This window comes from Ostrea edulis, chromosome 6, assembly GCF_947568905.1.
Source record: "Ostrea edulis chromosome 6, xbOstEdul1.1, whole genome shotgun sequence".
NCBI lineage: Eukaryota > Metazoa > Mollusca > Bivalvia > Ostreida > Ostreidae > Ostrea > Ostrea edulis.
In genome coordinates this window covers 18,600,790-18,744,968 of record NC_079169.1, presented here as the reverse complement: position 1 = coordinate 18,744,968, position 144,179 = coordinate 18,600,790, and the positions used below count along the sequence as shown (strand labels likewise).

At 35.4% G+C, this 144,179-nt stretch overlaps 4 protein-coding genes across 8 annotated transcripts; 2 read left to right on the top strand and 2 right to left on the bottom strand.

Moving 5' to 3' along the window:
• Nucleotides 1–3,901: 3,901 nt before the first annotated feature.
• Nucleotides 3,902–23,721, bottom strand: LOC125647034 (cubilin-like). The gene is made up of 17 exons (XM_048873730.2): nucleotides 23,643–23,721; nucleotides 22,758–22,933; nucleotides 20,943–21,099; nucleotides 20,555–20,754; nucleotides 19,958–20,102; nucleotides 19,230–19,417; nucleotides 16,700–16,865; nucleotides 15,484–15,668; nucleotides 12,104–12,481; nucleotides 11,848–12,004; nucleotides 11,521–11,699; nucleotides 10,568–10,721; nucleotides 10,281–10,468; nucleotides 8,789–8,960; nucleotides 8,363–8,449; nucleotides 5,182–5,275; nucleotides 3,902–4,994 (listed from the first exon to the last, which is right to left on the bottom strand). Exons 1-17 carry the CDS (start codon nucleotides 23,719–23,721, stop codon nucleotides 4,475–4,477), a joined length of 3,225 nt encoding a protein of 1,074 aa, XP_048729687.2. The 3' UTR covers nucleotides 3,902–4,474.
• An 11,346-nt stretch (nucleotides 23,722–35,067) lies between these two features.
• Nucleotides 35,068–69,794, top strand: LOC125683745 (cubilin-like). Of its 2 annotated transcripts, XM_048925186.2 has the most exons (18): nucleotides 35,068–35,361; nucleotides 52,342–52,493; nucleotides 60,632–60,779; nucleotides 60,942–61,111; nucleotides 61,273–61,429; nucleotides 62,177–62,349; nucleotides 63,613–63,775; nucleotides 64,040–64,212; nucleotides 64,288–64,444; nucleotides 64,767–64,933; nucleotides 65,184–65,313; nucleotides 65,405–65,568; nucleotides 65,649–65,778; nucleotides 66,873–67,063; nucleotides 67,154–67,328; nucleotides 67,835–67,885; nucleotides 68,165–68,258; nucleotides 68,484–69,794. In XM_048925186.2, exons 1-18 carry the CDS (start codon nucleotides 35,292–35,294, stop codon nucleotides 69,556–69,558), a joined length of 3,540 nt encoding a protein of 1,179 aa, XP_048781143.2. In that variant the 5' UTR covers nucleotides 35,068–35,291; the 3' UTR covers nucleotides 69,559–69,794. The 2 variants fall into 2 exon arrangements, with proteins under 2 accessions (XP_048781143.2, XP_048781144.2); XM_048925187.2 differs by lacking the exon at nucleotides 52,342–52,493 and having other exon boundaries at nucleotides 35,273–35,361.
• Nucleotides 69,593–113,605, bottom strand: LOC125683747 (isoamyl acetate-hydrolyzing esterase 1 homolog). 4 transcript variants are annotated; one of them, XM_048925192.2, is made up of 8 exons: nucleotides 113,293–113,605; nucleotides 113,124–113,192; nucleotides 106,661–106,780; nucleotides 106,290–106,345; nucleotides 105,857–106,073; nucleotides 104,729–104,816; nucleotides 101,698–101,816; nucleotides 101,105–101,598 (listed from the first exon to the last, which is right to left on the bottom strand). In XM_048925192.2, exons 3-8 carry the CDS (start codon nucleotides 106,733–106,735, stop codon nucleotides 101,428–101,430), a joined length of 726 nt encoding a protein of 241 aa, XP_048781149.1. In that variant the 5' UTR covers nucleotides 106,736–106,780; nucleotides 113,124–113,192; nucleotides 113,293–113,605; the 3' UTR covers nucleotides 101,105–101,427. The 4 variants fall into 4 exon arrangements, with proteins under 4 accessions (XP_055997733.1, XP_048781149.1, XP_048781148.1 ...); XM_048925191.2 differs by lacking the exon at nucleotides 113,124–113,192 and adding an exon at nucleotides 111,402–111,505 and having other exon boundaries at nucleotides 113,293–113,537; XM_056141758.1 differs by lacking the exons at nucleotides 101,105–101,598; nucleotides 101,698–101,816; nucleotides 104,729–104,816; ... (2 more) ...; nucleotides 106,661–106,780; nucleotides 113,124–113,192 and adding exons at nucleotides 69,593–70,238; nucleotides 70,404–70,555; nucleotides 72,666–72,822; ... (1 more) ...; nucleotides 75,343–75,439; nucleotides 75,819–76,177 and having other exon boundaries at nucleotides 113,293–113,537.
• Nucleotides 113,606–137,188: 23,583 nt separating this feature from the next.
• LOC125647637 (uncharacterized) lies at nucleotides 137,189–141,406 on the top strand. Its single transcript, XM_056141756.1, has 2 exons — nucleotides 137,189–137,294; nucleotides 140,403–141,406. The coding sequence occupies exon 2, from the start codon at nucleotides 140,430–140,432 to the stop codon at nucleotides 141,009–141,011; it is 582 nt and encodes a 193-aa protein (XP_055997731.1). The 5' UTR covers nucleotides 137,189–137,294; nucleotides 140,403–140,429; the 3' UTR covers nucleotides 141,012–141,406.
• Nucleotides 141,407–144,179: the final 2,773 nt, after the last annotated feature.

Sequence of the window (144,179 nt, the reverse complement as noted above, 5' to 3'; positions counted from 1 at the left end):
ATTTGAAACCCAGTATTGCGAATGTGGTTATATAATGATAGTTTTTGTCCAGTGCGACAATTTAAGGGCAAAATTATGAATTCACGTCGTTTCCTCTCGTCAAACGCAATAATCGAAAAGTTAATGCACTACATGAATGACAAACCGAAAAACTGCTGTACTGTAAACAGCGGCCTGATTTCTTGGTCATGTATTGTGCAATCTAATTTCTGCAATATATTTTGACTTTAAAGTTATAAGGTGCAAACTTCCCAGAACAGTCCCGAACCATTAGATATCTGACATATTGGACCGTTTGCAACTTATTACTTACTTTCAAGATCTATGTCGTCACAAAACATGTTCAACCAAAATAAAATTATTTTGTGTCTGTCGTTATAATATGGATAATAATAATAATGATTGGTTTTACATAGCACTTTTTCCAGCGTATGCTTCTCAAAGCGCTTTACAATGCATTATTACCCCGGCAGATCTTATATCAATCTAGAACTTTCTCAGCCTCCAAGGAAGCGTACAGTGCAAGCTGCCGTTACAAGCGCTAGAGCACTAACATTTTAACAATATCTTTCACTGTCTATAGCCAGGTACTCCTTTTACACTTGGGTGGAGTGAGGAAATTCATGTAAAGCGCCTTTCCCAAGGACACAACGTCGGCCCTGCCGCGGCCAGGACTTGAACCCACGACCTTTCGCTCGTAGTCTGACGGCCTAACCACTAGGCCACCGACGCCATATTATTCATATGACTGTGTATAACTGTGAATAAATTATTACAAAAAGTCGTAACAGTGACTTCTAAAATCACAAAAAAGATAAGGACATCGAAAATATAAATGATTATCGTATTTAGAAATGTATCGATGTGTCAGGTCGTTGGTCTCGGGGGGGGGGGGGGGGGGGGGGGGGGGGGGGGGGGGGGAGCGTCCTTCGTTGAATGAAATGTATATAGGTGATATAATTATAAATCTTCATTAAATGATGATTGTAATTTCTCGGCTTGCCGGAAAGGTCCGAGAATGTGCGATTGGTTGTAGACCTAAGCGTATATGATGTTGCCTCGTTCTGGGCGCTTCGTTCTGAAAATTTCCATAAGTCTGATTCAAGACTAAAATCACGGATTGAAGAAACAAACAGGCATATTTCATTTATTCAACAGATATCAAAACTTATTTCTTTTGAGAGATCAAATCAAACATCGACATACAACGATTTGATAGTCAAACCCTTTATCTGTCAAAGCGAAGGGCGGTGTCACCGAAGTGCACATTAATTGCTAGAATCGGCCGCAGCGGAATTTTCCAGAGATGAATTATGAAGGACTTCTCTAGTTACGGTGGAGGCGTCAATCCATATATCCAGTCGAACCGAATCTCAGCCAAAAGTAGCACCCCCCCCCCCCCCCCCCCCCCGATTGCGAAGTGGTCGCCCTTGATTATCATGAGCGGACTTTTCGAAAGGGAGACGATGAAAATTCAATTATACTATATGTATATCAGCGTATGTTTCATTTCACCATTTGAATTGTACGTCACGTGTCCCAGTACCACGACTTTAGTTAACACGTTGTAATAGAATGGTTAATTTCAAATTAAAAGTTAATCTTATATGAAAATTTACCTTCATTCATTTTAAAGCCATTACTACAACTAATATTGATACATGTCTGTTGTCAGCTCGAGTATTGGAGCAAAGGGATTAGGGGTCATTGATGTAGGCGGTATCCGGAGGAAAGCTGATGTCCGAGTGGACCACCACAACACCCTCTCACAAACAACCAATCATTCAGATCAAACTCGGGTCCCGGAAGTGAGAAACGACTGTCTTTACTACATGTATCCACTGCACAGTGGATAGCAGGCTACTCGTATGTTCAGAATGGATTACTTAATCGCCATTGGTCAGCTTACTTGGTGTTAGAAAATGTACAAAAGATATACAATTGGAAAATTACGGCATTTTTGAATAAGAATTAACTTCATGATTGTATATCACGTAACATATATTTAGCTTAAAATACATTTGAACATGTATAAATACAGAAGCCTTCTGTATATGTACATGGACACACATTAATGTATTTGAAAACAAGATAGAATATGTAAGACCCAGTTTGACCCCATTTAATTTTACAATTTCGGAAAATCTGAAGCAGAAACTTTTGGTGCGTGTATGAAACCGAGTCTCTTAGGAATCAGAAAAGCAATACTGTGCTACCCCACAAGGAGGAAAAAATAAAAGAAACACTTAGGTATTCGCTTTTTAATTTATCTTTAATGACGGGATGTCGAAATCGTTCTTATTATGGATGTATAGCAACGAGCAGATATCATTTAATACTTATATTATTTTTTATAAGTAAGATATCTAACCGGAAAAATGTTTTCCTTATATTTATTAATTTGACTTGTTTCTTTTGATAACAATATAAGGTTTTGATATACAGTTGAAATGTTAGAAATATCGATGAATAAAAACAATGAAACGGTAACTATTTAAAGTTAAACGTAAATAATAGTCCTACATTTAACATATTCATTACAGTCAAAGCTACATGTGTGATTTTATTTGGTGAATATACATTGTATGTGTGGCATAGACCGTTTTAAAACAAAGCTACATGTGTGATTTTATTTGGTGAATATACATTGTATGTGTGGCATAAACCGTGTTAAAACAAAGCTACATGTGTGATTTTATTTGGTGAATATACATTGTATGTGTGGCATAGACCGTGTTAAAACAAAGCTACATGTGTGGTTTTATTTGGTGAATATACATTGTATGTGTGGCATAGACCGTGTTAAAACAAAGCTACATGTGTGATTTTATTTGGTGAATATACATTGTATGTGTGGCATAGACAGTGTTAAAACAAAGCTACATGTGTGATTTTATTTGGTGAATATACATTGTATGTATGGCATAGACAGTGTTAAAAGATTTACACATCACTAATGTCCCGTGGTCGATCCGGGTTAGAATATTTCGTCATCAGTACCCCTTGTTGAAAGAGGCGACTAAATGGGGCGTTCCTTCGGATGAGATCGCAAAAACCAAGGCCCCGTGTCACAGCAGGAGTGACACGATAAAGATCCCTTCTTCTTAAAGATCGTAAGTCAAAATTTTGCAGCCCTTCACTGGCAATGGTGACTTCTCCATATGAGTGAAAAATTCTAGAGCGGGACGTTAAACAATACACAATCAATCTATCGTACATTGATAAAGATCTTTAATTCACATTTTGTGTCCGTATAAATTGTAACTGATCTATATTTACAGATTATATATATTTCATTAAGATATACTGTTTCGTGTTTACTCAATTCCATTGATCAGGAAATACATGTAAAACAATACCGTGCTGGATTCTCTATGTCTGTGTCCGCTACCCGTGTTAAAACAGCATAATTACATACAATACCGTGTTGGATACTCTACGTCTGTGTCCGCTACACGTGTTAAAACAGCATAATTACATACAATACCGTGTTGGATAAGCTACGTCTGTGTCCGCTACACGTGTTAAAACAGCATAATTACATACAATACCGTGTTGGATAAGCTACGTCTGTGTCCGCTACACGTGTTAAAACAGCATAATTACATACAATACCGTGTTGGATAAGCAACGTCTGTGTCCGCTACACGTGTTAAAACAGCATAATTACATACAATACCGTGATGGATAAGCTACGTCTGTGTCCGCTACACGTGTTAAAACAGCATAATTACATACAATACCGTGTTGGATAAGCTACGTCTGTGTCCGCTACACGTGTTAAAACAGCATAATTACATACAATACCGTGTTGGATAAGCTACGTCTGTGTCCACTACACGTGTTAAAACAGCATAAGTACATGACAACAATATCATATATGTCAAGAGTAACACCGAAATTAAACGTACTGCTTATTTCTATGGAATGTATCCGAAAATACTGAAAAAAGAACAAATTCACACATTACAGGAGAAGATAAGTATATTTACAAGTACATTAAATGTTTACTTCATTACCAGAATAGAAAACTGAGCAGTTCCACATGTATTTCTGTAATGGATAATTTCAATGGACTTAAAATCACTACATGTTTATTTTGTTCCTAGGTTATGATATCGCCGAGTTTCCACATAAAATTAGATTTGCCTTCATAGATTTGGAGAGATTTTGGAAAGGGCACGAGTACGATACCCATAACCTCCTGCTGTATTCACTCTGTCACTAATTGCTGTCATTAAACTGTGTGCGTATGTCTAGACGTGTGTGAAATTTTGTTGCATGTATTGAGTACCGTTTCCAATCTTCAATAAAACAAGCAAATATGCCGGGTACTGTTGACCACGTCACTAGTCCGGGTATATGAACTGCCCCAGTCTACCCTGATTTTAATCAGGTCACAAAACACTCAGAATGTTTTCATATTACCCAACTTTGTCACCCCCCCCCCCTCAAATCTTTGTAGACTTTCAAATTACAAATACATCATGTCAGAAGATGGTTTTGCTCTAGCACTTTCCACGTCGTCATAAGTATCATTAGTATAGCCTTTCTTGCTTGTAGACAAATTTAGAACAGGGGCTTTAGTGCGCTGATCAACTTTCGCATAGTTATCCAAATCAATATGATCATTTTTGAATGTTTCTGTCATTTGAGCATAGTTATCAGCTGTTTGCTTGTAACTCTCCACCGAGGTACTCCTGAATTCAGTCGACTCTTCAATCTTCTCCGGCAAAGATTTCTTTTGCGGCTGTGCATACTTGTCACTTGTCAAATGACTTCCGGTACTCCTTCGCCTTTGTTGTTCTCTGAGCTGCTGCTGTAAGGTGAGGTTGATTTCAGCTTTGACATCCGGGTCTTTGTTTTGATGGCTCGGTGTGCCCACCTTATTGTAGACGTCCAAGAGCTGTGTGTTGTCATGGTAATTTAACACGCTGTCATTACGTGGGGTGTTCGAAACTACCACTTTCTGCTCCTGAACGATCAAAGATGGCCTGAAATGCATTTTCAATAGACTGAAAACATGTGATTTACAGCGATAATATTATTTTTTATAATAGCATCTTACATAAGTAGCTTAAACAGCAATTGATTAAGTTGGCCCGACTGTAGATGTAGTGAGTTTAGCCAATAGAAAACATAAGAACTATTATTCTAGTGAACTATTAGATATCATCTTACTTTTTTCTTCTGTTCAGCACAACGAGGACAATGATAACGACGACGAGAATAACTATGATGATAGATAATGTAGAGATAAGCGCTATATCCATATCTACAATACAAAGGTAGATCCAGGAAGACAGTGTCAAATTGTCAGGTAATATCTAAAAGAAAATCTGTATCCCGTAAAGGACTCTGATAATTGTCAGGTAATATCTAAAAGAAAGTCTGTAACCCGTAAAGGACTCTGATAATTGTCAGGTAATATCTAAAAGAAAGTCTGTAACCCGTAAAGGACTCTGATAATTGTCAGGTAATATCTAAAATCTGTATCCCGTAAAGGACTCTGCTAATTGTCAGGTACTATCTAAAAGCTGTATCCCGTTAAGGACTCTGCTAATTGTCAGGTAATATCTAAAATCTGTATCCCGTAAAGGGCTCTGATAATTGCTATGATTTGGCCTCTAAAATTACTTTAAAGTTTTTTTTTAAAACAGTCCACTCTATTTAGATGAAAAGCATATACATCTATGTACACATGTAACTTCCGGTGTGTGTCATTCAAAGAAGATGACAGTATAATTCTTACTATGTGTTCCTAATAGATGAAGTTTCACTATTCCCAAACGTTTTTTTTTTTTACCTTTGGCAGTTAAGTGCTTTTTCTTAAATTCCATTTGCTTTATGTCGCAAAGAAAGAAGGAATTAAATTACATGATTCTTGATGGTACATAAATGAATCAGTATTTATAATGGATATTTGTGAAATGAAAACATGCATTCAAACAAGCATTAAATGTATATACATGTAGTGTTCTGTTAAAACGATGACGTTGCATAAGAAAATTAATTCATTCTTGAAACTTACATTGTAAATCATTCATTGAAATGCTTTTAAGTTCAGTCTAGGTCTCTCGCGGTTTATGGCATTTTCAGCAAAGGTTTTTGTTGTTGTTATTTTGAGATTAACGTGCTTTGAAGAATCTATCACATAGACACCTCACCAGCTTCAGGTGAAATGTCAACAATTTTAAACTATTATAGGCGCTCTGGGCCTTTTAGCAAAGGGAGGTTCTTTATTGTGCCAGCGGAACCTCATTAGCGTCCAACAGGTCGGAGACTTTCACTTCTTAACGACGTGAGCGCTCTATCAACTGAGAGGCCTTCATAATGACATGTATATTGCGTGTGAAGGTATTGACACTGGGAAACTTTATAATATGCATATTGTGTGTGAAGGTATTGAAACTGGGAAACTTTATAATATGCATATTGTGTGTGAAGGTATTGAAAACTGGGAAACTTTATGGCATATCCTATGTGAAGGTATTGAAGCTGGGCTATTTCATAACATGCATTGTATGCAAAGGTATTGAAACTGGGAAACTTTAAAACATGCTTATTGTATGTGAAGCCATTGAAACTGTGGTATACATTATAATATTCATATTGTATGTGAAGGTATTGAAAATGGGAGATGTGTTATAATACGCATATTGTACAGTTTGTGAAGGTATTGAAACTGGGATATTTAACATGCTTATTGTATGTGAAGCGGTCCCTGAAGACATTAAAAGTGTATGAAATCCTATCCCTACAGCTGTAGCATCGTCCTCTTATGTACATGTATTTTGTATCGATATATAAACATTTGTATTTGGTGACAATTATAGATATAAACATTTGTATTCGGTGACAAATAGAGATACAATTTTTTCAGTGCTTTTAGGCAGCCTAGCTGATAATGAAGATATATTTTACGTGTTTCATACCATGCAATCTCTAATATTTTGGAAATTCTGAATATATTTTAAAATTATATAACGATGTAATATTTAAAAAATACAAAGAACATGACAAATGTTTCCGACTACTTTGCGTGTTTTAGCCACAGCTCCTTTCACAATTGCCTGTTCACACATGTGTAAATACACATACTAAAGGGGCTATGACACGATGACGCAATGGTAAACTGCAGCACCGTGTCATCGCCGTTGTACATGACGCAATGGGATTCCATAAAGATGCGAGATACTTTTATAACATGCATATTGTATATGAAGGCCTTGGAAATTTGTGAGAAGCACATGCCAAACATTCAAAAGAAAATGGCAATCATTTCCTTGGTTTTATGCAGATGTTTCCCTTTTAAAGAAAAAAAAATCGGAGTTTCAGTGTGCTTTCACCTTTTGACCTAACGTAATGAGTTTGCTTTTAAGGAAGTTAGCTCCTGAGCTTTTGAGTACAACTGTGCAGGATGCTACAACTAAGTATTCACCGGTTCAATATTAATCCCATTGGTGTAAATATATTACACATCTATTGCTGAACCCTATCCAGTTAATTTTTTTGTGTCAATTCAAATTTTGAAAGGGTTTGACAGGGACTATATTTTGTGGCGGAAGGATTCACTAATCAAAAAGTTCTAATTCTGCATGATATTACAGTTTCTGTTTCTCCAATGTATCGTCTATTTTCAAACCCCTATAGGTGTATTTCAGTTTTATAATTTATGATACAGGTAGTTGAGACTTGAAACTAGTTCAAATGTTGTAATTTATCAACTTGGTTGATATATTTTTCCAAACAGAACACCGATTCTTAAGAAAGTTTTAATTAATTTACTCGAAATTTTGTATAAAAAATCAGTATTTTCGCCAATAATTAAAAAAAAATGATCTCCAACCCCTACTTTTTAAGTTGCATTTTGAATTGTAAGATCAGACCTTGAAAATTATGTAAAATTTTAGAAATTGACATTACTCCTAATATGTCTTTTTAAACTCTCAATTTTGATATTATTAAGTTTTCGTTTATCAAGTGCAAAAAGATCATTATTTATTTCCTTTACTAGTATTAATTTCTTTTTTCATCTGTAGTGTTCGAGGACATGATTATATATCTATTTTATGTAATGATTAATTTGTGTTGCTTGTGTTGTGTTGACACTAACAGAAAAATCAAGTTTAATTGAATAAATTTTAAGTGCAAAAAGGTCATGTTTAGAACATTATTGCTCGATAACAAACGTTGCGACCCCAGTTTTTCTTTTTTAATTTCCTAATTCTCCTTTAAGGTAGAAATCCAAAATACACTTCCCAAAAAATTGACATTACTCCAAATGTCAGGTGCGAACCTCTTTAATAGTCAATCATAACCTATTTTGTTATGTTCATACACAAGCGATTTACACCCATACCAAGTAAGTTTTCTTGATCCGCCGTCAGTCCTCTGTAGATAATGGTAAAGTTGGATGTCGCTGTGGTGGTAGAGTCAAGCATAGTATCTGTTGAACAAGACAGTACTCGTAGTTAGTTCCATTTACTGCTATCATTGTTACTTTTCATGGTTAGGGTTATATGTCAGATGTACAGCCAGATTAATTTCTGTTAAATTCAAATTTTACGGGTCTAATAACACAAGTTCAATTTTCATCCTAAAATTAGAATTATAATTATACTGTAAACTATTAGTTCTGTTTCTGGATTTCACAGCCGTTTATAAGCTTATGAACGTCCTTATCATATGTACCGGGGAAATTACAAAGCTATCATACAACAAGAATACACATACAATGGGAGATATTTGATATTGAAAGTTACATATAAAATATTAGTACATGTACCTTTAACGTTTGATTTGTATTTGGCCTTGAACCCTCTGTATCGAATGTTTGTGTTGCTACTGGATACCAAAATGATGTTAATAGTATTACTGGTGGAGTTAATGGTGAATCTTTGTAAGTTTCCGCAGAACTTTCCAATTAAAGTAGATTGTTGAAAAAACCCATCCCGAATCTGCAAAAAATAAAATAAAAAAATGCATGAATCATATCAAGTCTAAAGATCATTTCAGCGAATGAGATGGGGAAACGTGATACAGATATTACTTCAGAATTTACAAGTAAATGTATGTCTGAACGACGTGTATTGACAAAAGCAGATACAATTCATTGTAAGGTCATCCCCAACATACAAGATTACAACGGCATTACTTCAGAATTACCCGGGTAACTATCAATTATCCCTACTTTTTCTGTCACTTACAAATAAAATCACAAGCATGACATTTTACCCACTATATTCCTCCGAGAAAGTAAACGTTGTAGGTACTGCAGGGTGTTATCTTATCACAAATAAAGAAGAAGTGACGAATAAAGTGTTCACTCAGGTAAACAAGGAGAGATTTAGTTTTAAGTAAATAAATTACTAATGAAATAGTTTAACTGCTCAGATAGAATTTGTTTTGATAAAAAAAGACACTGCCTAATACTCGTCATTTAGAGCATGTTACGTGACAGTTACCGTCCACGGAGATATCGCATTAATGTAGTGCCATCCCACGGGGACCCGGGTTAGAATAGGTCCTCAGTACCCCACCCCCGGGAATCCGGGTTAGAATAGGTCCTCAGTACCCCACCCCCGGGAATCCGGGTTAGAATAGGTCCTCAGTACCCCACCCCCGGGGATCCGGGTTAGAATAGGTCCTCAGTACCCCCTTGCTTGTCGTAAGATGCGACTAAATGGGGCGGTCCTTCGGATGAGACACTGTCACGATAAAGACCCCTCTCTGCTCAAAGGCAGTAAGCGCCGAGCATAGGCCTAAATTTGAAGCCCTTCACCGGTAATGGCGACGTCTCCATATAGGTGAAAGATTCTCGGGAGGGACGTTAAACAATATTCAATCAATCAATACATGTAGTGTCATGAATCACGTTTCAGATTTACTTAATTAGAATAATGATGATTAGAGGATAGACATTTCAAAGATTATGAAGTGAAACAGCGGGTTATGTCATAATCTCCATACATTTTGTCTTCATTTTCGAATATTGTAACATTAAGGATGAATGCTACACGACAGAAATTTGAATTCAGAAATTCTAGTAAATGTTTCCGACAAAATAAATACGACGATACAAACTACTGAGTGACGAATTCTAAATACAACAGTACAGAATTACACACACTGTACAGAATTACACACACTGTACAGAATTACACACACTGTACAGAGTTACACACACTGTACAGAATTACACACACTGTACAGAATTACACACACTGTACAGAGTTACACACACTGGTTAGCAAACAAAAACTTTCTGTGATAACTACCTCCACATAATCGTCGACACACAAGCTATCAACTTTCGATCCAACATCGAAATCTTCGAAGGTAAGTGAGGTTATCTTTCCTGGGTATTGTGTTATGGTGTAGCTGCAGGCTATGTCCCGGATGTAGTTCTGGGGGTAACTAGGAGACAGGAGTTCTCCTGACTCCTCACTTAATGTTACCCCACATACTACAAATAAAACAAGTTGTATTTAATAACTTATGTAATTCTATCTGATATCGAAAGACAAGGATATTGGTATTACAGACAAATCAAAATAGAACAAACCACTCCATTTGGCTTGGAATCCCTCGGAGCTAACATCACATTGTGCCACAAACTTTACGAACATTCTACTAGTTGTGGAGATCGTTGTTTCCGGTATTGCACTTCCGGTGACCACTCGTAACAAAGGAGAGTTTTCGTCCACGCCATTATGAATCTGACACATAGTAAAGATATTTTATTGCTGTTGAAGAAAATATTGAATAGCCCGTCCCGTAATTGAGATATAAATCGATTTCTGTTTTTTGCTTGTATGTTTTGGCGTTTACTTCCTGATAACGGTTTGTATGTTTGGCGTTTACTTCCTGATAACAGTTTGTATGTTTTGGTGTTTACTTCCTGAAAACGGTTTGTATGTTTTGGCGTTTACTTCCTGAGAACGCTTTGTATGTTTTGGCGTTTATTTCCTGATAACGGTTTGTATGTTTTGGCGTTTACTTCCTGATAACAGTTTGTATGTTTGGCGTTTACTTCCTCATAACGGTTTGTATGTTTTGGCGTTTACTTCCTGATAATGGTTTGTATGTTTGGTGTTTACTTCCTGATAACAGTTTGTATGTTTTGGCGTTTACTTCCTGATAACGGTTTGTATGTTTGGCGTTTACTTCCTGAGAACGGTTTGTGTTTTGGCGTTTACTTCCTGAGAACGGTTTGTATGTTTTGGCGTTTACTTCCTGAGAATGGTTTGTATGTCTTGCCGTTTACTTCCTGATAACGGTTTGTATGTCTTGGCGTTTACTTCCTGATAACGGTTTGTATGTTTCAATACATCAGTGTGCCCAATAGTAGTCTTTTCAATTTCACCCAATTAGAAAAGCAAAATCAAGGTTAATTTTTAGTAAATAATCTTATTTTAAAATTTTGGTTGAATTATCATAATTGATTGATATAACATGTTCATTGCTACATTGTGTAAAGTCTTTAATTACAGATGCTGTTGTTGCTTGGATACTTACCTGGATGTAGTCTTCACAGCTTCCCGTTTGCGATAGTTTCAAGTTCAGAAAATCTAGCACGATGTTGCTTCCGGTTACGCTGTCTATGATGTAGGAACATGACCGCTTGATTGGATAATAACCAGGCCAAAATGGTGATCTAATGTTTCCAGTGGGTGTGGTAACTCGACTGCCGCAAGCTTTAAATGACAAAGGTAGTTCACGTTTATAGGTAAATCAAATTATGAACTAATTTTGAACCGATACTGATATATAGAATCGTTTATAATATGTTTATTATACAACTGATTAGCAATTACCCTGTACACCTGCGCTGGGTATGCTTACCTGTCCATTTCAAACTATACTTAAAACTTCGAGGCCTTCCGAGTGCTTGGTTAAAGGTTAGTTGCAATTTCTTAGCCCCTGTCTGCAGAAGTCCTGTTCCGTCGTTAGAACACGGCAGATTGAGTAGTGTCGTGTTCTTAGGACCGATGTCATCAACCTATGAGAGACAGTTCTCAAAAATCATTGAATTCTACTACTTACATGTACAAATACCCGGCTTGGGTTACCTATCAGATAGATTATGTACGTCATTTACCTGTAGAATATTTTCACATGACCCCGTGTTTGATTGGATAAATTCCGTACTGTACTGCACGAAAAACGACGAGACGTCTCGTGGTTCTATAGTATATACACACGTCAGATCCAGCGCGTGCGAAAGATAAAGTTCTGGTGACTTTATTTCACCGTAATGATCGGAGATCTTTCCCCCACATGCTGCCCATTCTAACACAAAGCCCTCATTTTCCAGGGAACCATCTGATTCGAACTTGATGAATAACTCGTTTCCGGAGTACAAGGTGTTCGGCGGTTTAGTGACCCCGCAGTAGTGACGGTGACTGTTCTCAAGGATGTGATCGTGAGGAGACCCGTTTGGCAATGTCTGATGTTTGAATGCAAACGGATCCACAATCTGGAAAAAGAAAATAGTACATGTATATAATGTATACACTGATTTAGGTATGGGTATATATATGTAGGACTCTAAAGTGCGATGGTCACGCAAAACCCCGATGGTCTGCGCCAAACTCCGATGGTGTGACACGCCAAAGTGCGATGGTCCACACTCATGCGCTAAAGTGCGATGGTCTGACACGCCAAAGTGCGATGATGTGACACGCCGAAATCCATTGGTTTGTAAACGACACAGTGTTGTGGTACAGACTGTACCAACCCTGGGTTGTTTCACTAAAATATCAAAATCCATGTATAAAAAATAAGAACTTAATTCGTCGTGTTATTTCAAAAACACAAACTTTTCCAACGCGAAATCGTATAGAATGTTTTGCATTATAGCATATCCCCAAGATTCAATTATGTGTACATCACAAGTCATAAATGATCATGAATTAAAGAATTTGGGCGAAGTAGATAGTTCGACAACAATGTACTTTGCCGCTCACTATCCTCAACGGTGTATACCTTGCTTTTGCTGTCGTCCGTCTTGCATTTCTTCGGTTTATATTTTGAAAGACGTTAAGAATCATGTCACAATGACATAACGTCACTGAACTCCGCATCATCGGACTTTGGCGTGGCCATCGCACTTTGGCGTCCGTAACGTTAACAAACCATCGCACTTTGGCGCAGACCATCGCACTTTGGCGTGACCATCGCACTTTGGAGCGACCATCGCACTTTAGAGTCTTACACACACACACACACACACACACACACACACACACACACACACACATATATATATATATATATATAAGCACTAAAGTTCAAACAACACCCGATACCTCAGAGTGTCGGATCCACAACATGGATACAAGGTCAAATACAAAAATTTATACAAAGCACTAAAATGACCAACGACACGAACAACGAGATTGTCAAGTTTTCGGGACGAACCGTCCCTTCTTCAGGACAAACGAAAAGAATTACATAATGTGGCCAATATCAGCAAAGAATAATAATAAAAAATACATAAAAATACATCTAGCACTTCAACTACACTAATCTACAAACGTATTTACAACACAGACAACATGGTTTTTTTTTTTTTTTTTTTTTTTTTTTTAGGCTTTCCAATCAATGATAAAAGCGGAGCGAATTAGGACATGCCTTATTCGTCCAAAGAGCTGATTCAGATCCAAAATCTGAACGAAGATGAGAAATCAGCAGTTTAAAGCTATCGTTAAAATTCATTCACTACTAACGGTATACAAGCGAGACGATGGTTGTCATATTTCTCTTTTCCATAATTCATAAAACTCCCGTTATAACAACTTACATGTATGTTCTTAGACACGTAACGAGAAGGCCGAGCGTGTATATATCGAAACGCAAGTCAATCTGGCCGAGTTTGTATATATCGAAACAGAAGTCAAACTGGCCGAGTGTGTATATATCGAAACGCAAGTCAAACTGGCCGAGTGTGTATCGAAACACAAGTCAAACTGGCCGAGTGTGTATACATGCATATCGAAACACATGTCAAGTCAAACTGGCCGAGTGTGTATATATCTGTAACGTGTTTGGGTCCGTAAATTTGGATAGATCAAGACAATGATAGATAAATGATTGTATATATAGATAAATGGCAATTAGAAATAATTACGAAAAATTATGATGTGAATAAGAACAAGTCAATATATACAGATAAGTCTTAGGATTATCTATCCCTAATATAAGAACTTACACAAATCTAATTAGGCATATGGTTTGTGACCGGGCAGGTATGTATCCTCGGGACAGGTATGTATCCTATACAAGTACGGGTCTAAGATGTACAATGTATCTCCAGATCTGTCTTATACCCTGACAGAACTTAACTACAATTACATCGAAATATAACAATCAGTTTTAATTCCCTGTATAACACCCTAAAACCAGTATACTAGCCACCGTATACTAAAAGTAACCAGGGTTGAATTATTCTCGCCTTACTGCTTCTGCTGCGATCTTAAATCCTTTGAGCTCCGACAGTGAAATGGCGAAATATCGCTCTTCACCGCGTTATATACTAATGCGCACTCGAACTACCCTCGGGCACTTTCGTAATGCACAGCAATAAAGCCCGGTTTACGTAATAGCTAGCTACATCCCGAGCCCGACTTTTCCGAGCCCGACCGTTAATCATTACATATCGAAACGCAGGTCAAACTTGCACTAGTTTTTCAAATCCAAGAAAATACACTTGCCGACAAAAAATTGGCTTGAAATGAAATGCATATATGAAAATATTTTGAAAATCATCTACGTATATTACATATAAATTGCAATATTTTGAAACGTATTAAACACCGCTTACCATGGAAACTTCGATACTGGGCGTGGCAGTACAAGCTAGGCCAGAGGAAATGACTCCATTGGTGATATAATAACGAGCAGAAATACGATATATCCAAAGTTTTGTTTATAAAAACATATCATGCACACGCCCCTACAACAATTTATCAATACTGCATAAAAAATTAACAATACTAGTATAGTTTACGTCAAGTATCGGAGCTATACTGATAAGTTGTACGCCAATTTCCTCCAAAATACTAAGTTTTCATATGATAGACATATTGAAAGTTGTTTTTTTTTAATTGTTACAAAATGATAATTTTAAATACGAATATCATTTTATTGGGATATCTTGATTAGTTTTTTTTTTTTTTTTTACTTTGATTGAAAAATTGGAAAATACTGATTTAACCTACGTATCGATATACACGTGACCTTCTTGGTGCATGTGCAAAAACTCATGACCATACTCGAAAGTATTATATTTGGGATTCTAACATTCATGGAGAAGAAAGATATGTCGGTCACCCTCTTATATGTATTCTTATCGTAGTTTACAAGTTAACTTTGAACGATAGCTTTAAAAGGGTGTTGAAATATGTACTGGTAAGGGTATTAAAATGGCAAATCAAGAAGAACGTAACACTCCCATTGTGTAAAAGAGGAACTTATTACCTCTACATAGTCAACACAACTTGCTGCCCACTTTGTTTCCAACTTAAATTTGCTGAATGCCACCATAATTCTACTTCCGACAAATGTCTTTACGTGAAAATGACAATGCTCATTGGCGGAGTACAGGTTGCTGTAGGTAGGCGGGAAAAATCGGCCCTCTAGTAGTTCGTATTTGCCTCCACATGCTGAAAAAAACCCAGGAGCATTTATGAAAACCTAATTTCCGATTTTACAATACAGACTTTTGGTAAATGTAACATGAGATATAATATAAACCAGTAAATTGTATAAAACCTAGTGCTAATACACATACATGTTTGCATTTCTTTTTTCAATATCCAACAAGGTCAGGTCAAGTGAATGTATCAAGTACACCCTATGGATGCAGTTTCATCAATTTTACCCTACCATTTGTCGACAGATGATACAGACATTACTACCATTTGTCGACAGATGATATAGACATTACTACCATTTGTCGACAGATGATATAGTCATTACTACCATTTGTCGACAGATGATATAGACATTACTACCATTTGTCGACAGATGATATAGACATTACTACCATTTGTCGACAGATGATACAGACATTACTACCATTTGTCGACAGATGATATAGACATTACTACCATTTGTCGACAGATGATATAGTCATTACTACCATTTGTCGACAGATGATATAGACATTACTACCATTTGTCGACAGATGATATAGACATTACTACCATTTGTCGACAGATGATATAGACATTACTACCATTTGTCGACAGATGATACAGACATTACTACCATTTGTCGACAGATGATATAGACATTACTACCATTTGTCGACAGATGATATAGACATTACTACCATTTGTCGACAGATGATATAGACATTACTACCATTTGTCGACAGATGATATAGACATTACTACCATTTGTCGACAGATGATATAGACATTACTACCATTTGTCGACAGATGATACAGACATTACTACCATTTGTCTACAGATGATACAGACATTACTACCATTTGTCGACAGGTGATATAGACATTACTACCATTTGTCGACAGATGATATAGACATTACTACCATTTGTCGACAGATGATACAGACATTACTACCATTTGTCGACAGATGATATAGACATTACTACCATTTGTCGACAGATGATATAGACATTAGCAAATGATATTAGATTTAAAAGTTGAAATCGGAATGCACATACGTTCCACTTGAAGATAGGAAACCGTAAATCCATAACCCTGGGTATATGTGTCAGAATAGAAGCGAATGGTGAGCTCATTGGACTGTGACGTCACTGTGAAAGGGGAGGTAATAATTCCACAGTGTTCCGCTATAGGGATGGTGGATCCCAAGCCCGTGTCGGTTATCTGAAAATATTCCATAGTGAGAGGTGTATGTAAGTCTCAATAAACAGAACACCGGATTTACCGATACTCTATACAGAAATATTCTGTAGTGAGAGGTACATGTAAGTCTCAATAAACAGAACACCGGATTTACCGGTACATTATACAGAAATATTCCGTAGTGAGAGGTACACGTAAGTCTCAATATACAGAACACCGGATTTACCGGTACATTATACAGAAATATTCCGTAGTGAGAGATACACGTAAGTCTAAGTAAACAGAACACCGGATTTACCGATACTCTATACAGAAATATTCCGTAGTGAGAGATACACGTAAGTCTAAGTAAACAGAACACCGGATTTACCGATACTCTATACAGAAATATTCTGTAGTGAGAGGTACCGGTACATGTAAGTCTCAATAAACAGAACACCGGATTTACCGATACTTTATACAGAAATATTCCGTAGTGAGAGATACACGCAAGTCTAAGTAAACAGAACACCGGATTTACCGATACTCTATACAGAAATATTCTGTAGTGAGAGGTACATGTAAGTCTCAATAAACAGAACACCGGATTTACCGATACTCTATACAGAAATATTCCGTAGTGAGAGGTACACGTAAGTCTCAAAAAAGAGAACACCGGATTTACTGATATATTATACAGAAATATTCCGTAGTGAATATTACACGTAAGTCTCAATAAACAGAACACTGGATTTACCGGTACATTATACAGAAATATTCTGTAGTGAGAGGTACATGTAAGTCTCAATAAACAGAACACCGGATTTACCGATACTATATACAGAAATAATCCGTAGTGAGAGGAAAAAACATGTTTTTGGATCTTGATTCAAGCAAGTTTCGAAAAAGCTCTATGTGACGAATTTAACACATTACGGGGCCCTTTCAGGGGAGGAAATGTTCATTTATGTATAAATGAATGATTACCGCCTTTACAAAAATGAGATCAGAAAAATTACGTCGGTTCATTATAAGGATAATTTTGTGAATTGTAATTAAGAGATGTATATAGCGCCCTATCAACATTAGTTCTGTAAAGCGCTTTACAAATGTGAGAGAAAAGAAAATATAAAATCGATGTGCACATTCATGTGAATAAAATGTCAGTACTTGTATAACATTGGAGTTTTTAAAAAGGTTCAACCTCATTGTAAGTAAAGTTGAAATATCGTGATGATTAGTGCACAAGTATAATATAGCCAGTATACATGTACGGTATCGGACATTATCGAATGGGAGCACATAGAAGGAAGATATTCACCTCAGATGAATTCATATAATTATATCTCTATTTATTTATCTCTTTATATGGTCCTAGATACCGTATCACTCACGTGATAAAAGACCTGCTTTTCCGATACCCACTGAAGTAGATGGTCTCTCTTTCAGTCAAACCTTTACTGAGGAGGAAGTGTTTCTTTCTAGAGAGCATTATGAATATTCCAGGATGATATTCTATGCATGAGTAATCACTCGGGTACACAGTTTAACTTCATCATAGTTTGGTCAAGAGTGGTTACTTATATTCTACGACAGCTCAATGGGAGAGCCCCACTACTACTTACATGTTATACGTGTAACATATCAGTATTTTCCCCAAATATCACCTGCATGCAATGGCAGTTCAATGCTCCCCCTTACTTGTGCTTACATGTCACATATCAATGTTTTCCCCAATAGTGCTTTGATGCTATAACAGTTCAGTACTTTCCCCACTAGTATTTTCATTTCGGTACTTCCCCCCACTAGTGCTTACATGCTCTGTCAGCTTTTGTCGTAGACTCTCACCTGTACGTAAACTCTCCCCTGTATGTAGACTCTCACCTGTACATAGACTCTCACCTGTACGTAGACTCTCACCTGTACATAGAATCTCACCTGTACGTAGACTCTCACATGCACATATACTCTCACCTGTACATAGACTCTCACCTGTACGTAGACTCTCACCTGTACGTAGTCTCTCACCTGTACATAGACTCTCACCTGTACGTAGTCTCTCACCTGTACGTAGACTCTCACCTGTACGTAGACTCTCACCTGTACGTAGTCTCTCACCTGTACATAGACTCTCACCTGTACGTAGTCTCTCACCTGTACGTAGACTCTCACCTGTACGTAGTCTCTCACCTGTACGTAGTCTCTCACCTGTACGTAGACTCTCACCTGTACGTAGACTCTCACCTGTACGTAGTCTCTCACCTGTACGTAGACTCTCACCTATACGTAGTCTCTCACCTGTACGTAGTCTCTCACCTGTACATAGACTCTCACCTGTACGTAGTCTCTCACCTGTACGTAGACTCTCACCTGTACGTAGTATCTCACCTGTACATAGACTCTCACCTGTACGTAGTCCATACACTTCCCATCTGACGTCTTCTGTTGTAAGTTGAATTTAGTGAAGGTGACTGCTACACGTTTCCCTTCCGGTTGTCGGAACACATACCTACAGTCCATGTTATTTTTGTAGTAGCCGTTGAAAATGGGGAGGTTCATCGTCCCTGCTGCCTGATCTATGACGCCTCCACAAACTGAAAAGAAAACTACTTAGTCAACCATAGCATATAGTATCGGAAACCAATGCTGATCATTTTTACATCTATGGGTCCCGTAGGGATCCGGGTTAGAATAGATCTTCGGTACCACTAGCTTGTCATAAGAGGCGACTAAATGGGGCGGTCCTTCGGATGAGACCGCAAAAATCGAGATCCCGTGTCACAGCAGGTATGACACGTTAAAGATCCCTCCCTGCGGAAAGGCTGGAAGCACCGAGCATTGGCCAAACTTTTGCAGTCCGGCAATGATGAAATCTTCATATGAGTGAAAGATTACCGAGAGGTACGTTAAACAATATGCAATCAATCAATCTATGGCGATTTCATTGTTTAAGGAATCAGATATTGTAATCCTATGTAGCGCTGTAGCAAACACATTGTGTTTAATGAATCAATGAGTGAAGATTTGTTGATAGGTTTACAGAGTATTCAATAGAATAATAGGGTTTTGTTGAACTTTCCTGGAAGAAATAACGTTTGTTTTACATAAACACCGGTAAAATTTAACTGCCATACCTTCCCACGTGAAAGAAAATCCAAAGAACGCAATGTTGGTGTTCGTTACAAAGTGAAAGTACATGGTACTGAATGTGGACACTATGTCATATGGAAGAGAAGAACCACAAAATTGGCCAAACGATCTTCCATCTGCCTGTTGTATCTGAAAATACAGCAGTCCACATAAAAAGGTGAATATAATGAACAAGCTTAATGTAATAATCCTAAAAAGAACACAAAACTGAGAACAGGGCAAACACGGACCCATGGAAACACCAGAGGTGGTATCAGGTGCCTTGGAGTAAGTTTCCCCTTTTGACGGATACACCAGCCGTGAGCACTATATCTTGATCAAGTGAATGGAGTAATCCATAGTCAAAAGATGTATGTCTTTATAATTTGTCATGTATTGATTGATGAGTCCTGCACGCTCGCATAAAATAATGATATTTACCAAGTTCTTTTAACACTATCGATGAGCGCTCATTTGCACCCTACATTTTAAGACAATCATTATATATATGCGAGTTTAGATGGTAAGATTTATATAATGTGTACTGTAACCATCGTTGTTTTTTTTAATTAAAAAAACCCAACAAACTCCCAATTTCTTACCTCCAAGTAATCTAGACACTTCCCATTGTGACGTGGCTCCATGTCAAATTCTGTAAACTTAAAGATGATGCCAAAGTCACCGGGGACAGATATTGAAATTGTCGTGCGAAAGTTGTTAGCATATAGCAATGATGCCGGTCCTTGATATCGAGGAGACGCGAACGATCCAGACGAAGCATTCAGTTTGGCGTCTGCATGATCTATCAACCAGAGCATATAATCATCTTTGTACTTGTTTTCTATAAATTTATTTCATTGCAGAAACTGTTTGGTTAGAAACATTACACATTCTTATAATATAGTCATAGACCACCTTCAATCTAGGAATACTAGTTTTCTGAAAGTATTAACGGTGTAGATATTCGATGTACAGTATTGCAATGCTTACCAAAAACAAAATATTCCGCTGAAACAACGAGATCTCTCAAGCTCTGGCTGTTAATGAATCTGATGAACATGAAATTTTGCGTGGCTGCCACTGTGAAAGCGGAAGTTTCACAATACCGCCGTATCAACTCCGACTCTTCACTGCGTCCATCTCTGATCTGTTTAGGAAATATAGTATACAGTTATTGACTGGGTTCGAGGACAACAGCTGTTTTGTTTGACCCGAGGACGGATCTGTTGCCCGAAGTCGTAGGCTGAGGGCAACAGATCCGTTCGAGGGTCGAACAAAACAGCTGTTGTCCGAGGACACAGTCTATAACTGTTTTGTTATATATCTTCATTTTTTAAAGGTTGTTTTTACGAGATGCACATGGTTTGTTGACAACAACTTTCAACAAAACAGTGTAATTGCGTATTTTTTTCAACGTATCCACTAGTTTAAAAGAAAACATACCCAATATCCAAATTACTAATCAATCATTACATTTTTCGTATTCCTGCTTAGCGTTTCATCTAATCAATTCTGTATTTCATCATCAGTTAAATCACCGAAACTCGCCATTGCATAAGCAAAGCAGCAGACCAATAATCACGTGACTTGCGTAGCCAATGGAAAGAAGGCAGACTATTGCCCGGTCAACAGTTCGTAAACTGTTCACTGGTCAATAGACATGAGTGTGAGAATTGGTTTAACAGTTAAAATGTTGGTTCTAAATCGTATTAGCTTGATATAGGAAAGATAATGAAAGTGTATAACAAGTTCAGGAAATATAGCGTGCATTATCACATATCTGTTCAGGAAATATAGCGTGCATTATCACACATCTGTTCAGGAAATATAGCGTGCATTATAACATATCTGTTCAGGAAATATAGCGTGCATTATCACATATCTGTTCAGGAAATATAGCGTGTATTATCACATATCTGTTCAGGAAATATAGCGTGTATTATCACATATCTGTTCAGGTAAAATAAGGTGCATTATTATTACATATTTGTTCAGGAAATATAGCGTGTATTATTATCACATATCTGTTCGGGTAAAATAACGTGTGTTATTATCACATATTTGTTCAGGTAATATAGCGTGCATCCAGGAAATACAGCGTGTATTATTATCACATCTTTTATCTGTTCAGAAAATATAGCGTGCATTATTATCAAATATCTGTTCATGAAATATAGCGTGTATTATTATCAAATATCTATCCAGAAAATATAGCGTGCATTATTATCAAATAACTGTTCCGGTAATATAGCGTGCATTATTATCACTTCTTTAATCTGTTCAGAAAAATATAGCGTGCAATGTTAACAATCCCCGTTCTGATCAGGAATATAGTGTGCATTATTATCGCATCTCTGTTCAGGAAATATAGCGTATTTGGTAACATTTTCTGGGATTTCCTATGTGAATTGTTCTTCCCATTCCTTCAAGCCAATATTATCATTTCATATTGTCATTTAGTTTAAGGAATATTTATTTACGATAATTAGTATTTTACAATTTGTGCGTACATATTTCATAGAAATTAGAAAGCAGACTAAAGGTTTGATAATCCCGCCCTCTGGGCATTTAACAAGGGGAGGTTAGTACGTACTCTTCCTCTAAAATGCAGGACTCGCATGTAGTAGGTTTTTTATATGCAGTATTGTGTATATAAAATCATTTTATCGCTTATATGAAGAATATTAAAATCTAGAATAATGCGAGAACTGCATTTTACCGGAGAATTTGCATATAAACCTTGTTATGTTTTGTTGTAGGCTTGTTTGTTAGGAGAACTTGTTCTCAGTGGGTGTGCTCTCTTACCTCTATGAAATCCGTTGAACAGTTTATGATGAGAGTTTTAAATCTGAGGATAGCAAGTTTTCCCTCCGTAACGTTAATTCTGACGATGCAAGAGTCAGGAGAATTCCGATTTTGAGAAGTGGTAATGGCAAAAGCCCCGACGTCTCCAGAAAAATTTTGGCCGCAGCTTCCATACACTGTGAATTCAATACGCATAATAATGTAGACTATAGTACGCATAATAATGTAAACTATAGTACGCATAATAATGTAGACTATAGTACGCATAATAATGTAAACTATAGTACGCATAATAATGTAGACTATAGTACGCATAATAATGTAGACTATAGTACGCATAATAATGTAGACTATAGTGCATAATAATGTAGACTATAGTACGCATAATAATGTAGACTATAGTACGCATAATAATGTATACAATAGTACGTATAATAATGTAGACTATAGTACGTATAATAATGTAAACTATAGTACGCATAATAATGTAGACTATAGTACGCATAATAATGTAGACTATAGTACGCATAATAATGTAGACTATAGCACGCATAATAATGTAGACTATAGTACGTATAATAATGTAAACTATAGTACGCATAATAATGTAAACTATAGTACGCATAATAATGTAAACTATAGTACGCATAATAATGTAGACTATAGTACGCATAATAATGTAGACTATAGTACGTATAATAATGTAGACTATAGTACGCATAATTATATAGACTATAGGCTTGATCACTCCAGCATTATGTTATATTGATGGCTCCAATTTTGTACTGAATAGGTTATAAAATATCTAAAGTTTACTATAACATTTTATTGTCAAGAAATATTACAACATGGACCAATTGAATTCTCTTTGTGAAAAATTGTTACCTGATACGATAAATGCTCCAAAACAAAACCATAAGATATGATTTCTAAAATCCAATCGTTTGACATAAATTCCGTGCATTTCGACTATTCCTTTAATTTTCAAACTGAGTCCTATTTTGTCCATCCAGACCGTGCGTCAACGAAACTGACCCGGGGGGTCATACATATATCACACCAGTCAGATGATAATCAGACTCAAATACCTGGGATACATAAGGAGAATTGACCAGAAGATTAATACGCTGATTGTAACGAAGGCCAGATGGCCCGTTTGTCCAAGATACGATGATACAGAACAATCAACACAAGATCTCACATGGCATACATGTACAGGTATTGTTACAGAGGAAATTCTGTCGTTTCAAAATGCCGTGCTCTTTCTATCGTTTCTTTCTCCTTTTTATTTAAAAAAAAAATTTGTAGAAAGGTTCTATAACTAGCAGATGCAGTACATTTTGATAAAAGGCTTCGTGATTTTGCAGTGTATCGGGATTATCGTTCCTGTACGGTCCACGTATAGAAATGTGTATACCATTTTACTATTTTGCTTTCCATAATAATAGAGTGATATGCTGATTAACTGCAACAGATTGTATTACGACAGACCAGAGTGGTGGGAATGTCACGTGATGAATTCTAAAACCATAAGTTCACACACCATCCCAAATTCAGTTAGGATGGGTCAAAGATTCACTTCAAAGGGACTGACTCACGATTTCCCCCCAAATTTTGTTATTCACTTTTAATGATCAAAATATATTGTATAATGTGTTTAAAAGGTTTAATGAAAAAAATGAAGTTTATACATTATGACAGCACTTTGTTATAGAGAGTTTATTTGTTGTGTAAACCAAAATTGAGGCATGTTATTGTTAAGCTTTGAAACTTTATTGTTAATGATATAAGTTTATAATATATATCACATTTCAAGTAGCCTTTAGGTAAAATGTGCCGTTAAAAGTTAAATTTACGTCGGTGGAAAATTAGGATGCTTTAAAATTCACTGGTTTGTTTGTAAACACAAACAAGGCTCGGGTCTTGTTTACATGACCCAGAGTTAAGGCTAAAACATTACTCTTATCCTTGTATCAAAAGCGTAAAAAAAATGTCAACTTTAAATGAGTTATATTTACATGTATAATTTTTAACATCAAAATTGAAAGATAATTTTAAGAAAACATGCACCATTCCCTTTAACACCGGGTACACATGTAAATAAAATGATACAAACACTGAAAATATTTTTCTTAATAATACATGTATTCATAAAAATCATTCAAAAGACATTCAAAACTCATTTTATTTGTTTGTATTCGAAAGCATAAACATTTCGTGACTATAGGCCAAGAAATCAACGAGAAACACATCTGATAAAAATGAACGAGAAACACATCTGATAAAAAGCTGCCAGGGGCTAACGTCACTCCATTCAAACAACACAACGAAAACAAATCCAGCCAGTTGCAGTCACATGCAGATACCATTTCCATTGTAAACAGAGAAATATTTATATCGCAAAATATTTTAGTCTATAGTTTTGCATTGAAGCGTTGCAGTTCATACTCTAATGTAATTTCGAAAACGAATTTTATTTTGGATATGTACATATTATTTTCATTGTTATCGGAATTCGCAGCCGTTAGAACAGACGTTCTGTATTTATCGGTATACGTCTATAGCTGTACGACAATGTTCACATTGTACTCTTATTTCAGCAAAATAAAACTTCAAATTTATAAAACGTTCTATAAATTAAAGACTATTTTGCATTAACTTTCCTTTGAGACTTGCTAATTAAAATTACTCATCGAACGCTTGCTTTTTAGCTGACTACTCGTAAATGTTCCTTTGCAATAACTAATTGCATACTATATTCGTTTCAATACCGTGTTTGTATGATGTATATTTATACAACAAATCTGAAGAGTTGTCTATGAACTGGATGTATATCTAATCAAGATAAAGAGAAAATCTGTTATACCTCTCGGGAATGCCTCAAACCTTTACATTCCTGTGGGTATCCAGTCCAGTAGTATGTTTTGTAAGCTAACAAAGTGAACCATTGAAGACCCTGACCATTGTAAAAAACGAGGAAAATATGGTAACGACATATACATAGGCATAAATTATCTCCATGCATATTGTACAGTGATAGTGAAAATAGTTATGTACTTGTACTAATGGGGTAGTTTTATAAACATGCCATTCTATCTTGTTGAACTTTGACCCCACCTGACGTCATGATAGTATACACTTACACTTTCTACAAAGACGTTTTTCTTAAAAAATGATGGAAATGAAAACTAAATATGTGTATTTATAAATAAAATCAATACAATTTTCCGTATAGAATGTAATTTGTTCTATGATTTTTCTTTGATATCTTTTCACCTTGGTAACGCTACATCTTCCATCTTTTAACCCTGCGTCATACAAAGACTATTATGAATCCTAATTTAGTAAGAAATTGAATGTCTTTTTATATTCTTGTGATACATTATCATGGTTCTTTCTCAAATTATTTCAAACCTTGAATTCAGCTCACGAAGCAACATCCGTGCGAATTGTGTTAGGTACTCGATATTAAACACGAGTATTTGAGAAAAGTAACCACTTTGATTCAAAGTATGGGGCATATTCTGTTTCTTAATACTTCTGTGCGTTCCGTGCGATATGTGTTAGACAACGAAAACTCATTTAAGTTGTTTTTGAGAAAAATAGATAGACCGATCGCTTCAACTATCTGGAACCCGTGCGTTACACTGAATCTTTGTGTGTACAAAGGCTTATCGCTGCTTTCATACATGTACATGTAAAACTTATACCGTACCAATTTTGATGCACCAGATGCGCATTTCGACAAATAATGTCTCTTCAGTGATGCTCAACCGAAATGTTTGAAATCCGAAATAACTATGAAGTTTTAGATCTAAATATAGCCAAAAACAGCGTGCCAAACAAGTGGAGCCAAATTCGTCCAAGGATAAGAGCTTTGCATGAGGGAGATAATCCTTAATTTTGAAATGAATTTCTAAATTTTATAACAGCAATTAAATATACATCCGTATTTTCAAGCTAGTAACGAAGTACTTAGCTACTGGGCTGTAGAGAACCTCGGGGACTAACAGTCCACCAGCAGAGGCCTCGACCCAGGGGTCATAATGTAAAACTTATACGGTACCAATTTTGATGTATGTATTACTGGAAGGATGATTACCAACTGCTAAGTTTATGAGTATTTGAGAACAAAAGACCTAAAACAAATAAAGTCATGTTGAATGTAAACAGGTTTGTAAGCATGACTGTTTGGGCATCATTTAGTTACCTCGACAAAGTTCAAAACTAGAAAACTTTTGAGCACTCTGTAGAATGCCTTCTTGTGTGGTTGGCTGTTTTTCTTGATTTGTGCCTCCCCCACTCACCACGAGAATGACAAACATAATAAGTTACGTGTACGCCTTTCTGTAGTTCGAGGTTTTTACAATCGAATTCAGCTGCGGCCTGTTCTTGTAGTGTTGTAGGTATTTTCTACGACAATAAAACTTCCTCTCTGTGAAGGGCTGTGTCAGGGTTGCGCCGTAGCTCTATTTTTGTTCCGTGATGGAAATATTGCTTGTGTTTCCGTTTTTATTACATTTATTTTTAGAGACATATATACACATCACATGAAGGTAGTATCGGGTCTGCAATATAATTAATCCAAAATATATGTCGCTCCATCCTCATGTGACTTATCAATATTAATGGTTAAAAGTGGAAAAAAAATATAAATTTCCACTCAATATAGTTTTATTTAATTAATGACCAAAGAAAATGTGTATGCTGCCACCTTTTTAAAAAGGTCAGATACACGAAAACAGAAGTACACATCAACATCAGAAAATCACACATTTTCGTTAAACAGAATAATAAAAATAAATAAGAACTTGTTGAAATGACAAAATTTAAATATCAATAGTTTTAAAACACTGCTAATTCATAAATATGTATAGATTAATTGTGGATATTAGGGAAACCAATGTATAATAGACGTCCAGTAAAGGAAATTGCAGCATAGGAGTTATTGCCCTTGACAGAAAAGTTTTAATCATAAATAATTGATTATCTATGGAAAATATAAACTTTTTCAGTATTAATTGTTTACCAGATTTTTTATTATATCCAGTGAATAAAATTGCTAAGAAAGATATATTTCTATCATGCGCAATGTTTAAATTATTAAGATTTTCGCAAAACCCTATGACATCACATGAGGATCGATCAACCTTAACATCCAGAGATTGGAGGAATCACCTGAAAACCGAAAGTTGGTTCTCCTAACATAATGCATCACATAGTGACTAATTGGATTTGTTTGTTTCTCACAAGAATATGACTCGTTTGACAAACACGCCGCAGTATGTCACTCATTGAAGACAGAGCACCGCCAGTCATCACATATGTATTAATAGACTGTGATTTTCCGTACACAATTCGAATTTTGTTGCTGTTATTTTTATATATTCAAGTAATTCGACGTAAGATCCTATAATGATTCAGTTTTTATACTCACGTTATCCGAGATCCGGAGACATATAGTTTTTAGTCTGTCCATCTGTCTGATTGTCCCAAAAAAATTAACTATGACCATATCTTGTGAATGGGTGGTGATAGGGCTTACATATTTCACCTGTGTATTTCTTGTGTTCATACATTTCTCTAGGTACCAGAATTACTTTGATGCCATACGGCAACGTCAGTGTTTCACAAACAGATCTTGGTTTTACTTTTATTATAATCTCAAAATATTATAAACTGTCCATTTTTCAAAATTTATCCGCGTGTATCATTTTTCAAATTTTGCAATTAAAATTTTTTCTGTTAAATTTTATCATTTATTTCTTGGTTTGACGAAGAGTTTTCTTCTATTCTTTTGTGTAGAATAATTGTCAGAACGTATTTAAGATACGAATAAGAGAATTTCAGGACATTTCACTCAAAATGTGTATAATATATTTTTGTCGTGTGGCACAAAGCGTCTGGTATTGCTTACAATGTATATGCAGCGGAAATTGAGAACAAATATTTGCACAAATTAAATATCTTGTAAGAAAATATCGAACAAATTGTTCCAGAATTTAAAAAAAAGTTCTTTAAATATGAAAATAGGAAGCGACTCCTTAAACTGATTGACCGATATACAAGGCACCTGCTTGACCGCCTTCATAAACAAGCATTACAAGTACCTAATATATTGTGTCAAAAGAAACATAAACGTGCGCGCGGCGCATATATATAGAGCGCAATTACAAAATTAACATATACTAACAAAAAAATATGAATAATTATTTGAAAATATATTTTATTCATTAGATGCGCACAATGAATCATTTTAGGATACATTTAATACATGACGATATCTCAAATTCTGAGCACCGAGCGTATTAATTGAATTAAAGTTGCATGTATCTTAAATCCCTTTGCTAAATTGATCCTGGTAAAACTTAATTATTGTAGGCATTCATTCAATCATTTATATCACTTACTCAATTGAAGATCTCAAAAACAAAAATCGATGATTCTATGTTCATTATTTGAACTAAATTCCAGGAGGTATTTCCTTGTAGAAACCTCCGAATTACGAATAATTTAAATGATTGAACACGGAGTGTTTGACTACCATTGTATGGTCTGTCAATGAGCAATTTTGATAATGAAATCACCAGTGACATTCCGTCACAACAACACTCAGTCCACAGGTGTATGTACATGTACATAATGATTACATTAGTCAGGAAACCAAATCAATACACCTAAATTTAAATCAGTCAGTTGAAAATAAGACAATCCTAGCTTGTTATTCATAAATCTTTACAATGTATTTCCTATTACATTCTTTAGTTAATATGACTTGCCAAGTAGCCTTTGCTTGTTACTTGATAAAGGCAGTGAAAACAGGACAGTGATGAGAATTGAAAATATGACATTTATTTTGAAAATAACGACGTTATATAAAAGAATAAGATAGTAGGGGTCAGAATGAATTGAAAACAACAATACAATAAGATATGTGATTATGCAATCTGACTCCCTACAGCACATAATGAAATATCGAAATCGAGCTGCCTGCAATCAAGTAAGGTGGGTTTTACAAATAAAACAGCTCACACAAACTAGTATCAAAGTGGCATTACAAAGGAGGATGTGGAGGGTGGAGGGTGGATATCAAATTATTTTTTCTGTACACAAAATAACTTAACAGTCTTTGCACTCCAAGCAAGCAGAAAGGGATGACCAAAGCGTCCTAACGGCGCGCTGTGATTGGTCATCCGAGTACGGGGCCCTAAAAAAACATTACATGATCTAAGTTTGCCTGTAGGAAATTTCCACCCAAGACAGTGATGATAAGAAAACATACCAATATGAGGCATCCCAAAAGGGGGGCCTCAAACAGAAAAATTTCCATACCCAACATCCATCAAACGTGAAAGAAACAAATTTAGCATGTTATACAAAACATATATTTACCACATTTCACTTTTCTAAAATATACATCATAGAACATACACAATTAACACGCGTACGTTACATAAAAATCAGTATCTACCATAATTACATATACATGACACTACTAATGAAATTGACATTCAACTTCGTATAACATGAAGTTGGCCACGTGATCAGTCTTTTCTTGCGTATGAATACAATCACCGCTTCAAAAGTCAGGTACTTTCATCTGGCTTCTTGCTTATGTTATGCAGTGGAGGATTGAGAGACCCTCCTCCCTGTTTGCCACAAATTTAAAAATAAAAAATAGTGCGAGTAAAAATCCAGACTGGCACCCAAAATGGCTTGAGTATTTTGAATAATACTCTACTTACCCCCCCCCCCCCCCCCCCCGCCACTCATTTCGGAAATCCTGGATCCGCCAGTCGCCGCTGCAATGCCATCACAACAGAAACAAATTTTTTAAAATATTTATACACAGTTTATTTTGTAAACAGACAAGCATATTATCAATTAATAAATCAGAAACATTAGATATACCGTTCAGTTCTTTCATTTTAAATACCGTCTGACGACATGCAACATGGCGAATTCATACGATGACTTTGATATTGGAAGCGAAGAACTGGAGACAGAGATAGATCTATAGGACTTTATGTTATTTCCGGCATGACCGAGACTGATTTTGAGGCTCGAAAACTTATGTCCATGTCAGGGCAATGCTGCGAGTTTTCATTGAAATCCTACAACATGTACAGACATTTCTCAAGTGAACAAAAGCTCTCTGTCTGTCAGTTCGTATCTATGTTCTATTACACACCCTGGGGGTAAAAAAAAAGCAACCTACCTGCACCTCGTCTAAATCTGTCCTAAATATAGGCCTATGGCTACAGTCCTACAACCATGAGTCCTAACGATGAACACGCAGTTGTTCCCTTTCTAAACTTGCGAAAATCTCACCAAGAGCTTAACGTTAACTTGATCCATCTATCCTCCGTCAATTCACTCAGATCCTCTAAGTTTCTGTGGAAATCTGTGTTTGAAAATTGCGTTTTTAACTTCAAGTAGGCCAACGCCACAGTGATCGGGACCAATTCACATCACGGATGTAGTTTACTCTCTCTTCTTGTCTTCAATTTAGTTGATTTTACGTTCTAAATTACCCGTATTTTACACCTGTTTCGTCTTTTTTTAAAACCTTCTATATTAAATATTTATATCTTACATTCTTTTAGATATTTTTCCTCATTGTTAATTCGATAAAAATCTAACGAACTATATATTGTGTTCTTCTATCGTTATTTCGGTCATCTGCTACATACGTATGGAAGCTCGGTAAGAACATAAATCAAAATATAAATGTAGATATAAGAAATGAGGTATCATGTTTGGGCGTTATAGGATTTGATCACGTGACCAACTTCATGTCATATCCCAATAACACTAAAATATGATATCTTATTTCTTAGATATAAGTCGTGCAGTCTAATTAATGCAGAATTTCAGGACGTGATTTTTTATCACACGATTCCCCACTAATACAGTGTTCTCAGTAATCTGATAAAAGGTCATTTCGAGAATTTATCACGACGTGTCTTCTTTTAGCTTGTAGCGAGTCATTGCCTTCATTTTCATTGCAAGAGGTCAAACAATACTCAAATAAAACTCTACTTTTCAACTCAATGTTAAAAAGCGATTTTTTTTATATTATCATATATGTTAAGTATCCTACAAAGACAATATATTAAATTCCATTGAAAAACCTTAATCCTTTACATAGCCGATACCCATTTTTATGCATCTCCGATAGAGTATGTGAAAGATTTGTTTAAAGTCTAAAAATAAGGGTTATTACATTTAAATGATAGGGGAAAATCAACAAATAAAACAGAAAACTTTTCCTGATTAAAATTTACGGTAAACATTACATGTATTTTTAAAAATTCTATTTAAATCCGAATTTCAATTCATGGAATTAAACACGGTGTTAATTTGTAACCTACAAAAAATGTATGTATGCAAGGTGAAGATAACGAACAGTGATCAATCTCATAACTCCTACAAGCAACAACAAAATAGATAGTTGGGCAAACACGGACCCCTGGACACACCAGAGGTGGGATCAGGTGCCTAGGAGGAGTAAGCATCCCCTGTTGACCGGTCACACCCGCCGTGAGCCCCATATCCTCATCAGGTAAACGGAGTTATCCGCAGTCAAATCAGTGTGCCAAGAACGGCTTAACAATCGGTATGAAACACGTCAGACAGCATTTGACCCAATGCGAGGTTGTATTGACGAACTAGATCGTTATAACGACCATAGAATTTGCGAAATGCTGACTTCAATCGAGACTGTTGAAATCCCTGTACCATCAACTTGTTTGTCAGTAGCTTACCTCGATTTAAAAACTGACTATACCCAGAACAAGCTCTTGCATATCGAATCAGTTGAGATATATAAACACCATATGCAGGTGATAATGTATCCTATACAATATATCATAACGACCTGTTCGGAATCGTTACTATAACGACCTGTTCGGAATCGTTACTATAACGACCGGTTTGGAATCGTTACTATAACGACCGGTTCGGAATCGTTACTATAACGACCGGTTTGGAATAGTTACTATAACGACCGGTTTTGGAATTGTTACTATAACGACCGGTTTGGAATCGTTACTATAACGACCGGTTCGGAATTGTTACTATAACGACCGGTTCGGAATCGTTACTATAACGACCGGTTCGGAATTGTTGACCCCCGATCCGAATGATTAGCACGTGTAATGAGAAGCTTTAAAAGGTTGATTTCGGGGTTATGAATCAACTTACGGAACACCAGGAATAAAAAAAATTGTTTTTTTTTTTTTTTAGCAGTTTTGGTGACTTATCCCGATTCATGTTTTATAAGGGGTTGTTTTGTAAATACGTAGTTGATATACGGTACATACATGTATTATGAAGTCATGACCACAGGGCCACAATGTAAATTAGTCATTTGTACTAATTGTGCTATCCTGTCTAAATAAAAGAATTTATTATTATTATTATGAGGTATTACATGAAGTCAGTAGTGCCTGAGAATCTTAATTTGTTGGGCTGGTTCGAATCCGATTTTAACTTCTTTTTTCTTATTTACAAAATCTGCATTTTCCAAGATTTATGTTCTTCAAAATCCTCAAGGATATATTCTATTTTGAGTTTGGTTGCATAATTTCATTATAATTTGAAAAACATGACCGTCATGAAAATATTGTCCACGAAAATTGCGGTTAGTGTATCAGACTTCTGTAAGAGCCCCTGTGATTTATTCTGTTATGTCACCTTCAATGGATGGGATCCCACCAATGTCAGAGTTTCACGATCCCGAGATAAATATCTATGTATGATTGAAGGGGAGAAAATGCATTTGGTTTCGCTGTAATCAAATGCATTGGGAAAATGATTCATACACTAAGTTACATTTATTTCTTAATGCACGCCTTGTCTCTAAACCCCCGGAAGCGTAGTTACGTAAGATTACAACACGGAGATTGTTTCGCATAAGAAATAATTATTGAAAACGTTAATATAAGTTATCGAATACCAGAGAGTCGTGATCAGTTTTTGTAAATGTCCGAGTTCAGTTTGGAAATCGTCGGTGGTGATCTAGCAAGAGTGGTACAACAATACGTACGTATGGCGCATTTACAGGTATACATATAGCTGTCCACCCTTATGAAATATACATGTACATGTACTTGTAAATATTCAAACTGATCTACCATGTACATGTACTTGTAAATATTCAAACTGATCTACCATGTACATGTACTTGTAAATATTCAAACTGATCTACCATCTACATGTACTTGTAAATATTCAAACTGATCTACCATGTACATGTACTTGTAAATATTCAAACTGATCTACCATGTACATGTACATGTAAATATTCAAACTGATCTACCATGTACATGTACTTGTAAATATTCAAACTGATCTACCATCTACATGTACTTGTAAATATTCAAACTGATCTACCATGTACATGTACTTGTAAATATTCAAACTGATCTACCATGTACATGTACTTGTAAATATTCAAACTGATCTACCATCTACATGTACTTGTAAATATTCAAACTGATCTACCATCTACATGTACTTGTAAATATTCAAACTGATCTTCTAGGCCTTTTCAAGGACGATCGGATATAACCATGGGCAAATGCAAAGTTTCAAATGATAACATAGGGAAACGTATTTACTCTGCATCCTCCCTCAAGCAGATAAGTGAAAACCAGCACACCATGTTGCTACATTGTATGGCAACACGGGCATTTAAATATAAAAATGAAACATATGTGTGTGTGTGTGTGTGCGTGTGTGAGTGCGCATACGTGTGTGTGCACGTGTGTGTGTGAAAATACATGGGGAGCTTTATACCTAGTGTGAAGCAGAGTGAAACCTGCACACGAATTACAAACATTAGAACGGAATGCGTAGTTAAAACGTCCGAAATTTACGATGTAATGTAAGATCAAGTGTGTTAGAAGTTAGAACAACACCTTGTCACACTCCACGGAAATGTCGAAAACAGTGTTAATGTTTCTAACGTCTAATTACACGAAAGAAAAAACCCGATTTTCTGTTTCTAGCCGAACGTTGACAACACTCTATATATACGCAATGAAATCCGCCCCTTGACTAGGTGATCCAAAGCTTTTAAAGCAATTGTCTTAAACAATTTCGGCTGTAAAAACAAAAAATATCAACAAAGGGTTATTTCCTTTGAACATGCGTTGTCTCTCAGTGAGTTCAATAGTGGTGTCACAAATATGAAGAGTCATTTTGTAGAAAGCATTGGAGACATCTCCCCATTGCATGATTGATTTACAGCTATCGTGAGAGCGACATGTCCAGAACGTGGTCATAGTAAAAAAGTCTGATCTGTAGAATTTCGTTACTATAGCCACCGTGTATAACGCGGGGGAACGTTGATAGGACTAATTATCTACATCGGTAGATATACCTTCCTTGTGAACTTTACTTTAAGCATGATATGCCTTTTAATGAGGAAGTGAATAAATGCATTAATACTGAACTGGATATTTAGGAACAGTAAGAAGGAAGGAGCTTGACTATGCAGATATACTGAGCAAAAAACAGGAGAGGAAAATGTCTGTGATGAGGATTACGGAATGTATTTTGTTTCTTCAATTTTTCCTTCTAATCCAAATTTGCTACGGTGAGTAAACATTTAAATCTATATTTTGTTTGTCTGTCTGTTTTAACGAGACTGGATATGAACATGATAAGACTAAAATGTCTTCCTACAATATTAACTTTAAAGCATATGTGCAAATATAATTATATGTACGTGAGGCTATATGTTTTAAGCGATTCGATTGCCAGTGACCAGATATAGCTTAATGGTAGAGCACTTGACTAGAGTTTTGGGGGCTCAGGTCCGAATAGTAATTCAACGTATTTCATTGTAAAACAATAATCGTGATGTCATGCTATGAGATGGCTTTGTTAAATTGGTATCGACATGTAATTTTGGAATATGATTGTTAGAATTACATATATCATGTTTTATAAAACCATCACACCCAAATCAAATTTCACCTGTAAATCATAACAGAGGAAGGTATCTACTTCTAGTCTCGATCGATACAGATGTGAATATACCTATCAGTATTTACAAATATTATAAAAACTTCTCACATATAGAAGAAAAGGTACCCAGCATGATTATGTATTAGTATTAACCCTGACGAGAGTTACCCACTACACTATATCAAGTAGTTAACAGTTAGAATAGCATCATCTACATACAACAGTGATAGATCTCATAACTCCATTAAAAATACAAAATTAAGAATAGGACAAACACGGACCCTTGGAAACACCAAAGGTAGGATCAAGTGCCTAAGAGGAGTAAACATCCCCTGTTGACCTGTCACACCCGCCGTGAGCCTATATCTTCATCAGGTAAACGGAGTAATCCGTAGTTAAGAACAGTCTTACAGTTGGTATCAACACTTCAGAAAATATTCGATCTAATGGATGCTTGCATTTGTAAATTAGATCGTTTTAATGACTATGATATAATTTATGAAATGCTAACTTCAAAACGAGACTGTGGAAATTACCCCTGTAATATCGCTGTATATTTCTGTAGCTTGTCTCGATTTGAAACAGAGCACATACTTGCGTATCAAATAAATACCATGTGCAGGTGATAATAGAATATTACTACATCAACATAGGAAGTTGGCGAAGGAGAAGCTGACGTCATTCCGTTTGTCATAAAGTTGACGTTAACATCTATGTTTAATAAAATTTCCAAGTATATTGTAAGGTGAAGATAACGAACAGTGATCAACCTCATAACCCCTCTAAGCAATACAAAATAGATAGTTGGGCAAACACGGACCCCTGAACATACCAGAGGTGGGATCAGGTGCCTAGGAGGAGTAAGCATCCCCTGTTGACCGGTCACACCCGCCGTGTAATTCACGATAGCTCAGTAGCATATAGAACGTTCGCTTCGTAGCCGGCATGTCGCGATTGCTCATTCGCCAAACTTTCGGAATTTAGAAGTGAGAATCATGGGGTTTTCGGATATGATCTTAAAAACGGAGGTCCCGTGTCGCGGCAGGCGTTGGCACGAAAAAAGAACCCTCACTGCTACGGTGAGTGAAAATTTCTTGAAGGGACGTAAAACAACCCACAATCGAACAAGCAAACTATCATAAGATACTAAATGAAGTGACCAATAACGTAGAAAAAATAATTATCAAACTTCTTGAGTGTTTATTGGTTCCTGAACTCGGACTGTTACTTCGTCCACTTTTGTATCTATATATGGTACCACATCACCGGTAATTAACAATGTCCCCTGGTCACCCTGCTATTGCACTGGTGCTGTATTATCTATATCATCACTATTTTTTTTATTAGATAAAGTGGTCAATAATATTGCGAATTATTTAAATTGGTTTAGCAATGGAGACGACTTTATGTTCCTCTTTTGTGACAACATTTTCTCCCACCTGTGACCAGTCAATTCAGCCTCGGATGCCATTAAAACTTAGACCAGCTCACTTGTGATCTTTTTATAAAAATGACACTTAGTTCAAAAGTGAGTACGTCTACGTTCATTGCTCAGGGGCCTGCAGTTCAGTTCTCTGTCTACACTGTCACGTATCAACAACACGAATATCTGATGTGTACACTTACACGTATTAACAACACGAATATCTGATGTGTACACTGTCACGTATTAACAACACGAATATCTGATGTCTACACTGTCACGTATTAACAACACGGATATCTGATGTCTACACTGTCACGTATTAACAACACGGATATCTGATGTCTACACTGTCACGTATTAACAACACGAATATCGGATGTTTACACTTACACGTATTAACAACACGAATTTCTGATGTCTACACTTACACGTATTAACAACACGAATATCGGATGTCTACACTTACACGTATTAACAACACGAATATCGGATGTCTACACTTACACGTATTAACAACACGAATTTCTGATGTGTACACTTACACGTATTAACAACACGAATATTGGATGTCTACACTTACACGTATTAACAACACGAATTTCTGATGTCTACACTTACACGTATTAACAACACGAATATCGGATGTCTACACTTACACGTATTAACAACACGAATATCGGATGTGTACACTTACACGTATCAATAACACGAATATCTGATGTCTTCACTGTCACGTACATGTATTAACAACACGAATATCGGATGTGTACACTTACACGTATTAACAACACGAATATCGGATGTCTGCATTTACACGTATTAATAACACGAATATCTGATGTCTTCACTGTCACGTATTTTAAAACAACACGAATATCTAATGTCTACACTTACACGTATTAACACTGATCCCATTGGTGCAAACATAGTTAATTTACACATCTATTGCTGAACTCTGTCCAGTTGAAATTTTTTGTGTCAATTCAAATTCTGAGAGCGATATTAATATAAGCCTTTTGGCTCGTTTCTGAATATATGACATGTATAAGACATTGTTTGTAAACATTGTTATCGAATTATTTACGAATAAATATTGTTTAAACTAAATTCTGAGAGGGTTTGGCAGGGAGTATATTTTGTGGCGTAAGGATTGATTAATTAAAAAGTTCTAAATCTGCATGACATTACAGTTTCTGTGTCATCCAATGAAAGGTGAAGATAACGAACAGTGATCAATCTCATAACTCCTATAAACAATACAAAATAGATAGTTGGGCAAACACGGACCCCCTGATATATCTTCTATTTTTATACTCCTATACGTGTATTTCAATTTTATATTTTATGATACAAGTATTTGAAACGAGTTCAGATGTAATTTATCAATTGGGTTGATATAGTTTTCCAAACAGAACACCGATTCTTAAAAAAGTTTAAATTAATTTACTCGAAATTGTGTATAAAAATTCAGAATTTTTGTCAATAATGTAAAAATGTGATGTTTAACCCCCACTTTTTAAAGTTCATCTTTGAATTTTAAGACAAGACATTGAAAATTATTTGAAATTGTAGAAATTGACATTTCTCTTATTATGTCTTTTTAAACTCTCAAATTCAATATCATGATTTTTTTTTTGTATCTCAAAAAAGGCATTATTTATTTCCATTACTTATATTAAAACTTTTTGTTATCTGCATTGTTGGAAGACATGATTATGTATCTGTTTTATGTAATGATTGATTTGTGTTGCTTAAGTTGTGTTGACACCAACAGTGTAAACGGATAAGTCACATTTAAGTGCAAAAAGGTCATTTTTAAAACACTGCAGCTCAATCACAGGCATTGCGACCCCAGGTTCTCTTATTAATATCCTAATTCGTCAATGTAGAAATAAAAAATACACCTCCTAAAAAACTGACATTACTCCAAATCTCAAGTGCGAACCACTTTAAAAATATTTTCCGTTTTTCATTGATTTCTATAGTTATATACGTGATTTGATTTAATATTGTTTAACATCCCTCTCGAGAATTTTTCACTCATATGGAGACGTCACTACTGCTGGTGAAGGGCTGCAAAATTTAGGGCTATGCTCGGCACTTACGGCCGTTGATCAGGGAGGGATCTTTATCGTGCCACACCTGCTTTGACACGGGACCTCGGTTTTTGCGATCTCATCAGAAGGACCGCCCCATTTAGTCGCCTCTTACGACAAGCAAAGGGGTACTGGGGACCTATTCTAATCCGGATCAAAATTCATGAAAATTCATATTAATATCTATAATGTCATGAAAAAAAAGCATTTAAAATGATAACTTTTAAAAATTGACCAGAAGATAGGCGGCGAAACAATCCTATCGTTCACAGTTCTTTCATATTAAATACAGATTTAGTTATTGAAACACATTTAATCCTATCGGTCGCAGTTCTTTCATATTAAATACAGTTTTAGTTATTGAAACACATTTAATCCTATCGGTCGCAGTTCTTTCATATTAAATACAGTTTTAGTTATTGAAACACATTTAATCCTATCGGTCGCAGTTCTTTCATATTAAATACAGTTTTAGTTATTGAAACACATTTAATCCTATCGGTCGCAGTTCTTTCATATTAAATACAGTTATAGTTATTGAAACACATTTAATCCTATCGGTCGCAGTTCTTTCATATTAAATACAGTTATAGTTATTGAAACACATTTAATCCTATCGGTCGCAGTTCTTTCATATTAAATACAGTTTTAGTTATTGAAACACATTTAATCCTATCAGTCGCAGTTCTTTCATATTAAATACAGTTTTAGTTATTGAAGCACATTTCTTTTCTTCGCTTTTTTAAATTCATTTAAAGCCCGTGCATCGAATCCGTCATTGACCCTTTGTATTTTTCTCCCTTCCTTTCACATTTGTGTTGATATTCCTGGAGTATGTGTATTCTGGGGCAATCAGTCAAGTTTGGTCAGATAGGTCAGTTGGATATTGAGGGTCCATCTGGTTAGTTTGATTGCATTCCTTGTTGTTATATAACATTGATAAAGGATATGAATGTGCTACCACAGTTAACACATTTCTTCTTCTGATTATTCAAAACGTATTGGAAATATCTTTGATATGCATTCTCAAGGTCGCGGTAGAAACTCTTTAACCTTTACTCGGTCAATCCTTCTCTATAAATGCACATTTCTGTCATTTGTCACCTGTCGGTCATTTATGGAACGTATAAAATTTTTATGACTATTACAAAGCGCGTCCATGTATCGACCAGTCCCAGTGATTCCAGACAGTAATCTGAAAATCCCTATATCACGTGATTGTAGAAACCACGTGATTTTAGAAACCACGAGAGGGACTCTACTACATCACTAGACAAACTAGCTCACAAGCGAGGCAGTATAAGTTCCTTCATACTGTCCGCTATAGTAGGTCAAAGGACAATATCGCTATGTTTTAAGAGGTTGTCTCTCAATCCAGGAAGTTTCCCTTTAACCAGAAAGAAAAGACCATGCTCTCACACACGTACATGTATTGGAACTTTAACAGATACTCACGAACGATGACCTTGAACCCCTTTTGAGCATTTTATCAACCGTTTACTATGTAGTCAGTACAAGTTCCTTAAGACGGATCACTCCTTCGCAATACACCTACGTTCATCAAGTGCCCGTATGAATTGTAAGGCAAGAATGAGAAGTATATTCAAATTGAATTTTGCCCAAGAATTCAAACGTTAATTCCTTACTATCTAATAGTTGTCAGAAACAAGGGGATAAAAGATCAAACTATTTTGTGTTTACAGTATTCTTACATTTGACTACGGACAATGCACGACATTCACATGGAATCTCTTGACCAGGAAAATCAGTAATAGGTTTACATTTCTGTGGCAAGTATGCAATAAGAAATTTCAATACAATATTTTAACATTGATATTTGATTGGTTTTGTTTGGAGATATCTTTATTTCAGTACAATTTAGGACTGGATTTGATAACTGGTTGTACATGAATGACTGCGTTCTAACCCAAACATTCTATAATAAAACTACAACTGTTTTATTGAAAGCTGACTGTAACAGTAAAAACTATAATTCTCACGTATTATAGCAACTTAGATAGTACAACTTGTGAAATATTTGATATTTTGATTTACTATGGGTATCACTTTAATATTTTGATGTAATTGTGGGGAATTTGTTTTCTTTACAATCATAATTGATTTTATTATAAATTCATGCCTTCAAGAAATCAGACAATAAAAACTTCCTTTTACTAAGATAGGAAAACGTGTGGTACTTTGATCACTTTAATTGTAAACACATTCGTTCTATAGTTAAAAGTTATCTCTCTACACCTACATCTGCTATCACATTATGCAGTTTTGACGAAGAACTAAACAGAGTGCAGATAAGTAAATGTAAAAAAGGTATGATAAAATTGTTTGATAGGAAATAAAATGTTCAATGGAGTGATTGGGTAGTACAATATAACTTATTCTCACACTTTAAAGATACTGAATTTTGTCTATAGTCGAACAATACTACAGCAGGGAAATATTTCAAATTATGGAATAAGTTTATAATTGACAGATGTAACAGAATATACTAAATATGCATGGTACTTTTAAAATGTCATCCTTCTTGAGACCAGTTTAGATGCTAGGTGCTTTGTATTTAAGGAGGTATGCTACACCCGAGAAATTGATGAGATTTGCAACTTCACTAGACACATTACCGAACAAATAGAATAAAGTAAACAATAGTTTGTCAGGAGATTGAATCCCTCAGCTGATATAACTGCATGGAGAGACAAATTTTAAGTGATAATTTTGAAGAACTCCAGAGATTTTTAAAATGAAGTAAAAATGTTGTTTAATCATTTATATATATGTATATATATATATATATATATATATATATATATATATATATGTATATATATAATATATTATATAGGACACACACCTTTCAATTACACACCTGATATAGGACAGCAACTTTTTTTTTGTATTCTTAAAAGATAGGACGTAGAGGTTTAAAAAAAAAATGGAAATATGGAATGCACCGGTCCCAACCCCCCAATAAATATTGACCGGTCCCTTAGTAGAAAACAATCTGAAAAAAATCGAAATCCCTGCTTGACGCGAACCCACAATCTACAGTTCAGTAGTGGACGTACATGTACTAACTAGGTATAATAGACAAATATTGCTGGTATTTATATATCTATCCATGTTTTTAAAAAAAAAGTCAGCCATTATGACGATGTAGAGAAAAAACTGTGACCGTACAAAAACCTTGAGAAAAACAAAAACAAAACAAAGAAGAACCGCAATGCTCAGTTTAAAGAACGTAAATATTGCATATAATATACCACATCTTAATTAATTAATTTAATTAATGTGAACTCTTCTTAGATGTAAATGCATGTTGAAAGTCAACTCCTTGATATAAAAGTCGTTGGGTATTGACTTAAATATCATATATTGAATTATTATTCACCATCCTTTTTAACGTGCACCTAATTGCACAAATAAAGAAAATGACGCAATATGTCTTTTTCAAGAACCTGCTTGTTTCGTCACGTGTTCATATGTGAATATTATGTAAATTAAATGTTCTCTATCTTTGACTTTAATTTCACCTTGTCCGTATTCTTGTATTTTCAATCTTTCGTCTTTCGTGGCATTTTTGTTTTGTTTATGACTATATAAGTACTTTAACCCTATAAAATAACTAACTATCTATATAATGTATATTTCATCTTATCGGCCATTTCCTGATACTTTAAGTCACTAAGCTATGTGTCATTGCCCTTGTCGTTACTGCACTACTGCCGGTCAAAAGTTCAAATTATTTGATTTAATTGATAATCTTACACACAGAATCATTGTATATTTTTCATACACCTGGTATTTGTATACAGTTAAAATAGTCATGCCATATAGATTCATTCTACGTCATTGTATTGTTTTCCACATATATTACATCTTAGTTTAATCCTATTTACTTGTATTTCAGTGATGGCGAATCAGAATTTTAATACTCTCTTCTCAAAGACTGAAGTTAGATTAAATGTACATTTTTATATACATGTACATGTATTATAACAGACGAAATTAAAAAAAAAAAAACCCTCATCAGGCATGCACAAGCTTAAAACATATTGACGGGAGAGGGAACATTCATGCATATCTATCGTACTAGACATTTGACAAGAACTTGTCACCTTAGATAAAAAGGAACGCTACAAAAGAAAAACATCTAAAAATGAGTAAGAAAGATAAATAAATTAAATAAATAGATGAAATAATAATGACTAACTAAATAAAACATCGGATTGAAATAAGAAAAATTTATTCATTTCCCTTTAATAATTGAAAATAAATCAACAGATCTTTATCATTTCGATCCAAGGCTTCATCTAAAATTACAACTGCACTCTGATATCAGAAGCAAAACAATAATAATAAAATTTTAATAGTGATCGTATTTCGTGGAGCAATATCAGTTAGATTAATTTGTCTAGTAGTTTAATCTAAAGAGTAATTTACTATGATAATTCACAATAGGATTGGACAGCAGGCGTTGCCTATATAGGTCCTCTCCGTAGAAGGTACAAGGTCATACACACTGTAGAATATATAAATACTGTGTTACACAAAGTAGGTACGAACATGATAGACGTCGCGAAGTGTTGGTCACGTGATAATGTCGCCAAGTAAGCTTCATAATAGTGCTACTATTTAATCTAACACTAACAATTCAACGGCAAAGCTTGGTACAATGACTGAATATTGAGTGCGGCTTCGTTGAAATAAGTGTATTGTGTATGCATTTACATATTGAACCCTTTTACATATAGTTTTTAACAGATATAAATGTATAGGGACATTGGCAAATTTCCTCTACATCCTCTGAAATTCTTACAATCGTTTAGCGATTCTTATTATAGGATTAAACATTCTTTTTGAAGAATTTATCAATGTGTAAACTCCGGACATTTTACTCACAAACTGAATAAAAGTGCGAAACATTTTTATGTTAAGTTTGTGAGTAAAATGTCCGGAGTTTACACATCGATAAATTCTTCAAAAAGAATGTTTGATTCTTATAATTCCAATTCATTCACTTCATTAACAATTGCAAAAATTTTAATACTTTCCCCACACTATGTTATTTGTTTTCATGCGTGTATGAATAATCGCGTTTTCGGATTTATTGATGTATAAACTCTTGTTCAGCTTTATTTTTGTCCAATCAAAACAATTGTAATAAATAACATTGGAATTATAATATGATAAACTCTATTTAGAATGTCTACTTCCGAACAAACTATAAATCACCGACTGGGCGATCACTAGCTGGCATCCTGTTGATAAGTTGCTGTACTTGAATATCTGTATTCTGTACACCAAAATAGTCTACATCCTCTACTTTATTTCCTCGTGTAAACTATAAATCAGATGTTTGCCCAACTATCTATTTTGTATTGATTTTAGGAGTTATGAGATTGATTGCTGTTCGTTATCTTCACCTTTCATACAGTAACGTCAACCCAAAGATTCTACAAAAGTAACAACAAGCATTAAACATGCACATCTTACAAATGATACGCATGACAAAAGAAATAATTCGATATTTAATATCGTTAATCGAATGATAAAATTGTCGTTCTTTCATCAAATCATAGTATTGTAAATAACCAAATTTTGCTTAATGATAACCCATAGCTTGTCCAGAACAGTACTGATGAGATAAACATATCAAACACCACGTAAACAACATATAACTCACTCTTACCACATACAGAACAGTACTGATGAGACAAACACACAAAACACCACGTAAACAACATATAACTCACTCTTACCACATACACAACAGTACTGATGGGACAAACGCCACGTAAACAACATATAACTCACTCTTACCACAAACAGAACAGTACTGATGAGACAAACACACAAAACGCAACGTAAACAACATATAACTCACTCTTACCAGATACATTGAGAATCCTTAAGAATCAATGGTAGGTCTGCGTATATCTGAAAATGCAATTATAGATATTACTCAGATTTCTGAATCAATACACTTAATATGATGTGAATAAAATAATCACACAACTCACACACTCACTCCATACAATCCTTAGCATATTCAAAGCTCCAAATTAGTAAAAAATAGATTTGAAAATAAAGTTTATAATTCATTAAAACCCGTTTTAAAAAGTTTATTGCTGTGGGTTTTTTTTTTTAAATCCAGGTAAATGCGCAAAATACCTATGCAAAAATCGTTATGTTCGACAAATTTATCTCATCGAAATCTCAGCTGGAATTATTTACCAGGGCAGATGAGATGGAGTACTGATCCTTGTTATTAAAGTGCCGCTAACAGGTCACTAGACACAAGTCTATTTCTTTTCAGTATCAATGTAATTTTTCATAATTAAGGGTAGAGAAACAAACTTAATCCCTGTCCTGATTTCACATTGCAGTACAAAGCAGCGCATTGTACTTTAAATACAGTAAAAGCATATCAATGCAATCGAAAGTTATCTCAGATAACGTCATAAGTTACGAGCGATAACTCACGTCACAACACAATTATTGATCGATCAGGTAAACATTTGATAGCGAATTGTAAATCACGCCAAGTGATTTTCGTCAAAATTGTCATGGAAATTAATCTATAAGTGTACGACAGACATACACATGTATCTGTATAAAACTCATGTTTTAGGACAATCACCGTACTCGAACTTTAATATCTGACTATATTACATGTAGTAAATTATAACTCTGTAAGTCCAGATGTTCTAAGTTTTTAAGCTGAAGTACAATTATAACTGACTATATTACATGTAGTAGATTATAGGTCTGTAAGTCCAGATGTTCTAAGCTGAAGTACAATTATAACTGACTATATTACATGTAGTAGATTATAGGACTGTAAGTCCAGATGTTCTAATATTTTAAGCTGAAGTACAATTATATATGCCCAATTCAACTGCTGTACTCATGTATATGTAGAGCCTATAACAATCATTGCTTTAATTGTGATTTTCCCTTTTAGATTTGGTATAGATATTTCCAAATTAATCGTCTTATTTGATGCTTGATCTTTAGGGAAAGCCTTTTCACACATGACCACAAATCTCAACTTTGACACATCTTTCCTGTTTCAATGTGGCAATGGAAATTGGTTTCTACCAGTTATCTTATGATCAGATCTTTTCTTTGGTTTGGTTATGCTTTTCACTCATGTTACCGTTTTATATGGATAAAAAAATCTTCTTGAATAACAGAACGCGATCAAACAAGTTTTTCACAACAATTCCTTTCTATATACGTGCATTGTGAGAAAAATTAAAAAAAAAATATGTAAAAAAAAAATACCTAAGGTGATTTCTTTGAGAACTACAAATATTTCGGAATTTGCTCTACCTGGTGTTTTTTTTTTTTTTTTTTTTTTTTACCAGGATTTTAACTGTTGAAAGTCCAACTTAGAGTATTTCTAAAATGATAAATGCTCGAATGACCAACAACGAATGTCCATCGTTACCATATCCTATATCGAGATGACTTGCTCGATCTGTAAGATTCTAGGGGCGTGAATTGAAAAGTCTGCATGTTTCCATGGGCGTGGCTTGATCTTGTACGGACTGATTCTTGCACGGAACAGTGTGTACGGAGCAACGAACGGTTTGAACGGAACGTTGTAAGATATGCATGGAACGAAAAAGAACGCTTTAGAGGTGTAATGACACGCTTCAGGTTCTACATATGTCTTTCTGGTCAGGGCATGTCTAAATATGTTGAAACATGATTGAATTGAACATTTTTAATAATTATCGATGCCATAACTTCTTTCTACTCACATAAGTCATTCATATGACCTATGGCGATCGGCGGTTGTCCGTCGTTGTTCGTTAACATTTGTACATCAGTATCTTCTCGAAAAATATATACCCATGTATCATCATATTTGATATGAAAAGTCCGTGGGAATGGCAAACAAAAAATGGAAATTTCATGGTCACTGTACTGCAGGGTTCTGAGGAGAATCAGAATATACCAGAGGTAAGATAGGGTACTCATGCGGAGTCACACCCGCCATGAGCCCTATATCTTGATCAAGTAAACGGAGTAATCCGTAGTCAAAATAACGATCGATAAGAAACACGTCAGACAGCACATTGCTCAAAGACATGCTGCATTGGAAAATTAGATCATTATAGCGACTTTACATTTCGCGTAATGCTTACCTTAAACACGACTATTGAAACTCCTGTAAGATCAACTTCGGCAGTAGTCTGTATAGTTTTAAAAACTGATCATATGCAGAACAGGCTCCTGTGTATTGAATCAGTTGAGAGACATAAAAACCATATGCATGTGATAATGCATTATTGCTACATAGATATGCGAAGTTGGCGGTGGAGAAGTTTTAGTCATGCCGTTTGTTACATGCATATATTTACATGTATATACTTGAATTGCTAGTTTGCCGTGAATATTTTTGTTCAATAAAATATCTTAAGTATAATGAAGATATGGAAATCCCTGTATTGCTTTTTTTCGAGGTCCCCGGGATATATTAAATCAAAATGAATGAAAATGATTATTGTTAGTAGACAAAGCGTTGTCGATATATCTAATTGTCGAATTGAAAGCCACAGCAAGAGATTTATTTTTCTCATGTAGAGGCTTTTGAATAGATTCGGCCTGATAATAATAACAGACCAGTAAATTCGTGCCCATGGGAATTTAAGCAGCTTGTTGCAAGGCCTGATCATCTTACACAACGAAGATATCGTTAATGAGGAACGTCATCTTCTGTTCATCATTTTTACTTATATCTAGGCAACAATGAGATAAGAAAGAAAAAATAGAAGCTGGTATTTGATAGGGGAAATCTCTTTAAACCAGAGGATGTGCAATGATTGGTCACAAACCTGAAGCCCATTCTGCTCCACGTGTTATAAAGATGCACTCCTCAATCAATGTGTGATTCTTCAGTTATACCGTATGCCTTTTTTTCGCGATAATCCAAATTTCCCTTTCTTTGCGAGTGTTTTTGAATCGCAAACAATAAAAATCGCAGAAAATTTACACTAATTGTGTACCACTGTGTAGACAATATCTTTGCTCCTCACGAAAATAAATTAATACAGCTTTGACGGAGAAACTTCAAAATTACTGCGCCACTACATACGCCAGAAGTGGGGTAGACCAAATACGTTCGTTATCTTCACCTTCCATATGGATTCTAAAAAATACTAAAGCATTTGTAGTAAACTTGAAATCGCAAAGCTTTTCTCAAATCAATACCATCAAAACGTATAACTTTTCAACTTTTCAGGTGGTATTTTTCAACACTTTACACGACTATTCCTCACGTAGTCTATTGAAACTCCCATGAACACGAATTGTGCTCGTTTGTTAGTAGACATGTTTTTATATTCTTATAAAGCAGAATTCATTAAAAAATATCTCCGTGAGAAGAAAGAAATATCTTGCTAAGACCTCCAATACGATATATATATATATATATATATATATATATATATATATATATATAAAAGCACTAAAGTTCCAACAACACCCGATACCTCAAAGTGTCGGATCCACAACATGGATACAATGTCAAATACAAAAAATTATACAAAGCACTAAAATGACCAACGACACGAACAACGAGATTGTCAAATTTTCGGGACGACCCGTCCCTTCTTCAGGACAAACGAAAAGAATTACATAATGTGGTCAATATCAACAGAGCATAATAACAAAAACTACATATAAATACATCTAGCACTACAACTACACTAATCTACAAACGTATTTACAACGCAGACTACATGTTTGTGGTCTTTAGGCTTGCCAATCAATGTTAAAAGTGGAGCGAATTAGGACATGCCATATTTGTCCAAAGAGCTGATCCAAAATGTCCGAAATGAAAAACAATAAACTTGATTAATCTCAAGTGGAACGAGTTAACCCAATTACGTTGACAAATAGTAAAGCTAACTCGTACCCAGAGAGATTCTATTTTAACCATGCAAAATTTATAAAAGATAATAATAAGTAACAAGTGCAAAAAATAAAAAAAATAAATGAAAATAAGCTATGTAAACGAAGTAAGAAATGAACAAAATTTGAGAGAAAGATAATGTAAACAAGTTTGAATAAGTTAACAAAATGGACCAACTCCAAACGAAAACAAAGAATAAGCAACCCAGGAAATTGAATCAACATCAGACATTCCCGTACTGATCATGTCTAGGGTAGACGTACAAAAAACATAGAATCACGGAAACTGATAAATGGGTTTTACTTGTAAGCAAACGGTTATGAAGTTCAAAGTAATTAAAAGGGGTGGGCTGATTGTAAACAGAATTGAAATGAAAACATGTGTTAAAAAATGGTCATAGTACCACTGTTAGGGACATGATCAGACGAGTAGGTATAGATGAAGCTTAAAATATAGTAAGGGTTTAGCCCGTATTCATCCTGGTGAAGTCAGTAGGTTTGTTGATACCATGCGGTTCAAATGACTTCAACCTGCGCATCCAGAATTTTTCCTTCTGCTTTCTTTCGGTATCTGACCAACTATGGTCATGATCAATAACCACTACTGTCATGTCCTCCCATCGGTGGTTATTGCCATTGAAATGTGTTGCTACTGGCAACTTTGTATTGGTTCTGATGGAGGACCGGTGGTTGTTGACCTGTCTGCGAAGGTCTGTTGTTTCTCCTATGTACTGCTTCTGGCAGACATCGCAACTGATGAGATAGATGCAATTATTGGTTTTGCAGGAAAAGTTTTCCAATATCTTATAACTGGGACCCGTGACAGGACTGCTAAAACCCTCAGTGTCTGAGCTATATTTGCATAATTGACATCTGAGGTCTGAGCATGTTTTGAAACCTCCATTGGGTAAAGGGTTATCCAGTTTGGTCCTTGTTATCATGTCCTTCATGTTTCTGGGACGTCTGAAGGATGCCATCGGTGGTTCCTTAAAAACACCAGCCATTCGTTTGTTGGCGTGCAGAATGGGCAGGTGTTTCTTCAGAATACCGTTGATGTTCTTGAGGGCGGGATGATAAGTAGTGACCAATGGAACCCTGTCATTCTGAGGTTTTTCTTTATACTGGAGGAGGGACTGTCGGTACTGTAGTGACATCTCATCAATCGCGGATTGTACCTCGCAAGGATCATATCCTCTGTTAGTGAGATGAGTTTTGAGGATTGTTCCTTGTTCTTGGAAAATAGTAGGAGTAGAGCAGATGCGGCGGATTCGCGTAGCCAAACTCTTAGACACACCTTTGAAAGTGTGGGATGGATGACAACTAGATGGCATAAGGTATAAATGAGAGTCAGTGGGTTTGGTGTGGAGATTAAACTTAATTTCCCCGTTTCTAAATGTGGCTGTGGTATCCAGAAAAGTGTTATTTGAGGTGGAAATTTCCTCAGTAAACTTGATGGAATTATGGAAAGAGTTGCCATGTCGATAAAATCGTTCAGTCTTTCACGACCGTTAACCCACTTCATCTCAATGTCATCTATAAAACGTAGCCAACTAAGGGGTTTAACTGGTGAATAATGTAGAAGTCTACGTTCCAGTCTCCCCATAAAGATGTTGGCATACGATGGTGCCATTTTTGTCCCCATAGCTGTGCCACTTATTTGCAGGTAGTGTTCACCATTGAACATGAAGTTATTGAACTTGAGGACATGTTCAAGAAGCTGAATGAGTGATTCAGTTGAAGGATATTTAATTACCCTATTGTTCTAAACCTCTCTACACGCCTCGATACCCTCGTCATGTGGAATGTTAGTGTAAAGTGAAGTGACATCCATGGTCACAAGGAGGGTATGGTCTGGCAGGCCCGATGAGGGTATTTTATTAAGGTAATCAGTGGTGTCCTTGAAGTATGATGGTAAATCTTCTACGTGCTGATGGAGATGTAAATCAATGAATTCAGAGATTTTCTCCGTGGGATGTCCGATGGCGCTGACTATAGGACGGCCTGGCATGTCTTTTTTGTGAATTTTAGGCAGTAGATAGAATAGTCCTGGTCTACAGTTGTTAGGAAAAAGCGCTCCCAAAACATTGTCACCGAGACACAGCAAGATCGGTTTTATCTATTTACAATTATTTTAAAAAATAATTCACATGCAATTCGATATATCCCAAATAAAAGATAACATAGCGTCGTCCACTTCTGCTTCATGTTTAGATATGTTACTGAAAATAGATATCAAGGGCAAACTAACAACTCGTCTTTATGATAAACGGGGTGATTTCAGCTTCTTCATCGTCAACTTCCCTTATTTATGTCACAATATTCCATTATCACTTGCATATGATGTTGATATCTCTCAACTGATTCGATACACAAGAGCTTGTTCTGCGTATGACCAGTTTTTTTCATCAAGGCAGGCTACAGACAAACAAGTTCATGGTGCAGGGTTTCAACAATTTCGTTTAAAATCAGCATTTCATAAATTCTGTGGTCGTTATAACTATTGCTTTGTGTTGTACCTGTGTGCGTTTGATAATACAATCTGCCATTGGGTCAAATGATGCCTGGTGTGTTTTATACCAATTGTTAGACCGTTCTTGACACACTGGTTTTGACTACGTATAACTCCCTTTACCTGATCAAGATATAAGGCTCACGGCGGGTGTGAGAGGGGAAGCTTACTCCTCCTCGGCACCTGATCCTACCTCTGGGGTGTCCAGGGGTTCGTGTTCACCCAACTCTCACAACCCCAGGTGTAGTACTAATTATCTTAAACGGTGGTCATGCGTTATCACTCTGTACACGCACCTGTTAACCTGTTGAGTGATAACACGTAACAGTGATGTCTGTTCTATACAGATTTGAAATTTTCCAACTCTAAAATTCGATTTGGAGAATCGCATACAAAGAACTACACAAATTAGGAATAACAGTGGGGTATTTTGGCAAAATTTGTGACACGCAAAAAAAAAAAACCCCACTCAACAACTCGTTATACGACATGTGCAAGGTTTCCTTGTGCGATATTCAGGTAATTGTTATTAACTTCCATGGACATTTTGTTCATGAAGAATTGTGTTATACTCAAAGATTAATTGATGAAAGGTGAAGATCACGAATAGTGAACCATGATATGTTTTGTTTACAGGGCATTCGGATTGTTCACAGATTGATGATAGGAATAGCATGGCCACAATTTCCCCGCTACAAAACCATTCTTACTGTGACTGGAGAATAGTTCCAAGACAGGGAGCCCTTTCAATAGAAATCTCATCAGTGGCGTGTCTTCATGATGTGATTGTAAGTGGCTTCGTAATTTTCAGTGTATCAGTGTAAGCCTTTTTTCAATGAGGAAAATTCGGGCCAAGATATTGAATGACATTCATATGTGTATGTCCCATTTAAGTCATAATCCTGCCTCAATAGAATACGTCTTCAGAACACTGTTTCACGAGCATGACAAAGTCCTGTAGTAATTAGTACAACCTCTACCTTCCGTTGATGAATAAACTTGACCCTTTGCACTTTACATGCAGCTCACTAAGTATTGATTTGGTGTCTTGCATGGTTCAAAGGTCATGCTAAAGGTTAGATTTGCAGACAAACATACTGACAGACAGATAAATAGTGTAAGCGAAAACAATATCGTTGATCTTAAATTTCAGGGGCATTAAACAAGAGATAGTTTTCACAACATTTGGTGATTAAATGAAAGGTGAATATAACGAACAGTGATCAATCTCATAACTCCTATAAGCAATACAAAGTAGGTAGTTAGGTAAACACGGACCCCCGGACAACCTAGATTCATAAGGTGTGGAAAGTTCACAATTCAGATCACAATAACATTATTATTATTTCTTTTTGGCTTCCGGCTTCAACATTAACCAACTCATACATAATATTATTTGTAATACATAACATGTCCCTTTTGTGGACACTTTGAAAATCATAAAATCTACTTGTACTATCATTTTAGAAGTTGATTTGAGCATTGACATGGGTAGTGACTCGAACAAATCGACTGCTTCCTTTAATATTTCCACTGTCTGAAAGACAAGAAAATGTTTTTAGCGTTTCATACACTGAAACCATTCAAAGTTCCCTTTAAGAAATTGATGTTATATTGTAGGTTATGATGTCAATTGGTTCAATACCTGTAACAGATTATATGACAAATGAAAAAGCAATACACACCATATGCTACGATATACATACACAGAATAAATTCTCTGTCACAAAATTCCCGCATTTCTTTTGCCAAAGCGGGTACAGGATTAAGGTCGCTGAGGAGCTTTCACAGACTCAGACTGACACGGTGGATTAATATATTCCTGAAGGAATTAACGGATCATCAGATTCATGTGGATTTATATATTCCCGAGGGAATTAACGGATCATCGGAGTCAGGTGGATTGATATATTCCGGGAATTAACATATCATAAGAGTCAGGTTTTCAATTATCATCGCTGGTGTTGGATAGGTGTGACGTCAATTAGGTTTAGAACATTTTCCGTTGCTGTTTCAAGATCATAGGATGGCGTGTTTGCTGTGCGACTGTTGTCACTGTCCATTTGTTTTCGTAGCTATAGATTCTTTCATCACTATACGAGTATATAAACCGTAGAGTTACCAAATACCTTTACGGCATGCACCTCAAACTTCTGTTGGTATTTGTGTGTTGCAAAAGTGGTGTAGCAATATGTAAACTATATGCAAAGTGAAGATAACGAACAGTGATCAATTTCATAACTCCTATAAGCAATACAAAATAGATAGTTGAGCAAACACGGAACCCTGGATACACCAGAGGTGGGATAAGAAAATTTCGAAGATCATTATTCTGTGCATTGATGGAGAGGTCATAATGGCAGAAGGTATATCTTAATAGATTCTTCGACTTGTCGTTTGGCTAAACTGTAAGACAAACGGGATGGTTTCAGCATCTTCATCGTCAACTTCCGATATTTATGAAGCAATATTCCCTTATCACCTGCATATGGTGTTGATATACCTCGACTGATTCGATACACAAGAGCTTGTTCTGCGAATAGTCAGTTTTTAAATCGAGGCAAGCTACTGACAAACAAGTTGATGGTACAGGCGTTTGAATAGTCTCGATTAAAGTGCAGCATTTCGCAAATTCTTTGGTCGTTATAACGATATAGTTCATCAATACAACCTATCATTGAGTCAAATGCTGTTTGACGTGTTTCATACCGATTGTTAGGCCGTTCTTGGCATACTGATTTCGACTACGGATAACTCCATTTACCTGACCATGATATAGGGCTCACGGCGGGTGTGACCAGTCAACAGGGGATGCTTACTCCTCCTAGGCACCTGATCCCACCTCTGGTGTGTCCAACTATCTATTTTGTATTGCTTATAGGAGTTACGAGATTGATCACTGTTCGTTATAATCACCTTTATAGGAGTTATGATATTGATCACTGTTCACTATCTTTACCTTAATAGGAGAAATGAGATTGATCACTGCTCGTTATCTTTACCTTTAAAGGAGTTATGAGATTGATAACTGTTCGTTAACTTCGCCTTTATAGGAGTTATGAGATTGATCAGTGTTTGTTATCTTCGCCTTTATAGGAGTTATGAGATTGATCGCTGTTCGTTATCTTTACCTTTGTAGGAGTTATGAGATTGATCACTGTTCGTTATCTTCGCCTTTATAGGAGTTATGAGATTGATAACTGTTCGTTATCTTCGCCTTTATAGGAGTTATGAGATTGATAGCCCAGTAGCTAAGTACTTCGTTACTAGCTTGAAAATACGGATGTATATTTAATTGCTGTTATAAAATTTAGAAATTCATTTCAATATTAAGGATTATCTACCTCATGCATAGCTCTTATCCTTAGACGAATTTGACTCCACTTTTTTGGCACGCTGTTTTTGGCTATAATAGCTCTAAAATTTCATTGTTATTTCGGATTTCAAACAATTCGGTTGAGCATCACTGAAGAGACATTATTTGTCGAAATGCGCATCTGGTGCATCAAACATGGTACCATATAGGTTTTACATTATAACCCCTGGGTCGAGGCCTCTGCTGGTGGACTGTTAGTCCCCGAGGGTCTCTACAACCCAGTAGCTAAGTACTTCGTTACTAGCTTGAAAATACGGATGTATATTTAATTGCTGTTATAAAATTTAGAAATTCATTTCAACATTAAGGATTATCTCCCTCATGCATAGCTCTTATTCTAAGACGAATTGACTCCACTTTTTTGGCACGCTGTTTTTTGCTATAATAGCTCTAAAATTTCATTGTTATTTCGGATTTCAAACATTTCGGTTGATCATCACTGAAGAGACATTATTTGTCGAAATGCGCATCTGGTGCATCAAAATTGGTACCGTATAGGTTTTACATTGATCACTGTTCGTTATTTTCAACTTTATAGGAGTTGTGAGATTGAACACTGTTCGTTATTGTCACCGTTATAGGAGTTATGAGATTGATCACTGTTCGTCATCTTCACCTTTCATGTTCAGTAACACACCTGCAAAATGTATAAGTTCGGCTTATGAAATTTTCCAATATTTGATTTTGCTACATTTTATTTCTATTTTTGAGTTTTATGAGTCGAAATAAATGACACATAACTCTCTTTGAGCAATCAACGACGTAATTCTTAAGAATATTCATCTCTATATATTCGGATAAAGTCAAATACCTTTCCATGATACTCAAAACTCATATCATCTTTAGTTCTGACTTGTTTCGGACATCGGACATAGTGTGGATTTTTCAACAGATTGGATAAGACATCGCCTCTCTAACAACCAAATCAATATCGCGAACTTTCCTTATTATGTCTCAGTCACTTTTATTTTCTGCAGAGGTTTTATATGGTGTCTTCTGCTGTATTTGTGACACACATTACCAGTTTGTGTTTTTTCTCTGGTACTTTATGCTTTTTACTGAACAGACACAGATGGGTGGGAGAATGTGCCTATAGTGAACACCGGTTGAGACAACGTCTCTTACATTTAGAAATTATCTATGCACTCGACTAGGGGCGACTTTCGTCAATGCTCAAGTTTACTTTCTAGTAACTAATATTTGTAAATCAACTCCAATCAACGAAGCCATATAAGCCATTAAACGTTCTAGTAAACAACACATGTCTTTATTATTCTTAGGACTTTGTCTTCTACTCGTTTGAAAATTGTATTCTATGACAGATTTACGTCATTATCCTGTACGTTCTGTTCTCAGCGTACGATGAATGGTTTTTAGCTCACCTGAACCAAAGGTTCAAGTGAGCTTTTCTGATCAAAATTTGTCCTTTGTCTGTCGTTGTTGTTGTAAACTTTTCACAATTTTATCTTCTTCTTCAGAACCACTGGGCCAATTTCAACCAAACTTGGCCAAAAGCATCCTTGGGTAAAGGGCTTTCAGGTTTGTTCAAATGAAAGGCCATGTCCCTTTCAAAGGGGAGATAATTACAAAAATGCAAAATTAGGGTGGGGTCATTTAAGAATCTTCTCAAGAACCACTGGGCCAGAAGAGCTGAAATTTACCTGAAAGCTTCCTGACATATTGCAGATTCAAGTTTGTTCAAATCATGCCCCCCGGGGGTAGGATGGGGCCACAAGGGGGGATCAAAGTTTTACATACAAATATATAGGGAAAAACTTTAAAAATCTTCTTCTCAAGAACCACTAAGCCAGAAAAGCTGAGATTTACATGAAAGCTTCCTGACATAATGCAGATTCAAGTTTGTTCAAATCATGGGCCCCGGGGATTGGATGGGGCCACAATAGGGGATCAAAGTTTTACATACAAATATATAGGAAAAATCTTTAAAAATCTTCTTCTCAAGAACCACTCAGCCAGAAAAGCTGAGATTTACATGAAAGCTTCCTGACATAGTGCAGATTCAAGTTTGTTCAAATCATGGGCCCCTGGGGATTGGATGGGGCCACAATAGGGGATCAAAGTTTTACATACAAATATATAGGAAAAATCTTTAAAAATCTTCTTCTCAAGAACCACTCAGCCAGAAAAGCTGATTTTTACATGAAAACTCTGACATAGTGCAGATTCAAGTTTGTTCAAATCATGGCCCCCGGGGGTAGGATGGGGCCACAAGGGGGAATCAAAGTTTTACATACAAATATATAGTTAAAATCTTCTTCTCAATAACCACTGAGTCAGAAAAGCTGATATTTACAAGAAAACTTTTTGACATAATGCAGATTCAAGTTTGTTCAAATCATGGCCCCCGGGGGTAGTTGGGGCCATAATAGGGACTAAGGTTTTACATGCAAATATATATGGAAAGTCTTCAGATATGGGCCAAGGTGACTCAGGTGAGCAATGTGGCCCTTGGGCCTCTTGTTCTTAATTTTGATGGAAGCTTGAAATAGACTACAAGTACATTCCAGGCTTACAATTTAGAATTTGTTTTTCAATGTGAGATGTTTAAAAGTAATTGAAAAAAATTCGCATGGCAATATAAGAATTATCTGTTTTACAAATACAACAGTATAATTCAATAAAATAGATAATTGATAAATTGGTTCATTGTTTTTAATATGACGGAATCTTAATTGTCGGTCCATTATTGTTTTAGGGTCACCTCCTTGTTTGCACGTATGCTAAAGATTAACCCATGCGCTTTATTTTTCCTGAAAAAAAAAAAATATATTCTAATGGGAGACACGGAAATTTGGATAGTTATTTTTGTAGGCTGACAGTTATATTTACTCAAGATTGTGTATCATACAAAGATAGGGTCTATGGATTATGATATCTAAATATGTACTTTTTATCACACGGTATATCTAATATTGAACATGTTATTATGTATTTTACGTTTTGTTTTGGAAATGTAATTCCGTACGACATGAATGAAATATATCTAATAGGAGAAATGTATTTGCAATCATTTCAAAAATTTGAATCACTTTCCACATTACCCTTTCTTTCCGTTTCATATGAAAGGTGAAGATAACGAACATTGATCAATCTCATCACTCCTATAAACAATACAAAATAGATATATATATTTCTCACTGATGTCCTCTCTGGAAAGCCCCTAGCCCATTGCTTATAATTAGATTGCGTCGTCTGTAGTGTAGTATGGAGCACGTTGACGGCCATATTGAATTTACAAAAATTTGAAAACCTTAAATGGTCATATCTTGAAAACTCCCTACATAAATTTTGCCAAACAACTGTCGTTTAATTCTATTTATACACACTTTCAAACGATCATAGTGTAGAAAAAACCCTCAAGGTACATATAATATGTAAAGTGTGGAGGTACATGTGATATGTAAAGTGTGGAGGTACATGTGATATGTAAAGTGTGGAGGTACATGTAATGTGTAAAGTGTGGAGGTACATGTAAAGTGTGGAGGTACATGTAATGTGTAAAGTGTGGAGGTACATGTAAAGTGTAAAGTGTGGAGGTACATGTAATATGTAAAGTGTGGAGGTACATGTAATATGTAAAGTGTGGAGGTACATGTAATATGTAAAGTGTGGAGGTACATGTAATGTGTAAAGTGTGGAGGTACATGTAATATGTAAAGTGTGGAGGTACATGTAATGTGTAAAGTGTGGAGGTACATGCAATGTGTAAAGTGTGGAGGTACATGTAATATGTAAAGTGTGGAGGTACATGTAATATGTAAAGTGTGGAGGTACATGTAATGTGTAAAGTGTGGAGGTACATGTAATATGTAAAGTGTGGAGGTACATGTAATATGTAAAGTGTGGAGGTACATGTAATATGTAAAGTGTGGAGGTACATGTAATGTGTAAAGTGTGGAGGTACATGTAATATGTAAAGTGTGGAGGTACATGTAATATGTAAAGTGTGGAGGTACATGTAATATGTAAAGTGTGGAGGTACATGTAATATGTAAAGTGTGGAGGTACATGTAATATGTAAAGTGTGGAGGTACATGTAATGTGTAAAGTGTGGAGGTACATGTAATATGTAAAGTGTGGAGGTACATGTAATATATACAGTGTGGAGGTACATGTAATGTGTAAAGTGTGGAGGTACATGTAATGTGTAAAGTGTGGAGGTACATGTAATGTGTAAAGTGTGGAGGTACATGTAATATGTAAAGTGTGGAGGTACATGTAATGTGTAAAGTGTGGAGATACATGTAATGTGTAAAGTGTGGAGGTACATGTAATATATACAGTGTGGAGGTACATGTAATGTGTAAAGTGTGGAGGTACATGTAATGTGTCACTGATCCATGGTCTATAACGTAGTAGAATGCATAGTACTGAATGAAATCTAACTGGTGTCTGGTACAGCGGTTTCTCATTGCTGTGGTTTATGCTCCATTTTGATTGGTATATGACGTTGGTTGAACGTAGTACTGACAAGATATATAACGAAATGTTTTTCAAGTTGGGCAATATTTTGTTGGTTTTGTGACAACACACTTGATGCATAGGCTAAAATCTAAAGTAGAAATGCACCCACCCCCTTTGTACTTTCATCTATTGTTAAAGTAAGTGGCTTCTGGGGCTCACAGTAACACATCAATTAATGAAAACCTTCCTCCAAGTGAAAACTGACATCTATCTGAATGGGTATTATGAGTGGACAGGTAACTTTTAACAAGTTAGATAGGAACATTCCTAGCATTGATTGAAGTTTTGAAATGTTGCGTAGGGCAGGCATATCTTTTCTCTGGATCAGACTGGATCGCAGCGGATATAACTACGTGATCTACATAGCATACATGATCCCTCCGAATTCACATTTGCTACTGACAAACAAGTTGAAGGTACTGGGGTTTCTACAGTGTCGTTTAAAGACAGTATTTTGCAAATGTAATGGTGGTTTTAACAATTTAGATTGACAATACAACCTATCATTGGGTCAAATACTGTCTGATTTGTTTCATACCGAATATCATGCCGTTCTTGGCACACTGATTTTGACTACGGATGGCTCCGTTTACCTGATGGCGATATAGGGCTCACGGTCGGTGTAATCGGTCGACTGGGGATGTTTACTCCTTCTAGACACATGATCTCACCTCTGGTGTGTCCAGGGGTCCGTGTTTGTCTGGCTCCCTGTTTTGCATTGCTTGTAGGATTTATGGGATTGATCGCTTTTTGTTATCTTCTCCTTCCATGTGTGTCGCGTATTTGTGACGTCATAGGCGAGAATTGCGTCTTTTTTCTTGATTGATTGACTGAATATTGTTTAACGTTACCCTCGAGAATATTTTACTAATATGGAGACGTCACCACTGCCGGTGAAGTCTAGTTTAACTGATATCAGAATAATCTCAATTTATCAAATTTATGAACAACAGACAAATGATAAAAATCTTGTAAATTTAGCGGACAATCACCGCCATATTCTTACTAATTGTTCTTAATCATGTATAGTAATTTTACAATATATGTTTGCTCTTTTATATTCAGATTTCAGATGATGATAGGTTTGAGAATGTCCTTTGGAATTCAACATTTTGTACAAAAAACAACCAGACCACTGTTCTGAGTGGAAGACTAGTGTATATAAGGACGGAGGTGATGGTGCCAGCACACTCAATCAACGTATCGAGATATGGTAAAAAGCTGTTTGGTCGTAGTATATATAATTTGGATACTCTCCATTTGGAGTACATTTTACGTGAATTTGTTCTTTATCTTTACATGTAAAAGTATGCACTGTATATAGATTGTACAATACATAGTTTGTGTTTTTCTCTTTTTTTATTTCAAAATCTAGAATGTAGCGAATATTACACAGATCTATCTGGAAACATTTCTGTTTATTTCCCGCAAGGATTGTTTCACGCGACCCCTGTCATTTGCAAGTGCACCATATCTTTACCAAAATATTACACCATCGATTTCCAGATACACAGTGTATCACTGAGAGGGAAGGATATACTTGTTGTGAGTAATTATAAGTATAACCCTCAGTAGTTTCTGAAGTGTGACATGGATGGATTGTCAGTTACTACATGCATGTATAAGTACATATACGTTATTGAAAATATGCATCAATAATAGAAAGTGAAACAGTATCTTTAACCACTTTTACCAACTGTTTTAAGATGAGAGACAACTTATCAGAAATTCTCAGAGCAGCAGGACCAATGACAGAGATGTCTCACACTCGAATAATGAACTCTTCCTACATCGAGCTGGAATTTATATCTTGTTCCCAGTGTCTTTGCAATTCTTCAATGAATATTAACGTGTCCTGGTCGTGTAAGTACAGTATAGTTTATGTTTTGTCCTGTAAGTACAGTATAGTTTATGTTTTGTCCTGTAAGCACAGTATAGTTTATGTTTTGTCCTGGTCCTGTAAGTACAGTATAGTTTATGTTTTGTCCTGGTCCTGTAAGCACAGTATAGTTTATGTTTTGTCCTGTAAGTACAGTATAGTTTATGTTTTGTCCTGTAAGTACAGTATAGTTTATGTTTTGTCCTGGTCCTGTAAGTACAGTATAGTTTATGTTTTGTCCTGGTCCTGTAAGTACAGTATAGTTTATGTTTTGTCCTGGTCCTGTAAGTACAGTATAGTTTATGTTTTGTCCTGGTCTTGTAAGTACAGTATAGTTTATGTTTTGTCCTGTAAGTACAGTATAGTTTATGTTTTGTCCTGTAAGTACAGTATAGTTTATGTTTTGTCCTGTAAGTACAGTATAGTTTATGTTTTGTCCTGTAAGTACAGTATAGTTTATGTTTTGTCCTGTAAGCACAGTATAGTTTATGTTTTGTCCTGGTCTTGTAAGTACAGTATAGTTTATGTTTTGTCCTGGTCCTGTAAGTACAGTATAGTTTATGTTTTGTCCTGGTCCTGTAAGTACAGTATAGTTTATGTTTATGTTTTAATCAACACAAGGTTTAATAATTGATTAAACATTATAGATATCTATAATGAAAACGGAATGGACAGTGCATTCATAAATGACGCCCGACAAGTCTTGTTCTTTTTATTTCACACTTTTGCAGTTTGTGGTGGTATTTTTGAAGACAATGTGACCTTTACTGCTGATATTGATACCCAATCCAAGGTTCATATAGACTGCTCATTTTTACTACGAAGCAGTCCTGCAAACAAAGTTGCTTTCCGTTTGACAAAATATTTGCAATACACTAGAAGTTGTGCTAAAGATTTTCTGCAGGTTTGTCATTTACTTATTTTGATATTCAATGATTATAGATTTTAACTAACAATTCAACTTTATGACAAATGAGATGTCTTTAGTTTCTCCGTCGTAATTTCCCATCTTTGCGCATACATTTCATTATCACTTGCATATGTGTTATGTCTCCTGATTCGGTGCACAAGAGTATGTTTTGCATATGATCTACTTTTAAGTCGAGGCAGGCCAATAACAGCTAAGTTGATGTTACTGGGATTGCAAAACAGTTTTTTAAAGTTAACATTTCGCAAATTCTATGGTAGTTATAATGATATAATTCTGTGGTAGTAATAATGATATGATTTGCGTGCAAATGCAAGCTATCAATGCTGCCTGGGGTGTTTCATACCAATTGTTATACCGTTCTTTACAAGATGATGTGGACTATGGATTACTCCGTTTAACGGATCAAATATAGGGTTAACAGCGAGAGTGACCAATCAACAGGGATGCTTACTCCTCCTAGGCATCTGACCCTACCCCTGGTAAATACATGTATGCACTCGTATGTCCAGGGATCCGTTTTTGCTAACTTCATTTGTTCATTCTAAGGAAAGCCTACAAGAGACAAGAGTTTACTGATTTAAAATACTCTACCTACTCACGTTGGCGTTAGTGTGCTGATACCTGGTTACAAATAACCAGAACGGACGTACTCTTTTCGTCTTCTACCGATCATGTAGATGAATGCGCTCTCCTATTATAAATGAATACAGAATTAGGAAAATGTAAAGAAAAGAAAAAGAAAAGATTATTGGCTGAATATAAGGAGCTCTATCACTGTTGGTCTTTGTTTGTATGTGGACTCCGGACCTCGCATTCGTTGAACCATGCATGTAAAGACCGCGGGCGGTCATATTTCTATTAAATCAATAATCTATCAATATTTTCTGCTATGCTTTTTCAGTAGTTATTTCTGTTCATGAATTAGTAAGTATGATAAAGATATTGAACAATAGAACATTGATCGAATGTAACTGAATTAGTTAATGTGACTCTATTTCAAAGTATATGTTAGTGCGACAATGCTACGTACGTAATTACACATATGACATTACAAGTGCTGTTTTGATCAAATTCAGTTTTGGCTATAAATTGTGCAGCCCTTCACCGGCAGTGGTGACGTCTCCATATGGATGAAATCTTCTCCAAAGGGATGTTAAACAATATCCATTTAATGAATCAATCTTAGAACGTATGTCATGTAATGATGTTTCTACAAATAAGATTTTGAAACTGCAGATCTTCGACGGTATATACAGAGAAGACAGCCTTTTAAAAGAATACTGCAATAACTCCGAAGATGATCTAACACTTGGATCGACCAATGAGATGATACTTAAACTTGTGTCGAGTGGCCTTCACTCACATGTTAGCTTCTCCGGGAAAGTAATACCAAGTGGAGGTAATACCTACTGAATTCATTACAATTACAGATCAAATCATGATAGTTTTGCATGTAAAATGAGTTTACCTGAACGTGTGACTGTAGATGGTTAGAGTCGTTAGAGCATGTGATGTTAGTATAAGACCATAATGTTAAACATTTCTATCGTATCTCCGTCCACCGTGTCCTAAACCTGATATAAGAAATGATTATTTTCAAACTTTCCTGCATGTATTAAATAGCTGTCATGAAAGGATAACCCAGTTTCCTTGTTACCCGTAGGTTGTGGACAGAAGACTTTCTACCATCAAGGACATATAGTTAATCCTGTCAACACTCTGGCCGTTTCCTGTCAATACGCTATCAAGACAAATAAACATAGTCGAATCTGGCTCATCTTTAAACATCTGACATTGCCTGAAAGGCCCAACGGTTTTTGTACAGACTACTTACAGGTAAATTATTCGGATATATGTTGGTCGATGTACAATTCCAAATGACATTGTAATTCATAAATACACATTTGATAGGTTACAGACGTTAAAAGTCCATATGGTACAGTAAATCGTTACTGTGGTAACGAATATCCCACAGACAAGCTACTAGTTGGTAATGAAGCTTTGGTCACGTTTTACACCAATGGAAACGAGGATGACGTACACGCTGGCTTTCAAATTGAATTTATAGGTAAGATGACCACTCTGCTTTTGAATGTATGCCTTTTGTAATACAGACGAACTGGAACATATGCCCTGTCTTTTAATTCTAGAATATCATCAACCTTTACTTTATCATTATGTTTTAAAATATCTATGAATAAGCCTTTCGAATCATTACAAATTAGCTCCTGATTTTCAAAGTTTGGTTACCAATGAAATTGATTTTTGCTACCAACCAAATTAAATCATATTACAACACAAATCATACATCAAGCCTTTCTGCAGAACATTATATGTAGATCTAATGTTAGCAACAAAACAAAGATAAATTACAACAATAACATTTCTAGAATGTGGTGGGTACTTTGATGGATATGCAGGCGAGATTCGTGGTCTGCATGGCAGCACTACAAGTAAATCTGAAGCATGCAGATGGATAATAAATGGCTCTTCTACGCAGAATCTCATTCTCCGATCTCAAGATAATTTTTCTTCCTACTGCAACCAATCGGTAACGGTAGGTAAATAGATGGATTCTAGTGCTATTTTACAGAAATTGATGCATTTAAACTGAATAATCTGACAGCATAAGTTACAAAACACGTAAAAATAATTATATAAGGAATTGTTTAATCATTTAGTGATTTGTTTGTTTATTTCGTGCTTTACGTTCAGTTTGAAAAATTTCACCAACGTAGAGACTTCTATTTGTAATGTGTTAGCTCAAATGTTGCACGTAGTTTTACTAACTCTTGTCTTCATGTTAGATTTTGACGGAAACTAAAAACATTGAGCTGTGTAATAACACTGAAAACATCATACAAGTTTCTGGGCGCGTGTCTATAGAGGCTCCAGTACACATATTGCTGTCTAATTTCTCCACCTTATCATGGATTGGTAAGTTTGATGTCTGTTATATAGCTGATTGATTTACTACTTTCGCTAAGGGTCATCATACATCTCTCATACGTCACAATATATCTTTCAGCTTGCGGTGTTGTGCAAAAGGCCAAAGATGGATTCTTATCTGTTGATCTTGTGTTGCACCAAGATTTGAACACAAGCTGTCCACTAGTTCTGAATGCTAGCAACGTTGATAGTTATGTTCTATTTCTAGAAAATACTGAAAGAAACTGTACAACGGATGTGGAGGTACGAAGATTTTCAACAATTTTCACACCAATCATAAATAAATAAAAAGATAAATAAATATATTTTGTTTTTCATTTCAGATTAACGATAATACGTATACCGTGAGCAAATCAAACGCATCAATACTGCAAATAGAAAATCCTGTTGTTGTCTATTTCCCATCGACATGCGCGATCAGTATGGGACATGCTATAAGGATACGCTGGGAAGGTGAGAGGGGATACCTGTTATTTATTTTGTACCCACTTGCAAGACATTATAAAATCATCAATTTTCGTGGATATCTTATTTGCGTTGTTTTGATGATACTGGCGAATTCAAAATTACAATGCAGTACGACAGTCTTTTACAATGCAGTACAACAGTCTTTTACAATACAGTGCGACAGTCTGTCAGTCATGATATCAGAACCTCTAGGAATTACAATACAGTACGACAGTCTTTTACAATACAGTACGACGGTCTTTTACAATGTAGTACGACAGTCTTTTACAATGTAGTACGACAGTCTTTTACAATACAGTACTACAGTCATTTACAATACAATACGACAGTCTTTTAAAATACAGTACGACAGTCTTTTACAATACAGTACGACAGTTTCTCAGTCATATCAGAACCTCTTGGAATTACAATACAGTAGAACAGTCTTTTACAATGTAGTACGACAGTTTCTCAGTCATGATATCAGAACCTCTTGGAATTACAATACAGTAGAACAGTCTTTTACAATACAGTACGACAGTCGTTTACAATGCAGTATGACAGTCTTTTACAATGCAGTACGACAGTCTTTTACAATAATTACGACAGTCTTTTACAATACGGTACGACAGTCTTTTACAATACGGTACGACAGTCATTTACAATACAGTACAACAGTCTTTTACAATACAGTACGACAGTCTTTTACAATACGGTACGACAGTCATTTACAATACAGTACGACAGTCTGTCAGTCATGATATCAGAACCTCTAGGAATTGCAATGCAGTACGACAGTCTGTCAGTCATGATATCAGAACCTCTAGGAATTACAATGCAGTACGACAGTCTGTCAGTCATGATATCAGAACCTCTAGGAATAGGCTGTTTTGCAAACCATGTAAACGTTGACCCCATTGGAATAAGTGATTACTCCATGGTTAATGTAAATCACAGTACCAATAAGTATTACAGCAAATACTTAAAATATCTTCAATTAGCTTCACAATGATTTTACGTTATGTTTCATTCGTTTTATAATGTAAATAACTAGAAAGCGCTTCGTATTGGAAATAAACGTTCGACTTTTTCTTTCCAAGCATGTAAGCAGACGTTAACAGACGATAACGGGACGTTTGCTTCTCCTGGCTATCCGGGTAGATATTTTGCAAACCAGTCGTGTGTCTACACTATAACTGCTCCCACTGGATATCTTATACATCTTACGTTTGAGGATTTTGATGTCGGTAAATCGATGAATGATAAGGAATGCGGTGAAGACCGCGTGGAGGTATACAGACATTTTCACTGCGTTAAAACATTATTTTTCTTACCCCTCCAGTTGAATATCATTTGTAAAGTAATTGTTTTTCGTTTGTAGATACATAATTCTGACTCTGTTGGTAGTCGCGGAGACATCCATTGCGGAAAACAAGGTAGAGACGAATTGATTCAGTTTTTGAGCGTGGGACCATCTCTGACTGTTTGCTTCATTTCTAGTGGAAATCAGGAGGCACAATTTAAAGGATTCAAAGTGTCCTACCAATTTTTGGAAGGTAAATTAAGTCCCTCGAATCGAAGGACTAGCGTCTTTTGTTCTGAACTCTTTTTATCGGTTAATTTTCTGTAGGACAATGTATGTTAGGTATACGAAAACAAAAACTTGTTTTCTTTTCAAGATTGTCATCCTTGTGAAACACCAAAACCTTAATTTTAAAGATTTGTATTTTTTTTCATTCTAAGACTTTAGCAAACGGGTGGTTATTTCTTTATATTCGTGACGTTTCCATATCAGTGAAATATTATCGAGAGGGACGTAAAACAATATTTAATCAATCAATTAATCTTTATATTCGTAATTTTCTCCAGCTGTAACAATTCTTTGAAACATTCAAAACAATTTCGGTATCATGGCACCAGTTCACAAGGCATAATAATCTTCGTGTAATGTTGTTTAATATTGCATTGCTCATTGGAGTTATGAGACTAATCACTGTTCATTATCTTCACCTTTCAAATAAATATGTATATGTAATTTCATACATTGGAGAATCTGTTTCAGATCATTCAACCCCAGAATACCATGATATGAAGCAAGGTCTTCTCGCTTATAGTAAGTGTCCATCTTTGTTTGAAACATTATCCGTGTCCGTGTTTGCTCAAATATCTATTTTGTATTGCTTATAGGAGTTATGAGATTGATCACTATTCGTTATCTTCGATTTTCATCCATGCAGTTTTAAAAATATTCCAATATCTGTTACTGGGAAAAGCGTTTATATATCATAAAGAACACAAGTGTATAGAACTCCCGATATTAAAATGGATACTCACGTGACGAGGGGATATGCTCATTGCTCACAATATTTACAATTGTTTTATGTAATTTCAGAAACGACACTTGCTACCACTGTAGCTATGGGGGTGTGTATCGGTGTCTTGGTCTTTATAGTCATAGCTCTAGCAGGATTCCTTGTTCGCCAAAGGTATCTTCCTTGGTTGTACATAAGGCGTGGATTTCTTTTTTCAAATCTAATTATATGATATGTTTTGTTTTCTAAACACTTTACGCTGTCGTTACATGTAAATCACAAATAGACAACGTAACATCTTACTATTCAGTTTTTTTAAATGCCAAATGCAACAACCGCCATTTTTGAAAGTTTTGTACATTTGATCTCCTACTGAGACAGTTCTTATTTTATCTTCAGAAAACGCAAAGGATATCACAACCCAATTCTTCCACAAGAATCGAATGCATCAACATCAAACATGAATGGAAATTTAAGTCCGCGGACACGAAAGCAATGTTATATAAAGAAAAAAGATTCAAACGGGTTAGCCACTCCCACTCTAGCAAAACATCGACAGTCATCCTTGAACGACGATAAAGAAAACAAAAATAAGAAAGACGAAGACAAAAACATCAACGAACCTGAAGTGAACGAACTTTATAATCATCTACACGAAGAATCGGAGACCCCAAACGCACTGAAGAAAAACGATTATGCTTTTGTAAATCTTGAAAATAAGGAATACAGCACGTGTGGAATTATAAGGGAAAACAATGAAATTTTGGGAGATGTTGAGTATGGCACGTCGAAAGCATTTGCGGAAACCAGTAAAGGTACAGATAACGAGGGAAAACCCATAGAGTATGGTGACACAATGCTTGCAACTAATGATAGTGTGTGTGTAGCCTCCACACGAAGGGACGACTCCGTAATTGACAATAATTTTGGTGATGAAATGGTTACAAATAGCAATACCCAAGCCCCTAAAACTAGTATGAGTAAAAATCAGACCGACATACAAGGGAATATGGGATCCGATACTTGCAATCATGTAAAATATAAACCAGAACCTGTTACAAACAGAAACACTAGTGATAAAGAAGGAAGTGAAATGATAGTAGGCACTAACAGCAACGATGATGTGAAATCTAAGAAAGGGCCTGTTCAAAACAGAAGTAGTGAGGAAAAAACAACCGAAACAATAGTGGGAATTGATAGCAAAGATGGCGTGAAATCGAGAAAAGAACCCATCGTTAAAGATAGGGATATCAATGGACAGAAAGTCTCTGAAGAGATGTTAAACACTGAAAGTTTATATAGTAACGTCGACGAAGATAATAGCGAATACGGAAATTGGAATGGTGTGGCGGTACACACCAAGCAAAAGAACAGTTTCATCCCCGACAATGACGAGATTTATTCGAACACCGCTTCAATTTACAGTAACAACATACGGGAGGAAATTTACAGTAATGATACTAGTGTGTTGTGAATTCTCTCACTGGACTACATCAAGATGAAATAGATATCTATCAGACATCCACTAATTTATTCAGAACTAACCTTCATCAATATACAATTTAAAGACATGCCTGTATTTTACCAAGTTCATCTTGCAAAGCAATATTGTTTGAGAGAAAGAGCTTTTCTAAATGTTTACTGTCAGAGAGATAGCCATTGCTGTCCACGGTTTTGTCTATCATCATGAAATATATTTACATGTATTAATTGGTGGTGTTTTCTTTCATTCAAATAATCGAGTAACCAGTTTAATGGTTTAACATTAATCATTATCATACATTTCAGACAAACTAAATGAAACCAGCAAAATAAAATAGGAAACACGTACAATTTCTAACAGAAATGAATAAACACGAATAAACATTCCAAGTAGTACAGAAATGAATAAACATTCTAAGTATATTCTATAAAGGATATTGGGTATACATGCATGTGATACAACCTACAATAAATTTTGATAACGAGTTTCTTCATAAAACATGCTTGATTATAATCTTCAGTTCAGATGACTGTCTTCAATTCAGTACACCATCACGTCGTCTGGGATTGTAATCCCACATTCTATCCATGTCCCAAACCAGTTGTAGGACGGTCCCAGGTAACCAATATCTCCAAATTGAAAGGGTGTGTTCATGGATGACCGAAAGTAACCTATGAAAGAGGATTATCTAAATAACCATTCCTTACATCACGTGTACATCAGCCGTAACTTTTGTCAATAACCCTAACATCCCTGATAACACCCTGAATAACCCTAACCCTAACCCATAGCATAAATCGTAATGTACTATTTAGACCACAAATATAAAGCTATACCTTGTACATCGGGACTGTTTTCATAATCTGGTGATTCAATGGCAGTTGATGTTGTTCCGCCAATCAATTCACAGTGATCATCACCAGAACCCGATCCATCTCCGATGTTATAAAACATACCGTCTATATCGTCGCTCAGGAACAAGTGGTATCTGAAAATAAGAATACGAATTTACAAGCCTAACACCAACTCATAAAGTTCCCGTTCAAACTTCCGTTTGTTCTACGTTGAAATTTGTTCTCTCATATTGAAACGTCACCAGCTGTAGGTGAAGTACCACCAATTTAGACCTAGAGTATGCTTTGTTCTCAAGGCTGTTGCAGTGAGGGTTCTTTAACGCGCTAACGTCTGTCTCAACACAGGACCTCCGTTATTCGTTCCCTACCAACGAAGTCGAAGGGGACTTTAGGTTTCCAATTCGTCCGTCCGTCAGTTCAGAAAATCAGTTTTCCGCATTTTCCCCCCTGTTCTTGAAGATATTTATTTCATATATGGTATAATGCTTTGCCATAGAAGTTACAAGTCAAGTTCGAATTTCATCTCGGTTCGTTGATTTTCACTAAGTTATAGCCCTTGGACTTGGAAATATAGCATGGATCATCAGTTTTTCGGACTAGTTTTGTTTTGTGCTTACAGATATTCATTTGATATTTGATACTTCGCTTTGCCATGACAAGTTACAGATCGAATTTCGCTTCGGTCCGTTAATTCGTCACTACGTTATGGCCCTTGGACTTAGAAACATTGTGTGAATTATTGATTTTAGGACTTTGTTTTGTTGTGATTGCAGATATTCATTTGATAATTGGTATATTTCTAGTTCGTCTTTACAACGTTGATAAAAACTTATGGAGTCACATCCACACCAGCTGAATGTTTAGATCCAAGTTTCTTATTTCAGTAGATAACAGTACCACTCTCATTAAAACTTCTAGCATAGTATATAATGAACTTCGAATATCGTTGCGGACCAATAATTTTTGCGACTGGTAGGGGACTATGTATTGCCATACAATACCCTCAGAATGTTTGTCATCATCATATCCGAAAGACCCGTGATTCTTACTTGTATATGCCGAACTTCTGACAAAGAAGCAACTCCTACATGTAACTATGGTTACGTTTTAGGTTTGACACGCCATGGCACGATTGGGGCTCAAACTAACGCTCTTCCAGTTACGAAACTAACGTTCGACTACTGAGCTACAGCAACCCATCCAAACGTTCGTAAGAAACTTTCCACATTGTTATTCTTGATCCCACCTCTGGTTTGTCCGGGGGTCTGTGTTTTATTCTTGATCCCATCTCTGGTTTGTCCGGGGATCTGTGTTTTATTCTTGATCCCACTTCTGGTTTGTCCGGGGGTCTGTGTTTTATTCTTGATCCCACCTCTGGTTTGTTCGGGGGTCTGTGTTTTATTCTTGATCCCACCTCTGGTTTGTCCGGGGGTCTGGGTTTTATTCTTGATCCCACCTCTGGTTTGTCCGGGGGTCTGTGTTTTATTCTTGATCCCACCTCTGGTTTGTCCGGGGGTCTGTGTTTTATTCTTGATCCCACCTCTGGTTTGTCCGGGGGTCTGTGTTTTATTCTTGATCCCACCTCTGGTTTGTCCGGGGGTCTGTGTTTTATTCTTGATCCCACCTCTGGTTTGTCCGGGGGTCTGTGTTTTATTCTTGATCCCACCTCTGGTTTGTCCGGGGGTCTGTGTTTTATTCTTGATCCCACCTCTGGTTTGTCCGGGGGTCTGTGTTTTATTCTTGATCCCACCTCTGGTTTGTTCGGGGGTCTGTGTTTTATTCTTGATCCCACCTCTGGTTTGTCCGGGGGTCTGTGTTTGCTCTACTTTTGTATTCTTTATAGGAGGTATAAGATTGGTCACGTTGGGGTATCTTTACCTTTCCATCTAATTCGTATCTAATTAAATTGTCTGTATCAATATCTTTATCTCGCAGTACGCCATGAATGTTGTACGAGGCGACTAAATGGGGCGGTCCTTCGGATGAGATCGCAAAACCGAGGCCCCGTGTCACGGCAGGTGTGGCATGATAAAGACCCCTTCCTGCTCAAAAGATGTAAGAGCCGAGCATAGGCCTAAATCTCACAGTCCTTCATCGGAAATGCTGACGTGTCCATATGAGTGTAAAACTATCGAAAGGGACGTTAAACGATATAAAATCAATCAATCAATCGTCATGAATAGCAAGGTATACATGTGCAATGTACATTTCTAATATGTGTAGAATGATGAATCTAAGAATTACCTCGTTGGACTACATAGAATGATTCCCACGTATTTCCCGGGGTTGTATGTGGAGTTTTTTATGTACATGTTCCCGTAGCAACTGTTGAAGGAATCATCGAAAGTAAAGTCCTGCTGAACATAACATTGTGGATCTACCAGGCAAGTCTCAATACCGTCTGAAAAGTATAGGGCCATAGAAATCAACTCATTAGCTTAGCAATTTAATAACTAAGTGTACATGTATATCAAGTCATTGTATATCAACTCATTAGTTTAGTAATTCAATGGCTAAGTGTACATGTATATCAAGTCATTGTGCTATAGAAATAATATATTACACGTATTAGTGTAAATTGTATATCATTGTGCTATAGAAATAATATATTACACGTATCAGTGTAAATTGTATATCATTGTGCCATAGAAATCATATATTACACGTATTAGTGTAAATTGTATATCATTGTGCTATAAAAATAATATATTACACGTATTAGTGTAAATTGTATACCATTATGCTATAGAAATAATATATTACACGTATTAATGTAAATTGTATATTATATGGTGATAAAATTTCCACAGATTTTACTCATACATATTTAGTCATGATTTCGCAAGATCAAAAGATGGATTCATTTGTGAATTGCAAATAACCACTTACTGTCACATGTCAGGTTGGCTGGTGTCCACGATCCGTCTATCAGACAGGTGGTGTTGGGGTTATCGCCCGTGGCGTTATATCCAGGTAAGCACTCGTAAGTTAAGACTGACCCTACCGCTCGGTCCGTAATGTTAATGGCCGTTCCTCGTTTGTACGGGGGCTCTGCAGTGCAGCTATCGTGCGCTAAGTTTGAAACATAGATTTTCATTACCAAATCATGAAAGAAACATGGAACTGAAATCTGACTCACGTTATCTTATATTCAGTTAGTAACGAAAACCTGGACAGAACCTTGGCCTCTGACCTCTTTTATCTTTAGATCGATAACCACGGGCTACCTATCATGGCTACATCAACAAACGGAATCATTTGAAGCTGTGAGTTGTTGGGTTGCATGGGACTTTGATGAATATTTGAAGGTATATTCGGACACAAGAATACGGGGAAATTTGTTACGAAATTTTTATATCAAATTTTTTGGACAACGACGCAAGAATACAGAGATACATGTATGAGGTCTCAACCGTGTGCAGTTTTTTCAGCGCCGTAAATCGAAGGGTTTTTTTTTTTTTTATAAAGGGTGGACATGTAGCTCTCTGATCTGTCCCAACATATATACTGAAAGCTACAGATCTACAGCTAGCAAACTACACGTAACTTCCTGTTCTATCATCCTTCTAAAACGTCGAGTCGGTAATTACCTTCTCCTGTCAATTCCTGTCCGAGAATAAAACTGCCGACCAGCATAATACGAAAATAAAATAAAAAAATCATTCTGAATGGACGAATTCAAAACCGGAACTTATATTTCATACACGGCTAAAATATTTGTAATCCTGAAAGAAATGTAGGAAATAAGATGAAGAAAGAAGCTCGCTGCTAGTCTCTATCCAAATTGGAGGAGTTTGGGGTCATGCATGTTTTATAAGAAAAAGACGATTTTATTAAAAATATCTGTAATCAAAGTAAATGTTTAATACCTGAATTGAATTCTTTTCAAGGAAACAAACTTCATTTCGGAACTTTTTACGGAAGTTAGCTACTCAGTGTTTGAGCACAAAAGCGCAGGATATTTTAGCTTTGTATTTACTAGTTCAATACTGATCTTATTGGTGCAAACATACCATATCCAGTTGATAAATGTTGTGTCAATTCAAATTTTGAGAGGGTTGGCTGGGACTACATTTTGTGGTGGAAGGAGTGTTTAATTAAAAATTCTAAATCTGCATAATTTTACAGTTTCTGATTTTTTAAATCTAATATATCGTCAGATTTTAAAATCCATACTTGTATCTCAGTCTTATAATTCATAATACAAGTAGCTGACACGACTTAAAAATCTAAACAAATTTACCCAAAATTTGTTTAATAATTCAGTATTTTGGACAATAATTTAAAACAATGATCTATAACCTCCGCCTTTTAAAGTTCCGTTTTCAATTTTAGGACAAGACTGTAATTTACGTGCAATTTTAGAAATTAACATTCTTCTAATATGTTCTTATAAACTCTCAAATTTTATATCATAAAGTTTCCCGTATAACATGCGAAAATTATCTAGTCTGATCCTCATGTCAAAAGCAAGTACATGTATAGCAATGGTATCATCAAAAGTTCCAAAAAGAAATCAGATAAGCATACCTTTAAACCTAATCTTTTAAATTTCAAATTCAGAGGTAATATGTAAAGAATTACATTTTATTTATGATTGATTGATTGTATTTGTTTAACGTCCCGCTCGAGAATTTTTCACTCATATGGAGATGTCACCATTGCCGGTGAAGGACTGCAAAATTTTGGCCTAGGCTCGGGGCTTATGGCCTTTGAGAGGGAAGGGTAATAATCGTGCCACACCTGCTGTGACACAGGGCAGAGGGAAGGGCCTTAATCGTGCCACGGGGCATCGGTTTTTGCAGTTTCGTCTGAGGACCACCCCATTTAGTCGCCTCTTGTAAGCAAGGGGTATAGAGGACCTATTCTAACCCGGATCCCCGCGGGAATTATTTTGTTTAAGAAGCTAAGCACCTCTTACCAATGTCGGGAATGCAAATATGACTTCCGCTTCCTAACTGCACACACAATTTTCCCGGATCACATTGGTTTGCTTTTAAACAATCGTCTCCAGTACTCTAAAAAATATAAAATTCTAAAACTCAATTGAAGATATAGATCTATGCATCCCCTGCTGACCGATCACACCCGCCGCCAGCCCTAAATCTTGATAAGGTAAACGGGGTAATCCGTAGTCATAACCAGTGTGTAAAATCAGCCTTACGATTGGAATGAATCACGCCAGACAGCATTTGACCCATTAACAGGTTGCATTGATCAATTAGATCGTTATAACGACCATGGTAGAATTAGCTAAATATTCACTTCAAACGATACTTTTTTAATGCATGTCGCCCAGGGCCGTGACATCGAAGTATTCTAACATAGGTATGTACTTCATTATAATGACCGACGTCCAGGACGAAATGAGACCAAATATCTTACAAAGGTACTCACATATGTGATGCCTCCAATGTCTAAATAATCAAAACTCGGGTCGTCCACCAACTCCCCGGCAAATTTACTGGCAGTAGATGTTCGTAACTCACATATCATCATCCTCTTATTAAAATTGATCGACATGCAGAGTTTCCGAGATTTGCATTCCTCGATGCACTGTTGGGGTCCCCGGACAGTCATGTTGAAGAGAGTGTGTCCAATTAAACGTTTACTCAGAATGAATTTGTTGTAAAAGTTGGTCAGTGACCATGCTGATGGTATTAGCGCGATATAAAATAATCCAACACAGAGACAAGAGCACAGTTTCATCTCTGTAAATGAGTTCTTGTAGAAGGCCTGTATATTTTACACAGTAACTGCAGTATATACATAGGGTTTTGTTATTCGACACCATGTGCAAAAAATCATTTAATTCACAAAGAAAAAATGAAATACCAATTAGAGACCATTAAAAGAAACAAGGCGTCATTCTTCTAGCTATTCAAAGTTTCGTTATGTACACAGAGTAGTGCATTCAATGGCCTCCCGCTGTTTTCGTTACCTTTACAGATAGGGGAAAAGTCATACTGGAGTTCTAACCATGTATAAAATTGATTGTAAACGTTTATCGAACTAGGGAATTAGGGACATTCAATGGTCTACTTATTCAAACCTTAATTAGCTTATTCTGTCACATACATACCGACAATACTCTTGTTTAAATGCACTAATATTTCACTGTTGCTAATAAAATAAATATGTTGTGCCTGCCCTTCCCCAAAAGGGGCGAAATTGTTTTTAGTGTGAATTCTTTTTCGTCCGCTTCTCATACAAAGTTTGTCCGGGCCATAACATTTTTGTCTTGTGACATAGGCCTTTGATATTTGGTATATTGGTACACCATGATACGGCAGTGTATCGCATACCATTTTGATGACCGTACTAGTATTTGACAAATCTTTATGCCCCTACTCCCAAAGAGAATTAATCACTGTTGTCTACATAAGTTTGTTTTCCTTGTTGTAATCACATATACACATACCGTCACTTTCAATTTTTCACTTTAAAGATGATCCTTCAGATGTTGTTTTAATGTACTATATCAATGGTGTTGTCATAATTGACCTTTGACCTATGGAGAGGGTTTATAAAGGCATTGTGTCTGCTGCCTAATCCTATTTATGTATGTAGTTTCAAATTCTATATATACATCAATAAAAAATTGTTCAAATGAATAAATAAAAATAATTTTTTTTTTTAATTTTTAGAAAATGGAAGGGGAGACGTCAGTTTCAGTGTGCTAAAACAATTCTTCCTAGTTTAGATTTGTATTCATAAAAAGGATTTGATGTTTCAAAATCACGGAAGCAGATACCTTCTGTAGTTGCATTCTCACATGTACATGTATATGAAAATAAATCAACAAATTGAAAATACAAAAATATGCAAAAACATTAGGTAGTGAAATAATTAAGTTATTCTTAAATTCTCCAATTTGGCTGACAGCTGTCGGGACATCTGGATGATGTTGGATGCGTTATAGAATACACGTGTGTACACGTCCTGTAATGATGATGTTGTGAGTTATAGAATACACATGTTTAAATGTCCTGTAATAATGATGTTGTGAGTTATAGAATACACATGTGTACACGTCTTGTAATAATGATGTTGTGTGTTATAGAATACACATGTTTAAATGTCCTGTAATAATGATGTTGTGAGTTATAGAATACACGTGTGTACACGTCCTGTAATAATGATGTTGTGTGTTATAGAATACACATGTTTAAATGTCCTGTAATAATGATGTTGTGAGTTATAGAATACACATGTGTACACGTCCTGTAATAATGATGTTGTGAGTTATAGAATACACATGTTTAAATGTCCTGTAATAATGATGTTGTGAGTTATAGAATACACGTGTGTGCACGTCCTGTAATAATGATGTTGTGTGTTATAGAATACACATGTGTACACGTCCTGTAATAATGATGTTGTGAGTTATAGAATACACATGTTTAAATGTCCTGTAATAATGATGTTGTGAGTTATAGAATACACATGTGTACACGTCCTGTAATAATGATGTTGTGTGTTATAGAATACACATGTTTAAATGTCCTGTAATAATGATGTTGTGTGTTATAGAATACACATGTTTAAATGTCCTGTAATAATGATGTTGTGTGTTATAGAATACACGTGTGTGCACGTCCTGTAATATTGATGTTGTGAGTTATAGAATACACGTGTGTACACGTCCTGTAATAATGATGTTGTGAGTTATAGAATACACGTGTGTACACGTCCTGTAATAATGATGTTGTGAGTTATAGAATACACGTGTGTACACGTCCTGTAATAATGATGTTGTGAGTTATAGAATACACGTGTGTACACGTCCTGTAATAATGATGTTGTGAGTTATAGAATACACGTGTGTGCACGTCCTGTAATAATGATGTTGTGAGTTATAGAATACACGTGTGTACACGTCCTGTAATAATGATGTTGTGTGTTATAGAATACACGTGTGTACACGTCCTGTAATAATGATGTTGTGTGTTATAGAATACACATGTTTACACGTCCTGTAATAATGATGTTGTGTGTTATAGAATACACATGTGTACACGTCCTGTAATAATGATGTTGTGTGTTATAGAATACACATGTTTAAATGTCCTGTAATAATGATGTTGTGTGTTATAGAATACACATGTGTACACGTCCTGTAATAATGATGTTGTGAGTTATAGAATACACATGTTTAAATGTCCTGTAATAATGATGTTGTGTGTTATAGAATACACATGTGTACACGTCCTGTAATAATGATGTTGTGAGTTATAGAATACACATGTTTAAATGTCCTGTAATAATGATGTTGTGTGTTATAGAATACACATGTGTACACGTCCTGTAATAATGATGTTGTGAGTTATAGAATACACATGTGTACACGTCCTGTAATAATGATGTTGTGTGTTATAGAATACACATGTTTAAATGTCCTGTAATAATGGTGTTGTGAGTTATAGAATACACGTGTGTACACGTCCTGTAATAATGATGTTGTGAGTTATAGAATACACATGTGTACACGTCCTGTAATAATGATGTTGTGTGTTATAGAATACACATGTTTAAATGTCCTGTAATAATGATGTTGTGAGTTATAGAATACACATGTGAACACGTCCTGTAATAATGATGTTGTGAGTTATAGAATACACATGTGAACACGTCCTGTAATAATGATGTTGTGAGTTATAGAATACACATGTGTACACGTCCTGTAATAATGATGTTGTGAGTTATAGAATACACGTGGGTGCACGTCCTGTAATAATGATGTTGTGAGTTATAGAATACACATGTGAACACGTCCTGTAATAATGATGTTGTGTGTTATAGAATACACATGTGTACACGTCCTGTAATAATGATGTTGTGTGTTATAGAATACACATGTGTACACGTCCTGTAATAATGATGTTGTGAGTTATAGAATACACATGTGTACACGTCCTGTAATAATGATGTTGTGTGTTATAGAATACACATGTGTACACGTCCTGTAATAATGATGTTGTCAGTTATAGAATACACATGTTTAAATGTCCTGTAATAATGATGTTGTGTGTTATAGAATACACATGTGTACACGTCCTGTAATAATGATGTTGTGAGTTATAGAATACACATGTGTACACGTCCTGTAATAATGATGTTGTGTGTTATAGAATACACGTGTGTACACGTCCTGTAATAATGATGTTGTGAGTTATAGAATACACATGTGTACACGTCCTGTAATAATGATGTTGTGTGTTATAGAATACACATGTGTGTACATCCTGTAATAATGATGTTGTGTGTTATAGAATACACATGTGTGTACATCCTGTAATAATGATGTTGTGTGTTATAGAATACACATGTTTAAATGTCCTGTAATAATGGTGTTGTGAGTTATAGAATACACATGTGTACACGTCCTGTAATAATGATGTTGTGTGTTATAGAATACACATGTGTGTACATCCTGTAATAATGATGTTGTGTGTTATAGAATACACATGTTTAAATGTCCTGTAATAATGGTGTTGTGAGTTATAGAATACACATGTGAACACGTCCTGTAATAATGATGTTGTGTGTTATAGAATACACATGTGTACACGTCCTGTAATAATGATGTTGTGAGTTATAGAATACACATGTGTACACGTCCTGTAATAATGATGTTGTGAGTTATAGAATACACATGTTTAAATGTCCTGTAATAATGATGTTGTGAGTTATAGAATACACATGTTTAAATGTCCTGTAATAATGATGTTGTGAGTTATAGAATACACATGTGAACACGTCCTGTAATAATGATGTTGTGTGTTATAGAATACACATGTTTAAATGTCCTGTAATAATGATGTTGTGTGTTATAGAATACACGTGTGTGCACGTCCTGTAATAATGATGTTGTGAGTTATAGAATACACGTGTGTACACGTCCTGTAATAATGATGTTGTGAGTTATAGAATACACGTGTGTACACGTCCTGTAATAATGATGTTGTGTGTTATAGAATACACATGTTTAAATGTCCTGTAATAATGATGTTGTGAGTTATAGAATACACATGTGTACACGTCCTGTAATAATGATGTTGTGAGTTATAGAATACACATGTTTAAATGTCCTGTAATAATGATGTTGTGAGTTATAGAATACACGTGTGTGCACGTCCTGTAATAATGATGTTGTGTGTTATAGAATACACATGTGTACACGTCCTGTAATAATGATGTTGTGAGTTATAGAATACACATGTTTAAATGTCCTGTAATAATGATGTTGTGAGTTATAGAATACACATGTGTACACGTCCTGTAATAATGATGTTGTGTGTTATAGAATACACATGTTTAAATGTCCTGTAATAATGATGTTGTGTGTTATAGAATACACATGTTTAAATGTCCTGTAATAATGATGTTGTGTGTTATAGAATACACGTGTGTGCACGTCCTGTAATAATGATGTTGTGAGTTATAGAATACACGTGTGTACACGTCCTGTAATAATGATGTTGTGAGTTATAGAATACAGGTGTGTACACGTCCTGTAATAATGATGTTGTGAGTTATAGAATACACGTGTGTACACGTCCTGTAATAATGATGTTGTGAGTTATAGAATACACGTGTGTACACGTCCTGTAATAATGATGTTGTGAGTTATAGAATACACGTGTGTGCACGTCCTGTAATAATGATGTTGTGAGTTATAGAATACACGTGTGTACACGTCCTGTAATAATGATGTTGTGTGTTATAGAATACACGTGTGTACACGTCCTGTAATAATGATGTTGTGTGTTATAGAATACACATGTTTACACGTCCTGTAATAATGATGTTGTGTGTTATAGAATACACATGTGTACACGTCCTGTAATAATGATGTTGTGTGTTATAGAATACACATGTTTAAATGTCCTGTAATAATGATGTTGTGTGTTATAGAATACACATGTGTACACGTCCTGTAATAATGATGTTGTGAGTTATAGAATACACATGTTTAAATGTCCTGTAATAATGATGTTGTGTGTTATAGAATACACATGTGTACACGTCCTGTAATAATGATGTTGTGAGTTATAGAATACACATGTTTAAATGTCCTGTAATAATGATGTTGTGTGTTATAGAATACACATGTGTACACGTCCTGTAATAATGATGTTGTGAGTTATAGAATACACATGTGTACACGTCCTGTAATAATGATGTTGTGTGTTATAGAATACACATGTTTAAATGTCCTGTAATAATGGTGTTGTGAGTTATAGAATACACGTGTGTACACGTCCTGTAATAATGATGTTGTGAGTTATAGAATACACATGTGTACACGTCCTGTAATAATGATGTTGTGTGTTATAGAATACACATGTTTAAATGTCCTGTAATAATGATGTTGTGAGTTATAGAATACACATGTGAACACGTCCTGTAATAATGATGTTGTGAGTTATAGAATACACATGTGAACACGTCCTGTAATAATGATGTTGTGAGTTATAGAATACACATGTGTACACGTCCTGTAATAATGATGTTGTGAGTTATAGAATACACGTGGGTGCACGTCCTGTAATAATGATGTTGTGAGTTATAGAATACACATGTGAACACGTCCTGTAATAATGATGTTGTGAGTTATAGAATACACATGTGTACACGTCCTGTAATAATGATGTTGTGTGTTATAGAATACACATGTGTACACGTCCTGTAATAATGATGCTGTGAGTTATAGAATACACATGTGTACACGTCCTGTAATAATGATGTTGTGTGTTATAGAATACACATGTGTACACGTCCTGTAATAATGATGTTGTCAGTTATAGAATACACATGTTTAAATGTCCTGTAATAATGATGTTGTGTGTTATAGAATACACATGTGTACACGTCCTGTAATAATGATGTTGTGAGTTATAGAATACACATGTGTACACGTCCTGTAATAATGATGTTGTGTGTTATAGAATACACGTGTGTACACGTCCTGTAATAATGATGTTGTGAGTTATAGAATACACATGTGTACACGTCCTGTAATAATGATGTTGTGTGTTATAGAATACACATGTGTGTACATCCTGTAATAATGATGTTGTGTGTTATAGAATACACATGTGTGTACATCCTGTAATAATGATGTTGTGTGTTATAGAATACACATGTTTAAATGTCCTGTAATAATGGTGTTGTGAGTTATAGAATACACATGTGTACACGTCCTGTAATAATGATGTTGTGTGTTATAGAATACACATGTGTGTACATCCTGTAATAATGATGTTGTGTGTTATAGAATACACATGTTTAAATGTCCTGTAATAATGGTGTTGTGAGTTATAGAATACACATGTGAACACGTCCTGTAATAATGATGTTGTGTGTTATAGAATACACATGTGTACACGTCCTGTAATAATGATGTTGTGAGTTATAGAATACACATGTGTACACGTCCTGTAATAATGATGTTGTGAGTTATAGAATACACATGTTTAAATGTCCTGTAATAATGGTGTTGTGAGTTATAGAATACACATGTGAACACGTCCTGTAATAATGATGTTGTGTGTTATAGAATACACATGTGTACACGTCCTGTAATAATGATGTTGTGTGTTATAGAATACACATGTGTACACGTCCTGTAATAATGATGTTGTGTGTTATAGAATACACATGTGTACACGTCCTGTAATAATGATGTTGTGTGTTATAGAATACACGTGTGTACACGTCCTGTAATAATGATGTTGTGAGTTATAGAATACACATGTGTACACGTCCTGTAATAATGATGTTGTGTGTTATAGAATACACATGTGTACATGTCCTGTAATAATGATGTTGTGTGTTATAGAATACACATGTGTACATGTCCTGTAATAATGATGTTGTGTGTTATAGAATACACATGTTTAAATGTCCTGTAATAATGATGTTGTGAGTTATAGAATACACGTGTGTGTACACGTCCTGTAATAATGATGTTGTGTGTTATAGAATACACGTGTGTGTACACGTCCTGTAATAATGATGTTGTGAGTTATAGAATATACGTGTGTACACGTCCTGTAATAATGATGTTGTGAGTTATAGAATACACATGTGTACACGTCCTGTAATAATGATGTTGTGAGTTATAGAATACACGTGTGTACACGTCCTGTAATAATGATGTTGTGAGTTATAGAATACACATGTGTACACGTCCTGTAATAATGATGTTGTGAGTTATAGAATACACATGTGTACACGTCCTGTAATAATGATGTTGTGAGTTATAGAATACACGTGTGTACACGTCCTGTAATAATGATGTTGTGTGTTATAGAATACACATGTTTACACGTCCTGTAATAATGATGTTGTGAGTTATAGAATACACATGTGTACACGTCCTGTAATAATGATGTTGTGTGTTATAGAATACACATGTGTACACGTCCTGTAATAATGATGTTGTGAGTTATAGAATACACATGTTTAAATGTCCTGTAATAATGATGTTGTGTGTTATAGAATACACATGTGTACACGTCCTGTAATAATGATGTTGTGAGTTATAGAATACACATGTGTACACGTCCTGTAATAATGATGTTGTGAGTTATAGAATACACATGTGAACACGTCCTGTAATAATGATGTTGTGAGTTATAGAATACATGTGTGTACACGTCCTGTAATAATGATGTTGTGAGTTATAGAATACACATGTGTACACGTCCTGTAATAATGATGTTGTGAGTTATAGAATACACATGTTTAAATGTCCTGTAATAATGATGTTGTGAGTTATAGAATACACGTGTGTGCACGTCCTGTAATAATGATGTTGTGTGTTATAGAATACACATGTTTAAATGTCCTGTAATAATGATGTTGTGAGTTATAGAATACACATGTGTACACGTCCTGTAATAATGATGTTGTGTGTTATAGAATACACATGTTTACACGTCCTGTAATAATGATGTTGTGTGTTATAGAATACACATGTGTACACGTCCTGTAATAATGATGTTGTGAGTTATAGAATACACGTGTGTGCACGTCCTGTAATAATGATGTTGTGAGTTATAGAATACACGTGTGTACACGTCCTGTAATAATGATGTTGTGAGTTATAGAATACACATGTTTAAATGTCCTGTAATAATGATGTTGTGAGTTATAGAATACACGTGTGTACACGTCCTGTAATAATGATGTTGTGAGTTATAGAATACACATGTTTAAATGTCCTGTAATAATGATGTTGTGAGTTATAGAATACACGTGTGTGCACGTCCTGTAATAATGATGTTGTGAGTTATAGAATACACATGTGTACACGTTCTGTAATAATGATGTTGTGAGTTTTAGAATACACATGTGTACACGTCCTGTAATAATGATGTTGTGTGTTATAGAATACACATGTTTAAATGTCCTGTAATAATGATGTTGTGTGTTATAGAATACACATGTTTACACATCCTGTAATAATGATGTTGTGAGTTATAGAATACACATGTGTACACGTCCTGTAATAATGATGTTGTGAGTTATAGAATACATGTGCACACGTCCTGTAATAATAATGTTGTGAGTTATAGAATACATGTGTACACGTCCTGTAATAATAATGTTGTGTGTTATAGAATACACATGTTTACATGTCCTGTAATAATGATGTTGTGAGTTATAGAATACACATGTGTACACGTCCTGTAATAATAATGTTGTGAGTTATAGAATACACGTGTTTACACGTCCTGTAATAATGATGTTGTGAGTTATAGAATACACGTGTGTACACGTCCTGTAATAATGATGTTGTGTGTTATAGAATACACGTGTGTACACGTCCTGTAATAATGATGTTGTGAGTTATAGAATACACGTGTGTGCACGTCCTGTAATAATGATGTTGTGTGTTATAGAATACACATGTGTACACGTCCTGTAATAATGATGTTGTGAGTTATAGAATACACATGTGAACACGTCCTGTAATAATGATGTTGTGAGTTATAGAATACACATGTGTACACGTCCTGTAATAATGATGTTGTGAGTTATAGAATACACGTGTGTGCACGTCCTGTAATAATGATGTTGTGTGTTATAGAATACACGTGTGTACACGTCCTGTAATAATGATGTTGTGAGTTATAGAATACACGTGTGTGTACACGTCCTGTAATAATGATGTTGTGTGTTATAGAATACACGTGTGTACACGTCCTGTAATAATGATGTTGTGAGTTATAGAATACACATGTTTACACATCCTGTAATAATGATGTTGTGTGTTATAGAATACACATGTGTACACGTCCTGTAATAATGATGTTGTGAGTTATAGAATACACGTGTGTACACGTCCTGTAATAATGATGTTGTGAGTTATAGAATACACGTGTGTGCACGTCCTGTAATAATGATGTTGTGAGTTATAGAATACATGTGTACACGTCCTGTAATAATGGTGTTGTGAGTTATAGAATACACATGTGTACACGTCCTGTAATAATGATGTTGTGTGTTATAGAATACACGTGTGTGTACGTCCTGTAATAATGATGTTGTGTGTTATAGAATACACGTGTGTGCACGTCCTGTAATAATGATGTTGTGTGTTATAGAATACACATGTTTAAATGTCCTGTAATAATGATGTTGTGAGTTATAGAATACACGTGTGTGCACGTCCTGTAATAATGATGTTGTGTGTTATAGAATACACATGTTTAAATGTCCTGTAATAATGATGTTGTGAGTTATAGAATACACGTGTGTGCACGTCCTGTAATAATGATGTTGTGAGTTATAGAATACACATGTGTACACGTCCTGTAATAATGATGTTGTGTGTTATAGAATACACATGTTTAAATGTCCTGTAATAATGATGTTGTGAGTTATAGAATACACATGTGTACACGTCCTGTAATAATGATGTTGTGTGTTATAGAATACACATGTTTAAATGTCCTGTAATAATGATGTTGTGAGTTATATAATACACATGTGTGTACGTCCTGTAATAATGATGTTGTGTGTTATAGAATACACATGTGTACACGTCCTTTAATAATGATGTTGTGAGTTATAGAATACACATGTGTACACGTCCTGTAATAATAGTGTTGTGAGTTATAGAATACACATGTGTACACGTCCTGTAATAATAGTGTTGTGAGTTATAGAATACACATGTGTACACGTCCTGTAATAATGATGTTGTGAGTTATAGAATACACATGTTTACACGTCCTGTAATAATGATGTTGTGAGTTATAGAATACACATGTGTACACGTCCTGTAATAATGATGTTGTGAGTTATAGAATACACATGTTTACACGTCCTGTAATAATGATGTTGTGAGTTATAGAATACACGTGTGTGCACGTCCTGTAATAATGATGTTGTGAGTTATAGAATACACATGTTTACACGTCCTGTAATAATGATGTTGTGAGTTATAGAATACACGTGTGTGCACGTCCTGTAATAATGATGTTGTGTGTTATAGAATACACATGTTTAAATGTCCTGTAATAATGATGTTGTGAGTTATAGAATACACGTGTGTGCACGTCCTGTAATAATAGTGTTGTGAGTTATAGAATACACGTGTGTGCACGTCCTGTAATAATGATGTTGTGTGTTATAGAATACACATGTGTGTACACGTCCTGTAATAATGATGTTGTGTGTTATAGAATACACATGTGTACACGTCCTGTAATAATGATATTGTGAGTTATAGAATACACATGTGTACACGTCCTGTAATAATAGTGTTGTGAGTTATAGAATACACGTGTGTGCACGTCCTGTAATAATGATGTTGTGAGTTATAGAATACACATGTTTAAATGTCCTGTAATAATGGTGTTGTGAGTTATAGAATACACATGTGTACACGTCCTGTAATAATGATGTTGTGTGTTATAGAATACACATGTTTAAATGTCCTGTAATAATGATGTTGTGTGTTATAGAATACACATGTTTAAATGTCCTGTAATAATGATGTTGTGTGTTATAGAATACACATGTGTACACGTCCTGTAATAATGATGTTGTGTGTTATAGAATACACATGTTTAAATGTCCTGTAATAATGATGTTGTGAGTTATAGAATACAGGTGTGTACACGTCCTGTAATAATAATGTTGTGTGTTATAGAATACACATGTTTAAATGTCCTGTAATAATGATGATGTGTGTTATAGAATACACATGTGTACACATCCTGTAATAATGATGTTGTGAGTTATAGAATACACATGTGTACACGTCCTGTAATAATGATGTTGTGAGTTATAAAATACACATGTGTACACGTCCTGTAATAATGATGTTGTGAGTTATAGAATACACATGTTTACACGTCCTGTAATAATGATGTTGTGTGTTATAAAATACACATGTTTACACATCCTGTAATAATGATGTTGTGTGTTATAGAATACACGTGTGTACACGTCCTGTAATAATGATGTTGTGAGTTATAGAATACACGTGTGTACACGTCCTGTAATAATGATGTTGTGAGTTATAGAATACACGTGTGTACACGTCCTGTAATAATGATGTTGTGAGTTATAGAATACACGTGTGTACACATCCTGTAATAATGATGTTGTGTGTTATAGAATACACGTGTGTGTACACTTCCTGTAATAATGATGTTGTGAGTTATAGAATACACGTGTGTACACGTCCTGTAATAATGATGTTGTGAGTTATAGAATACACGTGTGTACACATCCTGTAATAATGATGTTGTGTGTTATAGAATACACGTGTGTGTACACATCCTGTAATAATGATGTTGTGAGTTATAGAATACACATGTGTACACGTCCTGTAATAATGATGTTGTGAGTTATAGAATACACATGTGTACGTCCTGTAATAATGATGTTGTGAGTTATAGAATACACATGTGTACACGTCCTGTAATAATGATGTTGTGAGTTATAGAATACACATGTGTACGTCCTGTAATAATGATGTTGTGTGTTATAGAATACACGTGTGTACACATTCTGTAATAATGATGTTGTGAGTTATAGAATACACATGTGCACACGTCCTGTAATAATGATGTTGTGAGTTATAGAATACACATGTGTACACGTCCTGTAATAATAATGTTGTGTGTTATAGAATACACATGTTTAAATGTCCTGTAATAATGATGTTGTGAGTTATAGAATACACATGTGTACACGTCCTGTAATAATGATGTTGTGTGTTATAGAATACACATGTTTAAATGTCCTGTAATAATGATGTTGTGAGTTATAGAATACACGTGTGTACACGTCCTGTAATAATGATGTTGTGAGTTATAGAATACACATGTGTACGTCCTGTAATAATAATGTTGTGTGTTATAGAATACACATGTTTAAATGTCCTGTAATAATGGTGTTGTGAGTTATAGAATACACATGTGTACACGTCCTGTAATAATGATGTTGTGTGTTATAGAATACACATGTTTAAATGTCCTGTAATAATGGTGTTGTGAGTTATAGAATACACATGTGTACACGTCATGTAATAATGATGTTGTGTGTTATAGAATACACATGTTTAAATGTCCTGTAATAATGGTGTTGTGAGTTATAGAATACACATGTGTACACGTCATGTAATAATGATGTTGTGTGTTATAGAATACACATGTTTAAATGTCCTGTAATAATGGTGTTGTGAGTTATAGAATACATGTGTACACGTCCTGTAATAATGATGTTGTGAGTTATAGAATACACGTGTGTACACGTCCTGTAATAATGATGTTGTGTGTTATAGAATACACATGTGTACGTCCTGTAATAATAATGTTGTGTGTTATAGAATACACGTGTGTACACGTCCTGTAATAATGATGTTGTGAGTTATAGAATACATGTGTACACGTCCTGTAATAATGATGTTGTGTGTTATAGAATACACATGTTTACACGTCCTGTAATAATGATGTTGTGTGTTATAGAATACACATGTTTAAATGTCCTGTAATAATGATGTTGTGTGTTATAGAATACACATGTTTAAATGTCCTGTAATAATGATGTTGTGAGTTATAGAATACACATGTGTACACGTCCTGTAATAATGATGTTGTGAGTTATAGAATACACATGTTTAAATGTCCTGTAATAATGGTGTTGTGTGTTATAGAATACACATGTTTACACATCCTGTAATAATGATGTTGTGAGTTATAGAATACACGTGTGTACACGTCCTGTAATAATGATGTTGTGAGTTATAGAATGCACATGTTTAAATGTCCTGTAATAATGGTGTTGTGAGTTATAGAATACATGTGTACACGTCCTGTAATAATGATGTTGTGAGTTATAGAATACACATGTGTACGTCCTGTAATAATGATGTTGTGTGTTATAGAATACACATGTGTACACGTCATGTAATAATGATGTTGTGTGTTATAGAATACACATGTTTAAATGTCCTGTAATAATGGTGTTGTGAGTTATAGAATACATGTGTACACGTCCTGTAATAATGATGTTGTGAGTTATAGAATACACGTGTGCACACGTCCTGTAATAATGATGTTGTGTGTTATAGAATACACATGTGTACGTCCTGTAATAATAATGTTGTGTGTTATAGAATACACGTGTGTACACGTCCTGTAATAATGATGTTGTGAGTTATAGAATACATGTGTACACGTCCTGTAATAATGATGTTGTGTGTTATAGAATACACATGTTTACACGTCCTGTAATAATGATGTTGTGTGTTATAGAATACACATGTTTAAATGTCCTGTAATAATGATGTTGTGTGTTATAGAATACACATGTTTAAATGTCCTGTAATAATGATGTTGTGAGTTATAGAATACACATGTGTACACGTCCTGTAATAATGATGTTGTGAGTTATAGAATACACATGTTTAAATGTCCTGTAATAATGGTGTTGCGTGTTATAGAATACACATGTTTACACAACCTGTAATAATGATGTTGTGAGTTATAGAATACACGTGTGTACACGTCCTGTAATAATGATGTTGTGAGTTATAGAATGCACATGTTTACACATCCTGTAATAATGATGTTGTGAGTTATAGAATACACGTGTGTACACGTCCTGTAATAATGATGTTGTGTGTTATAGAATACACGTGTGTACACGTCCTGTAATAATGATGTTGTGAGTTATAGAATACACGTGTGTACACGTCCTGTAATAATGATGTTGTGAGTTATAGAATACACGTGTGTGCACGTCCTGTAATAATGATGTTGTGAGTTATAGAATACACATGTTTACACGTCCTGTAATAATGATGTTGTGTGTTATAGAATACACATGTGTACACGTCCTGTAATAATGATGTTGTGTGTTATAGAATACATGTGTACACGTCCTGTAATAATGGTGTTGTGAGTTATAGAATACACATGTGCACACGTCCTGTAATAATGATGTTGTGTGTTATAGAATACACGTGTGTACACGTCCTGTAATAATGATGTTGTGTGTTATAGAATACACGTGTGTACACATTCTGTAATAATGATGTTGTGTGTTATAGAATACATGTGTGTACACATTCTGTAATAATGATGTTGTGAGTTATAGAATACATGTGTACACGTCCTGTAATAATGATGTTGTGTGTTATAGAATACACGTGTGTGTACACGTCCTGTAATAATGATGTTGTGAGTTATAGAATACACATGTTTAAATGTCCTGTAATAATGATGTTGTGAGTTATAGAATACACGTGTGTGTACGTCCTGTAATAATGATGTTGTGTGTTATAGAATACACATGTGCACACGTCCTGTAATAATGATGTTGTGTGTTATAGAATACACATGTGCACACGTCCTGTAATAATGATGTTGTGAGTTATAGAATACACGTGTGTGTACGTCCTGTAATAATGATGTTGTGTGTTATAGAATACACATGTGCACACGTCCTGTAATAATGATGTTGTGTGTTATAGAATACACATGTGCACACGTCCTGTAATAATGATGTTGTGAGTTATAGAATACACGTGTGTGTACGTCCTGTAATAATGATGTTGTGTGTTATAGAATACACATGTGTACACGTCCTGTAATAATGATGTTGTGAGTTATAGAATACACATGTGCACACGTCCTGTAATAATGATGTTGTGAGTTATAGAATACACATGTGAACACGTCCTGTAATAATGATGTTGTGAGTTATAGAATACACATGTGCACACGTCCTGTAATAATGATGTTGTGTGTTATAGAATACACATGTTTACACGTCCTGTAATAATGATGTTGTGAGTTATAGAATACACGTGTGTGTACGTCCTGTAATAATGATGTTGTGAGTTATAGAATACACATGTGTACACGTCCTGTAATAATGGTGTTGTGAGTTATAGAATACACGTGTGTGCACGTCCTGTAATAATGATGTTGTGAGTTATAGAATACACGTGTGTGCACGTCCTGTAATAATGATGTTGTGTGTTATAGAATACACATGTGTGTACACGTCCTGTAATAATGATGTTGTGTGTTATAGAATACACATGTGTGTACACGTCCTGTAATAATGATGTTGTGAGTTATAGAATACACATGTGTACACGTCCTGTAATAATGATGTTGTGAGTTATAGAATACACATGTTTACACGTCCTGTAATAATGATGTTGTGAGTTATAGAATACACGTGTGTGTACGTCCTGTAATAATGATGTTGTGAGTTATAGAATACACATGTTTACACGTCCTGTAATAATGATGTTGTGAGTTATAGAATACAGGTGCGTGCACGTCCTGTAATAATGATGTTGTGTGTTATAGAATACACATGTGTGTACACGTCCTGTAATAATGATGTTGTGAGTTATAGAATACACATATTTACACGTCCTGTAATAATGATGTTGTGAGTTATAGAATACACGTGTGTGTATGTCCTGTAATAATGATGTTGTGAGTTATAGAATACACATGTTTACACGTCCTGTAATAATGATGTTGTGAGTTATAGAATACACATGTTTACACGTCCTGTAATAATGATGTTGTGAGTTATAGAATACACATGTTTACACGTCCTGTAATAATGATGTTGTGAGTTATAGAATACACGTGTGTGTACGTCCTGTAATAATGATGTTGTGTGTTATAGAATACACATGTTTACACGTCCTGTAATAATGATGTTGTGAGTTATAGAATACACGTGTGTGTACGTCCTGTAATAATGATGTTGTGAGTTATAGAATACACATGTTTACACGTCCTGTAATAATGATGTTGTGAGTTATAGAATACACGTGTGTGCACGTCCTGTAATAATGATGTTGTGTGTTATAGAATACACATATGTGTACACGTCCTGTAATAATGATGTTGTGTGTTATAGAATACACATGTGTGTACACGTCCTGTAATAATGATGTTGTGTGTTATAGAATACACATGTGTGTACACGTCCTGTAATAATGATGTTGTGTGTTATAGAATACACATGTGTGTACACGTCCTGTAATAATGATGTTGTGTGTTATAGAATACACATGTTTACACGTCCTGTAATAATGATGTTGTGAGTTATAGAATACACGTGTGTACACATTCTGTAATAATGATGTTGTGTGTTATAGAATACACGTGTGTGCACGTCCTGTAATAATGATGTTGTGTGTTATAGAATACACATGTGCACACATTCTGTAATAATGATGTTGTGTGTTATAGAATACACATGTTTAAATGTCCTGTAATGATGATGTTGTGAGTTATAGAATACACATGTGTACACGTCCTGTAATAATGATGTTGTGAGTTATAGAATACACGTGTGTACACATCCTGTAATAATGATGTTGTGAGTTATAGAATACACGTTTGTGTACGTCCTGTAATAATGATGTTGTGAGTTATAGAATACACGTGTTTACATGTCCTGTAATAATGATGTTGTGTGTTATAGAATACATTTGTGTACACGTCCTGTAATAATGATGTTGTGAGTTATAGAATACACGTGTTTACATGTCCTGTAATAATGATGTTGTGAGTTATAGAATACACATGTGTACACGTCCTGTAATAATGATGTTGTGAGTTATAGAATACACGTGTTTACATGTCCTGTAATAATGATGTTGTGTGTTATAGAATACATTTGTGTACACGTCCTGTAATAATGATGTTGTGAGTTATAGAATACACGTGTGTGTACACTTCCTGTAATAATGATGTTGTGAGTTATAGAATACACGTGTGTGTACACGTCCTGTAATAATGATGTTGTGTGTTATAGAATACACATGTGTACACATTCTGTAATAATGATGTTGTGTGTTATAGAATACACATGTTTAAATGTCCTGTAAGAATGGTGTTGTGAGTTATAGAATACACGTGTGTGCACGTCCTGTAATAATAATGCCTTTTTCAAAGAGTCATAAAGACGACTTTGGTTATGATATTTTGAATTAGTTTATTCATAAAAGATCTTTATTTCCACCATAAAAAACTGTCAGAGTTCATGTTATATGTTATTTGTTGTTATTTGTATACAGTGCCGACTTTAAATAGAATTTACTTACTTGCTTTTAAATAAAATACTTACTGTCAATTGCAATCGATCAAAAATCGCGTGCATGTCCCCTTAACCGACGACTGCAACATTGTGTTGATGGGACGTATACAGGTACAATTTATAGCAGACTCCTGATTATTTACAGCTGTGGTAGTTTGGCATTCTCTACCCAGAGTTCCGTGCGCTCCTCGCACTACACCTCTGTCAACGGCTTCCTACAGAAATCTTGTAAAAGTTTCTAATATCCTACATTTATGTCTTCGACTAAATATTTAGTCATACTATGAAATGATTTTGGTGCAATTAAATTGATGCTTACTGTAAATTGTTTAAAATTGCCGTTTTCTGATCCTAAATTTGGAACTACTTATGCGTATGAATGTAGGACATCTACGTGATGATGATTTGAATGTAAGCATGGAATCAAAAGTAATAAAGGCTGTAAAAATACGATAAAACTTGTGAAATAAGAGACAAACAGCTAAATGGTAAACATGTACTTATTAAAGTGCCAGTGGGCTATGAAAAGAGTCTGATGTCATCACCTGTTACCAGAACTTTTAAACGGAAAGGAAACCGAGAATTATTGTTTATATCATGTGATTATATTGTCACGTGATTCCAAGCGTTGACAGAGGTATATGTGAAACTTGCGTAACGCGCCCTCTGGTGAGAGAATGGTAGTTTGGGTTTTACATTTATTTCTGGATTTCGATCCCGATGAAAATTATTCACCCGTTGTATTTGACCACGCCCACTTTATCTTTTAGCCAATAACTTTAGTGACAGGCTTTATTGTTTAATTTGCTATATAAAGCTGTGCAGCGAACAATTCGTCGAAGCGAGACAGCTGGCCTTGCTAGCTACTCTTCTCCTTCCATTCTTCCTATTTTGGAATTGCGTTTTGTCCGTCTACGTTGCTCATTTTCACTTACTAAATTATCGCATTACCTTTGGGTTGGGAAAATTTCTTGATTTTATAATCTTAGTTCTAGGATAAAGGAGTTTGTATTTGTGTCCAGGGGCCAGTGATTGCCCAACTATCTATTTTGTATTGCTTATAGGAGTTATGAGATTGATCACTGTTCGTTATCTTCACCTTACATTCATACTGGTAATAAATTCGTAAAGTGTTATTTATCTTATGTTCATTTCTATTGAGTTTATTTTCAAAGTTTCTAATCATAGTGTAGTTGGGTCGTTTCGAAGTCGCCACTATCAAAATAAAATAAAACAAACACAACGCGAAGTACAGACTATACGAACGCCAGACCTGCTACACACAATGGGTGTTCACGTATAATAAATTCTAATGTTATATATTTTGATACTGTTTCCTATATTTATATACCAACATAAATTTGCTATATAGCTGTAACTTACGTCATATCGCATGGTATAACAACGTCATACAAAACCTAAAACTTCGTCATGTCACCGCTCCGACCAATTACGTCACAGAAAACATAATGGCTATTCCAACACGGACAATTCTAGGAGAAGGGTTATACACTGTAAATACAGAATTTAATGTGTAAGTGTTACTTTCTTTTACATATATTGTTTCGAGAAGTTGTGCAGGCAGACAGCTGTAAACAATTCCCTTTGTCGGCACATCGTTGTGTATTAGCTGCACGACATGAGTGAACATTCTGTGTTCTGTAACCGAGTTCCCGGGATTTTACTAAGCCACATAACATCATTACATACTCAGTTGTGACGTCATAAAGACGAGTACGCGAAGTGTTCAAAGGGCAACTTCAAACTCCCCATCGAGGCCTCATTACGTCACCTACGAATAAACCTCTCCTATGTGACGCAGCACAATATACAGATTTGTATATTGTGAGTCCGCGATTATCACGCAGGCAAATAACACTAAAGAAGTAGTTCGCAGTTAAAAGTTTGAAGATATTAAGTGTGGATTTTATTAGCTCTTCTGAGCCGAAGGCTCAAAGAGCTAATGCTATGGCCATTTGTGCGGTGTGCGTAAACTTTTTAGAAAAAAGGGCTATAACTCAAGAACCCCTTGGCCAATTTTTTTCAAATTTGTTACAGGGTATCATTGGCCCAAGGGCTTTCATACATACTAAATAGAGGCATGTGACCCTTTAACAAGGGGAGATAATCAGGAAAATACAAACAAAATTAGTGGTTGCTAAAAAAATCTTCTTCTCAAGAACCACTGGGCAGATTATCACCAAACTTACACATAAGGATGAGGATATGTTGTAGATTAAAAATTGTTCAAGGCATTACCCTGGGGCAAAGGGCGTGGTCTCAAGGTCACTTCAAAGTTGACCTAAATTTATATTTCCTTAAATCTTTGATATTTTAGTCATTAAAGGATCATCAAATTTTGACAGTTGATGCATCTTAGGACCTTGTGTCAAGTTGTCTCAAAAGTAGGTCACGGTGACCTACTTTTTGAATTTTGCAGGTATTTATTTTAAAATTAATTTTGATGCATATCTTGGACACTTTGAAGCCTATGATCATCAAAACTTGTCAGTTGGTGGATCATGGGACCTTGAAATGCGTCAACTGAAAAATGGGTCACCGTGACCTACTTTCTGAATTTTATGGCTTATCATTTATAGATATATTTTAAGTTGTTATTTCAAATACCGAGAGGTTTAGAATCATCAAATCTTGTAAGTTGATGCATCTTGAGGCCTTGAAACATATTTATAAAAAAAAAAGTAGGTCACACCGTGCCCTACTTTTGGTATTTGACAGCTAAATTACTATATTTCAGACACTATTTGACCTACAATCATCAAACTTTGTCAGTTGATGCATCTTGAGTCTTCGGAGTGTATCGACCAAAAAGTAGGTCACTGTGACCTACTTTTGGTATTTGACAGTTATATTTATATATTTCAGTCACTAATTGACCTACAATCATCAAACTTTGACAGTTGATGCATCTTGAGTCTACGGAGTGTGTCGACCAAAAAGTAGGTCAACTTGACCTACTTTTGGAATTGGACGGCTATATTTATATATTTCAGATACTATTTGACCTACAGTCATCAAACTTTGTCAGTTGATGCGTCTTGCATGTTCAAAGGGTGTCGACCAAAAAGTAGGTCACCTTGACCTACTGTTGGAATTGGATGGCTATATTTATATAATTCAAATACTATTTGACCTACAGTTATCAAACTTTGTCAGTTGTTAGGTCTTGCATGTTTGAAGGGTGTTGACGAAAAAGTAGGTCACCTTGACCTACTTTTGGAATTTGACGGCTATATTTATATATTTCAGATACTATTTGACCTACAGTCATCAAACTTTGTCAGTTGATGGGTCTTGCATGTTCGGAGTTCGCTGACCAAAAAGTAGATCACAATGACCTACGATTGGAATTTGACAGCTATATTTCAATATTCAGATACTAATTGGCTTAAAATCATCAAACTTTATAAGTTGATATTTCTTGGGTTCTCAAAATGTGTAAACCAAAAAGTAGGTCACATTGACCTACTTTTTTTTAATTCTTAGGGTTTAACTAAAGATTTAGAATACTAAGAGGCTAAGAATAGAAATGGTGGGGTTGTACAATTTATCAGAAGAGCGATTCTAGGCCCTTGGGCCTCTTGTTTTAAACATAAAATGATCATTAAAAAGTAGGGAGACTGTTCAAATTATTGTGTAAAGTAATGAACTTGATGTTTACGTTCTTGTTTTGAAAGTTGTTTACGTTTGACGTTATGTTTTTTCGTCATTCTACAGTGACGTCACAGTATACGCGGCCTAAGAAATCGTTATCCCATAATGCCTAAGTGAAAGAGTTTGGTTTGTGAGCAAACGAACTCTGGTGGAAGTTTGAGGGCAACTTCATTTGGATGTTTTCTTCATAGTCCAGTCATAATACTTATTGACCCAGAAAAAATTGCAACAGAAAAAATAAATGCGTAAAAACTTTTAACTATATCCCTTGAACACCCCATCAAAAATCGCCACATAAATATTTTGTCTAAGTAAAATTATAACAATTTTTAAATATTGCTTATTTTATTAAATAAAAATAACGCCATTGGGCCGCCATAACCAGTTCCGAATTTTAAATTTTTTTCAGGAGATAGCAAGACAATGGAAACCATAGTTTAAAGCTGTATGGTCCGAATTACAATAATTTTTTTTCCATCTCGTAAAAACGCTATCAAATCATCGCACGTATGTAGTTATGAAACTGTGCGACATATCATGAATTATTTCACCTGTTTTAACCCAAATAATTTGATTTTTAAATCGATGTTTACAAATAACCGCGTCACTCTGCCATTTCAAGTGACAGTCACGTGACCAGTTCAAACTTTCAGATCATCGGTGGTCTTATCTATGTAAAGCTGTGTATTTTGTTATAACAGTACCGTACCATAAGTTTAATAGAAATAAAAATATCAAATATCTCTTACTAATTCGTAGTTTTACGCTCTTTCAGCCTTAAAACTAGACAGTTGCGTATGAGTTAATATATCATGTTGGGATTCCCCTGACGCACATGGGTCTATTTATAGACGTCTATTATGGGATGATTTATATATGTAGCCACTATATTTACTTTCTAAATAATGTTCGCACTGTTTTCTTTTACATGCAGATGTTTTCAAGCATGTAATTAAGAGAAAGTTAATAAGGTTATAAAGTAATTAATCTGCTTTAAAGTAATTATATACAAAAATAATACATGAACATCGGGTCATACAGCTTTAAAAACAGTCAAAAATGAAATTTTTGGTAATTTTATATACAAATATACAAATAGTTCATATCTTAGTTGATATACCTCATAATTCAACACCGATAAACTTTTATTTACATAAAATAAACACGAAATCCATGCATAACAGACGCTACTTATCCATAATGCACTAAAGTAATATAAAACCGTTATTTATCCGTCTTTAACCAATATTAGGCATATTTCAAATGATATTTATTCAAGGATATTCTAGTTTAACTTCAACGATCATAATCAAAAGTATTCTGTACCAAAATAATTCGAAATCCGACAGAAGGGGGATGCAGAAGAAAAATAAATCTATGGAACGCGTGTTGAACAAAAATATACCGAGAAATTTCGTTATTTACGGGTTGTTTTTTTTCATTTTATTCGAGAAAATACTTCTTAATGAATGTCAAAACATTTATATATTATTTTGTTTGATATTCAATAAATTATTTGTTGCAATTTTGAGAGAGAAAATCTACCAAACGCTTGTTTAACAAGAAAGTAAAACTTAGAAATTCTGTTAAGCGATTTCAAACTCGGGCGTTGTTCACTTTATATACATATTTTGACAACAGAAAATGCTAAACCCCAATAGCTTCTGGAACTTTACACCTGTGCTCCTACTATGGTTTCGTCCAGGGCCCACGAGAGGCAGGGGGTTAAGATGACCCTCCAGACTTCCTGCCTCCTTTGGCACGCACATCATTTCGTTCTAGCTACGTCCCTGCATTCACATTGTCGGATACCCACGGCTGCTCTCGTCTTCTATTCATCAGATGAGTAAAAGACGATATCACCCGTGGGTATCCGACAAGAATTTCAGGACATTATGCAAATTACAATTTACATTCTGTAACAAAAGGTATGTGTACTATACACATGTATAAATAAAAATTATCATATATGTTGGGGTGCTTCTCTTTGTTGAGAATTTAGCTTTACAGGTAATAGGTGGATCACTACACCAACATTTTATCTGGCTCGTTAAAGTATATCATATGATATATAATTTCATAACAAAAATATCATATAAGATAATTTAGAGATTGTATCACTCTTGATGACGAGAGATCATACTTTATAATGATATGAAATGTTTTAAAAGGGACTGATTCACGATTTCTCCATAAATTTTGATTGAGGTGTGTTTTTGTTTACGAAGTTTTCAAATTAAGGGGATATTGATCTTAGTTTATTAGATATATCACATTTCAAGTATACTTTAAGTAAAACGTATCATTTAAAAGTTAAAATTTGTGATTGTACAAAATGAAGATGCTTTAAATTACAAAAATTAACGTTTCACTGATTTGTTTGTTTACATAAAAAGACTCGAGTCTTTGTTTACATAACACAGAATCAAAGCTAAGATACTGCTCTTATCCTTGCATTCAGACAGTCCAAATTTTGGTTGTCAACATTAAAATGAGTTATAATTTTAATTTTTAACATAAAAAATGATAAACATTTCTTTCAAAAAACGTGAACCAGTCCCTTTAATGCGCCATTAAATAAAATTTTAGAGTAGTAATCCGCATAACAATAACTTTTTCAGAGAGAGATATATATTTATGAGAAAATTTTGATTGATTGTTTCTTGTTTAACGTCTCTCGGGAGAATTTTTCACCCATATGGAGACGTCACCAAGACCGGTGAAGGGCTTCAACTTCATACCTTTGCTCGGTAATTACGGCCATTGAGCAGTGAGGGTTGTTTAGTGTGCCACACCTACTGTGACACGGGACATCCGTTTTTAAGGTCATCTCTGAGGACCCGTGATATTCACACTTGATGCCGAGCGTTTGGCAATGGAACTGTCACTACCCATTTTAACGACTTAGTTCTGTCACATGCAAACCAAATTGAGGAAAGGTTGTATGATTATAATAATATCAATGAAAAATAATACACACATATTTTGCCGCAAGTTGTGTCCCTTGTCTGACACCACGCATTGAAAACACCTTATTCCCCTATGCTGGTCTCTGTAATTTTCTTATTCATAGCTTTGACATTTGTTTTTTTATCATTTACAACTAAAATAATAATTCAGGATTGTTATAAAAACTTAATAATTAGCTATAATTCAGTTGTAAAATCTAAGTAAGATAAGATACCGGTATACGACTTGCCGATTGACCTTTAGCTGACCTCGCAAAGGTATCTAATAAAATTCTAATTAATTGTATTTCTAAAGTAAGGAAAATTAGACAACTTGTGCTGTAGAAACGTAGTCCATGCGTATGAATCTCATGCACGTGTTACTTCGCGTCCATCCGTATGTGTCTACTTTCCAATGTCCACAAAGTTTGACTATTTCAAAAACATATACCCTTCAATGTTTATCTTTATTTTATTACAGCGCTACATGTGAATGGACAATACAGTAGCATCGATCACATATCCCACAAACATCCGAACTCACCAAGGGCGGAAGTATAGTAAATTGATTGCTTTTTTTTTTAAATTAATGTTCTAATGTTCCTCATTTTTAGCAACTAAAATCAATGTAAAAAGGTTGTAACCATCTGCGTGAACTGGCGAGACGTGTGCAAAAGTGATCGAGCTCAGATTTAGTGCACAGTTGCTTATTATCTGTGTAGTAAAATGCATGCTATAATTCAAATACTCTTTAAAACAACAGCATTTATCAGAAATTAAGGTTGCAAACAACCAGTGAGATTGTTAATATCAACATCCTTCCATTCCGGGTAAACCATGCTGACATCAGACGTTGCTTGGTCTACTATCGGCTTCAGAAGATTGAACAATAAATCAGACCCTATGGCAGATAAATGGAGCCCGTCATTCAAAGCTTCCTGCCAATTCTGTAAAAGGAAAATGCAGTATCGGTTATCTCCCCTGGAATCTGACAAAAGAATTAAGCGGAAGATTGCATTTTATGTACAAAGACACACCACACATACCTGACGTTTCATCATGTTTCCATAAAAATCAAGGGACTTAGTACCACATTCGTTGGCTGCGTCTTCACACGCGGCGGCATACTTTCCCGCCGTGGCGTTACATTTGGTGAAAATCTTGTCTGTAAGCAATTAAATACAACTTAAATTGAAAGCATCAATGAATTTGTCATTCTAATCGTTTGTCTACATGCGGGTAATATTCCCTTATTAAGTGAGAGCATTGGATCGGTTTTCTTTGTGATGGTGAAGAGGGGTTTAATTTTGAGTAGTGCAAACGATACAAGTACCATATTTCTGTTTCCCTATGAGCTGCATATTTTCTTCATATCAGTTTTCATTAAAAACAAAAGTACGCATTTAAAAAACCAAACTTGGCAAAGGTCGACTGGCTGCTGATTAAGGACATTAACAAGTCAAATCGATAGATTGATTGATTGTATATTGCTTAACGTCTCTCTCTCTCGAGAGTATTTCACTCATATGGAGATGTCATCATTACCGGTGAAGGGCTGCAAAATTTAGACCTATGCTAGGCGCTTATGGCCTTTGATCAGGGAGGGATCTTTATTGTGCCACACCTGCTGTGACACGGGACCTCGGATTTTGCGGTCTCATCCGAAGGACCGCCCCATTTAGCGGCCTCTTACGACAAGCAAGGGGTACTGAGTACCTATTCTAACCCGGATTCCCACGGGATAGAAAATCTAATATCATAATATTATAATCATTGCTGATACAGACAATATAAACTATGCAATACATGCTTGTGGTACATTTTCCCTATGATGTTATATGATTTACAAGTCGAAAATGATCAACTTTTTTTCACTATTAAAGGGACATAGACACGATTTAAGCTGAAAATTTTCAAATTTGATTTTTTGAAGGTGTTACGAATGATCAGCAAAAATTTGACTGTCAGTCGTCAATGATACAGAGGTCACAAGTCTTTGTTACATGTACGTATGTAAACAAGGCTCGTGCCGTGGATTTGTTTACATAGGTTAAATAAACTAGTAAAAGTTCGTTTAAAGCAGATTTTTTTTTTTTTTTTAATTTTTTTTTTTTTTTTTTTTTTTACAAATTATAAGTGAATTCTTCACACAATTATATATTTTCTCGTGTTTGGCACATTAAACACGCTATTTTCCATTAAACAGTTTATGTAACCAAAAACAAGACACAGCCTTGTTTACATAACAAAGAATTGTGAGTGCTGTATCTCACTTATAACTCAAAAAACTGATATTCAAATTTTGATTGACCATTAGAAATACTTTAGTTAAGCATTGTAAACAATAATTATAAAAAAATAAAATTTGAAAATGTTCGAATTCAGCTCAAATTGTGTCCATGCTCCTTTAAGAAAGTATTCAGTATGAAACAGCTATTATTTTGTAAAATAATGTACTAGCGGACAGTGGCTAGTAATCAAACAGCTATCATAAAAACCTCTTATGTCTAGATGTCTTTTTCCACTAGAATGTCTGATAAACTTAGAAAAAAAATTCATGTAAAATAAAAATTTGAACGTTCCCATAATTGCAAACCAATGTTAAGGAGTGGAATAGTTCTACCAAAAATTGGTATTTTGGTACACTTGCCAAGAAAAAAGTGGACCATTTGTAATGTGATATCGAGTGCACACAAATTGAATATATCAGCATTGTAAACTTTACGAGCCCACTTCCTGAATCAATACTTTTGACGTTACATACACATCCATGTAATATGAGATTATAATTTCTGATAAAAATAACAAATTAGTCTCGGAGAATCAGTTATAGATGTTAGCAGATGGGTTTTGGAATATTGTCAATTATTTCGGAAGCCTATTTTTTTATTTCTCCATGGAAGGAGAATTATCAAATTAAACAGAAAAACTGGGGTCATGGTACAAGTATTGACCGACAGTGTGTCAGACTTCACTTTTTTGCACTTAACATTTACTTACGATTGATTCGCATACAGTCAAATTGTCTGTTGGTGTCAACGCAACATAAGCAACATAAATTAATAGATACACGTACAAACTCATGTTTCCTAAAATATAGATGCAAACAAATTTAATGCTAGGAGATTTAATTCAAATAGTGACACGGAGAAACTTATCAACTATAGAACTTGAGAGTTCAAAAGAAACGTTTTCAAAATTGTGCATAAGTTACAAAGTTTTACTTTAAAATTTGACAGTAGAGCTTTAAAAAAGAAGTGGGGGTTATAGATCAAAGTTTTGAATTATTTGCCAAAATACAAACTAACTTTTCATACAAAATTTTGAGTTTTAAGAATCGGTGTTGTTTGGAAAAACATATCAACCAAATTAATGAATCAGGTACTGATATCATAAATTAATGAATCAGGTACTGGTATCATAAAATTAATCAGCTACTGATATCATAAATTACACCTACATGACCAGGGGTATAAATATTGAATTTTAAATAAAATCTTGCAGGTTTAACACTTTTTCATTAAACAATCCTTCCACAACAAATTGTATTCCCTTCCTAATTTGAATCAAAATGAAATTTTTCAACTTTATAGGTTGAGGTAATAGATGTATGATATATTTGGACCAATTTAAAAATATTGAATCAGTGCCCACTGCCTACACAATCATAGCATCCTGCACAGTTGTTCTCAAAAGCCAGGAACCAACTGCCTTAAGGACGAACAGTAGATGTGTCGACCAAAACTCGTATATTTCGTTCATTTGACCAGGAACATAATAAAACCACGAAATTTTCGCAAAGTGACGGATTGAAACTCAGTGCTCGTCAGAGCTACCCATCACATTTAGTATGTCGCTGAACATGATCACAAAATGTCGTAGATACACCCCCCCCCCTTCTTTGCTTTGCAACAATTTCTCGTAACTAAGTCCAATGTACTGTATATCACGAAGTAAGTTTGAGACTAAAGTGCGTAAAATTAAAAACCTCCCAAATGGTGTATATTTCAATAACTTTTATCAGTTTTAAAAAGAACATTGCCATTCCTACATTCAGCTATAATTGTACACACATACCATTGTCTACACAGTATTTTCTCCATGCCTTTTCATCACAAGCTGGGGGAGATATCAAAACAATTCTTTCTCTTGGAATTCCAAAGTTCTGTAAGCGATTAAACAATTCAATTTGAATGAATTCTATATAGTAACAAGGTTGTAATCTGTAGTAGATGCGGAACAGTGTAAGCAGACTAAGTTTAAACGCGGTGCGACTGTAGAACAGTTACACTAGTACTGTGTCCTAAACTGTGACCTTCACCTTCTTCACATGCATCTAGCTTTGACATTGATATTAATATGAAGTTCCAGCTTTGTACTGTTCAAAAGAAATTACCATGGTTAAAGTTACAAACAGATGAACAGACCTACAGGCAGACGAAAAACAATTATAAGTCCCCGATAGAGAGACCTATACTTTTTACAATTCTATACCATGTCCTTAATTTATACAATTATACAGTCCCCGATAGAGAGACCTATACGTTTTACAATTCTATACCATGTCCTTAATTTATACAATTATACAGTCCCATATAGGGAGACCTATACTTTTTACAAATACAATTATATACCATGTCCAATTGTCCTTAATGTGTTTTATCGCAAATCAAATAAACATATGAGTAAATCACAAAACTCGAAGCTAAATTCCAGCACTAACAATTTCAAATAGGGCCTTAAAAATATGCGTTCCTGTCTATGATATTCGCTTTGTATGCGTTCCTGTCTATGATATTCGCTTTGTATGCGTTCCTGTCTATGAGATTCGCTTTGTATGCGTTCCTGTCTATGAGATTCGCTTTGTATGCGTTCCTGAATATGAGATTCGCTTTGTATGCGTTCCTGTCTATGAGATTCGCTTTGTATGCGTTCCTGTCTAGGAGATTCGCTTTGTATGCGTTCCTGTCTATGAGATTCGCTTTGTCTGTATCTGCTCTCATCAGTCACTTTAATTTATACAAATGTCGCGGATCTCTACAAAATTTTAATAATTTTTCCAGTCTCGTTTGTCAAAATTATGAATAAAATCCAAGCCCTGAACTGTGTGCCATCTTGTTCACACAAAACGCAACAATAGGAGTACAGACACGGCCTCCTGGACGGCGGCAGCAAATTAAAGCACAGTACAAAGTGTAGTCTCACCGTCATCATATCCACCATGTCCTTTAAATCTTGCTTGTAATCAGGGAGAGGGACGTGCTGTGTTACGTTTTCAGGAAGATTAGAGTCATTGGCTCCAAGAAATATTGTTGCCAACGCAATGTTTTTTGGGTCAAATTCTTTCAAGATGTCTGGTAAAATTACTTTACACCATTTTGTATTATATCCCGAAAATCCACGGCTTATGACATCACATTTTCTGTAACCAATGAAAAGTAAATACAAGAAAATACTTCCATATTTAGCAGACATATACTTTACATATCAACATTTCTTTTCAATTTCATCTCCAATGTGATAAGCTGGGAGTTTAAATAAAATGTACCTTTAAACTAGTAAATAAATCAGGAAGTATATATAAATTTAGATATTTTACATAAATATGTTACCTAAATCATGCCATTGATAAGTTTACCTTTGTATATAATCAGCCAGAAGAGATGCATAGGCACCATCCTTTGAAAACCCAAACTGCAAACACAACAAGGAATATTAAGAAATTATAACCCTTTTGGTCATCCATAGTATATTCTTGTTTGAGTATATTTTCGAACTAAAATAATAGAAAAACAATTGAGAAATAATTGGAATATAATTTTGTCTACTTTAACTTTTGACGCGTCACTGACGCTAAATCGTCGTCTAACATTTTCTATTCCACTTCATTTGCTCTTTGTCAACACTGCACCGGCCCGGCCCCGAGTCCGGTGTAAATGTAAATATGTCTGATAGACATATATGAAACAACGCACACGTTTTATTGTCGATGAGAATGAAAGATCCTACCTGTGTAAGAGAATCCCCGAGCAGAAGGACCTTTTTCCACGCTGATCTGGTAGGCGAACCGCTTACACCGGACATGTTGTTTTTTTTCCGCGATAAAGAGTGTTGTACGGCGCGTGGTTACTGTAAAAATTCAATTTTTGTTTTACCGTTCAATACAAGATGTCGGAACAATAAAATTCTGGAACTCTTCAGAACAAGAAACCCATGAGACACATCGCTCACCTGAGCAGCAGATTCTAGCAATAAACAATCTTGAGCAAAACTATCATTCTACAAGCAGTTTGGTTCAGAAAAAAAACACTTTTCAAAGGTAACGACTAAAATCATTAATGATAAAACCAATCTAATCAAAAGTAGATGTTAGATCTGCTCATATAGTTTGTGTAGCGAATATGTGAGCGGATCTAACAACTAATTTTAATTAGATTGTGATAAAACTGAACTATTAAAATTTATCACAAATTCATTAATTATCGCATGCCCTTGTAGACGGGTATGTCCTTTCATTTTAACAAATTTCATCTGAGGATGCGTTGTGTAAAGTTTGGTTCCCTTCGCATGTAAAACATTGATCCTCTATCGTGGCCACACCCTTAACCCCATGAGTCATGATATTTACTAACTTGAATTTCCATTTTGTCAGGAAGCTTTTATGTTTCAGCTTTTCTGACCCAGGGGTTCTTGAGAAGAATATTCTTAAATGACCCCACCTTATTTTTGTGATTATCTCCCCTTTGAAGGAGCGTGGCCCTTCATTTGAACAAACCTGAATCGTCTTCACCTAAGAATGATTTGTATAAAGTTTGACTGCAATTGCCCCAGTGTTTCTGGAGAAGATTTTCCTATATATCTGCATGTTAAACTTTGATGTCCTATTGTGGTCCCACCCTATCGCCGGGGGCCATGATCTGAACAAATTTGAATCTACTCTATATCAGGAAGCTTTCAGGTAAATTTCCAATCTTCTGGTTCTTGAGAAGTATACTTTGATAGATTTTATTTTATATTCGCATGTATATATTTGAATCCATATTGTGGCCCCAATATACCTTCAGGGTTCATGATTTTACAAAACGTGAATCTCCACGATGTCAGAAAGCTTTCATGTAAATTTCAGCTTTTCTGGACCAGTGGTTCTTGAGAAGATTTTTAAATGAACCCACCCTATTTTTGCATTTTTGTGATTATCTCCCCTTTGAAGGGGACATGGCTCTTCATGTGAATAAACTTAAATGCCCTTTACCTAAGGATACTTTTGTGCTAAGTTTGGTTGACATTGACCCAGTGGTTCTTGAAACGAAGATGAAAATATTAAAAATTTATGACAACGACGGACAACGGAAATGTTTGATCAGAAAAGTAGATTTTGAAAAAAGTATGCCGTCTTTAACAACAACTTTAAAGGATGAACTTGAATTATCTCTGTTTTCATTGTTGAAATGTGCTGGCATGGATATCCTTACAAAAGCAGTATCCTGAGTCCCATTGTATGATATTTTCTTCCCAAGTATGACCTTGCATATGAATGGTATTTGCACAAATCAAAAACCATTGTTCCCCATATTAACACTGATTAAAGCCTCTATATCAAAACAAAGACAAGGAGGTTTTCAGTCTGTTAAATAAAATATGACTTTTTTAAAAACTAGTAATGAAACAAAGCAAACAGGTTTGAATTGCTCTTTTCATAAGCGTATTCTCGCACAAGTACAGTAAAATACAACCGTGTTAGAAATGAACATGGATAAAAACTTGAAAATACTGTAATAGTTTGGCCACACATTACATATGTATATCATAAGATACCGGTATATAAGATGTGATGGAAAAGATGATTAATAAAAACAAGAGGCCCATGGGCCACATCGCTCACCTGAGTCACCTTGGTCCATATCAGAAGATTTTCCATATCTATTTGCATGTAAAACCGTAGTCCCTATTATGGCCCCAAACCTACCCCTGGAGGCCATGGTTTTTGCAAACTTGAATCTACACTATGTCAGAAAGCTTTCATGTAAATGTGAACTTCTTTGGCCCAATGGTTCTTGAGAAGAAGATGTTTAAAGATTTTCCCTATATATTTGTATGTAAAACTTTGATCCCCTATTGTGGCCCCATCCTACCCCAGGGGGGGGGGGGGGTATGATTTTAACAAACTTGAATCTGCACTATATCAGAAAGCTTTCATATAAATCTCAGCTTTTCTGGCTTAGTGGTTCTGGGAAGAAGATTTTTAAAGATTTTTTCTATAAATTTGTATGTAAAACTTTGACCCCCTATTGTGGCCCCATCCGACCCCCGGGGGCCATGATCTTAACAATTTATAATCTGCACTATATCAGGAAGCTTTCATATAAACCTCAGCTTTTCTGGCTCAGTGATTCTTGAGAAGAAGATTTTTAAAGATTTTTCCTATAAATTTGTATGTAAAACTTTGATGCCCCCCTTGAGCCCCATCCAATCCCCGGGGTCCATGATTTTAACAAACTTGAATCTGCACTATATTAAAAAAAAACAAAAAAACTTTGACCCCCTATTGTGGCCCCATCCGATCCCCGGGGGTCATGATTTTAACAATTTAGAATCTGTACTATATCAGGAAGCTTTCATATAAATCTCCGCTTTTCTGGCTCAGTGGTTCTTGGGAAGAAGATTTTTAAAGATTTTTCCTATATATTTGTATGTAAAACTTTGACCCCCTATTGTGGCCCCATCCGACCTCCGGGAGCCATGATTTTAACAATTTAGAATATGTACTATATCAGGAAGCTTTCATATAAATCTAAGCTTTTCTGGCTTAGTGGTTCTTGGGAAGAAGATTTTTAAAGATTTTTCCTATATATTTGTATGTAAAACTTTGAACCCCTATTATGGCCCCATCCGACTCCCGGGGGCCATGATTTTAACAATTTAGAATCTGTACTATATCAGGAAGCTTTCATATAAATCTCCGCTTTTCTGGCTCAGTGGTTCTTGGGAAGAAGATTTTTAAAGATTTTTCCTATATATTTGTATGTAAAACTTTGACCCCCTATTGTGGCCCCATCCGACCTCCGGGAGCCATGATTTTAACAATTTAGAATATGTACTATATCAGGAAGCTTTCATATAAATCTAAGCTTTTCTGGCTTAGTGGTTCTTGGGAAGAAGATTTTTAAAGATTTTTCCTATATATTTGTATGTAAAACTTTGACCCCCTATTGTGGCCCCATCCGACCTCCGGGAGCCATGATTTTAACAATTTAGAATATGTACTATATCAGGAAGCTTTCATATAAATCTAAGCTTTTCTGGCTTAGTGGTTCTTGGGAAGAAGATTTTTAAAGATTTTTCCTATATATTTGTATGTAAAACTTTGAACCCCTATTGTGGCCCCATCCTACCCCCGGGGGCCATGATTTTAACAATTTAGAATCTGCATTATATAAGGAAGCTTTCATATAAATCTCAGCTTTTCAGGCTCAGTGGTTCTTGAGAAGATGATTTTTAAAGATTGCCCCTATATATTTGTATGTAAAACTTTGATCCCCTATTGTGGCCCCATCCGACCCCCGGGGGCCATGATTTTAACAATTTCGAATCTGCATTATATAAGGAAGCTTTCATATAAATCTCAGCTTTTCTGGCTCAGTGGTTCTTGAGAAGATTTTTAAAGATTTTCCCTATATATTTGTATGTAAAACTTTGATCCCCTATTGTGGCCCCATCCGACCCCCGGGGGCCATGATTTTAACAATTGAGAATCTGCACTACCCAATAAAGCTTATCTATAAATTTCATCTTTTCTGGCCCAGTGGTTCTTGAGAAGAAGATTTTTTAATGACCCTACCCTATTTTTACCTTTTCTTGATTATCTCCCCTTGGAAGGTGGCCTGGCCCTTTATTTTAACAATTTAGAATTCCCTTTACTTAAGGATGTTTTGTGCCAACTTTAGTTGAAATTGGCCCAGTGGTTGTTGAGAAGAAGTTGAAAATGTGAAAAGTTTACAGACGGACAGACGGACGGACGGACGCCGGAATACGGGTGATCAGAAAAGCTCACTTGAGCTTTCAGCTCAGGTGAGCTAAAAACCCAATATTGTTATCAAAATGTGAGCAATTGTAAGGAAATGAACATTTGTCGTAAAAGAATAGAATAATTTTACCAAAGAAGTGTATGAAAAATTCAAAAGCTTTACCCCGATACAAATTTACAATAAGAGTGATTAAAGGCAACATAACGTGTCATCTAGTGTCACTAGCTGTCCTATTCCTTCTTAAGATTAGCATAGTTTTCAAATGCCACTGCTATACAAACAAAAATTGTAGCACTGTAGTCATTGATTATACACTAAAATTATTTTACATGTCTATTTAAAAATACATAATTCAGACTTGTTTATATAAATTGCAGTAACAAGTGGACATAATACACCTTGTATGCTGTTAAAAAACTATGAACTTTATTTTGTGGACAGGTCTTATTGTTTTTATTGTATTCTTAGTTTTATGTAAATACAAAACTGTCTGTAGTGATTATCCCCAACAATTACAAGATCCCCAAAACACTAACAAACAAAAACAACGAACAGTGATCGATCTCATAACTCCTATAAGCAATACGAAATTTTTTTCAGATTACCTTCTACTAAAACTGTATTTTTTGACAAAATAAAGTAAATTTGAAAATTGTCAAATTCAAAATATTTTTGTACATATCCTACACTTTTCATCTAAATCAAATTTCTCTGGTGTAGCATACCTCCTTAAGCATCCCTTGTCGACCCGTCACACTCGCAGTGAGCCCTATACGTTGATCAGGTAAACGTAGTTATCTGTAGTCAAAATCAGTGTGCCAAGAACGACCTAACAATCGGTATAAAACACATCTATCAGCATTTAACCCAATGAAAGGTTGCATTGGCAAACTAGATTGTTATAACGCCATAGAATTTGCAAATTGCTGACTTTAAACGAGCCTGATTTCTTCCTTTGACTTTCAAAAACGACGTTACTTGCCTAAACTCACTAATCTGATAGTAACGTGTGCTTGGTTAACGGAACGGTGACCATTAACACAGAAAATGTGATCTCGTTGGACATATAAATACTAGTATCAAAACCGCGACGGATTTGGAGACGAAATAATGGTTCCGATATTCAGTATGGAATAAAATTTTGTGAACGTATTGTGTTCGACTGTCAAAATACAATTATCAATAAATTTTTATTATTAATTAAATTTAAAGAAATAGTATGTCGTGATGCAACATATAACCGATCGCTGTAACTTAGTAGTAAGTGAACAAAAGAACCCGTCTTTACTTAGAGTTATCGTTCCTTGCACTCATAATAGCAGTCTTATTCCACGTTTAAATTCACTTTTTCACGGTCATAAGAATAAAACTGAGATATAGTTTATGAAATATCAGGAAAATGTAGGACAAACAATTTATTGTAGTTTTTATTCCCTCTACAGAGTTAGTGTAATAGAAAACTATCCGCGTTTCAACACAATTCAATGTTAATTCTTGTGTCACAGAAAGACTTAACATCTGCTTAATATTGATTTATTTACGTATGTTTTTGCAACTACACTTACAATCGAAACCCTATTTCATTTGATGCACTGAAAGGCTTTCCCCAGATGTAGGTCTAATGACGTCACGCGTTAATCCGATATTGATTTAAGCCTAAAGTCTCATTTTATTATATGTCAGTTTTCTATATACTATAGTTAAAGTTATTAACGTTAAAGTTTATAAATAAATGTTTAAATATATAATAATTAAATCGGCAAAATTACAAGTGTAAGCATGTAAAATGATCTCTAGATTATCATTCAAAGAGGAATAACCATAATACCATTCAATCAATCTTTAATTTCTAATTAATATGCAGCGAAAGTTTAATCAATTTGAAAAATCTTAATATGGTGTCGCTGGCATGGGCTCAAGGAAAACGAAAAATGATTAGAAATATGAGACAAAAATACTATCATATGAATAGCCATGAAACATTAACTAATGGTAATTCCCTCTCAGGCTTGCAAAATAGCGGTAAACCCCTCCGCAAAGCCTCCGGAGTTACGGTTTGTTTGTAACCCTTGGATAGAATCGCCCTATACTTCATGGCTACTCATAAAAGAGTTTTATAGTTTTGCTGCTGTGTTCGGATATTTTTTGTCTATATTCACGTGCACCCTGTTGTGCTTGAGATTTTCAGTACCCCATATAAAACGTTGAATTCGTATGATTGCCCGAACCTACCCCTAGGAAATTGATTCAATCAAATTTAAATCTGCACTACCTGAAAACGTTGCTCATAATTTTTTTTTAAAGATTTTCTCCTATATATTGTTATGTACAACTTAGATCCCCTATTGAGGTCCCAAGCGACAGCCCCTGATTTGATGGAACTTAAATTTGCAGTACCCTAGGATACTTGAAATCATCTTCGCAAGCCAAATGTCCGATTCGCTTACTCTAATCCCCCCTTGGCAGATTCCGTTGCGACTGAACTGGCATCTAACGAATCGAGCGACGTATCGTTCCTGATGAAAACAAAATCTAGACAATCAGATTTCTGTTATATGTGTATGGTTTTACAAAATGGAGTTGACAGATGAAAACAATAAACTGTTTTTCATTTACCTATGTGTGCATACTTGCTGTCCACCTTTGTCACCTTTGTGTTTAAGGCGTAAATCACGGATCAAAGCATGTCATTCAGATTTCAGCGTTTCTACTTTTGTTATGATCTCGTCCTCAGTTTATTCCAGCACATACCGTCCTTTATCTTCATTAAGGTGAGGTACATAATCGATTATCTCTAGAAGTTGATCGTAAATCCCAAAACTTTCTCAGAAAACCGTCCATCTTTGTTGGTTGTTTTTTTGTTGCTGGCAAAATGCCATGGCAAAGGCGAAAACACGGGCTAGACTTTGGGGCCGCCATTACTCAAACTAAACTGTATGCATGGCGCAATTTAATTGGATGTCTTGGGAAGTCAAAGTGCGATAATTTGAAGACATAGAAATGCGACTAAATCTGTCAGGGGGGGGGGGGGGGTGAGAGTAAGGGAATCGGGCACTTGGCTTGCGAAGATGCAAATTAATATCACTACCATGTTTATGCTGTTCTTGGTAAGAAGATTTAAAAAGTCAATATTTCCCGTATATTGAGATGTTGAAAATTATCCCTTTTTGTGGTCACATCCTACCATACAGGGGCATGATTTGAATAAACTAGAACCCGCATTACCCGAGGATTCTTATCGATTAACATGGCTAATAATAGGCTAGCGGTTCATGACAAGATTTTAAAAGACTCTTTGTCATGAAAAGTGAAGATAACGAACAGTGAACAATCTCATATATTCCCATGTAAAACTGTGATCCCTTACTGTGACCCTACCCTATCCCCGGGGCCACAAATCGAAGGAATCTGCACTGCCTGATGATGGGTGCATATTATGACCAATCAGGACCCTGCTGCTTTGGAGAAAACGATTTTTAATTTTGTCCGTCGACATATTCCCATATCAGACTTTATGCCCCTGTTCAGCCCCTACCCTATCCCTGGTGATGATTTGATGAGACTTTGTGCCCCTGTTTACACCCTACCCTATCCCTGGTGATGATTTGATGATAGTTTGTGCCCCTGTTCAGCCCCTACCCTATCCCTGGTAATGATTTGATGATAGTTTGTGCCCCTGTTTACACCCTACCCTATCCCTGGTGATGATTTGATGATAGTTTGTGCCCCTGTTTACACCCTACCCTATCCCTGGTGGTGATTTGAACAAATGTGAATCTGTACTAGCTAAAGATGCTTGAAGATTGTGACCCAGCTGTCCTTGAGAATTTTTAAAAAAAAGATAGTCCGTTATATCCAAATGTTAAACTTTATTTTCCTATTGTAGCTCCAGCCTGCCCCTGAAGGCCATGATCTGAACAAACTTCAATCTTCATTATGTCAGGAATATTCCACACACGCTTTTGTCTTACCTTGGGATTCCTTTTTATTGATTACCTCCTCTTGAAAAGACAGACAAACGCGAATTGTCTTCACTCAAGGATACGCTGTGCCAAGTTCAGTTAAAATTGGCCAAATCCGATGACAGACAACGGACAGATTTGTATCAGCACTTGAGCCTTTGACTCTGGTGAGCTGAAAGCAAACATTAATGCGTAGTAAAATCTCAGGCGCCTCTGTGGTCTATATCTGACTGGGGCTGAAGGCCTGAAACATGATATATGGCCGAGGGCTAATATGGTATCATCACGTAGCACTTTATCATACAATTAGTATTCAACTGTTCGTTATCTTCACCTTTCATCCAAATAACATATTTCATGTAAAAAGTATAATGAGATAATGAAAGGCAAAGATAACGAACAATGATCAATCTCATAAATCCTATAAGTAATACAAAATAGAGAGTTGGACAAACACAGATCCCTGGACATACCAGAGGTGGGATCAGGTGCCTAGGAGGAGTAAGCATCATCTGTCGACCGGTCACACTCGCCGTGAGCCCTATATCCTGATCAGGCAAACGGAGTGTAACGTGTTAGGGTTCGAAGATTTGGATGAGTCCCTATACTTATTGATATTGATCTTAAATAAATGATTAGGAAATACACGAGTCAATATATACGGATATATTAAAGATTATCTATCCTTATAAAACAATGTACGAGTCAATATATACAGATATGTGCAAGATTTCCTATCTTTATCATAAAGAGACTATAGATCTTGATGTGACAGATCCGGGAGTACGGGAGATGTGTCCTTATACCGGACAGATCCCTTTTCTCGAAGGACTGATCAAATGAAATAAAATAAACACTAGGTGAACGTCCCCACCTTTACAAGCTTCCCTACTAGTATACTCTACACCGTATACTGTTAGTTTCTTTATTCACCGTACCTTCGATAATTCCTCTCCAACGATTTATACTACCCGGCATTCGTTATGCCTTGGGTCATATCGTATTGTCATACGATAAAGTCCGGATTACATCAGCTCTATTTATAGATAATAATACGATCCCAATTCGTCACATGAGTTATCCGCAGTAAAATAAGTGTGTCAAGAACGGTCTAACAATCGGTATCAAACATTTCAGACAGCATTTGACTCAATGATAGGTTGTATTGGCGAACTAGATCGTTATAACGACCATAGGATTTGCGAAATGCTTATTTTAAATGAGACTGTTGAAACCCCTGCATCATCAACTTGTTAGTCAGTAGCCTGTCTCGATTTCAAAACTGACCATACGTACATGTAGAACAAATATTAATCATTGTTCTTTAATATATGTTGAAATTCGACCTTTTAGACTAACCTAGATATATTTAATTATATCTGAGGAAATTTCAATGTATTATATGGTCGTTATAATGATCTAGTTCGTCAATACAACCTCGCATTGGGTCAAATGCTGTCTGATGTGTTTCATACCGATTGTTAAGCCGTTCTTGGCACACTGATTTTGACTGCGGATAACTCCGTTTACCTGATCAGGATATAGGGCTCATGGCGGGTGTGACTGGTCAACAGGGAATGCTTACTCCTCCTAGGCACCTGATCCCACCTTTGATGTGTCCAGGGGTCCGTGTTTGCCCAACTATCTATTTTGTATTGCTTATAAGAGTTATGAGATTGGTCACTGTTCGTTATCTTCACCTTGCATTCATAATACACAGCTATCCAGGCCCCTAAAAGAAGGAGGCACTGATGTTTAGATATGAAAACAATTCAGAAAGTATGGAATTTAATTGATACCATGTTTGTGTGTTAATATACATGTAGGAATCCATTTTCGAAAGAAGAAAAATGTAAAACGTATACGGTACCAATTTTGATGCACCAGATGCGCATTTCGACAAATAATGTCTCTTCAGTGATGCTCAACCGAAATGTTTGAAATCCAAAATAACTATGAAGTTTTGGAGCTAAATATGGCCAAAAACAGCATGCCAAAAAAGTGGAGCCAAATTCGTCCAAGGATAAGAGCTATGCACGAGGGAGATAATCCTTAATTTTGAAATGAATTTCTAAATTTTATAACAGCAATTAAATAATCATTTGAAGCGAATAATCTGAAAAGTTCCGGCTTGATACGAAATTTTGCACGGCAGTTTGGTTTGATATGAAATTTTGCACGGCAGTTTGGTTTGATATGAAATTTTGCACGGCAGTTTGGTTTGATGCGAAATTTGTACCGCAGTTTGGTTTGATCTGAAATTTTGACCGTCAATTTGATGATATGGATAATGTAATTCTGATCCACCGAATATCTTCCCTCCACTTTATGATACGAAATCCTGTTTTGGTATGCCACTCATATGATTTGTATAGAGATGTTTCTGAATAAAATTGTCCTTTTATAAAGCATATTTGGATTTATTGACTGAGGTGGGGGGGGGGGGGGTTCTGATATATTATTAGTCGCAGCAAACTTTACAGTAACAGAACAAGATATTTCGATTTTGTCATCCATCTTAGCCACACCCTGAGGAATGAACCCTATACTTGTGTTTACCCAAATTACTTAATAAAGATATCGATATGTTGATAGTATATTTATTTGACAAGCATAAACATCACCGTGATTATATAGAGTATATAGTAGATGTAACGTAATGGGCATAAAAAATTGCAAACTGTTGCAAAAGGCCACCCAGAAATAAAACACTGAAGTTGTTTTACCTGCTTATGACTGTATATAAGTCCGTTTGAGGAAATTTGGTTTAAGGTAGCCCTCTTGTTGAAAATGGATAAAATATGAAAAAATCGTTCTCAAAAGCAGCCTGTCAAAAGTTAAACCTTTAAACTTAGAAGCCTGGGTGGCCTAGTGGTTTAGGTGCTCGGTAATCTTACACTTAAACCATACATTCCCCGAGTTCAAGTCCAATATTTTTCCAATCTATTTTTTTTTTTTTTTTTTTTTGCTTTTCATTTTTTGGGGTCGTTTTCTTGAGGGGGCAGGGTTAAATGTGATACATGCAAGGTGAAGATAACGAACAGTGATATCAATCTCATAACTCCTACAAGCAATACAAAATAGATAGTTGGGCAAACACGGACCCCTGGACACACCAGAGGTGGGATCAGGTGCCTAGGAGGAGTAAGCATCCCCTGTTGACTGGTCACACCCGCCGTGAGCCCTATATCCTGATCAGGTAAACGGAGTTTTCCGCAGTCAAAATCAGTGTGCTTAACAATCGGTATGAAACACGTCAGACAGCATTTGACCCAATGCGAGGTTGTATTGACGAACTAGATCGTTATAACGACCATAGAATTTGCGAAATGCTGACTTCAATCGAGACGGTTGAAATCCCTGTACCATCAACTTGTTTGTCAGTAGGTTACCTCGATTTAAAAACTGACTATACCCAGAACAAGCTCTTGCATATCGAATCAGTTGAGATATATAAACACCATATGCAGGTGATAATGGAATATTGCTACACAAATATGGGAAGTTGACGATGGAGAAGCTGAAATCCTCCCGTTTGTCATACAGTTGAGTTGTCAGTTTGCCGTTAATGTCTACTTTCAATAAAATATCTAAGTATGAAGCAGAAGTGGACGACTCTGTGGTGTCCTTTATTTCGAGCTCACAGGGATATATCAAATCGACATATGAATGAAAGCTATCATTGTTAATAGACAAAACGTCATCGATATATCTAAAAGTCGAATTGAAGGTCACAGTGAGAGATATTTTCTTCTCATGTAGAAGTTTTTGAATAAATTCTGCTTCATATGAATATAAAAACAGATCAGCTAACAAAGGAGCACAATTCGTGCCCATGGGAATTCCAACAGACTGTTGGAAGACCTGATCACCTAAGACCACAAAGATATTGTCAATGAGGAACTTTAGCATATTTTTTATTTCAGCTTCAGAGTTCTTGTGCGTGGAATCGGAGTGGTGTTTAACAAAGTAAGTTTTTGAATGACTGATCACTAGATATGAATATTTCCGTTTTCCGTTTTTGTTGAAGATTCAAATGTCTGTGATGTCAAAAAGTCTAGTCTTTAAATTATCGTGAGGAATGGTCGTGTATAGTGTTGAAAAGTCATAGGTTTTAATGCTATTGATTTGGGGAAAATTGTGTGATTTCAAGTTTACTAAAAGTTCTTTAGAATTTTTTAGAATCCACATTTGATTAACACCACTTCTGGCATATGTAGTTGCACAGTAAGTTTGAAGTTTCTCCTTCACAACTGTTAACATTTTCGTGAGGAGCAAAGATAGGGGCTTGGTAGAGCACTTACTGGATCCAGGAATGTATCTTTGTTTGTAAGGGTTTTTAGGTAGTTTAGGAATCCAGTATAGGTACGGTAACTCATATTCATTTGACCCATTGACTGGAATATTAAATGTGTTTAAAACTGAAGCATGGTTTTGAAGAATTTCATCTTTTGAAAGGGCGGTTGGAGTTTAAGTATGATTACCAAAAGTGGAATTAATGCCAAGTTCGTTTAAAATACAGTTGTAATAATGAGCCTTACAAACAAAGACAATGTTGTTACTAGCTTTGTCAGCTGGAACCAAAACATATTCCTCATGTAACCTATCTAATTCTTTTATCACTTCTGGTTTACTAAACACAGAAGGATAGATGGTACGTACTTTTGTTTTCATGTGTCTAATGCGGGATTTTAATATCCCTCTTATGCTTTTAACCCATTTTGACAATGTATCAAGTTCTTCTTTTTCATATTTAGCCCATCGTCTGGCATAATCTTCGACAGAACTCATAATAGAGATGAAGTTCTGTCGCGTTACATATATTATAACAAATATTAGTCATTTTCATCATAACTTCTAATATTTGCAAGTTACGACTTAAGGAAAGGGAATTTATTCCGAGATCATTGTAGTTCCGCTTGTTTACACTAACATGTTCCTGTGTGCACAGGAATTTCAAACCGTAATGTGGCTGACGAAAAGCTAAACAAATACTACAAGAAAAAGGACACAAATGCACAGCATGTAATAAGTAAAAATAAGTCAAGGGAGGAAAAGAACTGTCATACAGTTTGACTTAAAAAAAACAAAAACAAAAAAAACCTCATGTAGCAACTGTCATATGATATTTAGGCAAAGATAAACACTCGAATTATCAACCAAAGGCAAATGAACTGATGGCATCTATTAAAGGCGCTGCAATCATGTCAGAACAGTGAGTTAAATAATGCCATATGTAAAAGGGTTGTTGTGTAATATGAATGCACAGGTCTATGAAAATATTGTACTGTTCATCATTCCAAATAGGGAAATGGTTTATTAAGTAAAGAACGACTCATATAAATGTCAGTAATGCTAAACTGCGGCAGTTATTTATTTTGGTTAACGAAACATCAAAAACGTTGGCCTTATATCTAAATATAACACGCCAGTCTATTATTGGAAACTAGTGTTTTCCATTTAGATTTCTGAGTCGGCCGTATCGTCAGCAAATGCGCTATACCTCTTTAGTAGAGGCTTGAGTACTCATTATAATCATGCAAACCTTGATGACCAGAAGTAAAGAAGATGCGGGTGAACTCAAAATGACATAGCTAGCATGTTTTAGCTTAAAAATTATAACAGATACGAAATGACGGAATGGAATAGCATGTTTTAGCTTAGAAGTTATAACAAATACGAAATGACGGAAATGTAATTTTCACGGTGTCTAATTAACTGACACTATAAATTATCTATGAGTCACTGAATTATTTCATACCTTGATGAACTAAATAGTTTCTAGTAGCAATAATATCATAATAATGCAATTACTACAACATACAAGTAATTTACCTTGTAAAATACACCTTTTTGCTACATTCTTCTGCTGAAATAGGCCTAGATGCAACTCTATAAATTGTTTTAAATGAACATTGGATACTCTCAATGTTTTCCCTCAAAGATTAGAAAAAATAGTTGGTATGGATTGTGACATGAGGTACTTTCTAAATCCACGTTGTACTGATTTGCTTGGTGTCCGATGGCGGGTCAAGATGGCTGTTGCTTCGTGAATTTGGTGTGAGCTGTTGAGTATTGTGTTTTCTATCGGACGTCACACATAAAGTTAACCGCGGGAGAAGTTTAGTTGATATGGAATCATACAGTGTTAATTTCTAAGAAACGAGTTGTAGGTTGACTTTACCATCTGCTAGTTACTTGTAACATATCCAACACATTTGAGAAATCATCCTCACATTGCCAAACTTCACCTGCATGCAAATGAAAAGGTCTATCACAAGCAACTGTCTCATAAAACGTCTGATGAGTTGGTTATCAAATACGAACAAATGTCATACAAAATACTGACCTCGCAAACAACCATGTGAAGAAATATATTTATCGGGTAGTGAGCAAATAAATCTAAGGTATAGTGCTGTATGGTAAAACAAAATGATAAAAAAGTACGTATTCGCCCAACTCTCTATTTTGTATTCCTTATAGGAGTTATGAGATTGATCGCTGTTCGTTATCTTCACCTTTATAGGAGTTATGAGATTGATCACTGATTGTTATCTTCACCTTTATAGGAGTTATGAGATTGATTGCTGTTAGTTATCTTCACCTTTATAGGAGTTATGAGATTGATCGCTGTTCGTTATCTTCACCTTTGATATTGATGTCACAATAAAAACTTACTTTAATTCACTATTTCGGGATAAAATTTGTTTTGCAAAATATATAGTTCTATCTAAAAATGTGCTGGAGGTATACTGTCACACATTCTTTTACAACTTTCTACACAAAATTAGAATACAAGGAAAATATTTGCCAGAAGAGAAATAATTTTCATTTTGAGTTTTATCAAAATATGACAGGATTTTAAAAAATTTGCCGCAAAATTTGAGATCTGAAGGAAATTAATTTCTTTATTGGGGGATATTTTAAAAAGCGATTTTTTAAAATTCCATAAGATTAACCTATGAAGGCAGATTTAGCTTTCACTGTCTGTTGTAGACAGTGTTAAAAGCATAAACAGATATAAAAAAAAAAAAAAAAAAAAAAAAAAAAAATACGAAGTCGTAGATACATGCAGTAAACACAGTATTAAACCCCTTTTTGTAAACACGCATATTCAAACCTTAATCTAAGCAATACGGCGTGTATTCCTCTGGGGGCAGTAAAACGGATCATTGTAACTTAACAGAATGCATTGCTGCAACAAAATAAAGGGATGATTGTCTAGAAATTATTGATACATAGTAGCACTTGGCCATAAGTATTTTCTCAAAGAAAATTTCCACTTTATATTTCATTCATTACAAATTGTTTTCAAAATCTTCCCTTGAAGCCAATTTTTCCTCTATTTGGATAAAATAAACACCATTTTCTTTAGAAATACAAGAAGTAACTGTCATAATTTAGACCTAAAAATGTTGCGATGAAACATTGCAGATATATAACATTTTTTTATCATTATGTTGATTTTTAATTCCAAACTTACACATACTTATATAAAGAGTAAGTACCCAATACTTAAACTTCATGTGAGAATTGTCATATCTTTACAATAGATTAAGATAAGTATTCTGAAATTATTAGATGATACTGTGAATACTTCTGAGATCAGTGCTTTTAATTTCATCAAAATTGATCAAGAAATGAGTTCAGGAAAATTATTTGAAAATATATGGATTTGTAAGAAACATAATATAGTGGAACTCTTCTTTGAGTAATTAATGATGACCATGTACGGTTATACCGCTATATTTGTTTTCCTGTCATCATATGCTTTTTAGAGCACCTGTTAGTTCTTCGTTCACTCTCGCCATCCTTTTCCCGTTGACGCATGTAAACAAATTTGATTTTGATATGGTACAAATTATATAGATAGATAAATAAATTATATAGATAGATAGATAGATGTAGATAGGTGGATGGATGGATGAAGAGAGAGAGAGAGAGAGAGAGAGAGAGAGAGAGAGAGAGAGAGAGAGAGAGAGAGAGAGAGAGAGGAAATAGCAATGAAATCTTAAACAAACATAACTGCCGTAAGTGAAATAATATATAATATAAAGCAAAGAAAGTTTCAGGTTGTTTTCTTTGGATACCTACTTTCGCTCCTACCCGGGGTTGAACTCACGACCTGCAGAACCTAATCTAGCAGCATGTAACCAGCACGAGTGCACACGTGTGTATGGGGATTTATGTACTTCACAAATACCCTTACTTACTAGGTTCCTAAACTTTTTTAAAACCCTTACAAGCATAGATACAACGCTGGATCCAGTAAATATTCTATCAAGCCCCAATCTTTCTTCCTCACGAATATATCAACTGCTGTGAAGGAGAAACTTCAAACGTTTTGTGCCACGAAATATGACAGAAGTCGTGTGAATCAAATGTAGATTCTAATTCTAAATATTTGAAATCACAAAATGTTTATCAAATAAATAACATCAAAACGTATGAATTTTAAACAATTTACATGAATGGATAACTCTTTTACCCGATGAAGATATAGGACTCACGGCGGGTGTGACCGGTCAATAGGAGAAGCTTACTCCTCCTAGGCACCTGATCCCACCTCTGGCATATCCAGAGGCCCATGTTTACCCAACTCTATTTTGTATTGCTTATAGGAGTTATGAGATTGTTGTATTCGTGTTTGCCCTGCTATTAATTTTGAATAATGAGTTTGAGCACTGTTCGTTATTTTCACCTTTTCACGTACATGGGTATAATATTATGCATCTTATTTAAGGGATCCCTAGTATCCTAGTTGGAGAGTATGAATATTTTTACCCAAATCAAGTAACGTATCTTTGACGTAAAATAGATAGAGCCTGCAACTGTTGGTGCAGACTGTAGAGACCGATGCGGGAGCGTCAGGCCCTGTGGCAGTTTCTACATGAAAACGAGGCGTCTCCTGGTGTCCTCTGGCTTTTCATGCTCCGGATGCGTCTGTTCTCAGCGACTTGTCTGAGCTTGGCTTCCGCTTTGCGAAGACCTCTACCAACTCCCTGTCTCCAACGGTAACTGGCAATCTCCTCCCCTCAACGGTCTACGTCCATGTCTAAAGATCCCCAGTCGCGATTCCTAACAATAAATGCCATACCGTAACTTTACATGAAGTCCCACTATCTATCCAAACCAATAAATACCATAAAAACATGCAAATAACTCTGCCAATATGATTTTGTCAATAAACGAACCTATATTTCCGTATTACCTTTCTAAATAACTACATCAGAAATAATATATTCAGTCAAACAGAGGAAATTAATAATCACTGTATACAGTAGTCAGTCAGAGTAAACTAATAATCACTGTATACAGTAGTCAGTCAATCAGAGTAAACTAATAATCACTATATACAGTAGACAGTCAATCAGAGTAAACTAATAATCACTGTATACAGTAGTCAGTCAGTCAGAGTAAACTAATAATCACTGTATACAGTAGTCAGTCAGAGTAAACTAATAATCACTGTATACAGTAGTTAATCAGAGTAAACTAATAATCACTGTATACAGTAGTCAGTCAGAGTAAACTAATAATCACTGTATACAGTAGTCAATCAGAGTAAACTAATAATCACTGTATACAGAAGTCAGTCAATCAGAGTAAACTAATAATCACTGTGTACAGTAGTCAGTCAGAGTAAACTAATAATCACTGTATGCAGTAGTCAGTCAATCAGAGTAAACTAATAATCACTGTATACAGTAGTCAGTCAGAGACAACTAATAATCACTGTATACAGTAGTCAGTCAGAGTAAACTAATAATCACTGTATACAATAGTCAGTCAGAGAAAACTAATAATCACTGTATACAGTAGTCAATCAATCAGAGTAAACTAATAATCACTGTATACAGTAGTCAGTTAGAGTAAACTAATAATCACTGTATACAGTAGTCAGTCAATCAGAGTAAACTAATAATCACTGTATACAGTAGTTAGTCAGAGTAAACTAATAATCACTGTATACAGTAGTTAGTCAATCAGAGTAAAATAATAATCCCTGTATACAGTAGTCGGTCAGAGTAAACTAATAATCACTGTATACAGTAGTCAGTCAGAGTAAACTAATAATCACTGTATACAGTAGTCAGTCAATCAGAGTAAACTAATAATCACTGTATACAGTAGTCAGTCAATCAGAGTAAACTAATAATCACTGTATACAGAAGTCAGTCAGAGTAAACTAATAATCACTGTATGCAGTAGTCAATCAGAGTAAACTAATAATCACTGTATACAGTAGTCAATCAGAGTAAACTAATAATCACTGTATACAGTAGTCAGTCAGAGTAAACTAATAATCACTGTATACAGTAGTCAGTCAATCAGAGTAAACTAATAATCACTGTATACAGTAGTCAGTCAGAGTAAACTACTAATCACTGTATACAGTAGTCAGTCAGAGTAAACTAATTGTCATATTATACAGAAATATGATTAGTCAATGAGGGTAAACTCTTGAATTTTAAAACAGATTTATATATGATTCCAAAGTAAACACTATTCAATATTATTTTATTTTATTTTCTTCGACGATTTTACATTACTGAAATGGAATTTATAAATATTCGTGATATGTTTGACTGTTTTAGGATACACGTATGTATCGTGCACCCAAGAATTTGTTTATCACACCCGTCAGTTATAGTATAGCCTTTCAGGTGTGATATGTGGATCTGTGAAATAGGTATCGTATGTCGGCAAACTCTCTATAACACGTATCATGTTCCTGTTTTATTTTAATTCACACCTTTCCACAAAGATGATGTAGTGTTTTTAAATTGCAAATTACACTCATGAACCTTTATGTAACAGCTGACGATAAACCTACGTTACAGATGAACATCACATACACTGTAGATATATTCATAGATTGATATATTTAGTTACCCCGTTACACATGTTCACAGCTTACATATAAACGAATACATTACTGTGTATAGAGAAATAGAGATTAGAACACCACATACACTGTAGATAAAATATACACGAATGCATTACTGTGTATAGAGAAATAGACGTTCCTTGTCTGTGTTCGTATTTCATCCATTCTTATTATTTTTCATGTCATCCATAATTTTCTTGAAAGTTGAGGGTGTTGCACCGAAGCGGGAATTTTCCCTAATTGGAGCTCGGTGCCAGCACTCGTGACGTAGAACTGACCTTCATCCATATTTATACTTTATTGCGTATTTGCCATTTAGATACCTGTAGGATTCCCCAGTACTAAGGGCAAGCCTGATACATTTTATGTGTCGATACATTATACATGTAGTATAAACATAAGTTTTGAAATCGTGAAAATTAAATTGTGGTTTTTTCTCTCTTTTTTCTAAGTATCAGAAACAATGTATATGGTTACATGTTACGAGTGTATCAAATATTTAATACTACTACAGTCTAACTCCAGAGCTTTGCAAAGTTCACAAGAGTGTTTCGTGAAAGACACCATATTCTGCTTTTGTCAACGACTTTCACTCAAAAAAAACCCCAACCCCATACACGTTTCCGTTAGCAACCTTGACTATTAAAACACAGGTATTGCATGCTGTATTCGGCGCGCACATGTTTACAGTGAATCCCATTCCCAAACTAAACAGTGTCCAGGTTGGAAGGATATTTAAAACTCGGTACATTGTAAATATACAGAGATTTAAAAAAAAAAAAAAAAAAAAAAAAAAAAAAAAACCATAAAAACTAGGAGTGTGTTTCAACTAAGAATGGAAAACGTAATATAAAATAAAAATTGTGTTCGTGAGAGATTCGAACCCGGTCGTTTAAAAAAAGAACACATCTCTTCATTTGAACTTCGACGACCTTACCCACTGAACCCACGCAGTAGACCATTCATTTCTAAGGAAAATTAAAGTACAGTTGAAGTTGGAAATAATATCAGTGAAGTTTCGATTTTTTGAAACAAAATTTAAAAAGGACAGTTTTTTTTTAGCGGAGAACTCGGAAGAACATATTCATCCTAAATTTATTTTGTTGCACGGAGGCAGTTTTTCTGAAATTCGGAGATATCCCTCCATTTTAACGCTACAAATCATAAAAATCGCTTATTGCTTGATTTAAACTCCAATTATCTTGGTTAATTCTTGTCCATCCACGACTTTTAAACTTATTTTCAGAAATGTATTTAGGTTCCACTTGGTTTTATCATATATTCGAATAAATTAATTTTATCAATCCTTCATGCAGCACCTTTAGGGAAATTGATATGAGAAGTGCAACACCTTCTTTGAAATATGATTCTCGCTTAGTAGCAATTTGGTGGAGGGGGCTGTGAAATGTTATTGTCATCAGTCTACATCACGTGGGACATTTAGAATATGTGTAAAGCATACGTATATTTGATGCCAAAGTTCTAAATCAGAGACATTGGTCCATTTCTTATTAGCTTTTTCTGTTGCCATAGTATCGAGGTAACAGCAACGAAATGAATGACAAGAAATTATGATCTATAGCCTTGAATCGATATCTGTAAAAGCCGTTTTGTGTGGTAAAGAATGTAGGTGGACAAAATAATCTATAAGTTTCATATAAAGTGTATATCAATAAGCACAAAGCAGTGCTATAATTAACAGCTGTGTTAGAGAGGTGTGAAAACGTGAACCAAGCACCCACTCCTCTGATCCGGAGTCCCGTGAACCAAGCACCCACTCCCCTGATCCGGGGTCACGTGAATCAAGCACCCACTCCCCTGATCCGGGGTCACGTGAATCAAGCACCCACTCCCCTGATCCGGGGTCACGAAATGCTCAGTTCCTACAGAACATATCAGTTGTGTCCATTTTGTCAGAATGACATCAAGACAAATGAACACTTTTTATATTTTGTAATCATGTCAAGTTTGTTTTGGACGAGGATCGATATGCGTGTTATTTGGCATGAATGTGGGTGTATGTGTGTGTGTGTATGTATGTATGTGTGTGTATGTATGTATATGTGTGTGTATGTATGTATGTGTGTGTATATGTATGTATGTATGTATGTATGTATGTATGTATGTGTGTATGTATGTATGTATGTGTGTGTGTATGTATGTATGTGTGTATGTATGTATGTGTGTGTGTATATGTATGTATGTGTGTGTGTATGTATGTATGTGTGTGTATGTATGTATATGTGTGTGTATGTATGTATGTGTGTGTATATGTATGTATGTATGTATGTATGTATGTGTGTATGTATGTATGTATGTGTGTGTGTATGTATGTATGTTTGTGTGTATGTATGTATGTGTGTGTGTATATGTATGTATGTGTGTGTGTATGTATGTATGTGTGTGTACATGGATAGGTACAAATAAGTGTATAAATGTGGAAGTTCATCTTCATAAATGTATTGATGTTCATCTATAGTATCTATATTGAGATTGATCACTGTTCGTTATCTTCACCTTTAATCTATCTATATATAAAATTACATTCCTTATGTATCAATATTCATTTAAAATCCAAGAAGGTGGATTTTGATAACAGTGTTTTATTATCATACATGTATTATCAAAACTTATTATCAGATTTTAAGCTTTCAATAAAACAATATGCTTAAATTAAACAGATTAAAAATTTCTTGCTATGGCATTCAATTCTTTATTTTGATATATCGACGATGCATTATCTATTAACAATAATAATTTTCATTCATATGTCGATTCAATTTATCCCAGTGAACTCGAAATAAAAGACACCACAGAGTCGTTCACTTCTGCTTCATACTTAGATATTTATTGAAAGTAGATACTAACGGCAAACTAAGAACTCAACTTTATGACAAACGGGATGATTTTAACTTCTCCATCGTCAACTTCCCATATTTATGTAGCAATATTCCATTATCACCTGCATATGGTGTTTACATCCCTCAACGGATTCGATACGCAAGAGCTTGTTCTGCGTATGGTCAGTTTTTTTTAATCGAAGCAGGCTACTGACAAACAAGTTGATGGTACAGGGGTTCCAAGGTGAAGATAACGAACAGTGATCAATCTCATAACTCCTACAAGCAATACAAAATAGATAGTTGGGCAAACACGGACCCCTGGACACACCAGAGGTGGGATCAGGTGCCTAGGAGGAGTAAGCATCCCCTGTCGACCGGTCACACCCGCCGTGAGCCCCATATCCTGATCAGGAAAACGGAGTCATCCGCAGTCAAAATCAGTGTGCCAAGAACGGCTTAACAATCGGTATGAAACACGTCAGACAGCATTTGATCCAATGCGAGGTTGTGTTGACGAACTAGATCGTTATAACGACCATAGAATTTGCGAAATGCTGACTTCAATCGAGACGGTTGAAATCCCTGTACCATCAACTTGTTTGTTAGTAGCTTACCTCGATTTAAAAACTGATTATACCCAGAACAAGCTCTTGCATATCGAATCAGTTGAGAGATATAAACACCATATGCAGGTGATAATGGAATATTGCTACGTAAATGTGGGAAGTTGACGATGGAGAAGCTGAAATCATCCCGTTTGTCATACAGTTGAGTTGTTAGTTTGCCGTTAATATCTACTTTCAATAAAATATCTAAGTATGAAGCAGAAGTGGACCACTCTGTGGTGTCCTTTATTTCCAGCTCACAGGGATATATCAAATCGACATATGAATGAAAGCTATCATTGTTAATAGACAAAACGTCATCGATATATCTAAAAGTCGAATTGAAGGTCACAGCGAGAGATTTTTTTCTTCTCACGTAGAAGTTTTCGAATAAATTCTGCTTCATATGAATATAAAAACAGGTCAGCTAACAAAGGAGCACAATTCGTGCCCATGGGGATTCCAACAGACTGTTGGAAGACCTGATCACCAAAGACCACGAAGATATTGTCAATGAGGAACTCTAGCATATTTTTTATTTCAACTTCAGATTACTTGTGCGTGGAATCAGAGTGGTGTATAAAAAAGTAAGTTTTTGAATGACTGATCACTAGATATGAATATTTCCGTTTTCCGTTTTTGTTGAAGAAGCAACTGTCTATGATGTCAAAAAGTCTAGTCTTTAATTTATCGTGAGGAATGGTCGTGTATAGTGTTGAAAAGTCATAGGTTTTAATGCTATTGATTTGGGAAAAATTGTGTGATTTCAAGTTTACTAAAAGTTCTTTAGAATTTTTTAGAATCCACATTTGATTAACACCACTTCTGGCATATGTAGTCGCACAGTAAGTTTGAAGTTTCTCCTTCACAGCTGTTAACATTTTCGTGAGGAGCAGTCTTGTTTACAATCAGCATTTCGCAAATTCTACGGTCGTTATAACGATCTAGTTTGCTAATACAGCCTATCATTGGGTCAAATGCTGTCTGACGTTTCAAGCCGATTGTTAGGTCATTCTTGGCACACTGATTTTAACTACGGATAAATCCGTTTACCTGACCAACGTTAGGATGGAGAGCTCATCGCTGTAGGGATCACAAACACTGCATGTCACATAGAAACAGTAAAAGTCAAAGGAAGAATAGAAGTCACACTGGATGCTATCTGACATGTTTCATACCGATTGTTAGGCCGTTCTTGCCACACTGATTTTGACTACGAATAACTCCGTTTACCTGATCAGTATATAGGGCTCACGGCGGGTGTGACCGGTCAACAGGGGAAGATTACTCCTCCTAGGCACCTGATCCCACCTCTGATGTGTCCAGGGGTCCATGTTTGCCCAACTCTCTATTTTGTATTGCTGATAGGAGTTATGAGATTGATCACTGCTCGTTAGCTTTGCCTTGTATATAAACGTATTCAAGTTTTCACTACAGTAAATACAAGTACCCAAGGTTTCTTAGTAAATTATCAAACCTGTACTTAAATAAGCAGTTATGTAGTTAGATAAGCATTTAACTTTACTACAATAAACTACGATATAGTTAGATAAGCATCTAACTCTAATAAACAGTTAACTAATACAGATATACAGTAATTAAATGCAATCAACAATAATACTAAGTATATTGTAGTTAAATAAGCAGTAAATTATCGTTAGATAAGTAATTAAGTCTTATAAAACTAGAAACAGTTTGCTTGAATAAAGTATCATTGAATAAGTTGATACAGGTAACTCTAATATATTAACGTTAAATGGGCAGTTGTCTCTAGTAAACTATAGTTGAATAAGCTGCTAACTCTAGTAAATCATAAGCAGTTAACTGAAAGGTTATCGTTAAATAAGCAATTAATTCTAATAAACTGTAGTTAAAGTAATTCCACCCTCGTGTGACGTCATGGTTTTTGCAAAATCTTTATTTCATTGACTTTGTACATGACAGTTGAAGTTAACGATCAGTGATCAATCTCATAACTCCCACAATTAATATAAAATAGAGAGTAGGCCAAACACGGACCCTGGATAAATCAGAGCTGGGACCAGGTGCCTACGAAAAGTAAGCATCCCTTGTCGACCGATCACACCCACCGTGAGTCCTATATCATGATCAGGCAAACGGATGTACCCGCAGTCAAACTCAGTGCGCCAAGAACGGCCCAACAATCGGCATGAAACATGTCAGACAGCATTTGACCCAATGATAGGTTGTATTGGCAAACTTGATCATTACAAGATAGAAATATGTCTTTAGGAGGAATTTTATTCACTGGGTAGTATGAAACCAATCTGGTAAATAATTTGATATTGAAAAGGTGTATGTCTCTGATTTTGACAAGTCCCGTGAGGGTGAAACTACCTTAAATAAACTGTCAACTCTAGTAAACTATAATAGTTATACGAGCAGTTAACTCTAATGACTATAGTTAACTACATCAGCAGGGCTCGAAATTAACATATGTTCGTCAGTCTGTGACTGATTAAAAATCTGGCGGACTGACTGACTTTTGTTATAGTCAGTCCGATGGGACTGGTTAATTTTCTAAAGCATCATTTTGGAAAATATTCTTATGAAATTTTATACACACATTTGGCATGCTTCGATCTGTAGATGCAAGGTGAAGATAACGAACAGTGATCAATCTCATAACTCCTACAAGCAATACAAAATAGATAGTTGGGCAAAAACGGACCCCTGGACACACCAGAGGTGGGATCAGGTGCCTAGGAGGAGTAAGCATCCCCTGTCGATCGTTCACACCCGCCGTGAGCCCCATATCCTGATCAGGTAAACGGAGTCATCCGCAGTCAAAATCAGTGTGCCAAGAACGGCTTAACAATCGGTATGAAACACGTCAGACAGCATTTGACCCAATGCGAGGTTGTATTGACGAACTAGATCGTTATAACGACCATAGAATTTTCGAAATGCTGACTTCAATCGAGACTGTTGAAATCCCTGTACCATCAACTTGTTTGTCAGTAGCTTACCTCGATTTAAAAACTGACTATACCCAGAACAAGCTCTTGCATATCGAATCAGTTGAGATATATAAACACCATATACAGGTGATAATGGAATATTGCTACATAAAAGTGGGAAGTTGACGATGGAGAAGCTGAAATCATCCCGTTTGTCATACAGTTGAGTTGTCAGTTTGTAGATATCAGACGAATCTGATTTGTAAATATAAATCCCACATTTAAGTGTTACAATATTGTCTGAGACATATTGAGTTAAATTTCATTTTAATAACATTAACGAAATATGTTTAATGATTTCTGGAAAACTGTTGGACTGGTAAATTTTTCTGCGGACTGGTTGAAATTATTCCCCATCAGTCCGGCTGGACTGGTGACATAAACAGTTAGCTTCTATTAGCCCTGACATGTGTCATTTTGTTAGAATCCTATGAATTCTTTTGTAGTAATATGTTTATCATGGCATCATTTTTTCTACAGTAAATTAAACGATGAAAGTTCTTGCAGGATACAGCAAATGAAAATTTTTAATACATTGGGTTGAAATATCTAAAGAGGCAATAGCTGCCATTATTATATTTGCCGGTTATAATCAATACATAGAAATAATGACTGAAAGAATATCGAATGGAAGTGATTAGATCAAAATTACGACCGCACTTTTCATGATTCTTCATATTTTTCCCGCACGATTCAGAGTTAAACGCACCTTAACTTGTAGTAAAATATACTTTATGGATGTTGATCCGTTTTATAAGTCCCCTCGAGAATTTTCCCTCGGTTTCAGACGTTACCAAATGTAGGTGCGGCAAATTTATACTTTTGCATTGCACTTATAGTCGTAGCAATGAAGTTTCTTTATCGCATCACAACAGGCCTGTATGACACGAATGTCTAGCGTTTGGCGAAGGAGCAGTTACTGTAGCTACTTATTTGAACATCCCAGGCGTGACGCGGCCAAGCTTTGAGGCAAACTCCAACCCACGACCTCTCGGTCACGACGCGAAAGCTCCACCACTGACTCACCAAGACTGGTATCAGAAATTCTTACCCCTGATTCACCAAGACTGGTATCAGAAATTCTAACCATCGACTCACCAAGACTGGTATCAGAAATTCTAACCACTGACTCACCAAGACTGGTATCAGAAATTCTTACCACTGACTCACCAAGACTGGTATAAGAAATTCTAACCACTGACTCACCAAGACTGGTATCAGAAATTCTAACCATCGACTCACCAAGACTGGTAGCAAATTGCAAGGGTAATCTTCTTGCAAACTTGTAGATCAATAACGAAAAAATGTTTTTCTTAATGTTCTTCATTCGTTCGGACAAACACCTAAGAAAACCTGTTTGTAAGGCAACTCTTCCCACCTTCACAGACTGAAACCTTAAATTTGAAAGGAATACCACAAATCCGTGCTGCACGTTTTTTGTTATTTTCCCTAAAAATGTGCACTTTCGAAGTCGAAAAAGCAAACTAAATTGACATTAATACTCATGAAAAAGCAAACTAAATTGACATTAATACTCATGAAAAAGCAAACTAAATTGACATTTATACTCATGAAAAAGCTTGTCTGTGAGCAATACCGCGTGAAATTGTATTGAGCACGTTTACATCGATTGGTTCTGTTAAGGTACACGTAATCAGCGTTAAAATAAGTAGAGAGCGGAAATTGTTCATTTTGACAATAAAGCGAGGGGTTTTCACGGATTGGGGTTATTGCTTTTCAGACATCAAAAAGATATATCAAACATGAAGAATACCTCGGTGTTTTCAGCTTCTTTCATTCAGTAAATGACAATATGATAAATATTAGATTTAAAAACCTTTCAATACCGATCCTATTGGTGCAAATATATCACGCATACATTACATGTACCAACCTAATTAGAATTACATCCTTTGATCCGCTCACGTATATCGCTACACAAGGATCTAACAAAACCGCATACGGAGGTCAAATCTAGTGACCTTTTAATCATGCATATTTATCAATATACAATGTATTTATCCAGAGAACTCTTAAAATTTGCACTCGGTAAACGAAAAGTTCTGGGGAAATAACAAATATGGCGACCGAATATTGGCGCACGTTTACAAGTTTTGAAGGATTTACAAGATTCAATCTTTAAAAGATGAACAGAAATATGTGTTAATAGCTGTGTTGAATATTGAAGACTGTATGGCAGTTTTTCCTACCCTCCGCGCGTTGCGGATTAAGGTATTAATTACCAGTCGCATCATACTTCCTGTAAGTTTAATTTCAATTTATATGAATTATTGATTTGGGAGTTCCCTTCACTGTCGGTCTCTCTTGCAGCAAATGAAAATCCACACAAACAACAAATATTTGTCAAACTATATACTATTTGAGGTGTCCTCGACGTGCCTGGCACATTGTTATTACCGGAACACTTCGGCAGCTACATGTATTAGTAATATTTCAGTGTTCCGAAGGACCCGAATTTACACCGTCGATTTGATAGCCCATGCGCTGATTGGTTAGACTAAAAGGTCACTATATTTTACCTCAGTATGTGGTTTCTTTAGATCCTTGTGTAGCGATGTATGTGAGCAGATCAAAGAATCTAATTTTAATTACATATTTCTGAACTCTATCCAGTTGAAAAAATAGTGTGTCAATTCAAATTTTGAAAGTGTTTGGCGGAAGGATTGAATAATCAAAAATGTCTAAATCTGCATGATTTTACAGTTCCTATTTCATCCAATATCTTCTATTTTCATACCCCTATCGTGTATTTAAGTTTTATAATTTATGATATAAGAAGTTTGAGATTCGGAACTAGTTCAAATGTTGTAATTTATTAATTTGGTTGATATATTTTTCCAAACAGAACACTTATTCTTAAAAAAGTCTAAATTAATTTACTCGAAATGTTGTATAAAAATTCAATCTTTTGGCTAATAATTTTAAAATTTGATCTAAAACCTCCACTTTGTTTTTAGTTCTATTTAAAATTTTAAGACAAGACTTTGAAAATTATGTGAAATTACTCCTTATATATCCTTTTCAAATTCGATATCATGATTTTTTCAGTGTATTAAATGCATAAAGGTCATTATTTATTTCCATTACTAGTATTAAACATTTTTTATCTGTAGTGCTAGAAGACATGATTATATATCTAGTTTATGTAATGGCTTATTTGTGTTGCTTATGTTGTGCTGACACCAACAGACAAGTTTAAAGGGACTGATTCACGATTTTCCCCAAAATTTTGTTTTTCACTTTTAATGATCAAAATCTACTGTCTAATGTGTTCGAAAGATTTCACATGAAAATTAAGGTTATACATTATCACAGAAGCTCATTATAGAGAGTTTATTATTTGTTTTGTAAACAAAGATTGCGGTATGTTATTGTTTACGAAATTTTCAAAAGGAATGGATGTCGATCTAAGTTTATTATATCTTTCACATTTCAAGCATTTTTGGGGGTAAAATGTGTCATCTAAAAGTTAAAATTTGTGACTATGGAAAATTAAGATGCATTATATTACAAAATCAATAGTTCACTTGTTTGTTTGTTTGCAAGAAATAACCGCTATTGTAAACTTTGTAATTTAGATATTGAGGATGAATTTCATTTCATTTTAAAATGCCCTTACTTTATTGAATTACGCAGGAAATATATCAAGAAGTATTATTGGAAAAACCCATCTGTTTTTAAACTTATACAATTATTAAGTGTAAAAAATTTCAAAGAGTTGTGTAATTTGGGGAAATATCTTTACTGTGCCTTTAATTTACGTAATGATTTACTTATGTAGCATTTTCTGTCTATAAATTCACATCAGTATTGTGTAACATACCATATAATGTCATGCCATGCCATACTATACAATTGTTAACTTGTTTATTATTTTTGTAAACATGTATGCCATAAGACGTATGTCTTCAGCAATAAAGAATAATAATAATAACATATAAAGACTCGAGTCTTTGTTTACATACCACAGATTTAAGGCTAATATATAGCTTTCATTCTTGCATTTTAAAGGTAAAATTTTGGCTGTCAACATTAAATGAGTTATATTTTTAATGTTTAACATCAAAAATGAAAAAAATATTTTTATCGAAAATCGTGAACCAGTCCCTTTAAACGAATAAATCGTGAGTAAATTTGAAGTGCAACAAGGTCATGTTTAAAAACACTGTAGGTCAATAACAAGCATTGTGACACCGGTTTTTCTTTTTAATTTCCTAATTATCCTTCAATGTTGAAATGAACAATACACTTCCAAAAAAAGGCAATTCTAAAACCCTTAGACGGGGAACCTTTACTACATGCAGTGGCGGATTTAGACCCCCCCCCCCTCCTTTCACCACACTTTTACAAAGTAATGCAGGTGAAGCTCTAGATTAGACATCCAAAATGGCAGAGTTGTTTGGCTAACACTTGTAACCCCCTTTCGGAAATCCTGGATCCGCCACTGACATGTAGGTCCTTTAAATAGTCTTGACCCACTTAACTATCCCAAGTAACAACATCTGTGGTTCATTCAATAATATAGTTATAGCTCTATTGATATATTGTACCCCTGATTTGAAATCTTGAATATCACTCCCTGGTTTATAGTTAGCCCATACCAAAACACATTACTGAAAGACCTTGAACATCAATGGATTAGAAATGTCTACATTGTCGGCAAACTTCCAGTGACCCGAGATTAACCTGATCGTTATATGTCACGTGACGACACCAGTGAAGCATGAGCAGTTACAATACACATCCCCATGCAATTTGTTTATAACAGCCATGCGCATTAAAGCACTTTGGTTTTTAAGTGAAATTTGATCAGCTGTAGTGAAAATTTTATGACGTGTTCTAGAAAATTTCAGCAGAGTTGATAGAGACATTACGTGTTCGGAAAAGTAAGTAATAGAATTTATTGACATTAATCATTTCGGCATGCTTTATAGTTTCAATAGCTAGGTATTTAAATTCTGTTGATTGGCTTGCTTTACACTATCATCAGAGCAGAGGTTGAAATACATTTAGTTAAAAGACAACTTTTCTTTCCAGAATGAAATGACGGAATCTATAACAAGATGCGCGATTCCGCCCCAAACACAACATAATTAACCCAATTCCTGCGATTTAAATTGAGCGTAGCAGCAGCGTCCGCTAAGCGTAAACACACTGTTAGTCACTCAGCAAGAGATCAATAGAGAGAGTCGTGGCCTTGATCCGCGGGCTCTTGTTTACATCCTCAATTCAAAAAAATAAGCCGGAGGAAAGAGGCCACTACGCCAAGCAGAGAAAAAAAGCAGTTACGGATTCGCTACGATATAACCGCAAAGGTAAGACGGCTTTTTGTTCCAAATTATAGCATCAATGAGACTCGGAACTTTGGGTAAAGCTCCAGAAAGTGTCAGCTTATTTTGTTTTATATATATATATATATATTATATCATTTTGATGATGGAATCAAAGATTCCCGTACGATTTTTCCTCCTGATATGTTCCCTGTCGGTCTTATCTGTGGCTGTTGATAGACAATGTTTTTACATACATATATATAAAGCCTATTTCAGCTACACAAATTTTAAATTAAATAAAATTACCAACCAAATTTTGCTTACGTCAGGAAGCTCTTCTAGGAATTTTCTAATTTGTCCGTGTCTTCCTAAATCAATAACTGGTGTAGTACTTTGAATTGTCGTAACTTGTCGCATATTGGTTTAGTGACAACCTGCAATCGGCGTTATGATGAAACACCTGTCGTGTAAAAGACTCGTCTGTCTTTTTCGCTTGTCATCTACATCTTTGCAAATATCCCTAACGAGTTTCTTTAACATAATGAATGCCATAAAAATAGTTACAGATAATGCGTGTCTTTTTTCTATGTGATTCGATTGGGCAGTACTCATCTTTACCCAACCCTGCTTTAGATAATGCTATCAAAATAAGATTATAACTACATGTATTATTTTTATTTTAAATGTAATTTATAACATTGCTTTTATAGATATCTTGATATGTCACAATGTAAAAACCACGTACGTACAAGAAATAACTGACATGATTCAAGAATTCTAGAATGTTCTACACTGCTCTTTTCTAAAATCTACAATATACTCAGACGTGGCGAAATATATAATAATAATGATATCCTTTATTTATACAGGATTGATTAATTAGTTTTATAAACTAGTTAACATTGTGGTCCTGGTCTATAACATATATAATATATATCGAGAACATATATCACAAAATATGGCAATATCACAGTTTGTATACATACAGATAGAACTACATGAAAAGAGACCATAAACACTGAGCATTATCACCAACAGGCAACTTCATGTCATCAGGTTTATTTTTTACGTACACGAGACTAAATCCATTGTAAGCCATGATAATACTTGTGAAAACTACCATAGATATGTAAGTAAATGGAAGTCGATATACATATGTCATTACTATCTTTCATTAGATCTAGAAGGTCCCATTTCACTAAACGTGCATGTGTGCACAATGGATCACGTCACACTAGCTGCAGATTTTCAATAGACGTGTGTTGTGTTTTTTAATGTAGATTGTTAGTTCATTAGAGAGCTACATTTGTAGGCTTTCACATGGTACGTATTAGAGCCATTTTCAATTGAGTTCTATTTTGGACGTATTATCTTCCTTTATCAGGAAATTCGCTATTTTTTAAATATAATTTACCGAGAATTAATGAAAGAGTGGGGGAGGAAGAAGCGGAAGAAACCGCGGACTAACACTTTAACCTCTTATAGTTTGTAAAGACTGGTGTTCACATGATTACACACAAGTTAACGTTAGTACTCAATCTTGTTTTGATGGCATTGTTTCATTACGGGGACAATGTACCTCTTTAAAAAGTAGGATAATGAAAACCCGATCGTGTGTTATTAATGAGATCCGTGAAGTTTCTGTGGTATATTTAGGACTTGTAAACATGTTTACCACTTCAATCAATAAATAACACGACCGAGGCTAGACGATGGTCAGTTTGAGCATTAATAATAATAACTTTATTGCGAAAGACATACATCTTATAGCATTATAACAAAATTGAACATGGATAATAATTACAAAGCTGAAAATAAACGGCCAATTCTTTCAAAGACATCTAGCATACAATAGTATATAGTAAATACACTAGTATAGTGATAGTAAAAAAGGAGAATGACGATACAAATTACATATTATGGACTGTTCTTAGTTCAAGAGCTCTACAGATAAATTTCCCCAAGTTACAGAGTTCTTTAACATTGTTCACACTTAGTAGTTGTATAAATTTGAACATGGAGGGTTTACTCCAGTAATACTTTAATTGAGGGTAATGGGAGAGTGTTTATTATCGTTGAGAAAATATGACGGTATTTAAAGGTCTTCGACTTTGTTAATATACACATTCCTCTTGTCATTTGCCACTGAAATAGAATTGAGTATATATGTACACATTTGTTTTCTGGCACATACACAAAGGACGATACATTATACGAGTTATATTATATATTTTTTCTGCAAAAACAACCCATCTGTTCTTTTTGTACTTCTTTATGTAGAATTTTCGCAGTTTCACGTGCCTTCCCCTCCCCAGTACCTAACGAATTCCCATGTACTTTATAAAATTTCAACAAATCGGTGACTTGAATTCATTCCCATCATCACTTTTATTGTGTGGCGGTCAGACAGGTTTGACCGCCGATGGACAGATCGCTCGGTTGGTAGGACACCTGACTAGAATCCAGGAGGCCGTGGTTTGAATTCCTGTATGGTCAGAATTCCTGTCAGATCAGTTTTATTTCCTCTTTTCCTGTTAGATTTGGTGCCGTAGACCAACCCCAAGAACTAACAGGTGAAAATGCCTCCCGTGGGATAAAGATCCTGGGTTAATATCTTCAAGGTGTGAAGGCTTTTAAAGAGGAAGGAATACGAGGATCAGACGAATCCGATATCACTCAGATAGTAGATCACATGACAAAAAATCCAGGGGAACCGGGATTATATCCCACTGATCAATTACATTTTCTCCCTTCCTGTTTTGACTTAAATTTTACCCAGCCGTGGTCGAGTAGGTTTCTTTTGACATCCTTAGGTTTCCTTTATCAGAGATATTACAAAATGTTCATAGCATGAAATATCTCGCTTTGGTTATTTTCATTGTGTATCAAGACTAGATTTTCTTGGTGGGGAGGGGGTTGTCACGAATATTGTTCCTCTTTTGATATTGGCATGCACATATTAAGCGTGTTTACAATGTTTCTAAGGTATAAGCATTCATGTCCATACAGGTGTTGGGTTTTGCTCCTCTTTAGACATTGTGTTCTTAATCCCCATTGATCAGTCATCAATGATATGACAGAGAAAAAACATCAATATACATTCAGTGAAATACATTTAATAGAACATCTCTTTACCTCTGTATCTTTCAGATTGCGGCCAAAAGCACAGGCGTCGGAATGATGCTCAGAGAGGACCGACACCATCGCTTGCTACCCTATCTTCCTCTGACGTCACATTTACCCGACAATCGGGAAATTCTCATTGATTGGATGTCAGACGAACACGTGACTCAAACATACGTACTTATTCAGCAGTGCGCTGAGGATGGACATGGATTTGGTGTAGACGAGTTCAAAGATGAAGAGGATTTCCGAGAAGAAATCAGGGAGTCATTTTGTTTTGTGGTTGTGGACGAACCAACGAAAGAACTACTTGCTTCCTTTATAATGACGTCGAGTAAATTTTATCGTGGTTCCCCGGATGCAGTTGACCCTTACATTATAGTAAGACCGCATGACCGCCAAAAGGGAATTGGCGAATTTTGCATGAGAAAAGTTCTCGAATTTTCCGAAATTCTTGGTTATCAGGGCATGTATGTTGACACCTTTTGTAACAATGTCGGAATGCAGAAAATAATCGCAAAGCTTGGTGGATTCATTAAATGTGGTTGTCTCCCCATGGGAGGAAAACTGAAGAATGGAAATATCGTAGCTTCTCTTATCTTCTTCCGAAATCTGACAAAATATGCCAATGACTGATTGTATGAAGTCGATCAAAAGCAACATAAATAGATGTGTCCGAAGTCAGGAGAGAAGACATCTTTGCCAAACGGACTAGTATCAATGGCTACAGCAATAACACAGCCTGTTACTATGTTGAAGTATGTTTTACAAGGTCTGCACTGTAGTACAGTGTATATACATGTAAATTGTAGTGTGGGCATATCAGAAATCCCTTGCCAACAGGTGCTTGTCGAGTCCTTGTAAGTGACTTACAAAATATGAAGTTTGATTAAGGATTATTATATTGTTTACCCGTTGAATGCAAATGGCAGGGAAAATCAAAGCATAATCAAGAATTCATATTATATTTTTTAGAATAAGACTGAGTAACAGCTATCTTTTTATTGTGAGAATAAAAACGTTATATCTTTTCCATGTGTGGATTCTTTTGATGTTCACATTGATGTTCATGTTGATGTTCACATTGATGTTCATGTTGATGTTCACATTGATGTTGTGGTCAGGTGTGTATCTGTACAAGCTGAAATGATCTCTAGTTTGCCAGGTCTTTCACTGTATTTTCAAAACGCTCATAAAAGAGAATACACCAGGACGTAACATCCCTTTTATAGCTCATCTGAGCTGAAAATTCAAAGAAGCTTTTCTACACGGTCGTATCTTGTCGTCTATACTCCTATCATATTTGTTTACGACCCGTGACTCAAAAACCACAAGGCCAAGGTTAACCAATCTTGGCACAAAACACACTTGGATGAAGGAAATGTAAATTGTTTTTACGAAGGACCACACCCCTTCTGAGGGAATATACTTGAGAAAGAGTACAAATAGGATGAGTTTTTAAAATTTTCTTAAGAACCAAGACATCAGATAGGACATCACCTGTATAGATACATACACACAGGTGTCCATTTCATTACAAGTACCACCTCTGTACGTGTGAGTACCATCGAGTCCATGCTAATGTCGAGTACCAATATGTCAGAAGTTCAGCTGATTCTAGAATATCTCGGGGAAATACCTGAAATTTATTGACAAAATATGTAAATCGAATGCTCCAGAATGAAATAAAGAAAGTGAAAAATACGTACGGAATGCTCCTGACACTATCATGTGAATAGAACTACTTCACGTAAACACATTGTATCATTAAATCTGTGATATGCTCTACATTCAATTATCAAGAACGCACATTGGGGATCTAACCGTAAATAATTGTAGTGAACACATTTTTATTAAACCTGATGTTATGAATTGTAAATCTTTTGCTGACATATCCCATGATGAGCGTTAGAGCATCACAGAAAATATGCCAGCACAAGCAATAAGGCCCATCTAACGTTATCTACTGAATTACTTGAATGCATTTGAGTTAATATGAATTTCTAGTTTATGCTTTTAGTTTCTACAAATATTCTGGATACTAGGACAAGATTTTTCGACAAATGAGAATCTGTAACCTGTGCCGATATCTAGCAGTATGTTAAACCGACAAATGAGAATCTGTAACCTGTGCCGATATCTAGCAGTATGTTAAACCGACAAATGAGAATCTGTAACCTGTGCCGATATCTAGCAGTATATGTTAAACCGACAAATGAGAATCTGTAACCTGTGCTGATATCTAGCAGTATATGTTAAACCAAAAAATAAGAACCTGTAACCTGTGCCGATATCTAGAAGTATGTTAAACCGACAAATATCTCTATAGCATACGATATCTTCGTGCAAAATAGCTTTCAAAATGAGCCCTAATCACTAAATGTCTTTTTTTTTCTAATTATTCCTTTCTTTCTATCGGTTTATTCTGTAATGTGTTTTAGTATACATCAATGTATTCAAAAAAGTAAACTAACTGGGTGTTTACAAAGATGATATTTAGGGAAAACAAGAAAACCCATTGATAATATAATGTTAAACATGCAGTTACATGAAGCCAGGTGCAGCAGACATTGATAATCACGCAGGCCTATGCGTTGTAACGGCTAAGCGATAACAAACACGATATTTTGAAATATTTTGTTATTTGATCTTTGTTTTGTATCACTTAAAACAGTACAAATTTACTGATGGTGAAATAATATAACAAGTATAGCCTTTTGATTCGGTACAATCCAAAGATGTGTCGACCTCATAAGTATTAGCATCGCACTTCGTGTTCGGTCAATACAGTTTTCTCTTAGGTCAATATCTGTATGTCTAAGGCTGACATGAATCTCTATGGTTGACATGAAAAAGCTATATTTTGTATCATATTTTCCATATAGAATTAGATCTTGAGATCGAAACTGTCGTTATCTCAATGTGTGACATTTTGTGTTTCTAACAAGCACTTGACAATGGGGATTCTGTCTCCACAGAGAGGATAGATCTTCTCAGTCTGAAGTGGGGGTTTTCTATCCGTAAATTACTGACCAGTGATAGACTTAGTATGTGAGCAACAGGGGTGTATTGATGAACTCTAATTAAATGTCAAGATCAATGACCCGTATCTTCAACTTTTCCACCGATATCGGCAGGTGACCTTGAAATAAACACATTTCTCGTGATAAACATGTCAGTCTTCTTCAAAAATGGAGGATCAATAGCGAGCAAAACATTCAGTTCAATTATTCTGTAAATTAGATTGCATATTGGCCATTACATAGAATGATTTTTAGCTCATTAATACTTAGTCTAGACAAAAATAAACCAATCTAGCTCAGATAAAGCTTTATAGAATCACATTTGAATAGTGGGACGGTTTATGCTATTTATGGTTTTCAGCCCTAGCAATAGTTATGGATTTTACGTGATATACATCATCAAAAGCACTTTCAACATCATTTGTTAAATGATTGAGATATTCGTAAATAAGGCAAATGCCAAATTTTATGTATATACTCAATCGGCTTTGTGATATATATATATATATATATATATATATATATATATATATATATATATATATATAAAAGCACTAAAGTTCCAACAACACCCGATACCTCAAAGTGTCGGATCCACAACATGGATACAAGGTCAAATACAAAAAATTATACAAAGCACTAAAATGACCAACGACACGAATAACGAGATTGTCAAATTTTCGGGACGACCCGTCCCTTCTTCAGGACAAACGAAAAGAATTACATAATGTAGTCAATATCAACAGAGCATAATAACAAAAACTACATATAAATACATCTA

Coding starts and splice junctions, on each gene's coding strand:
- LOC125683745 (XM_048925186.2), top strand. CDS start 35,292: ATGTCTGTGATGAGGATTACGGAATGTATTTTGTTTCTTCAATTTTTC. Junction 62,350..63,612: donor GTGCTAAAGATTTTCTGCAG/GTTTGTCATTTA, acceptor TTGAAACTGCAG/ATCTTCGACGGTATATACAG. Junction 65,779..66,872: donor TATAAGGATACGCTGGGAAG/GTGAGAGGGGAT, acceptor TTTCTTTCCAAG/CATGTAAGCAGACGTTAACA.
- LOC125647034 (XM_048873730.2), bottom strand. CDS start 23,721: ATGCACGGAATTTATGTCAAACGATTGGATTTTAGAAATCATATCTTA. Junction 22,934..23,642: donor TGGAGCATTTATCGTATCAG/GTAACAATTTTT, acceptor TTGAATTCACAG/TGTATGGAAGCTGCGGCCAA. Junction 8,961..10,280: donor GTGTCGACGATTATGTGGAG/GTAGTTATCACA, acceptor TATTTTTTGCAG/ATTCGGGATGGGTTTTTTCA.
- LOC125647637 (XM_056141756.1), top strand. CDS start 140,430: ATGATGCTCAGAGAGGACCGACACCATCGCTTGCTACCCTATCTTCCT.
- LOC125683747 (XM_056141758.1), bottom strand. CDS start 76,130: ATGAAACTGTGCTCTTGTCTCTGTGTTGGATTATTTTATATCGCGCTA. Junction 73,494..75,342: donor TATTTGCATTCCCGACATTG/GTAAGAGGTGCT, acceptor TTTCAAACTTAG/CGCACGATAGCTGCACTGCA. Junction 72,823..73,310: donor AGCCAACCTGACATGTGACA/GTAAGTGGTTAT, acceptor TATACTTTTCAG/ACGGTATTGAGACTTGCCTG.